Here is a 144,179-nt window from a genome sequence, read left to right on the forward strand (position 1 = left end):
TTTCCATAAGGGCTGTAGATCTTATTCCAAAACATTTCAACCCCAATGTGACTTTAAATTAGCTTTATTATCTCTGTTAGGAGTTTTTACTGTACAGTATTCCAGAATTCTGCTGTTAAGGTGGAAATGATGAGATTGAGAGCTGCGTTTAGGATCTTTATAAGGGGAGATTTGATTTGCACTGAAACGGTTGTTTATTCCTGATGTAATTTCTGATTTATTGTAACTGAGAGTCATTCCAATATCGGTTCTGATATAAAACCAGTTCTGATTTAAATTAAATTAAAGATTTATTTAGATATCAGTAGTATTTTCCTATAATTAGTCTAATTAGTCTAATTCTGTCAAATCAGTTCTGTTTATGACTGTATTTCAGGATCACTGTTAAAAATAAAACAATACAAATAATATAAATTGTGCTACAAAAGAACAAATTAGAAAATTAACAAAAGAATGAAGTTATTAATATTATGAGATAAAATTAAGATTAGAGAATTTACATTATAAACCTTTCAGATTTCAGATCTTCAGAGATTAAAGTTGAAATATTTGGTCAAATAAAGAGTTTGAGAATGTTTATTTATACAAACACTATTTTATTTGGGAAATAATTCTCCTTTAATCTTATAATATTCGGTACAACTATGACTTTATGTCTGAAATCTACTATTTCTATTACTTTATTTATTTTTAACAGTGATGCTAAAAAGCTTTGATAAGAGTCTGATTATAGAGGATCAGTCTGTGTGTTTATTCAGTGTTTATTTGGTTTGGGATTATTGTTAGAGTTTAATATTAAAGTTTAATAGTTTGGGATTATTGTTAGAGTTTAATATTAAAGTTTAATAGTTTGGGATTATTGTTAGAGTTTAATATTAAAGTTTAATAGTTTGGGATTATTGTTAGAGTTTAATATTAAAGTTTAATAGTTTGGGATTATTGTTAGAGTTTAATATTAAAGTTTAATAGTTTGGGATTATTGTTAGAGTTTAATATTAAAGTTTAATAGTTTGGGATTATTGTTAGAGTTTAATATTAAAGTTTAATAGTTTGGGATTATTGTTAGAGTTTAATACAGCGGGATCAGCAGCAGCACTTCAGCAGTTCAGAGGATGAAATATGTTCCAATGTCCTTTTTTTGTGAATTTTAAACTTATTTTGCTCAGTAATAAATGAAATGCTTTCTCTTATTCTGAGTCTGGTTTTTCTGTGTTACAGTTAATAAACAGAGTTTACCAAACGCTTTCCAATCTCACTGAGATTAATGTGATTTGCCTGCTGATTAAATTCAGCTGCTCTGTGAGTCTCAGATTGTGGGGAATAATGGGGAGTAAAAACAGCATCATGTAAAGAACAGAAGAACTCAGCAGACGGGTCGGGAGTAAGATGGTGGAGAAGTTTAAAGCAGGATTAGCTTTGATCATCTCTGTTCCTCAATCCAGTGTCCTGTAACAGGAAGAGTTCAGCACTGTAACTAAACCCACCGATACCAGACCGTCCCCCTGAACTCAGGCTGAACTAACAGAGCACTGATCAGCAGCAGGAGCCCCATGATCAGCTCAGGCTGACTCCGCCCCTCTGCTCTGTAATTACACACAGTCAGAGAGTACAGAGCCTCACTTACAGCTTCTTCATCCTCCTCCTCCTCCAACATACTCTCTCTCTCTCTCTCTCTCTCTCTCTCTCTCTCGCTATTCTCTCCTCCCCTCCAGCGAGGGGCCATCTGGTGCCGTGGCCCTGAAATAGAACTCCAGCTCCAACTCCATACCAACCAACCGCCAATACACACACACTATACACACTATACACACACACACACTACACACACTACACACACACTATACACACACACACACTATACACACACACACACTATACACACACACACACTATACACACACTATACACACTATACACACTATACACACACACACTACACACACTACACACACACACACCACACACACACACACTATACACACACACACTACACACACTCACACTACACACACTCACACTACACACACACTACACACACACACACTACACACACACAATACACACACACACTATACACACACACTATACACACACACTATACACACACACACACACTACACACACACACACTACACACACAATACACACACACACTATACACACACACACTACACACACAATACACACACACACTATACACACACACTATACACACACACACTACACACACAATACACACACACACTATACACACACACTATACACACACACACACTATACACACACACACACACTATACACACACACACTACACACACTATACACACTATACACACACACACACTACACACACTACACACACACTATACACACACACACTATACACACACACACACTATACACACACTATACACACACACACTACACACACTACACACACTATACACACTATACACACTATACACACACACACCACACACACACACACTATACACACACACACTACACACACTCACACTACACACACTCACACTACACACACACTACACACACACTCACTACACACTCACTACACACACACACTACACACACACTATACACACTATACACACACACACACTATACACACACACACACTATACACACACACACACACACACTACACACACACCACACACACTATACACACAATACACACTACACACACACACACTATACACACACACACACTATACACACACACTATACACACACACACACACACTACACACACACCACACACACTACACACACACACAGTATACAAACACACACACACTATACACACACACACTATACACACACTATACACACTACACACACACACACACACACTATACACACACCACACACACACTATACACACACTATACACACTACACACACAGTATACAAACACACACCAAACACACACTATACACACACACACACACACACTATACACACACACTATACACACTACACACACACACACACACACTATACACACACTATACACACACACTACACACACACACACACACACACACACTATACACACACACTACACACACACACACACACTATACACACACACTATACACACACACACTATACACACACACTACACACACACACTACACACACACACACTCACTACACACACACACTCACTATACACACACACACACTACACACACTATACACACACACACTACACACACTACACACACACACACACACTACACACACTCACTATACACACTCACTATACACACACTACACACACACTACACACACACACAGTATACAAACACACACACACCAAACACACACTATACACACACTATACACACACACTACACACACACACACACACACACACACTATACACACACACTACACACACACACACACACTATACACACACACTATACACACACACACTATACACACACACTACACACACACACTACACACACACACACTCACTACACACACACACTCACTATACACACACACACACACACACTATACACACACTATACACACACACTACACACACACACACACACACACACACTATACACACACACTACACACACACACACACACTATACACACACACTATACACACACACACTATACACACACACTACACACACACACTACACACACACACACTCACTACACACACACACTCACTATACACACACACACACTATACACACACTATACACACACACACTACACACACTACACACACACACACACACTACACACACTCACTATACACACTCACTATACACACACTACACACACACTACACACACACACAGTATACAAACACACACACACCAAACACACACTATACACACACACACACTATATACACACACACACACACTACACACACACACTACACACACACTACACACTACACACACACAGTATACAAACACACACACACCAAACACACACTATACACACACACACACACACACACACACACTACACACACACTACACACACACTACACACACACACACACACTATACACACACTATACACACACACACACACTATACACACACACACACACTATACACACACACTATAAACACTACACACACACACACACACTACACACACACTATACACACACCACACACACACACTACACACACACACTACACACACACACTATACACACACACTATACACACACACTATACACACACACACACACTACACACACTATACACACACACTATACACACACACACACACTACACACACTATACACACACACTATACACACACACACTATACACACACACACACACTATACACACACACTATAAACACTACACACACACACACACACTATACACACACCACACACACACACTACACACACACACTACACACACACACTATACACACACACTATACACACACACACTACACACACACACACACTACACACACTATACACACACACACACTATACACACACACTATACACACACACTATACACACACACACACACACACACACTATACACACACACACACTATACACACACTACACACACCATACACACACACACACTACACACACTATACACACACACACACACTATACACACACACTATACACACACACACACACTACACACACACACTATACACACACACACTATACACACACACTATACACACACACTATACACACACACTATACACACACACACACTATACACACACTACACACACACCACACACACTATACACACTACACACACACAGTATACAAACACACACACTATACACACACACACTATACACACACACACTATACACACACACTATACACACACACACACACACACTATACACACTACACACACACACACACACACTATACACACACACACACACACTATACACACACCACACACACACACACACACACTATACACACACTATACACACTACACACACAGTATACAAACACACACACCAAACACACACTATACACACACACACTATACACACACACTATACACACTATACACACACACTACACACACACACACTATACACACACACACACACACACACTATACATACACACACACACACACACACACTATACACACACACACTATACACACACACTATACACACTACACACACACTACACACACACACTACACACACACACTATACACACACACACTATACACACACACACTACACACACACACACTACACACACACACTCACTATACACACACACTACACACACACACACTATACACACACACTATACACACTACACACACACACACTCACTATACACACACACACACACTATACACACACACACACACACTATACACACACATACACACTATACACACACACTATACACACACACTATACACACACACTACACACACACACACTACACACACACACTACACACTATACACACACTACACACACACACACTATACACACACATACACACTATACACACACACACTACACACACACACTACACACACACACACTATACACACACACTATACACACTACACACACACACACTCACTATACACACACACACACTATACACACACATACACACTATACACACACACCACACACACACACTACACACACACACACTCACTATACACACACACACACACACACACTCACTATACACACACACACTACACACACACACACTACACACACACACTACACACACACACAGTATACAAACACACACACTACACACAGTATACAAACACACACAGCAAACACACACTACACACACACACACTCACTATACACACACTACACACACACTACACACACACTACACACACACACAGTATACAAACACACACACTACACACAGTATACAAACACACACAGCAAACACACACTACACACACACACACACTCACTATACACACACACACACACACTACACACACACACACTCACTATACACACACACACACTCACTACACACACACACACACTCACTATACACACACACACTCACTATACACACACACACACACTCACTATACACACACACACTACACACACACACTATACACACACACACTACACACACACACTACACACACACACAGTATACAAACACACACACTACACACAGTATACAAACACACACAGCAAACACACACTATACACACACACACACACACACACACACACACACTATACACACACACACTATACACACACACTATACACACTATACACACACACACACTATACACACTACACACACAGTATACAAACACACACACACACACACACTATACACACACACTATACACACTATACACACTACACACACACACACACACACTACACACACACACACACACACACTATACACACACACTATACACACTACACACACACACACTACACACACACACACACACACTATACACACACACACACACTATACACACACACACACACACACTATACACACACACTACACACACACTATACACACACACACTACACACACACACACTATACATACACACACACTCACACACACACTATACACACACTATACACACAGTATACGAACACACACACACACTGCACACACACACACTGCACACACACTGCACACACACACACACACACTGCACACACACACACACACACACTGCACACACACACACACTGCACACAGTATACAAACACACTACACACACACACACTATACACACACACTATACACACACACTATACACACACACACTATACACACACAGTATACACACTACACACACACTATACACACACACACACACACTATACACACAGTATACGAACACACACACACACACTGCACACACACACACACTGCACACAGTATACAAACACACACACACACTATACACACACACTATACACACACACACACACACACACACTACACACACACTATACACACAGTATACGAACACACACACACACACACTATACACACACACTATACACACACACACACACACACACACACACTACACACACACTACACACACACACACTATACACACACACACACACACACACACTACACACACACTATACACACAGTATACGAACACACACACACACACACACACTATACACACACACTATACACACACACACACACACACACACTACACACACACTACACACACACACTACACACACACACTATACACACACACTATACACACACACTATACACACACACTATACACACACACTATACACACACACACACTACACACACACTACACACACACTACACACACACTATACACACACTATACACACACTATACACACACACACACACACACTATACACACACACACACACACACACACTATACACACACACACACACTATACACACACACACACACACTATACACACACACACACACACTATACACACACACACACACACTATACACACACACACACACACAGTATACACACACACACCATCATCTTTACTATCTCCCCTCACCATAAACCTGCAGAAACCATGTATCCGGTCTATTAAAATATAAAAAGTGATTAAGCTGGAAAATATTATTTGTGTGTAGAATAAAATCTGATATGATAAACTGAAAAAAGAATAAAGTAATTATTTTATTTTGATTTTCATAAATGATCCTTTTCTACAGTTCACTATATAGTGTATAAGTGGATATTTGAGATATTTTAATATATATTAAATTATATTATATATTAAAAACATCTGATTGCTGGTTTCAGTTCTGAGCTGCAGATAAACCCAATCTCAGCAGATTTAATGCTCCTGCTGGTTCTGTATTTTCTCACTGAAGCTCTTCCTGACTGCTCTGGTATCTCTGGTTGCCAGATCCCGAATGTTCTGGCTCCGCCCCCTGCCGCCTGCACCGGTCTGCGTGCCGAGGTTCCGGCGGGAGATTCCGGAGGATGGGAATGGAAGTCGGAAGCGAGGAAGGCGGTGTGGAGGAGGGCAGCAGGGCGCCAGCGAGTGGGCAGAACTGCACTATATAAAGCTTCACCAGCCAACTGCAGCCACAAACACTCGAGACGGAGGAGAAGAAGAAGAAAAAGCAGCAGAGAGAGGAGAAGAACCCAGATCCAGAGATCTTCTGCTTCAATCTTTCAGGCTCAAGGCTTCTGAACCACTTCCTGTTTCCTTCAAACTTCAGAGAGCAAACTTCAGAGAGGCTCGAATTCGGACTTCAAGAATTCGCACGAGAGTCTCGACTTCACCAGAGAGAGTCTGGACTTCACCAAAGTCTTGTTTCGAATTGACCAGGCAGTCTGGGACAGACCAAACAAACAATCTCAGATTGACCGTCACTGATCACAACCATCAACCCTCAATCCTGCATCAATGGCCTCAGTGGAGCTGACCCGCCTCAGCGCCGTGCCATCTCACCTGGTGGCTCTGGTCCTGGAGGAGTTCCCGCAGCCCGCGGGCACCCTGAGGGCAGCAGAGAGCGAGAGCGTCCGGCCCGGGCGGCAGCAGGAGCGTCGCTTCACCTGCGGTAAAATCCCAGAGGAGGCGAGCGAAGGGGGAACTCTGGACGAGGACCAGGCGCGCCGGTGCTTCCAGCAGTCCCTGGAGAGCCTGAGGAGATGCACTCAGGCGAGACACTGGCTGGAGTTTCAGGACTCCACCAGCATCTCCACCCAGAGCAGCGTGGACTCTGACCACTTCCAGTAAAAAAACAAAACAGTAGGAAAGAACTGGGACTGTACAGAACAGGACAGAGCGACGAGACGGGGGCGGAGTCAGGGTAGATGTTTCACAGTGAAGCCAGACTGACCAACCCCCAGACGGATTTATACGTTTTTATATACGTTGCTTTTATGTTTCTTTAATAGTACGACTGTATTTGCACAGGTTGTTTCAGATGGGTATTGTGTATATCTATATCTGACCTGCTGGACTGTTCGTTTGAATGTGTAGCATGATGCTAACGGTGTGATTAGCTCTGATCGTGATGCTGCATGCTGTAAACCGCATCCCTCAGGGGAGGAAGTAGCTCAGTAGCTTCTGCTGATATTTAGCATTAGCAACAGTAATCATACTCTGAAGAATCGTCTCCATGATGATACTGATGATATGATTAATCTAACTGTCAGAATCTTTTGTACGTCTCTGACTTACTAAAAATAAATATATCATAAAAACATATATGTTCTGATATTTGTTTTTTTAACCATCTTACTGTTCACAATCCATCAGGGTCTGATTTCACATCAATAAAGTTAAATTACATCCCAGATGATTCCCTCCCACCACCCACACTCCCTTATCACAGGTATAAAGAGTATCTCTATTCATTACTCTGTAGGTAGAATAGAGTATAGATACTAGAGTTAAAAAATACTTCTGTAGTAGTTGAAGAATCAACTCAAGCTTTTTTACTCTTTAAGTAAAAGTGTTTAACAAAAAGCCATTAAGAACAAAAGCTTAGGCCACGCCCACAGATTCCTATAGTGCACTTGTGGTAATATTAGTACTCTATTGACTCTACTGGAGTTAAAAACATGATCTTATTTTAATGTTTTCGGGGTTAAACTGGAGCGCAGTAGCTGTGGGTAATCTCAGCAGGAGTAAACAGAGCTGAGATACAAATAAAAATATATATAAAATGAAAATAAAAACACTTACTGGACAAACTGAAGAACAATTCACTCTGGAGTCTGAACTTCTGATGCTTCAGGCTCCACTGTAAACTCAATGAAGGCGGTCTGAGACACTGACCTCAGTCTGGGAGGAGGGGGCGGGTCTCTGAACTCCAGTGCAGATAGGTTTAAGAATCGGGTTGAGACGAGGGTGGGGTTGAGGGTGGAGTCAAGGGTGGAGTCGAGGGTGGAGTCGAGGGTGGAGTCGAGGGTGGAGTCGAGGGTGGAGTCGAGGGTGGAGTCATGGTTTCGAGGAGTTCGAAACACAGTTTTAGAAAAGGTTTAGAGGCAGTTTGAGAAGTGGTTTCAGGCATAGTTTGACTTGGAGTTCGAGATGTGGTTTAAGACGAGGTTTGCAACACGTGAAGTCGGGGTTTGAGACGAGGTTCAAGATGCGGTTCGAGATGAAGTTTGAGACGGGGTTTGAGACGGGGTTCGAGATCTGGTTTGAGACGGGGTTTGAGACGGGGTTCGAGATCTGGTTTGAGACGAGGTTTGAGACGGGGTTCGAGATCTGGTTTGAGACGAGGTTTGAGACGGGGTTTGAGACGAGGTTTGAGACGGGGTTCGAGATCTGGTTTGAGACGGGGTTTGAGATGAGGTTTGAGACGGGGTTCGAGATCTGGTTTGAGACGGGGTTTGAGACGGGGTTTGAGACGGGGTTTGAGACGGGGTTTGAGACGAGGTTTGAGACGGGGTTCGAGATCTAGTTTGAGACGGGGTTTGAGACGGGGTTTGAGACGGGGTTTGAGACGGGGTTCGAGACGGGGTTCGAGATCTAGTTTGAGACGGGGTTCGAGACGGGGTTCGAGATCTGGTTTGAGACGAGGTTTGAGACTAGGTTTGAGACGGGGTTCGAGATCTAGTTTGAGACGTGGTTTGAGACGATGTTTGAGACGAGGTTTGAGACGATGTTTGAGACGAGGTTTGAGACGAGGTTTGAGACGGGGTTTGAGACGGGGTTTGAGACGAGGTTTGAGACGAGGTTTGAGACGGGGTTCGAGATCTAGTTTGAGACGAGGTTTGAGACGATGTTTGAGACGATGTTTGAGACGAGGTTTGAGACGGGGTTTGAGACGGGGTTCGAGACGGGGTTCGAGATCTAGTTTGAGACGGGGTTCGAGATCTAGTTTGAGACGAGGTTCGAGATCTAGTTTGAGACGAGGTTCGAGATCTAGTTTGAGACGGGGTTCGAGATCTAGTTTGAGACGAGGTTTGAGACGATGTTTGAGACGAGGTTTGAGACGGGGTTCGAGATCTGGTTTGAGACGAGGTTTGAGACGAGGTTTGAGACGGGGTTTGAGACGGGGTTCGAGATCTAGTTTGAGACGGGGTTCGAGATCTAGTTTGAGACGAGGTTCGAGATCTAGTTTGAGACGAGGTTCGAGATCTAGTTTGAGACGGGGTTCGAGATCTAGTTTGAGACGAGGTTTGAGACGATGTTTGAGACGAGGTTTGAGACGGGGTTCGAGATCTGGTTTGAGACGAGGTTTGAGACGAGGTTTGAGACGAGGTTTGAGACGGGGTTCGAGATCTGGTTTGAGACGAGGTTTGAGACGGGGTGTGATTGTATGAACACAGACGGATATATTTTCAGGCAGTAGAATAAGGTCATGTTTCAGAACACAGTTAATTAAGGAGTAATTAATTGGCGTGGGTATGATTAAACTCGGCTCCTGCAGACGGCTGATCTCAGGATCTCAGTAAATCAGGAAAACGCATTACTGACGTGTTTCACAGCTTCCTGTTAATGCAGACGGAGTGGAGGAGCGGAGTGGAGGAGCGGAGTGGAGGAGCAGAATGTTCTTATGGATTATATTTCTGAATAAACCGGTCTTTTACCTGTTCGTTCTGTATATAACGTATATATCTATAAGAATCTGTATAAAGACATTATCCTTTACACAGCGTCCACAGAGAAATTACACTTAATACTTTTATTTAAAATTAATACCACTACTACAAAATTAACCCTGAATAGATAAACGGATGAATAAGCAAACAAACGAATGTATGAGTAAAATAAAAAATTATATATTTTATTTATTTTTAGATTTTTCAATTGTTACATCCTGTAACAAAAAAAGAATTATACCGTCAGATTCAGTATTGCTACAAGCTTCAAAAATGGAAAAAAATCAGATCATTACTTTCTTTTTTTTCCTGAAATTCAGATTGTTAAAGGACTGCAGATGAAAACGAGTTTTTAAGTAAAATCTGGCACTTTTACATTAATGTAGAAATTGATTAAAATGTTGATCTATGTGCACTGTCCCTGTTTAATAAATAAATACATTAAGAAAAATAAAAGGGAGAGATGGAAAAAAAAAAAAAAAATGAAAACCCCATATTATACTGGTGTTTATCGCAGGTGATTTATCAGATGCTCCAGGTGTTTGGTCACACAGTCATTACTGCCCTACATTAAAAAAATATATATAATATTGAGGTTTTACACCCAATGTTTTAGTTTACATTTTATCCAGTGTTTTAACAGGTTCTTCAGTTTTCCCATAATTGCAGGCGCTCTTCTCCAGTGGGTGTCACTGTTGTTCCATATTTAGGTTCTGGCTCCCTGTTGCCAGTTCTTCTCCTGCATGTGTTGCTATGACAAAAGAGCTTTCCGGATCCATCCAGAACCAGATCAGCAGCGCTTCCTCCAGACGCCCGGCTCGGCTCGGCACGGCCGGGTCCGGACTCTTCTGATATGTAAAGGACAGTGCCGGTCGGTCGGGCTGAAGACGAGCGATTGATGTACTTTGATGATGAACATCAATAGAACTGATCCTGAAACACCGCCGGAACCTCGACTGCAGCTCAGCTTTCTGAGGATCATCTGCGTAATTCTGACGCCCGGCTCTGATCTCAGCCTGCAGAGTCCATTAGGAGGTTAATCTATTTATTACTGTGGGTCAGAACCCACCACCCCCACAGAACCGCCCCCACATCACCCCCGCCCTCTCCCCCAATATCTCTACGATTCTCAATCTCAGAACCCGTCAACCCAACACCCCCCCAGATCACCATCAGTACAAATATTCACTATTCAGAACATCCGTAATGATCAATAATCACCTGAATAAATCTCTCATCATAAATACACACATTCTCATCAGCAGTCCATCAGCAGCCGGAGTCTGAGAGAGAGACAGAGAGAGAGAGAGAGTACAGAGAGAGAGACCAAGAGAGAGACAGAGAGAGAGAGAGAGAGACAGAGAGAGAGACAGAGAGAGAGACAGAGAGAGAGAGAGACAGAGAGAGAGAGAGAGAGAGAGAGAGAGAGAGACAGAGAGAGACAGAGAGAGAGAGAGAGACAGAGAGAGACAGAGAGAGAGAGAGAGAGACAGAGAGAGACAGAGAGAGAGAGAGAGAGAGGTCCACCCTGACCAGGTACAGACTCAGTGCTCACAGCCTGGCCATAGAGACGGGCAGGCACAAGAAATCCTGGCTGCCCAAAGAGCATTATTTGTTCTAATCATTTTACCTAACTTATATTTTTTCTTTATTTTACATTTTATTATTTTAAATATTATTTTAGGAGTAAACAGGAGGTAACCTCATGCATGTCCTCCATCCACATGGTTGGACACATGCTTGTAAACGTGAGCACGTGTGGAAAGCTGTGCTCCTCAGTTCAGCACAGTTTATCAGTGCAGATATTTCCAGTTACAGCTGAATTCACGCTTTTAATCCCAGAAAAACAAACGCTCTAATTTACCTTTTAAAAAGACATTTAAATGCTGATTAAAGAGCCGATTACTGTTGTTTTGCTGTTTTCTCAGGTTTTGAGAGCTCGGCGCTGACTCAGCTCTTGATTGGTCCAGACGTGAGACAGCGCGTGGGTGGGGGCGGGGTTGATGACGTCATGGACCCTGCATTGTTTAAAAAAAACATTTGCAATGTAAAATTCCCCAGAATTCCCCAGAGTTTTAAACCCGTTACTCAGACGTGCTCGATATAAAGATGGTGGCGTCACGACGGATCCTCCTCCGTACAGAACCGGCGCGGCGCTCCGGCTGGATCTACATTAGTTCTACACGGGGTATAAAATGTGCCGGCGGTCAGGGAGGACCTGAGGGACGTTATTTGGATTGGAAATTGTCTTCTGGTTTTTATTGAACACAAGCGGCTGATTGCTGGGAGACGGACGAGTCCCCAGAGTCAGGAGCAATTATTGACTTTACTAAATCAACCTTTAATGTACAAAATCACCGAAACTAACCGTACAGACCCGGCGCCGTCACCAAGCCGCTCTCGCACCGCCGCAGAGACACTCTACTCACAGTCACACACACATTAACTCCTCTCCATCTTCGCACTCAATTTATCCACAAACGTCTCTGCTGATACACCCAGAGAATTACAACAGAGGGAAGTACAGGGGTTGGAGAATGAAACCGAAACACCTGGTTTTAGAGCACAATAATTGATTGTGGTGACGGACAGTTCTGGTGGAAACAGGAGAGTTGAGGTGCACATTGAATTCTGCGTGATTTGATCAGCCGTGGTTTTATGTTTTTTTGATACAATCCGGGTTAGCACCCGAACATCCCTTTCAGACAGCTTCCTCTTACAGCGTCCACAGTTAATCCTGTTGGATGTGGTTGGTGCTTCTTGGTGGTATGCTGACATTACCCTGGATACCGTGGCTCTTGATGCATCACAAAGACTTGCTGTCTTGGTCACAGATGCTCCAGCAAGACGTGCACCAACAATTTGTCCTCTTTTGAACTCTGGTATGTCTCCCATAATGTTGTGTGCATTGTAATATTTAGAGCAGAACTGTGCTCTTACCCTGCTAATTGAACCTTCACACTCTGATCTTACTGGTGCAATGTGCAATTAATGAAGATTGAACACCAGGCTGCTCCAATTTAGCCATGAAACCTAAAATCCCCACTAAAATGATGACAGGTGTTTCAGTTTTGTTGTCCAACCCCTGTATATAGAAAAACAGAGAAAAAACAACAAAATAAACCTTTACCTCTTAGCGTAGCGTAGCATAGCACTACTGCAGCACAGTGCAGCTTCTTCATTCCACCCCCGAGGATACGCTCGGTCAGCGGAGGAGAGTAAAGCTAATGGAATAAACAAATTTCCTGCAAAGAGCTGAATAATTAAAGTCTTTAGTTTCGCTTGAGCTTTTTTACCAAGAAAAAGAATAAGTGACATTTCTGCAGCCGGTCTCGTCCTTTAACCCGAGCAGAGCTCAATTCATTAATAAAATTTATTTTAAACAGTATTTAGAGGGGCACCAATAATATATGAGTGTTTATGTCTATTATATTCATATTAGAGTGTTTTCATACTACCTCAAATATATGATTTGTTTTTACACACAAGAACCCCATTAAACATTCAAACCGTGAATCGACTGAGTAATTCCATGCGTCATTTTTCTGCTTATAGTCACCTGCTGTAATCTCTCTCTCTCTCTCTCTCTCTCTCTCTCTCTCGGACTCCGGCTGCTGATGGAGAAGCAGCATGACACTTTATACTTTTTATAGCCACTGTTTTTATGCACTTTAATTTCTGTGTATTTTATTAAAAACTGCCTTTTTACATGTTTTTGTTTCCACTAGTGTCTTCCTGCTCATATAAATTATAAACACTCTAAACATTAATCCATCCATCTGTTTTCTGTGAATCAGATAAAAGAGTTTGACCTCAGGAATCATTTGCTTCTATGAACCATTTGACTCCTCCTCCCTTATTGTGACATCACAATAAAGAAACCCTACATAGAACCATCTTGGCTCCACCCATCACCAGTTAACCCCCACCAGAGCCCCGCCCACAAAATCAGTCGAGGAAACTTTCCATTTCGTTCTGCTGGTTGAGAAACTTGGACAGAGCACAGCAGGATTAGCCAGCAGACTTTGTCTGAGGGTGGGATCTGTACCTACTGTCTATAGCGAGTCAGCAGATGAGGGAGATATAAGTACCTTTAACTAAGTGCTTACGCTCAGCGCAAACATGAGGCGTGGTTAGCAACAGCTTGTTATTTGCATAAAAATGTGACAGAGCCCTTAAACGGCTCGTTCTGAAAGGGACTGAAGCTGGTGAGAATAGAGTTGCTGTGAGTGATTTTATATAAAGAACTTTTTTGAATATGTTTTGTACAGAATATAAACCTGTTCTCCTGCTCTAACTGCTGTAAAAACAGGTAGAATATCTTATTTTTAAAGTAAGGTCATATAAATAAACTCTGCTTACCTGCAGAGCTTCAGCAGCAGTGACTGAGACTCGGCGGCTCTCCGGCGGTAATTGTACCCAAATTTAGAGCAGTGAAGAGGAAACCCTGTCGGAGTGGTGCCGAAAATAAAAACACAAATAAACGGAACAGGTGAGATTAAAGAGCCCATATCCCTCATTTTACCATCACCTTTACCATCATGCTACCAGCCCTTTACCATCACATTGACCCTTAACCATCCATTTACCATCACCTTTACCATCACTCTACCATCACTCTACCATCACTCTACCATCACTCTACCATCACCTTTACCATCACCTTTACCATCACCTTTACCATCACCTTTACCATCACTCTACCATCACCTTTACCATCACCTTTACCATCACCTTTACCATCACCTTTACCATCACTCTACCATCACCTTTACCATCACCTTTACCATCACTCTACCATCACCTTTACCATCACCTTTACCATCACTCTACCATCACCTTTACCATCACCTTTAACAACTGGGCATGGTCATGGTTTAGAGAGTGATAGGTGATTGGTGTAATGTTATATCCGGAGGGTGTAAAGTGATGGTCTCCACCGCAGCGCCGCCGTACGTCTTTAATCACGCCGCTTATCCTGCAGAGATCACATCACATCTTTGTGTTTTAATATCCAAGAAAATGTGTTTGGCTCTGTTTTCTCTTTTCCTCTGCGGCCGCAGACGGAGGAGTGTATGATAATGTTTGGAGATGAGAGTCTTTGGGAAGAGTGATAAGAGACGCTACGATCAGACGCATCAGAACCGAGAGGAAATTAGCCGGCCGGGCTTTTCAGATCTTTATCTCTCTCCAAACGACGCGCCATTACCCAGCCGCTACTCCCTCCACTGTTTCACCAGAGTCTCAGAGAGGAAACGACGCTCAGTGTTATTCCTGCAGTAATGCAGTAATTTGCAGTAATGCTGTAATTTGCAGTAATGCTGTAATTTGCAGTAATGCGCAGTAATGCAGCAATGCTGTAATTTGCAGTAATGCAGTAATTTGCAGTAATGCTGTAATGCGCAGTAATGCAGTAATTTGCAGTAATGCACAGTACTGCAGTAATTTGCTGTAATGCACAGTACTGCAGTAATTTGCTGTAATGCATAGTAATGCAGTAATTTGCTGTAATGCACAGTAATGCTGTAATTTGCTGTAATGCGCAGTAATGCAGTAATTTGCAGTAATGCTGTAATTTGCTGTAATGCGCAGTACTGCAGTAATTTGCTGTAATGCACAGTAATGCTGTAATGCGCAGTAATGCAGTAATTTGCAGTAATTTGCAGTAATTTGCTGTAATGCTGTAATTTGCAGCAATGCAGTAATTTGCAGTAATGCTGTAATTTGCAGTAATGCTGTAATGCGCAGTAATTTGCAGTAATGCACAGTACTGCAGTAATTTGCTGTAATGCACAGTAATGCTGTAATTTGCTGTAATGCGCAGTAATGCAGTAATTTGCTGTAATGCACAGTAATGCAGTAATTTGCTGTAATGCACAGTAATGCTGTAATTTGCTGTAATGCACAGTAATGCAGTAATTTGCTGTAATGCACAGTAATGCTGTAATGCGCAGTAATGCAGTAATTTGCAGTAATTTGCAGTAATTTGCTGTAATGCTGTAATTTGCAGCAATGCAGTAATTTGCAGTAATGCTGTAATTTGCAGTAATGCTGTAATGCGCAGTAATTTGCAGTAATGCACAGTACTGCAGTAATTTGCTGTAATGCACAGTAATGCTGTAATTTGCTGTAATGCGCAGTAATGCAGTAATTTGCTGTAATGCACAGTAATGCAGTAATTTGCTGTAATGCACAGTAATGCTGTAATTTGCTGTAATGCACAGTAATGCAGTAATTTGCTGTAATGCACAGTAATGCTGTAATTTGCTGTAATGCGCAGTAATGCAGTAATTTGCTGTAATGCTGTAATTTGCAGTAATGCGGTGACCTTGGGTTGAATGCGATGCTGTGCTGCAGAAGTAGGAGTGATCATGGTGGTGAACAGAGCCGTTGGTGGGATTGTGTAAAGTTTGGTAAATCAGGATCTGATTATCAGAGTAAATGAGTGACGGAGAGAACGGGTTCTGATCTGGTGTTGCTCCTCAGAGTCTGATTTTAGTCTTTAATCAGTTTAATATTTCAGCGGACGCCGGTTCTCACCGGGAATAAACTGGTCTGAGTGAAACGTCTTGTCTGCGTCTCGTATGAAATGTAAATGTGACATTCTCCAGAGTGACGATTCGCTGAAGCTCACTGTTCGTCTCTTTTCTCGTCTCCTCTCCTCTCATTACTCTGCTCTTATTATCCGCCGGCTCTCGGTTCACGCCGAACTCCGGGAGTAATGAAATCACACGCCCCCCCAAATACATCCAATCACTGATCAAACCCTGATCAAGAACCTCTCAGATACCAGCAGAGCAGCTCTCAAACTGCAGTAATCTCTAATTACAGACCAATAAAATAATAAAATATCAAATTCACCCAACCAGCTCACCAAAATACACCAATACTCACCAAAACACACCAAAATACACAGTAAACACACTCAACACGCTCAAATAATACAGTGCTACAGTGGCTTACAACAGTATTCATACTCCCTGAACTTTTACACATTTTGTCTCCTTCCAACCACAAACTTAATTACATTTTAGTGAGATTTTAAATGACAGACCAACATTTACACCTGTCAAATAAAACTAAATTAAAGTTCTCCTTTCGCTAAAATCCTCTTGTTCTTGTTGTGTGTGAAATACAGTGGGTTTCTCTGAGTTGTTTATGATGCTGCACATGATGAAACTCTTCCTCTTCCTCATTGTTCTGCAGCAGCTAGTAAAAGAAAATATTCAGAAAAACGAGTCGATCAGGAAAAGCACCGTGTCTACATCAACCCGTCAATTAGTATTCATGGCCCCGCCCACCTCGGCTCGGGACCGCCCACAGGCAGAGCTGAAATCCTATGGTTGTGGTGGGATTGTGTGAAGTTTGGTAAAACAGGATGTGATTATTAGAGTAAATCTTTAGAGAGAGAAGATCTGAGCTGAGGGTCCATCTCTAAATTACTGCATTAAATTCACACTGCAGGAGATAACGCTCATCTCATCCCTAATCAGCTAATGGAGCCCAAATCCATTTTTACCCAAAGAGGAGTGTCTCTCTCTTTCTATCCCTCCCTCTATCCCTCTCTCTCTCTCTCTCCCTCCCTCTATCACTCTCTTTTCTATCCCTCCCTCTATCCCTCTCTCTCTCTCTCTCCCTCCCTCTCTCACATTAAGTTAATGGTGATGTAGACGAGGGACACTGATGAATGTAAATGTAATTTATATCCTCTTTCACTCCACACACCTAAAAACTAAAAACAGGAAATAATGGAGTGATGCTCAGCACAGACTGTACACAATATATGTATTTATATATTCATATGAATATACCTGCACTCTAAGATACAGCTCACTCTTATTATTCACTAAAAACAAGAATCTGCTGTAAAATCAACTGATTAAAATAATATCACTATATTTTAAGGTTTTTGTGATAAAACCCAGAAAGAAACTGGGGCGTGGTCGATTCACAAATTATAAACATGTATATACTAGACATGAGCTACATCTGAAAACATAATGATGACAGAACTCATAAGGTGGAAGTTTTGAAGTGCAGCATCCCAGACTCACAAATCACAAATAGATCCCACCCTCAGACGAAGTCTGCTGACTAATCCTGCTGTGTACTGTCTGAGGTTTTTCAACCTGCAGACCCAAATGGAAACGTTTCTTCAACTGATGTAGTGGGCGGGGGTGGGTGGGGGTTGACGGGTGAGGGGTGGAGCTGCGGTGGGTTTATGCAAATTTCCTTATTGTGACATCAGAGTAAGGGAGGAGCCAAACGGCTCATAGAAGCAAATGATTCCTGACCCCAAACTCTTTCAGCTGATTCACAGAAACTGGATAGATGAATTTTTGGGGTTTGGAGTGTTTACAATGATCTATAGGGTTTATAGTGGTTTAAAGGGGTTAATAATGGTTTATAGGGGGTTATAGGAGTTTATAGGAGTTAATAGGGTTTTATAAGAGTTTATAAGAGTTTATAGGGGCACAAAAGACCAAAGTATTAATGATTCTCAGGTATTAGTACTGAATCTCCACTCTGTGATGCTGCTGGTAGCAGGATGTGAGGTGAGCGTGAGATTCTGCTCTGTGGTCTGTTTTATAGCCGGGTTTCCTCAGGAAGCCCTGCAGCAGCTCACGCCACCCATCTAATTGTAGAGTGTAATTAATCCCATCAGTTTTAGCCCTGGTGAAAATCCTAGAATAGACCGGCGGTGACTAAACTGCTTAATAATAGCAGTGACTCAGCAAAGGGGGCGAAATAACAGCAGAAATAACAGCAGCTACAGATCAGATCAGGCCTTCATTTTCACACTGCAGAACACCAGAGTACACACATACTATATTTATAAATATAGTATAGTATTTATATATATATATAAAAACCTGGATATTGTAATTTGATACTGTATTAGGGTATGGTATTAGGATAATATCGCATCAAGATATCCTCGTATTGTGATATTGTCTCATGATATTGTATTGTAATATCATATCGTGAGTAGCTCTGTGGTAATAACCGGGATTGATGTCGTATTAAACCCTGATTAAACTCTGCACTAATTACCGGTGTTTGGAGAGTCCTGACCTTCAGTAGATAAGAGCAGGTCTGAGGTCAGTGTAGACCTGAACGTGTCTCTGCACACTGCTGACACACTGAATTAGCATACTAGCATTAGCGTTAAGCATAAACAAGCAGGGCTACATGCTTCGCATTTAATGCTCTGCATCAATAACCGTTCAACCAGTGAACACCAGATGAACCCCCCACCCCCCCAAAGATCTGCCGCTGGAGTGGAGCTGAATTACAGAGCTGCTCAGGCCGGCGCTGCCCTCATAGTGCACTCAGGGCAGAGCGGCGGGCAGAGATAATTTAAAATTCAAATCCGGCAAATCAGCAGCAACATTCAGGAAGAGTTATCTTCACCTAAAGGGCACGATTATTTTTGATTCTTGTTTTTCAGTGAAGCAGCTTAATCACCAACAATTGGACGCCAAAAATGACTTTTATTCTGTTCATTACCTCCATGTCGTTTTCCTGTTCCTGTGGAACATGCTAATGCAGAGTTCGGCTAACTCTATTAGTGCTACGGTCACAACATGTTAACTGATCAATTTCCTGCTGAAACCAACAGAAGAACCGTGAGGATAAATCATTTAAGCATCGTCATCGTGAACAAGAAAACAATCAGCACAAAAACACAGCAGACCTGAGAGAAGAACCCAAGCAAACAAAACACAACACACATCACCCAAAAGACTCCATGAGAAACACTGAAACAGAGGGGCTTAAATACACGAGGAGGGTGAGGAACACCTGGGGTAGGAAACGAGGGGGCGGGGTTACAAACCAGACACAAGGTGACAACACTAATGGCTCGGGCTGGGCTAGGGTGGAGACAGGACAATAACACAACAAGTCCATGTGCTTAAAGAGAACATGGACAGGAACACAGAGGACAGAAACACTTTCCAACAGAGAAAGATGTAAAAGTCTCACCAATTCCCTGAATTAAGAATTTAAAGGAGAGGACGGACGGATCAATCAACCTTTATTTTTAATGTAGTTGTTGAATAATGTGAATTGTGTGGTATTTTCTATGTCATTGTTGTGAGTTTTGTTTGTATTCTCTGTTTAATAATCTGTATTTTTATTTTAGTGCTGTACTGGAGGATTAATAAGGACTAATCGGCCGTTTTTTGCCGGGGGAGGGAGTTTTGGCACAGTCTGGGTTTTTCTGGCGGCTTTTCTTCTGTAAAGCAGGAAGTGTATTCAGCAGCAGGAGCGTTCTGTCCTGAGATGCAGATGCTGGAGTTCAGCCATGTTTTTCTCTTTTTTTATCCACAGGAATCTCATTTAGCAAAACAAGTGCAAAATGCTCTCAGCTAACGGCTAATGCTAACGACTAAACCCTGAAGATTAAACATTTTACCATCCTCTGATCTTCTGGTATCAGACCGTAAATTAGAACCAATCACAGCGCAGGATACTGTTTACCCTCACACTACCAATTCCAAAAGTCATGGGACAGCAGAATGCAAACTGAATATGTAGTGTTACCTCGGTGGAAGGTTTGGAAACACCCACATAGCAACATACAAGTGCAGCATCATTTAGCTTCTGTGGGACAGGGCAAAAGTCATGGGACAGGATATTGATACTACTCCCAAAGTAAAATTAAAGGCAGAAAAAATGTCTGTATAACTTTTATTATGAAGATTATATGACTATGAACTTTATGATCTATTATTTGCTGTATTTCAGGGCTCTGTAGAGGATTATACTGATCTCTCTCACAAACCTGAAGATAAAAGAGATTCTAATCAACTCTCTCTTTATTTGCTGTTGGAGAACTGGATTCCTCTCGCTCACTCTCGCGCTCACTCATCGCACTCACTCTCGCGCTCACTCTCCGCGCTCACGCATCGCGCTCACTCTCGCGCTCACTCTCGCGCTCACTCTCGCACTCACTCTCCGCGCTCACTCTCCGCGCTCACTCTCCGCGCTCACTCTCCGCGCTCACTCTCCGCGCTCACTCATCGCGCCTTCTACATCTCTCCTGCTCCTCACATGAAGTTCAGGCCTGTTCCTCTCTACAAAAAAGACAAGATAATCAAACCTAAACGACCTGAAAATTATAGAGGGAAAGAGAGAGAGAGAGAGAGAGAGAGAGAAAGAAAGAAAGAAAATGAAAGAATAAGAGGGAAAGCTCAATATCATTATTATGCATGAGTTCAGACTACACCACAGCTGCCCATCAGAGATCCAGATTGATCCCACCTCAATTAATCACTCCGAGGAGCATCAGCAGCCAGAGTCAGAGAGTGCAGTAGAGAGCACTCTTTTCCAGAGCTGGGGATACGGCGCTTTCCTCCCAGCACACTAGGAAGCTGCACCAACTGGTGGCAGATGGAGGCGGAGTCTAACACATGTATTCATATACATATTGGAATTATATATGTATCAACCAGAAATAAGATCTATATCACATGTATCTAAACTTTGGTTTAGAACACAAAAAACAGCAGATTAAATGGGATTATCTATTGTTAATTGTAATCTATAATCTAAAGTTAATTAGTGATGTTAAAATCAGTAATGCACAATTTACATAAAAACTCATTCTTAAACTTGTACCTTTTCCATGTATTTTTGGTTTTTGAGGATGCTGAGGATGCTGAGGGTGATGATAAGGATGCACCTGTGGGAAGGTAGGATGTACTCTGAGGAGTAGTGATTTGTTTAATCCTCCCACTGATTTAATAGAGAAAATAAACTGATAATGAACATCCTCTCATCATAAAATCACTTTCTATAAAACACAGAACACACGCCCCCCGTCACTCTTCAGTTACATACAGTATAAATATATAAATATATGGAATATAAATAATTACAGGGTAGAGAATGTAGAACGCAGGATCATTAACTCAATCAAAATCATGAAAATCATGAAGAACGGATCTGAATAACAGAGCAGCTCAACACAGGGATCAAATTACCCTCAGTCTCCACACTTTAATCAGGTTAAATCAAACTCCTTAAATGATCGAGATCCGTTTTATTATCTCTGTTTACTTCATCACTCCGCTCACTTAGTGTGAGTCGAGATTCAACTTTATCAAATATTTATATCATCCTGCATCTCCTGCGTCCTGATAGTCCTGCTGTTCTAAGTTTATCAACTTTAAAGCAGAACTCTGGTGTAAAATGTACTTTTGTTGTAGTAAAACATGATAAAAGTTCTTATCTTTGATGAATAGCACACCTCCGTTCTCCCACAGCGTTCAGAGATCCAGAAAGCTTAACAGTTTATCCAACAAACACCCTTCAGACTGGGAGATACGGGGCATAATTTACCCTGATAAATCACTTTTTACACCGTTATCCAGCTCAAAGTAGCTCCACACCTCCTTACATTTCCTTTAAATGAAATGTAAAATTTACTGATGATCAGTGATGGTTTGTTTGGAGAGTCATGTCTGTCATCTGCTGGTGTTGATCCACTGTGTTTTATTATCAAGTCTAAAGTCCCAAAAGTACCAATTGGTCTTATTATATAATATTATAATTTTCTGATACACTGATTTTTGGGTTTTCATTGGCTGTAATCCAATAATCATCAACAATAAAATAAATAAAGGCTTAAAATAGATCACTCTGTGTTCAATACATCTATATAATATATGAGTTTCACATTTTTAACTGACTTACTGAAATAAAGTAACTTTTCATAAGATATTCTAATTTCTTGAGATGACCCTGTACATATATATATATATATATATATATATATATATATATATATATATATATATATATATATATATATATGTTATTACCAGTACAGTGATGGTGGCGCTCGGAGCTGAAGCTAGTAGTGTTATAGGATGTAAACAGTGGTTTTTAATAAGCTTCTTCTGCACTTTTTAAGTTTTTAATGCCTCATGTTAAAGGTCAGGACTCTCAGGATTCTAGCAAGTAGGCAAAGTAGAGCTACTTTGAGCTGGATAACGGTGTAAAAAGTGATTTATCAGGGTAAATTATGCCCCGTATCTCCCAGTCTGAAGGGTGTTTGTTGGATAAACTGTTAAAATTTCTGGATCTCTGAACGCTGTGGGAGAGCGGAGGTGTGCTATTCATCAAAGATAAGAACTTTTTATCATGTTTTACAACAATAAAAGTACATTTTACACCAGAGTTCTCCTTTAAAGCGTCTGGCTGGCTCTAAACACTTAAAACTAAACGCTAACAAAGGGTAAAAGGTTTCAGGTATGAAACAGGACTAATAACAGGCGTATTTATTAAAGCTGGTTATTTATTTTGAGTTGGACTGAAGGCGTATGAACATTGCCGTATTGATTTCACTAAGATTGTAATTCTAAACTAATTTGCTTCAGTAAAAATCAGATCATTAAAGCTGTGGAACGATTCTCTCCTCAACATAAAGCCGCCAAATAAAGAGCTTTTTTTAAGAGTGATATCGTAAAAGAAGCACTTTCAGCTCCCTAAAGAGAGGTGATGTATTACATTCTTTTAACAGAGTTTAGATCCCCCGGGTCTAAATAACACCATCCAATCAGCACAGACCTGATCTGCATAAATCCAGCGACTGTAGAAAAGCACAGACAGCAGAGCCGTGCCTCTCAGACATAAAGACAAAGCAGCTCCAGTCCAGCGCCCCTGCTGGCCGGCTGCAGTACTGCACAGTGGCTTGCAAAAGTATTCATACCTCTTGAACACATTTAAGTGACTGACCGACACAGAGTAGCACAGAACTGTGAAGAGGAACAAAAATGATAATCAAATAAAAATCTAGTTTCTCTGTTCCTGCTGAAGAGAAGCACGATGCTGCCACCACCATGTTTCACAGTGGGGATCAGGGGGTGTTCAGGGGGGTGAGCAGGGTTACTCTTCACTACTGTTATTCTTATACAAAAAGAGTTACAGTTTATAAAAGAGACAAACAGAAACTAAGTTGTTTTTATTGAAAGTAACGGTTTTATATTTATACAAAATAAAATTCATATTAATTTAGTTGCAGTTTTATAAAACACATTTATTTAAAAAAATATCAATGTTTTCTTATCTCACCAAGAAAATAGCAAAAATTACCAGAGATATTATTTTAGGGCCACATCATACACAGACAATCACTATATACACGCACACTATATACTCACAATTAGAGGCCGACCGATCGATCGGCCAGCCGATTTAATCGGCCGATTTTTGTTATTTTTTTATCAATCGGCATCGGCCGATTTTCTTATTTGGCCGCGCCGATTTTAATCCGGCACATCTGCGGGCAGCTACTTGGAACGCAGCGCAAGGTTTCAAGAGTGAGCAAGACTTTCAACGGGTAAGGCATCCATTTTTACAATCCAGTGTCCCAAAGTCTATATTTTCTCTCATGATTAGTAATCTGTGATGTTGCTTCATTTACTGAAAAAAAATAGAATTTCAACTGCATCGGTGTTGTAGCATTTCTCTCCAAACGAAACTTGCTTATGCTTAGCGTTGATGGCAGGAGTGCATTTGGAATGCGCCCTGACTATGCAAGGCAAGCCCTATCTATAAGCTCTAGTATAAAATAACTGACGTCTCTTCTTCAGAAACGAAAATCTAAGTAAATAAAATCAAATTAACACTTGATATTTTCAGTATTTAAATTATTTTTAGACGAAATGAAAAAGGGCAGGACTAAAACTGTTTAAGGATATTCGCAGCATCAGCTGCGCTGAAATAATAATTACTGGTTAGTCAGGATTATTAGAGGACTGTACTTCTCCTTATATATAAATAAGCTTTATTGTAAACGAATTAATAAAACAAATAGTTTCTAAAATAATGGAGTTAAAATAAAACATCTCTTTTTCCTTCACTACAAACAGACATTAAATCATGCCGCCTCCTGCTGTTCTGCTGTAAAACTCACCCGTTTAAAGCGGTTTGCGCTGTTAGATATTAAATGAAACGATGAGCAGAATTTTCTGTTTTGTCGGGTTCTACTTTAGAACCCCCTCCAGACTTTTCTGATAAAAGCTCATTTTATCCTGAACCTATAAAGTCCGCGCTCTTCAGCTTTCTCAACTCATTTTCCGCTCACGCACCGAACCTCCAGTACAGCTGATGAGACGCGTTTCTCTGGCTAAGGAGCTCATTTGAAGAAGAAAATTATTTATAATTTTATTCTTAATTTAAACGTCACCCATTTTTGTAAAATAATAGCTGCAGCCCTAATGTGAACATTTTATAACATTGTCCTCCCATGTCCATTCGTTTTCAACTGCATGGAGTTGAAGAAGAAATGAGCTTTGCCGTTTTGGAGTAACTATCTAAAGTTGTCACATTATGGAAGTCTTCTTGCACTCTGTTAAACATATTAAAATGAATAATTAATAGACTAACAGACTGCAACAAGTCATACATTTGTTAATTAGTAGGCCCCTACAGTAAATTTTATATAATAGCCAACATAATATTTCTACTATAAACATGAATATATAGTGTATATAGAACATATGTTATATAATGAATAAAATAAAATGTTATGGATAATACAATCTAAATAAAATTAATATTTTTTTTATTAACATATAGTGATATAGTAACATTAAAGTCACTATAAAATGCTAACCTTATTTTCAATAAATTGTGTGAAGTTTACAACTGTTGTGCCTCCTCTTACTAGTATGATTTTAAGCATGCCAAATAAATATAATACGATAGCATATCGGCCCTAAAAATCGGCAGGTCACATCGGCCATCGGCTGATCGGCATCGGCCTTAGAAAAACCCATACCGGTCGGTCTCTACTCACAATACACTCACTACACACTCACTACACACTCACTACACACTCACAATACACGCACAATACACGCACAATACACGCACAATACACGCACAATACACGCACAATACACGCACACTATATACTCACACATGCACACACTACACACACCACTTACACTCATTATACACACACACAACACACACCATGTACTCACAATATACACACACACTATACACACACACGCTATACACACACTATACATACTACATAAACTACAAACACTATATACTCACAATACACTCACACAATTGTACACACACACACGCTATACATACTACACACTATACACACACTTCTCTTTTCTTCCTCTCTCTCTTTATTTCTCACAAATATCCCCTTTAACTACACTAATCCTTTACCCTCCTCCCTCAACCCACTTCCTCTGCCTTTTCTTCCAGTGTGTGAGAGTGTGGAGAGTGTGTGTGCGTGAGTGTGCGTGAGTGGAGAGTGTGTGTGTGTGTGTGTGTGTGTGTGTGGAGAGTGTGTGTGTGTGTGTGTGTGTGTGTGTGTGTGTGTGTGTGTGTGTGTGTGTGTGTGTGTGCGTGAGTGGAGAGTGTGTGTGCGTGAGTGTGCGTGAGTGGAGAGTGTGTGTGTGTGTGTGTGTGTGTGTGGAGAGTGTGTGTGTGTGTGTGTGTGTGTGTGTGTGTGTGTGTGTGTGTGTGTGTGTGTGGAGAGTGTGTGTGTGTGCGTGTGAGAGTGTGTGTGTGGAGAGTGTGTGTGTGTGCGTGTGAGAGTGTGTGTGTGGAGAGTGTGTGTGTGTGCGTGTGAGAGTGTGTGTGTGGAGAGAGTGTGTGTGTGTGTGTGTGTGAGAGAGTGTGTGTGTGTGTGTTCTTGCGCTGAAGTTACATTGTATCCTGTGAGTGAGATGAAAATTGTTTCTATGGCAACAAGTGCAGAACTGTTTAGAGGTCAGGAGAGTAGAGTATTAAAGAGAGAGACAGAATAATGAATAATTCATCATCCAATTCTTTATTAATATTCTATTATTAATTCACTAATCATACCATTTCTATACAGCCTCTATAAAGCTGAAAAAAATATATATATATTCCACACAATTCCTTTACTGTAATTCATATCACAGGGTTTTTACTAACCTCAGGATTCAGCCTGTTCACACTGTTCTCTCAGTTTAATAGAGAGATTTTAAAGATTTTACATTTGACTTCAGAGTTAATCGAGTGCTGGATGTTAATCTACACAGATTTCTCCCCTGAAAACTGTTTATTTGGGTGAGTAAAGCGCTTCTGTTTATTTACAATAAGCTTAGATTTCCAGATTTACACTAAGGCTGGGTGCAGCAGCATTAGCATTAGCCGTTATCTAATGCTGCTCCAGGAGTGCTAACCGGGGTTAGCAGCAGGCTACAGACCGATAATGCTCACCTGAATGGCTAAAGAGCTAGCAATTAGCACGGTTAGCGCACTGACACTTTAGCCAACCAACAGTAATCGTAATCTTAATCAGGTAATCTAATTACATTTTTCTAGGAATAAAAGCCTGATTTAAGCTGTAACTGGAAATATCTGCGCTGAAAAACTGTGCTGGACTGAGGAGCACAGCTTTACACAGGCTGTCACGCACGTGCCCAACCATGTGGAGGAAATGTGGTTACGATGATGATGCTGAAATGATGTATCATGCAGCCCTAATAAATTGTGTTGTCACAAAATCTAAATGATGAGTTTCTATCCGATAATTCATAAATATCTCAATACTGATACAATATTTGATCTCTTCTCCACTTCCTCTCAGTTTAGAAACTATATAATGTGGACTTTAACGTGTCGGGAATATATCTGCAGTATTATTTATATATGTATATATATATATAATTGGGTCGGTTCTGGGTTTGGGGACGGGTCTCTGTAGCGGCTCGGTGGCTCGGCTGAGGAGAGCGGTTGCTGCGGTACCCCAGGGTTTGCTTTGCTCATCTTCTCTCACAATTGCTGTCTCGTCTGACTCTCACCTCTCGCGCAATTCTATTAAACTGTCACATCCTTCCAAATGACTTTCCTTCATCCGGGAAACAACCGTCCTCCTCCCAGAACCAGCGAGCACACTGCTGCAGGACTGAGACGCTATCTCAGGAAAACATGTGAAGGCCTATATATATATAAATGTGTGTGAAAGTGTTTTTTCATGGTCAATCAAAATACATCAGATTAATCACAACAGTATTCTGTGATTAACTGTGATTAATTGTACCTGTTTCATTTTGATTTAATTGTATTTTATTGTTTATTGAAGAGAGAATAAATTCTATAAATGAACCAGAGTTTCTGTATTTTTCGCACTATACGGTGCACTGGATTATAAGGTGCACTTTATGCAACACTAGTAAGGAACAGGGGTGTCGCCATGTTTCCTTTTTAATGCAGCAATGTCATTTTCTTTCTCACGTCGTTCCCTGTATTTATATTTGTAAATGCTCAGCTACATTCAGAGTTAAAATAAAGGTTGATTGATTGATTGATTGATTGATCTAATGACAGACTACAACATTGCACTGATATCTAGTGGGAGGGGTTTAAACACAACACGAAATAAACCACTTCTGACACCAATCTTTACATTTAAACTAATAATGAAAAAAAAATATTATATTAATATAATAATAATAATAATTATAAGAACAATTAATATTATAATAAGGGCTGCACAATACAGAAAAACAATGCAAAACTCATGATGTCACCAGCCCCGCCCCCACCCGCACTGGCTTTAGAGTCAGTCAAGTACTCAAAACCCGAGGAAAACAGCAAAACAACAGTAATCGTCCCTTTAATCAGTATCAGTATTTTGTTTTTTTAAAGGTAAATAAGAGCGTTTGTTTTTCTGGGATTAAAAGCGTGAATTCAGCTGTAACTGGAAATATCTGCACTGCTAAACTGTGCTATAAAACAGCTGCTGTGTTCACGAGCAGGTGCCCAAACATGTGGAGGAAATGTGGTTACGATGACGATGCTTAAATGATATATCATACAGTCTTAATAATAGTTTACAATATCAAAATCAGGAGTTTCTATCTTTCTATATGTTACCTGCATAAATTTCTCAATACCAATACTGCAATGATGCCATGGCAAAAAAGATAGAAAGATAGATAGATAGATTATTATTTTAGACTTATTTTGATTAGTTTATTTTATTATTACTATATTATATTTATTATTTTTAATTTTTGTAAAAGTTAGTTTTAGATTAATTTAATTTTTCTTTTCTTTTGATTCTAATTTCTTAATTAAACCAAGTTTTAGGATTATTTTATATTCTATTTGTATCTATTTTTTATCTTTTATTTAATGTTATTTTAAAATAATTAAATTTACTTATCAAGTCAAGTCAAGTAGTTTTATTGTCAGTACTGCATATGTACAGGACATACAGAGAATTGAAATTACGTTACTCTCCTTCCCAATTTTACAGCAAGTACAGATAATAGATATAATAAAGGAGAATGGGAGACACTATGGGTACAATACAGCAGGGACACAAATAGACATACATGAGACAGAAACAAGGTGCAGTGGTGTGGGGGAGGAATAGATATATAAATATAAGTAAAATATATTATTTTCTTTGTCATGTTAATCCCTGTGTTTGTAAATGCTCGACAGTGTAAATGAGGGTTGCCCTCAATGTAATTCTGAGTAGAAAAAAAAGGTTGACTGATTAATTGATCAATTGATTGATTGATTACTTCTCTAATACTAATACTAAACTACAATTATAATCCATCACTGTAAACCAGTGCAGACAGAACAGGTTTAAATCCCCCAGTTTAGATCCTCACCTCATTCGTTGGGAGATGTTTCCCTCACTCTGATTGGTCCAAATCATCACTGCAGTTCCTCAGCTCTGCTCTGGTTAAATCACCAACACCCAGCATCACTCCTCCGGTTCCTCCCCGGCGTTTAAACACCACCTCCACACTGTTACACCTAAATAAACCACATAAACTCATCATTAAATCAGTTTAATAAAACACAGATACATCATTTTAATTACACCTGTTACTATAATCTGCTGTAGACCATAAATCATTCCACAAATTATCAACAAACAGTTTTATTGTTATTTTAAGATCAATAAAAGCCACTGATATAATCGATAACAGAAAAGCACAATAAATTATTCCAACATGCAATTCAATCAAAATGTATTTATATAGATTTTTTTTACAACAAATGAACAAATTGTACAACAAAAGCAGCTTAACAGGGAAAAATAACATCCAGCCAAAAGTTTAAACTCTAGATCAGGAGTTCTGATCCCACCAGATTTTATAAAATGTAATATTTTAATTGTATTAACGTTTTTAAATGTTTTATTATTAAAAATGTATTACATTTTATACATTTAAATGTATTTTATTTTATGCAAAGTGAATTTAAGAGCATTTTTAAGCATTTTTTAAAGAGACATGAAAACTACACGTATAAAATTTACTACAATCAAATTAAATATCAGAAATGCATAAAATAAATAAGATAATTATATATTTCACTTCTCTGCATTTAGAGAACATTAGTAACACACTCTCTCTGTCTCTTTTCAATATAAAAGACAGAGTACAAATTCAGATCAACATAAACTATTTAAAATTCTTACTTTTGGGTCCCGACCCACCAGCTGATAATCACTGGTATAAAGTATACCTTATCAACCACCTGCAGTATCTTACTAAATCTCACCAACAACTTACCAACCACCTAAGATAAGATAAACCACCCAACAACAAATTAATAATACCTTATTAACCACCTGCTCAACAACTAAACAAACACCCCAAAACTACTGAATAATCCCTTATTAACCACCTGCAGTACCTCACCACCTGCTCAACAACTAAACAAACACCCAACAACTACTGAGTAATACCTTATTAACCACCTGCAGTATCACCAAACACCCAAAACCTAACAACCACCTTAGATTAGATAAACCACCCAACAGTTATTGATTAATACCTCACTGTTAGCCGATAGCCTGTTAGCCGCTAGTGTGTAATTAGGGACAGGTGAGCGCGCGGGGGGAGCGTGCTGACAGGTAACCGCGTTTACCTGCGCTTATTAACAGCTTTAATCCAAACAGCGCGCGGGGAATCCTCCATATCCACCTCCTCTATCACTCAGATAATAACTTTATTAGATTATATTAAGAGTTATTAGAGGTTATTAGAGGTGAGTGTTTACCTGTGTTTTCCTGCTCGCTCTCTCTCGCAGTGAAATCCTCGCGCCCCCCGATTACAGCCCCGCCCCCAACATCACACCGGATATTAGTTCCTCGGGAAAACAATAAAAGTCCCCTAATAAATATTATAATAATGTAAATGATATTCTAATAATATATTATTTATTAATACTAATACAAACCTGTACCTGCTGCTACTGTTACTGTAATTTATCTGAGACCATTTTCCTCTAAAAAATATTATATTATTAATATTAAAATATTAATTGTTACCTGATAGTAAAGGAAACGGCAAAAAAAAGTTTGAGTTCCAAACATGTAACTCATGTCAATATAAATATTTTAAAATGAGAAATGTACTTAATAATGAAGCAATATGTGCTCTTTTTATTTGTTATTTTATGTGGTGTGAATGAGCTTCTGTAGATGTGGATTAGTTAAGCCTTTAATAAAAATATTAGATTTTTTTTTTTTACCATTTCCAATTTTTGCTTCATATTTTATCCACAACTATGTTGCAATATTAACATTTTATTAGACTTCTAAATTTTTCTGACTGTTTTATACATAATTTGGTGTTTCGTGTTTTTGGTGTTTCAGTGTTTTTTTTGGTGTGTTTTGGTGTTTTTGTGTGTTTCTATTCAACACAACTTTGCCATAACCATCGACTCTCTCTCTCTCTCACCGACAAAGGTTGCTAGGAACCTGGGTGTTCTGGTTGATGACCAGCTTCTCTTCACGCACCATGTGGCCTCAGTTGCTCGGTCCTGCCGCTTCGCGCTTTATAACATCAGGAAAATTAGACCGTTCTTGACGCAACAGGCCACCCAACTCCTGGTGCAAGCGGTCGTCATCTCACGCCTCGACTACTGCAATGCCGTACTAACTGGCCTCCCGGCCTGTGTAGTAAAACCACTCCAGATGATCCAGAACGCAGCAGCACGTCTGGTCTTCAACCAACCAAAACGGGCACATGTCACCCCGCTGCTCATTGAGCTCCATTGGCTACCAGTTGATGCTCGCATCAAATTCAAAGCTCTTACAATCGCCTACAAGGTGATGACAGAACAGCTCCTTCCTACCTGCACTCACTCCTGAAGGCTTACGCTACCTCCCGGCTGCTGCGCTCCTCCAAAGAACGTCGCCTCGCTTTACCAAACAAACATTCACACAAAGCAATCCAGACTGTTCTCATACAGAGTTCCCCAATGGTGGAACAAACTACCTTCCACTACCAGATCAGGAGAATCTCTCACTATCTTTAATAAACTCCTGAAGACAGAGCTCTTCAAAGAGCACTTACTCTCCTAACACCTCTAACTAACTACCTTCTACTACCAGATCAGGAGAATCTCTCGCTATCTTTAATAAACTCCTGAAGACAGAGCTCTTCAAAGAGCTCTTACTCTCCTAACACCTCTAACACACTAACTACTTCTAACCTCATTTCCTTCTTCCTCTTCTCTACTCCTCTATCCTATTATTTCCCTCTGACCTCCTTAAGGCCCTATCTATAGATGCTTTATTTTTAACTTCTATTATTTTTGTACTTAACCTCTTCTATTATTTGCACTTCAATATTGTAAGTCGCTTTGGACAAAAGCGTCTGCCAAATGTAATGTAATGTAATGTAATGTAATGTAATGTAATGTAATGGTGTTTTAGTGTGTTTGGTGTTTTGGTGTTTATGGTGCATTTTTGGTGTTTCTGTGTTTTTGGTGTTTTGGTGTTTTGGTTTGTTTTGGTGTTTCTGTGTTTTGGTGTTTCGTTGTTTTGGTGTTTTAGTGTGTTTATGGTATTTTTGGTGTTTGTGTGTTTTGGTGTTTGTGTGTTTTTGGTGTTTCGTTGTTTTGGTGTTTGTGAGTTTTTGGTGTTTTGGTGTTTCTGTGTTTTGGTGTTTCTGTGTTTTTGGTGTTTTGGTGTTTGTGTGTTTTTGGTGTTTCGTTGTTTCGGTGTTTGTGAGTTTTTGGTGTTTTGGTGTTTTGGTGTTTCTGTGTTTCGGTGTTTTGGTGTGTTTTGGTGTTTGTGTGTTTTTGGTGTTTCGTTGTTTCTGTGTTTGTGAGTTTTTGGTGTTTTGGTGTTTCTGTGTTTTTGGTGTTTTGGTGTTTTGGTGTTTCTGTGTTTTTGGTGTTTTGGTGTGTTTCTGTGTTTTTGGTGTTTTGGTGTGTTTCTGTGTTTTGGTGTTTCGTTGTTTTGGTGTTTGTGAGTTTTTGGTGTTTTGGTGTTTCAGTGTTTCTGTGTTTCGGTGTTTTGGTGTTTTGGTGTTTCTGTGTTTTTGGTGTTTTGGTGTGTTTTGGTGTGTTTTGGTGTTTCTGTGTTTTTGGTGTTTTGGTGTTTTGGTGTTTCTGTGTTTTTGGTGTTTTGGTGTGTTTTGGTGTGTTTTGGTGTTTGTGTGTTTTTGGTGTTTCGTTGTTTTGGTGTTTGTGAGTTTTTGGTGTTTCAGTGTTTCGGTGTTTTGGTGTTTCGGTGCAGTAGTAAAGGGGGCTGAACAGGAAGTTGAGCTGTAAGTGCAGCAGTGTGTGTGATGCTGAGGGGAAGTGAGGCGTGACCAACTGTATGATATATCTTGAATAACAGACATGCTAAGAGTCTCATGGTTTAATTCGTTTATAAATAACTCTAAAGTCTATTTTCTCATGGGGATTTCTCGTCCCCGCCGGGGTTCAGCGCTGTGGGAGTATCTCAGGGAAACGTCGGCCGGATTTGATTTGCCTGAGTTAGAGAGCGTTTTTCTCAGAGATACAGGAGGATCTGTTTCTCTCTGCAGCGTCTTTTACAGAGTTCTCTTCCTGATGTTTTTAAACTCCAATAAAATAAATCACACAGTTCTGCTGCAGATATAAAACCCGGCACTGACCCGGTTCTGCTGCTGTTTAATAAATACTGATTTACTGATTTTATAATGATTTTATAAGACAATTTAGAAAAAAAATAACCCCAAACCTAAAAAACAAAGGCTTGGCTTGGATTTGATTTGATTGCAGAAAATATGATCCCAATATAGTACAGATCTGTAAAAAATAAAGAGATTTTCAGATTCAGTTTCTGAATCAGTTTCTCTGATTTTGCTATTTATAGGTTTATGTTTGAGTAAAATGAACATTGTTGTTTTATTCTATAAACTACAGACAACATTTCTCCCAAATTACAAATAAAAATATTCTCATTTAGAGCATTTATTTACAGAAAATGAGAAATGGCTGAAATAACAAAAAAGATTTTAGCATCGTCTTTCCGTATGAAAAATGCAAAGATATGATTAAACTCCCACTTTAGTTTAGTTTCATTCCGTTTTGTTTCGTTTCATTTGGATTAAATTAGATTAGATTAGATTTGTTTCTTTTTGTTTCTTTTTAATTCAATTCATTTAGTTTAGTTTCAATTCTGTTTTTTTAGTTTTTGTTTAGATTTTTTTTTTGTTAATTTTGTTTCACTTCGCTTCATTTAGTTTAGTTTCGTTTAGTTTAATTTAGTTTTATTTCATTTTCCTTAGTTTAGTTTAGTTTAGTTTAGTTTAGTTTAGTTTAGTTTAGTACAGGAAGTTTGTCAGGTTGGTGGAATAAGTGAAAGGTTTTTTACTCTGTAATTTATAAAGCGATTATGAATCAGCTGTATCTGAACTGCGTCTCCTCCTTCATTTATTGTGCGCGAGAGCGATGAGAATGCAGAAATTCAGAATTGAGAAATCTATTTCAGATGACAGGGCGGCTCGCTCGGCTCGGCTCTTTCATTTCTGCTGCTGCAGGAAGAGCTGGAGGAAGCAGATGATTAAACGCTTCAGGAGGAGCCGCTGTTCTCCGGCCCTTGCCGAGCCTCGACTCCCCCCGACCCGCCTTAAAAACCAGAACCTCACCGCCTCACTGCCACGTACCGCACCGCCCTCAACACTTTATATTATATTATACAGGGTGAAGGTCAGAAACCTCCTGCAGTTCCCCTCATAAAACCCCAAGGAGACATAAATAGTATAAAATTAGGCATTCAGCATCTTTGCTATCACAATGACAGGAAAAGTACACCATGTGTGTCTCAAAACGCAAAGCAAAAGTCATGTACTAATTCTCTTAATTAATGATGGGTGTGGTTAATTTTGGGCGTAACATGAAATAAACCAATCAGAGTGTCTCTTGCTCATCATTCCCTTTAAGAGTAGATCAGGTGAGCTCTGACTTTGGTGGATTGCTATTGTAACGGTGCAGCTACCTGGACGTGTTCAACAAACTCTTCTCAGCAGAGGAAACTGAGCTGCTGGTTGACGCTGTGAAGGAGCTCCAGCAGCTCATTTACGGGAACAGCAATGTTATTTTATTTACTATTCTGTTTATTGTTGATGTAAAAGTTGGGTTTGTGCTGCTGTGTGTTCATGTGTGTGTAATAAGTGGGGGTGCACGCTCGGCTCGGCACGGCGCCTGTGTTACCGAGATAGCGATGAACGTCTGACTGTTGGCGTCTGTCTAGGTTGTATTCAGTCAGTGGAGCTCCTGTGTTTTCTGTTACCAAGATAAACAAGATAAAACTCCAGAAATGTACCTGAACACACCTCATTTCCAGAACACCACGCCCATCAGTGTAGATATATTCAGAAGCTCTGCTGCTGTTTAAACCAGACAGGAGGAAGATAGGAATGAATATAAGATAGCGATGAGCATCATAACATGCCTTGTGCAGGATATTTAGTACTGTTAAAGTGTTAGTAATGATTTATTTGGCTCATTTGTGCTTCTAGATTCCTCTGTTCTGTGTTTTGTTCTTGTAGCTCAGCTGATTCAGGGGTTGCCAGATTACTCCAGGCCCTCTCCAGTTATTTACTGAAGGATCTGAATAACTGATACTTCTTTTAGCACTGATTTAAGGAAGCGGTGTTTGGGCACTTGATCGTGTCTTGGCTAATCAATTAAATCAGATGTGAGATTGTAGGAAATTGTATAAAAATTGTACAAAAATTTAATGTTTTAAATAAGACGCAGAGGGAAGAATGCTCTGTTTTTTTTGTGTTTTTTTTGTGTTTTTATATTTGTTTGTGTTTTTGTGTTTTTTATATGGTGCAGTTGGTGCTGAGAGATGCTCTCGGTGGACGGGGATCAGAACATGAGCTACATCTATCTGATCCAGTATGAATTATGGATCTCCTGCGTTGAACAGGCACCTCTCACCCGCTTCTCCAGAAGCTCCGGCCGCTCAGAAACCGCTCAACAGCTGCCGAAAATGATGGATTTTCAGAAGATAATATTAAATACTGCAGCAGAAATGTCCATTTTAATAAAATCACATCAGATATCAGGTTATTAGACAGGTCTAACAATACTAAAACTAAGGCTTTGAGTCTCATAAAGGATGATAAAGCATTATATAGCTTTATATATCATTATATATTATTATGTAGCGTACCGCGAGCTAAAAGTGGGCAATGGACAATATTGTCTTTAATGCGACAGAAAAAAGCAGCTTCCCCTCAGTAAAATAAATCATTCATGCTTCAGCTCACAGCTACAGGATTCTTCACAGCAGCTCGGAGAACTGAGGTTTCTCTACAGACCTGCAAACGTTCACCAGAAAAACGTTCACCAGGAAAACAGGAAACAGGAGAGTTGAGGTGCACATTGAATTCTGCGTGATTTGATCAGCCGTGGTTTTATGTTTTTTGGATACAATCCGGGTTAGCACCCGAACATCCCTTTCAGACAGCTTCCTCTTACAGCGTCCACAGTTAATCCTGTTGGATGTGGTTGGTCCGTCTTGGTGGTATGCTGACATTACCCTGGATACCGTGGCTCTTGATGCATCACAAAGACTTGCTGTCTTGGTCACAGATGCTCCAGCAAGACCTGCACCAACAATTTGTCCTCTTTTGAACTCTGGTATGTCTCCCATAATGTTGTGTGCATTGTAATATTTAGAGCAGAACTGTGCTCTTACCCTGCTAATTGAACCTTCACACTCTGCTCTTACTGGTGCAATGTGCAATTAATGAAGATTGATCACCAGACTGCTCCAATTTAGACATGAAACCTAAAATCCCACTAAAATGATGACAGGTGTTTCAGTTTTGTTGTCCAAAACCTGTAGAAGCTTCATGGATGGCAGAAACTGGGCGATACCCGCTGATACTCGCTGAACCCCGGCATGGCGCGGTGTGACGGCGTATCTGGGACGTGTCAGGAGTGTCACTGCTGCTTTATTCCGGCTGAGGGGAATAAAAACATCAGGAAAGAGGAATATTAATGTGACGTGTTTCAGCAGAGCGCCGAGCGGCACAGTGTACAAATAAACTCCTGCTTATTCATTCACTTTCAATTTCTTATAAACTAAAGCTCTCTGAGAATCTGATTAAATTTCTAAAACTACCATTTGTCCTCCCTCTCTCTCTCCTCTCTCCCCCCGAATCCTTATAAAAGATTAGAGATGGGACTTTCCTCCCACAATCCCTCAGCTCAGAGCGGCTGATGAAACGACCGAGATTCAGCTCAGAGTTTAGAGCAGAGAGAAACACAGAACTCTGCACTTATTCCAACCAGTAACACCATTAAACACCATTAAACACCATTAAACACCAGTAACACCATTAAACACCATTAAACACCATTAAACACCATTAAACACCATTAAACACCATTAAACACCAGTAACACCATTAAACACCATTAAACACCATTAAACACCATTAAACACCAGTAACACCATTAAACACCATTAAACACCATTAAACACTAGTAACACCATTAAACACCAGTAACACCATTAAACACCATTAAACACTAGTAACACCATTAAACACCAGTAACACCATTAAACACCATTAAACACCATTAAACACTAGTAACACCATTAAACACTAGTAACACCATTAAACACCATTAAACACTAGTAACACCATTAAACACCATTAAACACCAGTAACACCATTAAACACCATTAAACACCAGTAACACCATTAAACACCATTAAACACCAGTAACACCATTAAACACCAGTAACACCACTAAACACCATTAAACACCAGTAACACCATTAAACACCATTAAACACCAGTAACACCATTAAACACCAGTAACACCATTAAACACCATTAAACTCCATTAAACACCAGTAACACCATTAAACTCCATTAAACACTATTTAAAGAGCCCATATCTCACTCTGTGTCTGTATTTATTTCCCTCAGGTTAAATCACTGTTTAATGTGTTTATGTGTTTATATACAGAAAACACTTAATTTAAACAAGTTTAATATGAACATTCTCCAGTCATCACACCTGGTGTCTTATTTATTGTTACATCACACAGGTACTGCTGTACAGGTGAGTAAAAAACATACAGAAGGTGCATCATCCCACCTAATTAATATACAGAATGAATACTGTGCACTGTGCGGTTTGATTTAGGGCATGTCAGTGTGTCTTTGCTATCAAAACAACAAGAAAAGTACACGACGAGAAAAGTCGAAACAAAGCGCAAAAGTCATGTACTAATTCTCTTAATTATTAATCATGGGTGTGTTTAACCATTCTCTTTAAGAGTCAGGTAAGCTCTGACTTTGGTGGATTGCTATTTTAACGGTGCAGCTACCTGGACGTGTCCAACAAACTCTTCTCGTTTAAACAGCAGCAGATCTTCTGAATATATCTACACTGATGGGCGTGGTGTTCTGGAAATGAGGTGTGTTCAGGTACATTTCTGGAGTTTTATCTTGTTTATCTTGGTAACAGAAAACACAGGAGCTCCACTGACTGAATACAACCTAGACAGACGCCAACAGTCAGACGTTCATCACTATCTCGGTAACACAGGCGCTGTGCCGAGCCGAGCGTACACCCCCACTTATTACACACACATGAACACACAGCAGCACAAACCCAACTTTTACATCAACAATAAACAGAATAGTAAATAAAATAACATTGCTGTTCCCGTAAATGAGCTGCTGGAGCTCCTTCACAGCGTCAACCAGCAGCTCAGTTTCCTCTGCTGAGAAGAGTTTGTTGAACACGTCCAGGTAGCTGCACCGTTACAATAGCAATCCACCAAAGACAGAGCTCACCTGGCTCTTAAAGAGAATGTGAGGTGTACGTCGTTATGATAGCAAAGACTAACCTGCAGGTTAAGAATCAAATGGAACAGCGCTGTGCTGATCAACATACCATATACTCTACCATATCTCACCACAACACACCAGCTACCACTGAATCCTGGTTCTGAGCTGGATTTGGCAGCTGAAGTTTGAGCGACTGAATGAAAGAGGAAAAACAGTGTGAACTTGTTTTTTTCACTGAAGCGTTTCTTTAGCCGCAGAGCTAAACTGTGATAATTGCTGCCAATTTTGCCAAACGGTTGCAGCGCTGCTGAGAGACGGTGGTTCAGACTGTGGCTGGAAAAACATCAGCGAAATAAAATAACTCACTGTAAAACTGATTCTGCCTCAAAGCAAATTATACTTATAAAGGTATTATAAAATAATTCTTCTTATTCGTTTATAAAAAACGTTTATGGATACGCAATAGGCCTACAGTTCTAATATTTAGTCTAGGAATTTGCAGTTTGGTAAGGATGGCGTATTGATAATACTGTGATAATTGGGAATGAATACAAATGATTGGGAATGATCAGGATTGATCTGGAATGATTAGGAATGTTTGGGAATGTTTGGAAATGATTAGGAATCATCGGGTATAGTTGGAAATGACTGGGAATGATTGGGAATGATATAGAATGATCTGAAACGATTGTGTATGATTGATAAGGATTAGGAATGATTGTGTATGCTTGGGAATGATCAGGAAGGATCAGGAAGGATCTGGAATGATAGAGAATGATTGGGAATGATAGAGAATGATTGGGAATGATTGGGTATGATCAATAATGACTGGGAATGGTTGGGATAGATTGGGAATGATTGGGACTGTTGGCTGCAGGTGTGTGGCCGATATTTCCATAAGCTCATTGTTTTCAGTGATTCATCACAATGCTTTATATAAATCTAAGTGCCGGGATCAGGTGCCGGGAGCAGGTGCCGGTGTCTCGCGGCGGCGGCAGTGGCGGGTGAATATGTGTGTATTGTTGTTTGATCAGAGATTAATGACGGGCAGGGAGTGATATCTCCCTCTCTCTGAGCGCCGCACGCCGCCGGGAAGCGCCGGGTGAGGAATGCCGCACGCCGCCGAGCTTCCATTACTCACGGCCCTATCGCATATCCATCTCCTCCGGCTCTCGCACCGCTCTCACCTGGAGAAATGTCAGCGCGACAGCGGCCTCAGCGTGTCTTTGTCCGACACTTTTCTTTGATCCGGGCGCGAGAGCTGAGCTGGACCTGTCCGTCTCGTCTCCGCCTTAAATTGCACCACCAAACCCCACCGGTTTAAATAAAGGCGCTGTCTCCGCGGGTCTTTCTCTCTGCGATATGGATTTATTGTGTGATTGGACGCTGGTTTAGCGCGATGGCTTGGCGACAGAGATGCTCGCCGGTCTTAGCGAGGCACTCAGAGCTTCAAAAGCCGGCTGACAGGCTGCAGGATTGTGGTGAATTTAATGTGCCGTAATGTTTCAGACCCTTATTTGCAAAGCTCTTACTACAAAACACAATTTTTCTTTTTCATTTTTAGAGGATGAATGCATAAATAAGTGAGTGGCAGCAAATGAAAACAAATTAACATACCAAACCATTACAGTGCTTACTGTGTTTTTCTCATTAAAATTCAGGTTAAGTGCCGTTATTACTATTAAACATTAGAGCAGTTCTGAGTTTTTTTGTGTAAACATGTTAAGATGGCATTTTGATAAAAGTTGACTTCATTATTGAAGCAAGATGTATTATTATAACCCAGAATCAGGAAAAAGAGGTGATGTTAACAGGTGTTTAAAATCATCACAGAATTACTTTTGATAAGTAGTTTAAACTACAGTCCCTCCAACACAGAATAACAATCACAAACGCTGCTTTAAACTGTGCAAAATGTAAACTAATATTCACCATGTCCAGAATCTCCGCCCACTTCTCTATTGAACTGGTCAATTAAATCAGTTTTCCAGATCTGTTTTAGAAAAAAATGTTTCGAAAAATAGAAATATACTTTATTTTACTAGTACTGTCCAAATATGATTGTTTTGTCTTGTTTTTTTTTAATCTTATTTTGTCATGTTTTGTCATATCACCTAGATTATTATTATCGCAAATATAACCTAAGAAGTACCCTGAAATATTGTAAAAATTTCTCACTTCTAGATCCCACTGTTCTGATCGGATAGAAAACCATTTCTTTTACTTACTTTTTTTAAAATAAAAATATTATACTATAGTTATATATTGTAATGTATGTGTTTGATTACAGTACTGCAGTATGTTGTGATGTTTTGAATACACAGAGCCCTAATGATCTATTTAATTACAGTATCCTGGTTTTGATGAGTGCAGACTCTCTGTACTGTATTTTTCTGATTTATATGAATAAATGCGTGTTTATAATATTGGTGCAGTAAAGAGAACACGCTGTACGCTGAGTCGATATTAACCGGGTTCTGCAGGCGGGGCTGAGATTTGTACAGCTCTGATAAGCCCCTCTGTAATTTCCCTAACAAAGAGGACGAGGCAGTGGAGCAGGTAAAGAGCAGCTAAATGAGAACTTAAATTGCGTCGTATTCAAACCTGACATTTACAATAGATATAATGTGAAAGTGGCGCTATAATGTGAAAAGCACAGCAGGTGTTTCTTCCTCCGCAGATAAAAACTCCCACCTTTCCCTCCTGCAGCCCAACAGAAAACTCACAGAATAACAATTCAGGTGCCAGAAAATCAGCAGCAGCAGAACCGGGTCTAAATGTGGATCATTAACTCTGAGGAGCTGCTGCTCCACCTCAATCCTCCTGCAGCTAATTCAGCTCTCCACCGACAACGCCACCAAATTACACACATCAATCCTGCTGTACAGCACCGCCACGACGCCACGCCGACCATCCATCCGTCCGTCCGTCCGATTCACACTCATAAACCCAGCCAACACTTTACACTGATGTTTCCCATCTGTGACGGAGAGAAAGTGATTAAAATGTGATTAAAGACCGAAACCATCACAAACTAAATCACAACCATCCAACAGGAACTCACAGCTGGAATAGAGAGAGAGAGAGAGAGAGAGAGAAGGTAGAGAAAGATGGGCATCACTCACATATAATCATATTTAGTGTATGAGTGAATACAGAAGCTGGGTTCTGATTGGGTGACAGGGTTTGAGCTCATAGAGTTTAGAAATCAATATTTGGTGGAATAATCCTGGTTTTTAATCACAGTTTTCATGCATCTTGGCATCATGTTCTCCTCCACCAGTCTTACACACTGCTTTTGGATAACTTTATGCTGCTTTACTCCTGGTGTAAAAATTCAAGCAGTTCAGTTTGGTGGTTTGATGGTTTGTGATCATCCATCTTCCTCTTGATTATATTCCAGAGATTTTTAATTTGGTCAATGATCAAAGAAACTCATCATTTTTTAAAGTGGTCTCTTATTTTTTTCCAGAGCTGTATGGTTTCAACACATATCGATATATGATATAATTTTTGGCCGCATCGTTCAGCCCTACATGGATGGATGGAAGCATAAGCTGTTTCTAGTAAAGTGGCCAGTAAGGAGTTATCTGTGACAGAAAGAGATTCCACACAGAGTTGCTGGGTTAGCTGAGTGATTTCCCACATGGTGTAATCTTCACCGTGTTTTCACTGCTGACTCTACCGCACGTTTCCCCGAGGACACCGACAAATTAGCCGGAGTGTGAGGAGCCGCTCTGGCAGGTTATTCAGGCTGGGATGTGGAGTAATGTTACATAAGTGGGTCTGGATCTATTAGTGGAAATACCGGAGCATTGCAGCAGCCTCGCGCTGACACGGCGAACTCCAAACAGCCCAGAGGCTAAATATACGCCGCTCTCGCGCCGAGGCTCGGTCTGGGGTGACTTTCCCAAAAGTCTAACAGCTTTAAGATCACGCGAAAGCTCAGAGACAGCGTTCCACACACTGCTGCGCCGCACTGCGCTCAGCCATCTTACTCCCATCCCTGTGATTCAACATCTTCAACATCGCTTTCGTTTTTTTCTGTGGGAAACTCGTGCATAATGCAGCTTGATATCACTCCTCGGCGCGGTGAATAGAGGCGGCACGGGTAAGTGCTCCAGTTTGTATCTGAAAAACTGGTCGACTTAAAAGCGGGGAAATCTCCACATAAACATTCGGTGGAGGACGGATTTTTATTGGGTATTCTTGAGGACTTTAAAGCATCAAAACCCAACGAATGCTTTCATCTTACGCTTTTTTTACAGACGGCTGTGTGAGGAATGCTAATTGCTTCCAACGCCCCCTTGGAGTAATGGGACTTGTAATTACAGTTTAGCAGCAGACACACTCCTCTCGCTAGCTGTTAATTACTCTTCGCCAAAGATGAAGAGACTTGAGATAAGCATTACAATCACGGCCTCCGTTTGAGAAAGAAAAAAGGAAAAGAAAGAAGATGCTGCGACTTCAGAGCGCGTTGGAACATCCGTTTCCCGAGACGACAACGGCGGCGGCGTGGCGTCCCCCCCGGGTCGAGGAGTTATCTCTCTGAGGATGTTTCAGGGTGACCCCTGCCTTCAAACCACAAACACCCCCCGACCGGCCCGGCTCAGCAAGGGACCTGCTCAAATTATCCGTATCAAATTGCTGCCGCAAATCACTTCGCCAGTCACTTACTGAAAGACGCGATAAGCAGCTCTTTGATTTCGCAGAGGAACAACACTGACTGGAAGCTGCTGCTTTTTATTTTTTTACTTTCAAGTTTTTACTTGTGAAATAGCAGAATATGTAGGTCGACCATAACAGTAAATCCTCTGCAACTGAAACTGAAGCGATTGAGGCTAAAAAAGATGGTGTAGTGTTTATGTAAACTACCAGTCAAAAAATCAGTTTAGAAAACCCCCATTTTGTGATGTAAGCTCTTCAGGTTCGGTCAAAAAACAGAAATGGTACAAAATCCAGTGCACATAATTTTGTAGTAAACTGCCAGGGCCTTTAAAAAACACAAATAAACTAAAAACTAATGTTAGTATTGTTAAAAAAGGAGTATACTGTAAAAGTATATTGTAAAAAAAAAAACAGAAAAAAACATATAATTAAAAAAGATGTTTAACAAACAAACAGTCCATTGGTTAACAGCTTAGAGCTGGTCTGTAAATTTACAAAGTCTTTGTCTGTAGTAAAGCAGTGCTGGAACAAACTGTTGTTAGTTACAAATAGTTATAACTAAAAGCAGTATCACTTTAGCAACCACTTAGCAGCACCTTAGCAACCAACTCCTACATCAAAGCAACACATTATAGAAACCAACTCCAATAATGCAGCAATGTATATAATGTAAATAATGTATATGATTTATATAATGCATAATATGTCTATAATTTATCAACTCCTGTAACGTACCAACACCCTAACAACATAAAACAGTTGTACATTAGTGAAACCTTAGCAACCACCTACCATCACCTTAGCAACTACGAGCTGCACCACATCAAAACCTTGCCAACCACCAATCAACTCTTCAGCAACCAACATCTTCCCTATAGTGACACCTTTTCAACCCACAACTGTACCATATTAACACCTTAGCAACCACCAGACAACTTAGAAACCAACATCTACACTTAGCAACAGTTTTACACTGTAGCAACACCTTAGTGTCATAGCAACACCTTAGCAACCATCTACTAACATGTTAGCAACCATCTCCTATACTGTTGCAACACCTCAGCAACCACCCTACAATACATTAGCAACCAACACCTATACTGTGGGAAAACCTTTTGCAACCACATAGCAATTTCTTAGTATACAAAACCTATACTGTGTCAACACCTTAGAAACCAACACCTGTACCATATCAACACCCTCACCTCAGTAACTCTGCAGAGCTGTAATCACTGGTAGTTTCTGCAGGAACTGAACTGTAGAGTTTTATAATCACAGCAGGCGAACGCTCTCACAGATGTATGCAAATTATGCGAGATGAAGCAGAGCGAATATATGAATATTAATTTTTTTCTGAGATGTCTGTTAATTTTACATTGATAACCCACAGCGCAGGAGCGGCTGCACTCGGCAGGCCCCTCCCCCTGATGTGGCTCCGCCTCTCTCTGTCTACAGAAGAGGATGAATTGATGTGAAACCCGAACATTTCAGCAGGAAGAGGAGTGTGGAGGTTCTGGCAGAGTAAACTCGCCGTATTTCATCTCCTGCCGCTGCCAGCAGCCACACAGCCTGGCACCCGGCAGCCCGGCACCCGGCGGTGAGAACTGCTCGCGGCTAAATCAGCGCTTTCCTGAAAAATAAAAAGCCAAAGCGTTTGATGCAGCGCCGCTATTTTATAAATCATACGCTGCAATAATTGATCCCTTTCATAATCCGGACGTTTCAGTGGCAGCAGACAGCGCTACCTGTAAACGCGGCAGCTCCAGTGACAGCTCCAGTGACAGCTCCAGTGACAGCTGTACCCGTCAGATTCATCTGAGCAGATTCATCATTAGCGGCGGGTGTGAGCGCTAGCATAGGCTGCCAATCTGACGCCTCTAGTCTTATGAGTCTCTCTCTCTCTCTCTTACTCTAACTCTCTTTTTTTCCTCCATCCCTTTCTTTCTCTCTTTCTCTCAGGTGTGGCTAATGGCACTGTCCAGGTAAAATTAACTAACTGATGTACTTCAGGATGTCAGGGGCTCCAGACAATTAATCAGCTTATTTTAGCAAGGCTTTCGCAATCGCCTAGCAACACCCTATAAACATCTTAGCAGCACCTAAACAACCACCTAGCAAGATTTTAGTAACCAGCACCTGACCGTCTTACAAACACCTTAGCAACATCTCAACAACAAATGAATGAATGAGTGCAATTGTAACATGGCATCAACCTACACCTATAATGAAGGAACACCTTAACACTTAGCTTCCATCACCTTAGCAACCAACAGCTGTACTGTAGTGACACCTTAGCAACCACCTGCCTTCCCCTTGGCAACCACCTCCTGTAAATGTGGCAGCTCCATCACTGAACAGATTCATTATTACTGGCGTGTGTGAGCGCTAGCATAAGCAGATAATCTGATAGCACTCGTCTGTGAAGCTCTCTCTCTCTCCCTCTCTCTTTCTGTCTCTCTCTCTCTCTCTCTCTCTCTGACTCTTTCTCTCTCTTAAAATTAACTAACTGATGTACTTCAGTATGTCAGGAGCTCCACACAATTAATCAGCTTATTTTAGCAAGGCCTTCGCAATAGCCTAGCAACACCCTATAAACACCTTAGCAACACCTCAGCAACTAACCTGTTGTCATCCTACCATCCTAGTGAAACCATAGTAACCACTTAGCACTTTAGTAACCAGCACCCACATACTAAAAACATCTTCTTAGCAACCCCTAAGCACCAAACAATTAAAACAGGTCATCAGGTTAGAAACCAATTAGCCTCACCTTAGCAACCAACTCCTAAATCGTAGGAACACATTAGCAACCAACACCTATAATGGGTGCTTAGCAACAGCCTGCAATCATCTTAGCAACCAACAGCTGTACCATAGTCACACCTTAGCAACCATCTTCTATCTCCTTGGCAATCAACAGCTGCACCATTTCAACACCTTCACACTTACCTTCCAACACCCTAACAACCGACAGTTGTACTGTAGTGACACCTTAGCAACCACCTGCCATCTCCTTGGCAACCACCAACCAACTCCTGTAAATGTGGGGGCTATGATTATAATGTGCGAGATCACTGTTCGGAGTGCTTCGGGTGGTAGGCCTTCTTCAGATCCAAGTTCAACTCCATTCTCGAACAGATTGACACAGTGTAACTCATCTCAAGCATATTGGGTATGGTCGTTCCCGAGCGTGTGCGTGCCGAAAACCAATATTATAACCTGGGTATACGTTCAACACCGAGTCCTCTAATCCCTTCACCTCTTTCTCTCTCTCTCTCTCTCTAACTCTACCTCTCACTCTCTTTTTCACTGTACCCTTCTCTTTCTCTCTGACTCTCTTTTACACTCTTTTTTTCATTCTACCCTTTTCTCTCTCTCCGTCTCTCTCTCCCTCTCTTTTATTCTCTCTCTCTCTCTGTCTAACTATACCCTTCTCTCTCTCTCTTCCTCTGTCTCTCTCTCTCTCTAATGGCGTTGTCTGGGTGAAATTAATTAACTGATGTATTTCCGTATGTCAGGATCTCAGGGTGATTAATCAGGGGGAATGAGATAATGCCGGGCGTCTATAAATCGCGTTCAGAAGTGGTGCTGCCGCCGAGGCTCCAGCTGAAGCTGTATATGGATTAGATGTCGAGCAGCTCGTAACTCAGCAGAAGGTGCTGTAAAATCAAGTCCATCTCAGAGTGAGATGTTCCTGCTGGAGTCTGGAGGTCACTCGTCTCTCGCCTCACACCGGAGTGAGGGGTCGTCCAACATGAAGGATGGGGCCGAGAGTGAGCCGTGCACTATTTCCCCCGTCCTGCTGAAATAAAACCGTGTGAGAGAAAGAGAGGAGGGAGGCGGAGCTGTGGAGTCGACAGGTATATGATCTTTATGAAGTGCACAGTGACGGGTCCCTCAGGAAGGACGTGATCTGGGCGTGTCCACTGTGACCTGGGAGCGAGAGAGGGAGCGAGTGAAAGAGAGAGAGAGAGAGAGCGAAAGAGAGACACAGTCATAGAGATCGAGTGAAACTTTACCAACCAAACCCTCAAAAGTCAGGGGTGAAAAATACCAGGTAAAAAATTACCCAGTGTGTTTTTCCCATAGACTGTGTATAGCTGGACTATAGACTGTGTATAGCTGGACTATAGACTGTGTATAGCTGGACTATAGACTGTGTATAGCTGGACAGAGCATTGTCTCTCTTAAAGTGAAGCCACCACAGGTCGGGCGCCCCCTGCTGTTCGGCTGCAGAAAGCTGTGTAACTCCACCCATCCCCATAGGTTTCAATGTTAAAACAGAACAACTTTCAATCACGTTTTTTTCTAATATACTGTAATTCTACCTCCATTATTTAAATGCAGCAGCTAGTGTAACCTCTGCTTATATTGTTCAATTTTTATATCCCCACAGAATTCGGTTTTTAAAACGTTATTCAGCTCTATTCAAAAAAGGTGTGGTTATTGTAAAAGGGCGGGGTTATACCTAGCCGGGGCGGGACCAATGACTGTATGGGTGGGACCATAGACTGTGTATAGATCTGTGGAGGCAGCCCTCAGGGGCGGGGTTATTTAAATGAGTAGGCGGTCTCTCCACAGTCTTTCTCCCTCCTCTGGTCTCTACTGCACAGAATCGGGTTTCAGGATCGCCAACATGGAGGAAGATTTTAGCTTCATTTTCATTGAATGAATGGGAACGGAGACACGGCGTCCATCTTTTTTACTTCTCCTGAGCACAAATGTGAAACACACGAGCAAAAAAAAAGTGAATTGTGTGGAGCTGAACAGAATCGCTCTCAAGCTTCATTTTTCTCCTCTCAGGTGTTTATTTTACTCTGGAATTCACAGTTCTCCTCGCACGCCAGACAAATTTACCTGGGCTTTTGTTTTAGCTCGAGTGAGTTTTTTGCGCTCACGTTTTAAAAGGGGTGGTTTTGACAGGTTGGGGGCGGAGTCCCTCAGTTAATGTTATTGGCTGATATCTCTAAGAGCCGAAGAAGGAGGGCGGAGAAAGAGGGGCGGCAGGAGAGTTAGCTAGCTGGCTATGCTATCATCCATTGTTGGGATGTTAGCATAACCAGTTACCCCAAGCTGAACTGGGGCTCCAGACAATGACTGGCTATGAACTGAATATAAAGACAAACTGTGTGAGCGCCTCTTTAAATTCTGTGACTCTAAAGGAATACAGGAAAGTACAAAAACACTGTTACTGACAGTAACCAACCAGCCAGACAGGTTCATCATTCCTGCAGCCGGCAAAATATGAACCTTTAGAAACTTCATCAGGAAAACAGAAAAGGAAGGAGAGAGAGGAAGAAGAATAAAATAAAATAAAAGGAAAACAAGACAGCAGTAAGTGATCCAGTGATATTTACACTGGATAAATTAAACCTACATGTCTAATTGTCACAATATAAATGGTGTAATTTAGCAGCAGGTAGGTTAGCAACACAGTATATAGATAATACTTATGTTATTTATGTTATCTGTCTGGCAGTCAATGCTATAGAAAAACTATTTAGTACAGCCTTTTTAGAAAGAACCTGAATGAGCTGATAATATGTACAGTACATTTTGCTTGGGATTCCCAAGTGCTTTAAAACAGCGCTGCTACTGCACTTGCACAGATCTCCATAAATTGAGCACATAGGCATAAGCAGCAAGCTGATTGGCTTTTGCCTTTTTTTGTTAAAGGGCAAGACTTTTTTAAAATTTTAAAAATTAAAAACTCAAAGTCTCCTCATTAATATCGTCTCTGGTGCAAATTAAAATAGCCGAATTGAAATTACTGAGGGTACCTGAGTGGCAGCCCCGGTTTACCCTACAGATTAACCAGCTGTGTTTAATAAAAGCTCCGTCAGGTTTATAAGGCATGGGTGCACAGTGATGGCCCTCCACAGCCGTTCCAGACTATAGTAAAGATCTTCTGGGGGCTTTAATTCACTCGAGCCGTCGTTTCTGAAGACGTGAGGCTAAAACCGGCGCAGCCGAACAATCAGCAGCAGATGCTGAACGACTGGAACCCCTGAGGTTAATTATGCTCCAGAATCACCTCTGCTTCTAATAAAGAATCATGAGTCATGTTACTATTCGCTTCATAAAGCAGATTATCTGTCTCTGCTTAAGCTTGTCTCACTCTCTGATCACTCCGGCTAATTGCTTCAATTGAATCACGGTGATGAATCACTAATTATGCGCCAGATCTCTCGTTTTATTTAGCATATTTAAAGGGGGGAGGGGCTAGAGTTTGTTTTAGGGGTGTTTTCACTCTAATATATTTTTCTCAACCTGGTAGCTCTTGTTTATAGCAGAACGGCTGCTGGTTTGGGGGAGGAGCTTCTGCACTGTGAAATACTGAGCATCCCTTAAGCTCTGTTTTCAATAATAATAATAATAATAATAATAATAATAATAATAATAATAATAATAATGAAGCAAATTGATGAAGCACATGCAAAAAAAATACATATGGAATTAAACAAATAATCCACGGTTTAGAGGGAGTTCTTGTGTGTGAAAACAAACCAACAACAATAAGCCCCTCCCCCAGACCAGCCCAGATTCAGCCCTGGGTGCGGAATCATTTATTCAGGACATGTTAGCATGAGTTAGCATTGTGTTGCATTAGTATTGGGTTGCATTAGCAGTGCATAGCATTGTCATTGGGTAGCATTAGCAGTGGGTAGCATGATCATTGGTTTGCATTAGCATTAATTAGCATAAGTATTGTGTTGCATTAGTATTGGGTTGTATTAATATTGGATAGCATTAGCATTGGTTAGCATTGAAAAAAAAAATAAGATCACACTTAAAAATGATGAGTTTCTTTGATTTTGCCAAATTAAAAACCTCTGGAAGTATATAGTGTGTGTGTATTGTATTTCCAGTATATTGTATTTAACACCACCTGCCACTGTCAAAATGTCATGATGAATGGACTAATAGCAATTCTCAATATAAAGAATTAAATCTAGTAACATAAAATTGAGTAATAGAACATAAAAAAGGTTGATCTTACCTAAATAAACTGTGTGTGTGTCGGTGGAGCATCCCTCTGTAGAACCCAATAGCACTGCTTGTTGTTGACCTCATCTGAGGGTAGAATCTTGAGCAGCAGTACTCCGTCTTAATGCTGCCCATATTTGCTTAATTATCTTAACTGATTCAATTAGTAATGCACTTAGACAAATACTAAACATTACATTACTCAAATACACTTTTTACAGTGTTCTACCTGTATCTCCACAACAGAGACTTTATAGGAGATGGAAAGCAGCGATCTGATTTACATAAGTTCTGGACTTTATCCTTCAATAGAAACCATAATAATAGTTACGAGAAATCCCATTAATCACCATTAAAAGCATATCTAGTACCACCTACTTCCAGTACTGACGGCACACCAATGTTTAATAACTTTCTCTAGAAATTAAAACATATTCAACACTTAATATTTCAATTCAATTCTACAAAAACCATTAAAAAACCCAATCCTTTAGAAAAAACAACATTTTATTTACATTTACAGCGTGTACTGTATGAACTACAATCTCTGGTATTAATAAATGTCTTTTTTAATGGTTAACCCTCAAATAAGCGAATCCCAATAAAACCATCGGCTGATCAGCATCAGTACCAGTGGGCTTGTTGGAGACGATGTTGTTTTTGTTGTTAATTCTTTTTCTTTTTAAAGAGTTTGTGTAGAAATTTTAAATCTTCCTGTGGAGATTCTTCTTTCTGATTTCAGAAAACAAAAATTCAAATAAAAATCCACTTCAGTTCATCATAAAAATCTAAAATGAGTTACCGATAACAAACAAACAAACGAACAAACAAACAAACAAACAAACCACGACAAGAAAAACTAAACAAACGAAACGAAACGAAACGAAAAGGTTATTATTATTTTTTGCCCGATGCGGTTCAGCAGATACAGGTCGAGGGTCGTGTATCTGTACTGGTGGTTGAGTCAGAGTAGTGGGATCTGCTGTAGGGGGCGCTCTGGAGCGTTTAGAGCTGATATGAGTGAACAGAACCGATGGTTAATCTTTAATTGGAGCAGCAGTTCTGACCCGTTCCACTAAAAACACTCAGTCAAAAATATAAAAAATAAAGAAATAAAATTAAAACGATGGTTTATATCAACATTCAACAAGAGATGCAACAACTATAAACCTTTCCTCAGTTTAGATTCAGTGTGACTGAAAATTAAAAAATAATAAAACTCAAAGAGAAAGAGAGAAAACAACTCAAAGAAAGATCGTACTCATAAAGCGTAACAGCACTGAACATACAGCTCTGAGAAATTCCAAAAATTCATCTTCACATTTTACATTCTGCGAGGCTTCAGGAGGCTTCAGGAGGCTTCAGGTCAGTGCCCTACACAGCAGTGGCAGTACCAGACCAAAAGATTCAAAAAGTTAAACTTTTAATCTTATGGACGTGGAAAACTGAAAATTAACCCCTAAAATTACTTGGATTCATTGTTTTGTTTATTTTTGAGGAATTTTTGGCCTAAAATCATACAGTATATAAAATTCACTGCAGCGTATTTTGACACCGATATCAATATCGATATAAGCCCTATAGGATCTGTACCTTTATGATGTAAACAACAAAAAGAAATATATAAATCCAGACGGATACAACGAGGGGCGTGTCCAGGTGCTGGTAATTAAATGATGGGTAATTGACAGTGTTTAAATAATAATTACTTATATTGCCGAGTTTCAACACACTGATAACTTCCCTGTGTCCTATTCACTCAGTAGAACATGATATAGTATAGTATAGTATAGTATATTATAGTACAGTACAGTAGTATAGCATGAGTTAAAGATCATTTCAGATCTGGCAACCCAACAGCGTATTTGTAAGGTAAGAGGTTTCCATGGTAACGTAAAGGAAGGAGATGTGAGATTAAAGTGGGAATTGTGTTTCTGCTGCAGAGGAAACCGCAGCACCGCGTTTCTCATTTATATATTTTATTTATTTTATTTATATACTCAGTATTAGTTTTATACTGTGCACTGATCAACCATAACATTATGACCAGCACCTAGTTTATTTATACACCCAGTATATCGTTATTGTTTCAGCTCCTTTGATCATATATTTGATCACTCTGTAAATGTATAATAATTACAGACTGCAGTTGTGTTTGTGTTTCTCTGTATATTTTATTATTTTATAATACAATTTGATTATTTTATTATTTGTATGCTGGGTGGTTATTCTCAGCACTGCATTGATTAGCACAGATTAGCATGGTGGTGATGTATGAGGTGTGTGTGTGTATATATATATATATATGTTAATTAATCAATCCACATACATGTTGATGTTTTTGGTGGAGTTTTGGATAAATATATGCACACTATGAATATGTTCTGAATTTATTCCAATAAATGTCATCTTAAAGGGATAGTTCGGTATTTTTGACATGAGTCTGTATGGCATCATCATAACCAGTGTCGTGCATCCACACTGACTTACCCCCCACAGCGTCCTGTGAGCCGAGTTCTTGTCCAGTTTAGGTCAAAGCGAAAGTAGTCCGGCATGTTTGCTGGGGTCAGGAAAATAACTCCTTTTTCTTCCCAAAGCAGTACGTGTTCAAAAGAGTGATTTATTTACATCACAAAAAACTAACCCTGCAAAAGTCACGCCTCGTAAATCACTTGGGTCCTACTTTCTCTCGTTCCATATCAATGCGCGCAGCGCTGCAACCTGACAGCTAGCCTACGTGTTTGGGTCGCTTTGTTTACTTCTCGCCTCGAGAACATGTCTGACTACGAGAGTGACGAGGAAAACATTGATCACCGCTCAGAGCCACGGGGATATCTTTATGAACCCGAGTATACAGATGTTGAACTTCGCCAAATGGAATTAGATCGGGCAGAAAGAGAGAGGGTGGACAGAGAAGTGGTGGAAGATGAAACTGGAGCCACTGCTGGAGCTGCGATACCCAGGGTGGCCGACAAATCCTGGTGCACTTGTTTCAAGTGCGAAATAATGCAGACCGAGGTGGAAAGCTTTTTTATTTTTTCCACTTTTGTGTCCACATGGATGCCCAGCGCTAGTACCCAAAGTTTCCTCAGAGCAACATCAGTCACAGGAAAACGATGAAAACTCTGCGGAGAATCAGCCACATCTTTGTTGCTACAGCCTGGATAGTCACAAGTCCGCACCATTTTAACACACACACACACACACCTAGCTATATATATATATATGTGTGTGTTTACAAAGCTTATAAAAGCCAATAGACTTCTCCCTAAAGTTAGCTCGTTTGCGTTGCTAGTCTGAACACAGCTGCTAAGCACTGCCAAAACACAGAACAAGTTGACGCGTGCGCAGCTCGCTGTCAGAATGACGCGCACTGATACGAAATGAGAGAAAGTAGGACCCAAGTGATTTACGAGGCGTGACTTTTGCAGGGTTAGTTTTTTGTGATGTAAATAAATCACTCTTTTGAACACGTACTGCTTTGGGAAGAAAAAGGAGTTATTTTCCTGACCCCAGCAAACATGCCGGACTACTTTCGCTTTGACCTAAACTGGACAAGAACTCGGCTCACAGGACGCTGTGGGGGGTAAGTCAGTGTGGATGCACGACACTGGTTATGATGATGCCATACAGACTCATGTCAAAAATACCGAACTATCCCTTTAAACGTATTATAAAGGTAAATATAAAAAAGAATTGGGGTAATTTTATATATTATTTTGCACCATTTCCCCACAAGAATGAATCTTTCTTCACAAAGAGATTCTTCTTTATTCTTTAATGTATTTTTGTACTAAGATGTTCACTTCTACGTTTTATCGTTTTATATTTTGTCTGATTTTCTGTTTCTGCTTTGCGATTCTTCAGCTGCTTTATAAATACATTTTAATTTGATTTGATTAAATGAAATCTCTACAGAGATGCTGTATTTATACACACACTTTAATCTGTTAATTTAATTGGATGTTTCCATTAATAGCTTTCACTGTTTAATCCTGATATATGGAGATTTTAGAGATTCTACAACAGGCTTTATATTGATTCTGCTGTAATATTTTATCATCTGAGAGATCTATATTTATTGATAATACATAAAACAGATAAAACCCCATATCCATATACTGTGATAAACTAGGTTTTTATTATTCCTACATAGTAAATGAATAGTAAAGTGATCTATCAGATTATGAAGGAACACATAATGAATCATGTAGTAACTTAAACAAACTAAATACTCTGTGAAGAAACATTAAAGCAGTGCTGATGAGGACCAGTTCCATCATTATAGCATTTTTGAAACGTTTCAGATTAACTAGCTATATTAACTAGAGTATTTCTCGCTTCTCATAATCTGGATTCGAACATTTCAAATATTCACTATTCACTGTATACCTGTAACTCTACCTCTTCACTACTTTACTTTAACTGATGCTCTCAAACTTTACATTAAGAGACAAGAAATTCAAGTAATTAACTCTTGATGAGTTCAGCACAGCTGTTAACTGAAAGCCTGAATTCCAGGAGACTCTACCTCATAAAACTGACTGAGAAAATCTAAATCCAGCAGATGTTCAAAACTGATCATCTAAACAAGAGGAGATACTTTGAAGAATCTAAAATATAAAACATATTCTGGTTTATTTAACACTTTTATTTAGTAAATAATCCCGTTTGTTTTTCTTCATAGTTTGGATGAGTTTAGTATTAATCTACAATTCAGAACATTTTAAAATAATAAAAAAACACTGAATTTAGTGTCCAAACTTTTGACTGGTACTGTATGTGGTCTTTCACTGTTATTTTTTATAAATATTAAATTTTATATTCTCTTTCTAGAAATTTAGTTTCTATTTGCTGCAGCACAATCTCATCTACACAACCCAGGCCTTTTCTTACAGCACAAAAAAGACTCAATTTTATCATTTTCACTGTAGAAATTTAACTGCAGATTAATTTTAAACTCTTTCCATTTTCCACGTCCATCAGATCAGCTGATCAAACATCTCAGTATCTCACGCTCCTCACAGCTCACTATTTACAGTCTGATCCTCAATCAACATCCAGTTTTCCTTATTCTTTACTTTATTCACTCATTAATGTGAAAATGAGCAGAGGAGTGAACTGTAGCAGAAAAACACTAAAACACAATAAGGTGAGAAATGCTGTATATCTGTATTAATGTCGGTGCTGATGACCTGTGGAACAATATGATGTAATATTATAGAATAATGGTGGTTGGCTGGTTTGTTTATATGAAGCTCTCATTCCTTCGTAACTTCCTAGTAAAACATTCGTTAGAAAGAAAATAAAAATGAGTACGGGCGAAAAAATGATATTAAATTTGTGTTTCATCTTTTTTTCCTTTAAATAAATAATAATCTTTGCTCGTAAAGACACTTGTTGAAATAATACATACATCCTGGTTCTCAGTGACACGGGTTTTTTTTTTTCGCCACTGTTTTCGTTGTAACCGTTGCCGTGACGACGTTGCCGTGACTCCGTCGCCGTGACTACGTCGCCATGACTTTGTCTGCAAACGTACGCCTAGAAGAATGTTAGTACAGATCAGAGATGGACTGGATTCAGATTTGTGTCTCCTGCACGTTGTCTTTTGAGCTTGCTTGGATTAGTAAAGGTTCGTGGGCGGAGCTGTGCAGCGAGCTGAGGGTGGAGGCGTGGTTGTAGGCGCTCTTGTAGGAGTTGTAGTGGTTGTAGTGCTCGTGCTCCAGCGGGGGAAGGGTCAGGTGGCTCTCCATCGCCGGCATCCCCGCCAGCTCGTCGTCCACGTTGATGATCTCGATGGCGCGAGAGGGTCCGTCGTGGTCCTGCTGGTGGTGCTGCTTTCGCATCTTGTAGAAGATGATGAGCATGACAGCGGCCATGAGCGTGATGGCCACGAAGCAGCCGATGATGATCTTGGTGGTCTTCATGACTTCCTCCAGGCCGTTGAGCGCTCCCTCCACGTCTATGTCCGTCACGGGGACGGTGTAGGCCTTCTCGGTGGAGATGGGTGTCCCCCGCGTCGTGGAGGACGACACCCAGCCGAAGGACGGCTGTACGGGGGTTCTGCCGTCCCCGTCGATCGGGGACTCTATTGTCTCAACAGTGACGGTGGTGAAGTAACTGAACCCGCTGTTGTCTACGGAGGTCACGTTGAGCAGGACGGAAGCCGAGACGTTTCCCAGCATGTTGCTGACCTTGCAGGTGTAGGTTCCCATGTCCTGCATGGTGACACTGGTGAAGTTCAAGGTCCCGTCGTTCTGGACGGTGACGCGCCCTTTGGATGCCCCGTGCGTCAAAACGGAGCCATTTGGTGTTAGCCAGCTGACGGAGGTCAGCGAATTTGTCCGACATTTAAGCTCCACTGCCGTTCCCTCGGTCGCATTGAGGTCCGCGGGAGACTCAACGATAACTGGTGCATAACACTGAAAGTAGCTCTGGTCCAGCTCGCCGATGTAGCGCCCCTTAAGGCTCGGAGGGGAGTAACAGCGGGCGCAGCAGCTGGTGTTGGTCGGCACGGTCTCCCTAAGCCACCAGCTTAACCACAGGATGTCACAGTTGCAGTTCCAGGGATTGTGGTGTAGATGCACCCTCTGCAGATGGCGCAAAGGGGTAAAAAGGTCATGGGGCACAAAGGTGAGGTTGTTGTGAGCCAGATTAAGCTCACCCAATGACTGCAGGTCATCGAAAGAGTTCCGCTCGATGATCTGAACCTGGGCGTGCATCATCCACAGCTTATGGAGGTGGACGAGACCCTTGAAGGAACCGGGCCGAATCACCGTCAGCTGGTTCCCTGACATCTCCAGCTCGTCCAAGCGAACCAAGGGCTGGATGTTGGGCACCTCCTTGAGGTTACACATTCCCAGGTTCAGGTACCGAAGGTTCCCCAAGCCCTCGAAAGCTCCGTCAGAGACGTAGGAGAGACGCTTCAGCTCGCCCAGGTCCAGCCTACGCAGCGAGGGCAGGCGGTTGAAGGCGTAGGACGGGATGCTCTCGATGGGGTTATTTCGAAGCCACAGCTCTTTGAGCTTGGAGAGATACTCGAAAGCTCCATTCGGGATGGTGGTGAGGCGATTGTCGAAGAGCTCGAGGGTGTTGAGGTTGGTCAGGCCGTTGAAGGCGCCGATCTCAATGTTGCGGATGTGGTTTTTGCTGAGCTGGAGGATCTCCAAGTGCCGTAGATGCTTGAAGCTGTCCACTTTGATGACCTGGATGAGATTGTCCTGAAGGTTCAGGTAGCGGGTGTTGGTGGAGATGCCGTCAGGGACCTCCCTCAGTCCTCTGCGGGTGCAGATTACCTTGCTGAACTGGTTGCTGCAGGAACAGACAGAGGGACAGGTCTGGGCCCGGACCAGTCCGGCCACCACCAGCAACTGCAGAGCCAAGAGCAGCAGGATGAAGGGGTCGAACCAAACCCCCTTCCATCTAGGACCTCTCATCATCTGGTGCGGATGGTAAGAGGTCATCTTGTTCAACATTCATAATTTATCGTCTGCTGGTTCTCTCTCGCCAGGATGTGGTTATAATGGAGCCTGGAAGAGAAAAGAGGAACACAGGGATCTGTTAGGGATGTGTACGAGCGAGAACTTGGACATGCATTATGTATCTTGATCCATAATACAGTAAAATAAAAAAAAAAAATAAAAAAAAAACTTTTTAGATCTATTTATTCAAATCTAAAAGGCACAAATTCATAGTTTGTTATGGATGCAGTAAAGTGTTATTCTGCACTGTTCATATTTCCATCAGTGTGCACAGATCTAAACACGAAAAAAGAGGATTATAAAAGCTGTTTTAGTGCAGTTTAAAGTAAAATAAAGCTTGAAAGAAAGTAGTGGATGGATCAATAGGTAGCTCGCTAGCATGCTAACTGGCCATGCTAATACACGTCCACTCGCAACAGTGCAAACAGTCTTAAACAGTCTCGAACAGTCTTAAACAGTCTTAAACAGTCTCAAACAGTCTCTGACAGTCTTAAACAGTCTCGAATAGTTTCGAACAGTCTCAAACAGTCTTAAACAGTCTCAAAAAGTCTTGAATAGTCTCGAACAGTCTCTGACAGTCTTAAACAGTCTCAAACAGTCTTAAACAGTCTCAAACAGTCTTAAACAGTCTCAAACAGTCTCAAACAGTCTTAAACAGTCTCAAACAGTCTTAAACAGTCTCAAACAGTCTTAAACAGTCTCAAACAGTCTCAAACAGTCTTAATCAGTCTCAAACAGTCTTGAATAGTCTCGAATAGTCTCGAATAGTCTCAAACAGTCTCTGACAGTCTTAAACAGTCTCAAATAGTCTTAAAAAGTCTCAAACCGTCTTAAAGAGTCTCAAACTGTCTCAAACAGTCTCGAATAGTCTTAAACAGTCTCAAACTGTCTCAAACAGTCTCGAATAGTCTTGAACAGTCTCAAACAGTCTTAAACAGTCTGGAACAGTCTCTCAGGGATCTGTAGCGTCTGTCTGAGGTGCTGAGGCTTTCTGCTCGTATATCAGATTTCAGAAGGAGCTAAACTGAGAAACCAGAGAAATGTGATTAAATGAGTCACAGGGAGAATTAGATGATTAATCTCTGCATTCAGAACTGGAGGAGAGTTAACAACAGTATAACTGACACTGTGCTGCGAGACACTGAGAGGTCTTCCAAGGGACACACACACATATATACACACATATATACACACACATATATACACACATATATACACACATATACACACACACACACATATATATACACACATATATACACACATATATACACACACATATATACACACATATATACACACATATACACACACACACACATATATATACACACATATATACACAAATATACACACATATACACACACACATATACACACACATATATACACATATACACACACACATATACACACATATACACACACACACATATACACACACATATATACACACATATACACACACACATATACACACACACATATACACATATACACACACACATATACACACATATACACACACACATATACACACACACATATACACACACACATATACACATATACACACACACATATACACACATATACACACACACACATATACACACACATATATACACACATATATACACACACACACACTCTCTTAATGGAGCGCAGGACGTAATCAGGCCACCTCCTCGCAGGATCCTGTTTATCTGAAGCAAAAATAATGAGTGAAATAAATAACTGAAATTAAGAATTCTTAAAGCCGCTGACGGGCTGCTGAACTAGCGGATAACATCCAAATTAAAAAGGTCACTTTATAAAAGTCTGGATTCCTGCTGGTGTGAATATTCTGTGTATATTTTGCACGTTTCACTAAAGGAGTAAACATCTGTTACTCTGCCTGGAACTCAGTCCTGCAACAGAAACGGTCAAATAAGCCGTAAGTGGATTGGAGCGTAGCAAAGCTTCCAACTACACCCACTCCAGCTTAATATAGCCTGTGAGACACCACGTCTCCCACTGCTCACACTCATACAGATCACCAGGAGTTACACCAGACCTGCAGCAACACCACCGCTGCTGCACCATATGCACCACATGCACTGCATATAAAATATTTACTGCACTATTAAATGCACTGCATTATAAGGCGACATTATTTAAGCGACACTAGTAAGGAACAGCGGTGTTGCCAGGTTTCCCTTCTAATTCAGCAGGTGCACCTAAGTAAACAAAACTGTAATACTTGCTGGTTCAAATCCCGGTCATGCAGCTTGCCATCAGCTGCCGGAGCCCTGAGAGAGCACAGTTGGTCTTGCTCTCTCTCTGCGTGGGTACAGTACAGTAGATGGCGCTCTCTCTTTCCCCTCATCACTCCTAGGGTGATGTGGATCAGCACAAGGCTGCGTCTGTGAGCTGATGTATCAGAACCGAGTCGCTGCACTTTCCTCCGAGCGTTAGTGTTGTGCTGTGATGCTACTCGGCAATGCTAAAGCATCAGCAGAAGTTCAAAAAGAGGCGGAGTCTGACTTCACATGTGTCGGAGGAGGCGTGTGCTAGTTTCTGAGTAAAGCATTTCCGTTCATTTACAGTAAGCTTAAATTTCCAATATTTTAGCACAGTTAGCAGCAGCGCTAGCCGTGGTTAGCAGTGCTTTGCGCTAGTAAATCCCAGCTGATAGCTATCAGCTAGCGGTTCGTCCCACTAAACTGAAACTCCTGTATAACTCTGTACTTCAGTGGAGTGTCTTTACTGCTCCTTAATACCTGACTGATAGAATTCATATATAAGGAGCACCGGATTATAAGGAGCTCTGATGATTTTTGGGAAAATTAAAAGATATTAAGTGCAGTTTTTGTGTGAAAATACGGCATTGAACACTATACACTAGAGTTCTGTATGACCCAGATTACACTTTATTATAACCTACCAACAACCCAACATTATGCTAATGAAGTCCTTATCTTATCTCAACCAGTGACTCTACCTTTACTGAACACTCCGGTCTCTATTCCAGCAGGACGATGCTCGTCCACACACTGCTGCCCTCTACAGAGCTTACGTTATTATTCTGTTGTATCCTGTATCAGGTTTTATCAATTTATTTTTCATTAATTGGTGTTGGTCAGTTTTATTACTAACAGCAGTAGTTAAGAAACATAAGGACACTGATTCTTCTGGGTGTGAATATTTCTGTAAACGTTTCTTTAACTTTGTGCTTAAAAGTGTAAATTTATGAAACAGTAAAATACTAAACCCTGCACTCTGCTGCTTACGCTACGCTCCGGTTGCGCCGGGCAGGCTAGCGTTCTCCTGCGGGGGTAAATGATGCTGCGGTGTTGCCGCTCCGTTTCCTGCAATAGGATTTGTAATTTTAAACAGTTTTTCCGGCCGGTGCCGAGCGCTACAACAATTATTTACATAAAATTCACAGGCAATACATCAACTATTCACATAAACTCCCGGCCGCTGCTTACTCATGCGCTCTCTCTCTCTCTCTCTCTCTCTCTCTCTCTCCGTCCTGAATTAAACAGTGATGCAACCCTGCCCGCGCCGCTCAGCCCCGGCAACGCTGGAAATATACCATATGTACCTCATTTGTATTCCTGGGTAGATTCAGAGTACAGGTGATAAATAACACCCCCATCTGCCTTATCAGCACTTAAAACCCGCGCAGCGCAAAAAGAAATTTAATTAAAGGGAGAGGAGAACGTCATTCTGAGCTGATAACAATTCTGAAAAGCTTCAGCCGAAGCTGAAGAAATATAAAGAAATATAATAAATATATATAATATAATAATAAAGCACAAAAGCTGGGGGTAATTTAATGTAGAATAAAGAAGGTGTAAAAATCGTCCATCACTATCAGAAGCTGCTGAAACGTGTTTTATATTCTTTTTTTTCTTAGCGATATCTTTTATTCAGGTTTGACCACAGAAAGGTTTTATATCAGGCGTGTCAGAACCGAACCAGAACCAGAACCAGAGCCAGAACCTGACCGGTTCATTCATCCAATTACAGCAGAATATCTGCCACTAAAAAGCGTATTGATCGGCTGCAGGAGAGCGGCGGAGGACAGGATCCCGAACAGAGCGGCTGTAACTCCGTATCAATCACCCGCCACATTTTACCCTGCGATCAATGAGCCGAGCGGGACTCAGCGCCGCGCCGCAGGACGTCAGGAGACCTGACACTATGACTGAGCGCAGTACAGTACTGAGAATCACCGAGCTCTGATAGCATGAACATTGTTGTTTTATTCTATAAACTACAGACAACATTTCTCCCAAATTACAAATAAAAATATTCTCATTTAGAGCATTTATTTACAGAAAATGAGAAATGACTGAAATAACAAAAAAGATGCAGAACTTTCAGACCTCAAATAATGCAAAGAAAACAAGTTCATATTCATAAAGTTTTAAGAGTTCAGAAATAATCAATATTTGGTGGAATAATCCTGGTTTTTAATCACAGTTTTTTTCATGCATCTTGGCATCATGTTCTCCTCCACCAGTCTTACACACTGCTTTTGGATAACTTTATGCTGCTTTACTCCTGGTGCGAAAATTCAAGCAGTTCAGTTTGGTGGTTTGATGGTTTGTGATCCAGAGCTGTAATTAGTAATGGGCCAAGTAATGAAGTACAAATACTTTGATACCTGACTTCAAACCACAGTGTAAGCATGGATGGATGGATGGATGGATTGGTGGGTGGGTGGATGGATGGATTGGTGGATGGATGGATTGGTGGGTGGGTGGATGGATGGATGGATTGGTGGATGGATGGATTGGTGGGTGGGTGGATGGATGGATGGATTGGTGGATGGATGGATTGGTGGGTGGATGGATGGATGGATGGATGGATAGACAAATAGTTTATTGATCCCAGAGGGAAATTCAGGAAATAAATTTAATTATATGTAGAATTTAGGGGACATATTACTATATACTCTCTGGACCTATAAACTCTAAACACTCCAAACCATTTTCTATGAATCAGCTGAAAGAGTTTGGTGTCAGGAATCATTTGCTTCTATGAGCCGTTTGGCTCCTCCCTTATTGTGATGTCACAATAAGGAAATCTGCATAAACCCACCCTGGCTCCACCCCTCACACATCCACCCCCACCAGAGCCCCGCCCACTAGATCTTCAGTTAAAGAAATGTTTCTATTTGTGTCTGCGGGTTGAGAACCTCAGTTTACAGCACAGCAGCAGGATTAGCCAGCAGACTTTTTCTGAGGGAGGGATCTGTACCTACTATCTGTGGCGAGTCAGCAGCTGAGGGAGATGTAATAAGTTTCAAATAATTGTAGAATTTTGTGCTTCTATTACAGTTAAGCTTTTAGCACAAGCTAATGTGTGGTAAACATACGCTCATAGTAAACATGTGGGTGTGGTCAGCAACAGCTTATTTGCGTAAAAGTGACGGAGCCTTTAAACGGCTCGTTCTGAAAGAGACTGAAGCTGGTAAGAATAGAGCTGCTGAGATCTTTATCAGAGTGATTGTACGTAAAGAATTTCATGAACATGTTTTATATAGAACATAGACCTATTCTCTTATTTTAACTTTAAACCCTAAAACTCTAAAAACAGGTATAATATATCAGTTTAAATCAACTTAAATTTGTAATATCAGCTTTGTGCAATAATTCTACTTTATTTGAATTGTATGATTTGGAGAATAAAATCGATTGTATTTAGTCTTCTTTTTAAAAAATAGCTTAAAAATACTGATTATAAAATCAAAAAACATCACTTACATTATTTTTGAACATTTTAGGCACAATAACGTAAAGTTACAATTTTTATTTAAGTTTTATTATTCAGTAAATATCACTTTAAAATGTTAAAGCAACTGATTTCCAAAAATAATTGAAGTAAACAGAACTTTATCCAGGTTTACAGTGTGGAATTCTTCTCCGGCTGAGAAATGAAGGTAAAATGATGAATGTTAATCTCACTGCTCCCTTATGTTCCTCTGTGAAACTGCTAATAGTTTAATTTTCCATATTATGAATTTAGTTCATAAAACTACTGAAGCTAAAATCCAGCTTAAAATGAAAATGAATCAGATGATTAATTGTAAGTCCTTCCCTCTGGGTAGCGGAATATTCCCAGATAAATCCTGCATTTAATTTCCACAATATCACATCGTTTATCTTCAGATAGTAATTTTATGCTCTATCGTGTGCCCCCCAGTTAAACAACCTGCAGGTGGATTTATCCAGATCTTTCTGTGGAGGAGAAGAAGGAACTTCAGAAGGAGAAAAGGCTGGATCTGGATACGGAGGGTCGATGGATTTAAGGTCAGAATTGATCTCAGGCTGGGTGAAGAATTAGGCGTGATAACCTGTTATCAGTACATTAAGAATTTAGCAGAATTTAGAATCAGTCTTATCAAGGATAAAACTACAAGGTCCTGGAAAACAGAGGAGTTTTCTATTTAGTTCATTTATAAAACAAACAGTTAAAATCACAAACAAATATACCACCGATTTTATATTTTTCACTTTTTTACCCCCATTTACTCCCTAATTAGCTTAGGATATTAACCCACCCACTCAGTACAACTCAAAATCACACTTGTGATGCTCCAGACTCATCTAATAAACAGGAAATCAGATAATCAATGTAGTATCACAGTGTGCTCTGAGAAAACCTCAAACAAGACATTTATATAACGTCAAAAACATTAAATCCATACAAAACATCTTCTCTCTTAATGTGTTTGAGAGCATCAGTAGCTCCTCTTGTTTAGATGATCAGTTTTGAACATCTCTGCTGGATTTTCTCAGTCAGTTTTATGAGGTAGAGTCTCCTGGAATTCAGGCTTTCAGTTAACAGCTGTGCTGAACTCATCAAGAGTTAATTACTTGAATTTCTTGTCTCTTAATGTTTAGTTTGAGAGCATCAGTTAAAGTAAAGTAGTGAAGAGGTAGATCATCAAAAACATTATAATGATGGAACTGGCACTCATCAGGATCACCCCAGGAAAGGAAAGGAAGAGCGAGAGTTTCCTCTATTGTACAGGATGAGTTAATGCAATGCAAATTTCAATTAATTCCACATTTATGTTAAATTCACTATATTTATAGTATAGTGAATTTAAGTATTGGGTCACATGCTTATTCACTGTTTCTTTCAAAATCAAGAGTATTGAAATGTTATCTTAGAGTTATATTGCAAAAGTATTCATACACCTCACACTTGTTTTTTCATTTTCTTACCGACTGAACACCTTAAACATTCAACACATCATCTGTAAAGAAACAAAGACTGAAATCATTTATTCTATAGATTCTGCTCAACAACTTTTTACAATGTGTCAACCAACCAACCAACCAACCAACCAACCAACCAACCAATCATCACTGGGTCTGCATATGACCATCATATACAGTATTTTTACCCTTAATTTTATTTTAAATGTAAAGATATGATCTGAGCTGGGACAAAAACCTTTCTACCGAGTGGAGTATGAAGAAGGTGAGATCTCTCTGAGCTGAAAGATGCTAAAATCAATCAATCAAACAATGAATCAATAACTTACGTGTCGTTCTGAAGAGCTCCTGGAGCCGGTTTGTTCTAGAAGTTCAGTAAAACTGGAGGAGTAATAGTGATTCTGATTCTCTCAGAGAGTATTGTTACTCCTGCAGGTACAGTACGATATAAACTGTATAAACTGGAGGAAGTGAAGCTGAGCGCCGGCGGGGGGGGGGGGGGGTCAGGTATAATCGGTGTAATCGGTATAATCATCAGATAGTGCTAAACTAACTTATGCTGCTCCATTATTATAATGACAGATAAATAATCAGTAAATGGAGTTTCACGTGGGGGAGGATTAGGCTGTAGGGAACGCCGGAACACGGTCCTAATGTACCGCTGAACTCCCCCTGATGACCACATTTATCAATACGCTTATCAATACACTTATCAATACACTCATCATTACGCTTATCAATACGCTTATCATTACGCTTATCAATACGCTTATCAATACACTTATCAATACTCTTATCAATACTCTTATCAATACACTTATCAATACGCTTATCATTACGCTTATCAATACGCTTATCAATACACTTATCAATACGCTTATCTATACTCTTATCATTACGCTTATCATTACGCTTATCATTACGCTTATCAATACACTTAACATTACACTTATCAATACTCTTATCAATACTCTTATCATTACGCTTATCAATACGCTTATCAATACACTTATCAATACGCTTATCTATACTCTTATCATTACGCTTATCATTACGCTTATCAATACACTTATCAATACGCTTATCAATACTCTTATCATTACGCTTATCATTACGCTTATCATTACGCTTATCAATACGCTCATCATTACGCTTATCATTACGCTTATCAATACACTTATCAATACGCTTATCTATACTCTTATCATTACACTTATCAATACTCTTATCATTACACTTATCATTACACTTATCAATACACTTATCAATACTCTTATCAATACTCTTATCAATACACTTATCAATACTCTTATCAATACTCTTATCATTACGCTTATCATTACGCTTATCAATACGCTCATCATTACGCTTATCATTACGCTTATCAATACACTTATCAATACGCTTATCTATACTCTTATCATTACGCTTATCATTACGCTTATCAATACACTTATCAATACGCTTATCAATACTCTTATCATTACGCTTATCATTACGCTTATCAATACGCTCATCATTACGCTTATCATTACGCTTATCATTACTCTTATCATTACGCTTATCAATACTCTTATCATTACGCTTATCAATACGCTTATCAATACGCTTATCAATACTCTTATCATTACGCTTATCATTACGCTTATCAATACACTTATCAATACGCTTATCTATACTCTTATTATTACGCTTATCATTACGCTTATCATTACGCTTATCAATACGCTTATCGATACGCTTATCATTACGCTTATCATTGCGCTTATCATTACTCTTATCAATACACTTATCATTACGCTTATCAATACTCTTATCATTACGCTTATCAATACACTTATCATTACGTTTATCAATACGCTTATCAATACACTTATCATTACGTTTATCAATACTCTTATCAATACGGTTATCATTACGCTTACCAATACTCTTATCAATACGGTTATCAATACACTTATTATTATGTTTATCATTACGCTTATCAATACGCGTATTAATACGCTTATTAATACGCCTATCAATTTGCTTATCATTACGCTTATCAATATGCTTATCAATACGCAGTATTGGAAACAGAGTTTCCACAGAGCGCAGGTAAACAGTCAACCCAACACGGCTATGATCGCTCGTTACGGCAGGAGCAGGGGCGTGGCCTGGCCTGGGCTTCTGGGGCTTTAGCCCCGAATGATTATCCAGTAGCCCTGAATCGTTTTGCTCAGCTCAGCTGTTTTATTAATGAGGAGACAGACCACTGACCGCTGTGTGAATAGAAAATCTCTTAATGCCAATCACAGAACCAGTTCAAGGATAAAGTTCCACCTCTCAGGAGAAACAGCCAATCAGCCTGCTGGTTTTGTGGAGCGCTGAGTGCTACTACTCTTTAGGAATACTAATTACGGCATGGAAAATCTGCATCAGGGCTCTTGCTCCATTTTAAAAGTCAAATTTAATGCTTTTTAAGACCTCAATAAATATAATTTAAGGCCCAAAAATGTATTTATAACTTTTTAAGTAGAAAATAATGTATTGAATTGAAAATGAAAACTATAGTGTTTCCCATTTATGAATTTTCCTTTTCAATTTTGTTCTGTTGTGATGCAGAACATGTTAGCATGTAAATTAGCTTACCGCCAATGTTACCCAGATCTCCAATAACTCTAGTTTTCTCCCCAGTAACGTAGCTAACTCTACGCTAACATTAGTAAGTTAGCTTGCTCTCTGCTAATCTTAGGTGTTTCTTCAACTTCATCTCTTCTTCAGATCAGGAGAATCTCTCGCTATCTTTAAGAAACTCCTGAAGACAGAGCTCTTCAAAGAGCTCTTACTCTCCTAACACCTCTAACTAACTACCTTCTACTACCAGATCAGGAGAATCTCTCACTATCTTTAATAAACTCCTGAAGACAGAGCTCTTCAAAGAGCTCTTACTCTCCTAACACCTCTAACTAACTACCTTCTACTACCAGATCAGGAGAATCTCTCACTATCTTTAATAAACTCCTGAAGACTGAGCTCTTCAAAGAGCACTTACTCTCCTAACACCTCTAACTAACTACCTTCTACTACCAGATCAGGAGAATCTCTCACTATCTTTAATAAACTCCTGAAGACAGAGCTCTTCAAAGAGCTCTTACTCTCCTAACACCTCTAACTAACTACCTTCTACTACCAGATCAGGAGAATCTCTCACTATCTTTAATAAACTCCTGAAGACAGAGCTCTTCAAAGAGCACTTACTCTCCTAACACCTCTAACAAACTACCTTCTACTAGCAGATCAGGAGAATCTCTCACTATCTTTAATAAACTCCTGAAGACAGAGCTCTTCAAAGAGCTCTTACTCTCCTAACACCTCTAACTAACTACCTTCTACTACCAGATCAGGAGAATCTCTCACTATCTTTAATAAACTCCTGAAGACTGAGCTCTTCAAAGAGCTCTTACTCTCCTAACACCTCTAACTAACTACCTTCTACTACCAGATCAGGAGAATCTCTCACTATCTTTAAGAAACTCCTGAAGACTGAGCTCTTCAAAGAGCTCTTACTCTCCTAACACCTCTAACTAACTACCTTCTACTACCAGATCAGGAGAATCTCTCACTATCTTTAATAAACTCCTGAAGACAGAGCTCTTCAAAGAGCTCTTACTCTCCTAACACCTCTAACACACTAACTACTTCTAACCTCATTTCCTTCTTCCCCTCCTTCACTCCTCTATCCCATTATTTCCCTTCGACCTCCTTTAAGCCCTGTCTAAACAATATTTTACCTTTAATTTCTATTACTTCTGTACTTGACTTTGGACAAAAGCGTCTGCCAAATGTAATGTAATGTAATGTAATCTAGTGGGCGGGGCTCTGATGGGGGGGATGAAAAACATATGAAATTATTTAGTAAACAAAAAAATGTTAAACAAACCAGAATTATGGAACAACCTACTCTTGCACATTAGGCCTCTTCACTGTTTTTAAAACTAGTCTTAAAACTCATTTTTATTCTTTGACCCAAACTGAGATTTGATCTTGTTTTGCTAGGTTTTTTTTTACTTTTTACCTGTTTTATTAATTATATTTTATTGTTTTCTTATTATTTTAGTGTTTGTTTTATGTTTTATAATAATCTATGTTCAGCACTTTCAGTTTTAGCTGTTTTCAGGTTTTAAAGTGCTTTACATTGTAAATAAAATTGAGTTGAGAGAAATACACTTAAGAATATGTTTTCAGGGAACAGGAGCACAGATACAGCAGCACTACAGGGTGATTTACGGGTGCAGGACGGGGTCCCGCAGGTTTGACGGGACAGAGCGAGACCCTTGTTAGTAAAAATATTGTTGTGTTTTTAAAGAGTCGGGACCGGAGGCAGAGCTGCAGCTCAGCACTGCAGCAGGTGAAGATAAAACCAGGATTAGAGCAGATTCACCCTCCATCCTGCAGCTCTGTCCTGTACAAACACAGCAGGACCATAACACCACCTGCAGCACAATTAAATACATCCTAATATATAAATATATAACCTCCTCTCTGCTGCTGCCAGCAGTGTTATACAGTATATTCCAGTACATACATTACAGACCTGAACTGAATCCAGTCACATGATACTGGCATTGTGGATATATTGTGTTATATCCTGTTGTTCTGAGGTTTAGATCATATTAAATACATATATTTGCAGCCTACATTATACCATATATTAACTCCTACACTGATGGGCATGGTGTTTTGGAAATGAGGTGTGTTCAGGTACATTTCTGGAGTTTTGCTTGTTTATCTTGGTAACAGAAAACACAGGAGCTCCACTGACTGAATACAACCTAGACAGACGCCAACAGTCAGACGTTCATCACTATCTCGGTAAGACAGGCGCCGAGCCGAGCGTACACCCCCACTTATTACACACACATGAACACACAGCAGCACAAACCCAACTTTTACATCAACAATAAACAGAATAGTAAATAAAATAACATTGCTGTTCCCGTAAATGAGCTGCTGGAGCTCCTTCACAGCGTCAACCAGCAGCTCAGTTTCCTCTGCTGAGAAGAGTTTGTTGAACGCGTCCAGGTAACTGCACCGTTACAATAGCAATCCACCAAAGACAGAGCTCACCTGGTTCAACTCTTAAAGGGAATGATGAACAACAGACACTCTGATTGGTTTATTATTTCACTTTACGCCCAAATTAACCACACCCATTATTAATTAAGAGAATTAGTATATGACTTTTGCTTTGCGTTTTGAGCTGCACAAGGTGTACTTTTCCCCTTGTTACGATAGCAAAGATACACTGACACGGCCTAAATAAATTGCACGGCTCGCCTGTAGATCACTAAAATAGGGCTCGTTGTGTTGTTTCTAGTGTTGCATGGTGTACCAATACTAGAAACGTATCTCAATAGTTCATCATTAAAAAATCTAACCAGCTCTATTCTTATCAGTTTCAGTCTCTTTCAGAACGAGCCATTTAAAGGCTCTGTCACTTTTATGCAAATTATAAGCTATTACTGGCCACACCCCATGTTTACACTAAGCGTTTACAACACGTTAATGTTAGCTTGTGTAGCTAAAGACAAAACACAAACAAGCTAGTTCATGCTTTACTGTGATAGAGGCACAACTTAGTGGGTTACAGATCCCTCCCTCAGAAGAAGTCTGCTTGCTAATCCTGATGTGTACTGTCTGAGGTTCTCAAACAGCAGAACAAAATGGAAACATTTCTTCAACAGATTTAGTGGGTGGAGCTCTGATGGGGGTTGAAGGGTGAGGGGTGGAGCCACAATGGTCCTATGCAGGTTTTCTTATTGTGATGTCATAATAAGGGAGGAGCCAAACAGATCATAGAATAAATAGCATATTATTCCTGATGCCAAACTCTTTTTTTTGGTGTTTGGAGTGTTTATATGGGTTATAAGGGTTTGTACAGCTTTATAAGTGTTTATAAGGTTTTATACAGCTTTATAAGTGTTTATAAGCTTTAAAGGGGTTTATAGAGGTATATATGAGTTTATACGGGTTTATAAGAGTTTATACGGCTTTATAAGAGTTTATACAGGTTTATAGTGGTTTATACGGGTTTATTTGGGTTTATAGGGGCAGTTAGACATAATATCTTCATTTTGTAAGGTTTTCTAAGGATCTGTAGAGATGCGCTGTACTCTGACTGATCAGCGAACAGTTAAAAACAGCAGATTAAAGCCTCTCTCTGTAGATTAATCTGTCTCTGGTGCTTCAGGTTTTTCTGAGCTCAGCTTGTAGGAAACGCTTCGGCTTCATCAGATTGGGATTATATAATGCTGTTAGTCTCTATAAGAAAGAACCTGATCAGCGGTGCTGAGGATAATCTGAGCTGCATCTCCTTCATCACGTCCAGAGGAGAAGATCTGTACTGTAACGGGAGAAGGGAAGAATAACATTACCAGACAAAAGCTCTTCATTCAGGACTCCTGTCTGAGATACACAGCTGCAGGGAGGGACTCTCGCGCCTTTCTCTCGCGTCTCTCTCATTGTATAACAGCATGATTTTTAGCCAGGCATTCGCTACCCCACACAAAAGAGCCCAGAAACACAGTTCCCCTGCTCCACCAATCAGCACCGGAGCGAGAGTACCAGAGGAAAACCAGGTGAGAGCAGGAGAGAGCAGGTAAAACACTTACTGTTTCCTCTCACTCTAGAAATGATCTCGACCCTATATATTTAAATATGATATAATAAATATAATAATAGTTTACTTTAACTATATGAGGAATAAGTAAGTATACAGTACTTTTCCTTATACTTACATTTAGAGACTCTCTGAGTACCTGAGTGTATGTGAGTAAAGAGTATGTAAGTACTGAGTATCTGAGTTTGTGAGTATCTGAGTACAGAGTATTTGAGTACAGAGTATTTCAGTACAGAGTATCTGAGTACAGACTATCTGAATACAGAGTACAGAGTCTGTGAGTACAGAGTATCTTGGTACAGAGTATAGAGTATCTTGGTACAGAGTATCTGAGTTCAGAGTACTCGTGTCAGTGTCAGGAGGCAGGGTTTAATACACCTTTAATAATCACATTTTTCACACAGTTTGGTTTGTTATAAACAGCAGAGATGTAGTAATGATACAGGACGCTGTTACACATTACAAATACCTGCTCTCACACTGAAATACTTTATACTATACTCTTTAAAAAAAGACAGATATATGGAATGGCATATTAATTAAGTGTAAAAAAGTTAAAATGTTAAGTGTTAAAATGTATTACTTTCATATTTATATGTACAAACATAATAATAAATAAATATAAATAAATAAAACATATAATAAACACACACAGACCACTTCAGTTTCTGAATCAGTTTCTCTTATTTTGCTATTTATAGGGTTATGTTTGAGTAAAATGGCAACCCAGTAGATGGCGGTGTGGACAGAGCAAACCAGTTCAACAACTTTTACAACAGGTTTGACTGTCCTGCTCCTGCTGCCCCCTCCTCCTACCCTCCTGCAGCATCACCAACATCTTCTCCATCTCTACCATCATCACCACCATCTCCATCACCTTCAACTCCAACTCCACCATCTTCATCACCACCACCATTACCCTCACCTCCATCTTCATCAACATCATCACCGTCATCATCATCACCACCACCACCACCACCCTCACCTCCTCCATCATCATCTTCATCACCATCAGCACAATCACCCTCACCTCCACCATCTTCATCAGCACCATCATCACCCTCACCTCCACCATCTTCATCATCACCACCATCAACACTATCAACTGGCAGACAAATCATCTCCTCCAGTCCACCAACCTTTACTGCTGACCAGGTCAGGAGACAGCTGAGGAGACTTCACCCCAGGAAGGCAGCTGGCCCGGACAGAGTGTGCCCCAGAATGCTCAAGGCTTGTGCTGTTCAACTGGGTGAGCCCCTCCAACATGTTTTTAACCTGAGTCTGCGTCTAGGGAGAGTTCCTGCCACGTGGAAGACAACCTGTCTCATTCCTGTTCCCAAGAAGGCACACCCGAAGGAGCTGAATGACTACAGGCCTGTTGCTTTGACATCTCATGTGATGAAGACCATGGAGCGACTGCTGCTGGACCAACTCAGACCTCAGGTCCACCATGCTGAGGACCCACTGCAGTTTGCGTACCGGGAAAAGGTGGGAGTGGAAGATGCCATCCTCTATCTCCTGCACAGAGCTCACTCTCATCTGGACAAGGGGGGAGGTGCTGTGAGGGTCATGTTCTTCGACTTCTCCAGTGCCTTCAACACCATCCAGCCCCTACTACTGAGAGACAAGCTGATGAAGATGGAGGTGGATATGCACCTGGTCACCTGGATCACTGACTACCTTACTGGGAGACCACAACATGTCAGGATCAGGGACTGCTCCTCTGACACAGTGATCAGCAGCACAGGAGCACCACAGGGGACTGTTCTCTCTCCAGTCCTGTTCACACTGTACACATCAGACTTCAAATACCACTCGGAGTCATGCCACATGCAGAAGTTCTCTGACGACACTGCAATTGTGGGGTGTGTGCGTAATGGTGATGAGAGGGAGTACAGAAGCCTGGTTGAGGAATTTGTGATGTGGTGCAAGATGAACCATCTGCAGCTGAACATCTCCAAAACCAAGGAGATGTGCATAGACTTCAGGAGGTCCAGGCCCTCTGCTCAGCGGCCAATCTCCATCGAGGGGGTCGACGTGGAGGTGGTCAAATCCTACAAATACCTTGGTGTGCACCTGGACGACAGGCTGGACTGGTCAGTGAACACTGACTCCCTCTACAGGAAGGCCCAGAGCAGACTGTACTTCCTCAGAAGGCTCAGGGCTTTCAACATCTGCCAGAAACTCCTCCTGATGTTCTACCAGTCTGTGGTAGCCAGCGTCCTCTTTTACACTGTTGTGTGTTGGGGAGGCAGCATCAGCAAGAGGGATGCTGGACGACTGGACAGGCTGGTGAGGAAAGCTGGTTCTGTGCTGGGATTAGAGCTGGAGTCCTTAACACCACTGGCAGAGAGGAGAGCCCTCAGTAAGCTGCTGAACATCATGGACAATGTTCACCACCCTCTGCACAGCACCATCACCAGGCAGAGGAGCTCATTCAGCGGCAGACTGCTGTCCCAGTCCTGCTCCACAGACAGACTCCGAAAGTCTTTTGTTCCTCAGGCCATAAGACTGTTCAACTCCTCTCAGCACAGCAAACTAAAGACTCTGTGAAACTTTTCATTCCGGCCACTCTGGCCACACCATGGACACACCCCCAGCTATGGACACACTCTCAGACTTGCTGATGCCTAGAACACTTTTTATAGTTCTACCATATTTTGCACTAGTAGTTCATTCACTAGTTAATTCATCTACTGTTTACGTATCTTTTGCACTGTTTACGTATCTTTTGCACTGCTTAATTTAATTTAAATTATTATATAACTGTGTATTTGCACTTTCTGTTTGGCTGACATCAGTTATCCTCACATTATGCACATCAACTGGTGTTCACTGTCTATTGTGTTCAACTGCACTACCTCCATTCTCCATCTCCATTACACACACACAAGAAGACTGTACATTTACACTGTATATTCTATTTCTTATTTGATTGTATTTATATGTATCTTTATATTTTATATTTTTTAACTTTGTATATTGTGTAACATGCTGCTGGATGCCAAGAATTTCCCCCCGGGGATCAATAAAGTATCTATCTATCTATCTATCTATCTATCTATCTATCTATCTATCTATCTATCTATCTATCTATCTATCTCTCTATCTCTCTATCTATCTATATGAACATTGTTCCCAAAGTCCAAATTATATATATAGAATGTGTATTTATATTTGTATATATGTGTATGTCTGTACATATAAATATAAAAAATAATAATTTATACCCTAATTAATATGCCATTACATATATGTCTTTGTTAAAGAGTATAGTATAGGCATTCGCTACCCCACACAAAAGAGCCCAGAAACACTGTTCCCCTGCTCCACCAATCAGCACCAGCGCGAGAGTACGAGGGGAAGAGCAGGTAAAACACTTACTCTAGAAATGATCTCAACCCTATATATTTAAATATGATATAATAAATATGATAATAGTTTACTTTAACTATATGAGGAATAATTCAAGTATACAGTACTTTTCCTTCTACTTACCTTGTACTTATACTTTTTGTGTGGGGTAGCGAATGCCTATACTATACTCTAAAGACATATATATGGAATGGCATATTAATTAGTGTATAAATAAAATGTTTTTATATTTATATGGACAGACATACACATATATACAAATATAAATACACATTCTATATATATATAATTTGGACTTACTAACAAAGACATATATATGTATAGTATAAAGTATTTCAGTATGAGAGCAGGTATTTGTAATGTGTAACAGCGTCCTGTATCATTACTACATCTCTGCTGTTAATAACAAACCAAACTGTGTGAAAATCATGTAAAGTGTATAAACTGGTAGAGCTGTGATTATTATAGGTGTATTAAACACCTTAATCAGTATAAATGAATGCACTGGGGGCGCAGGGTTAACTCCTCCAATATGGCGGCAGCGCTGACACGTCAGCTCCAATAGACGGCGTCAGTCGATGCGGCGTCTGTGTATATGATGTCTATGGGCGTGACAACCTCACTATTCATTTATTCAATCTTGAAATCCAGCATGTATTATCTCATCCCCACAGATCGGACTGTGTTAACGTGATATCTGGTCTGATCTGCTGAGTTTTGTTTGAGCTTCACGCTGTTTTTCGTTTAGTTACAGTATTCTGCAGGAAGCTGCACGGGTTCTCCACACGCTTCCTCCTCTTTACCACCATTTATTAAACCGGAACCTGCAGATCCACCAGAGTCCTGCACAGAATCCTCAATCAGACCCCCCCCAGTACTCTCCATCACACCCCGTCTCTTCAGAACCGGGGGGGGGGGGAGGGCTGGGGGTGTTGGAGACGGCCTGGTGAAATATGGTGAAGGTGGACTCTGAGAAACTGCTGAAGCATATGGGCAGCTCCGTCATTAGGTGCAGCATCTGCTCGGTGCCTGGCGCGGAGTGCGTGGGGGGGGGTTAGGCTGGCACAACGGCGAGAGGGGTGGGGGCGAGGGAAGCCTGGCTTTAAATATTATGTTTATCATCATAAAACCCAGCGTGAGGCGCTGCTGAGAAAATAAAAGCCTTCCTCTTTCAGGTTGCTGTTTCTAATTCACCAACCGAACTCACACTGAGTCCAGACTGCAGCACAGCAGTGCTGACTCACATGCACTAAGCCCCGCCCACATCCCAGCATCACCAATCAGCACCAAGCAGAACATTGTGACCAAATCATTTCTGGTTTCTACACCCATTACATGTTATTGCTATCTTACAGAAAACACAGGAGCTCCACTGACCGAATACAACCTAGACAGACGCCAACAGTCAGACGTTCATCGCTATCTCGGTAACACAGGCACTCCGAGGAGTGAGACTGTGACTGAAGGAGGAGTGAGAGGAGGAGTGAGAGGAGTGACTGGAGGAGGAGTGAGAGGAAGAGGAGTGAAAGAAGGAGGAGTGAGAAGAGGAGGAGTAAGAGGAGTAAGAGGAGTGACTGGAGATGGAGTGACACAGTGACTGAGGGAGGAGTGAGAGGAGCGAGAGGAGGAGGAGTGAGAGAGTGACTGAAGGAGGAGTGAGAGGAGTGACTGAGTGACAGGAGGAGGAGTGAGATGAGTAAGAGGAGTGACTGGAGGAGGAGTGAGAGAGTGACTGAATGAGGAGTGAGAGGAGGAGGAGTGAGAGGAGTGACTGGAGGAGGAGTGAGAGAAGGAGGAGTGAGAGGAGGAAGAGTGAGAGGAGTAAGAGGAGTGACTGGAGATGGAGTGAGACAGTGACTGAGGGAGGAGTGAGAGGAGCGAGAGGAGGAGGAGTGAGAGAGTGACTGAAGGAGGAGTGAGAGGAGTGACTGAGTGACAGGAGGAGTGAGAGGAGTAAGAGGAGTGACTGGAGATGGAGTGAGACAGTGACTGAAGGAGGAGTGAGAGGAGTGACTGGAGCAGGAGTGAGAGAGTGACAGGTGGAGGAGTGTGAGGAGTGAGAGAGTGACAGGATGAGGAGTGAGATGAGTAAGAGGAGTGACTGGAGGAGGAGTGAGAGGAGTGACTGGAGGAGGAGTGAGAGAGTGACTGAAGGAGGAGTGAGAGGAGTGACTGGGGGGAAAGAGTGACTGAAGGAGGAGTGAGAGGAGTGACTGGGGGGAAAGAGTGACTGAAGGAGGAGTGTGAGGCGTGAGAGAGTGACAGGAGGAGGAGTGAGAGAAGTAAGAGGAGTGACTTAATGAGGAGTGAGAGGAGGAGTGAGAGGAGGAGGAGTGAGAGGAGGAAGAGTGAGAGGAGGAGGAGTGAGAAGAGTGAGAGGAGGAGTGAGAGGAGGAGGAGTGAGAGGAGGGGGAGTGAGAGGAGGGGGAGTGAGAGGAGTAAGAGGAGGAGTGAGAGTGAGAGGAGGAGAAGTGAGAGGAGGAGGAGGGAGAGGAGTGAGAGGAGGAGGAGTGAGAGGAGGAGGAGTGAGAGGAGTGAGAGGAGGAGGAGTGAGAGGAGGAGGAGTGAGATGAGGAGTGAGAGGAGGAGAAGTGAGAGGAGTGATAGTAGGAGTGAGAGGAGGAGGAGTGAGAGGAGTGAGAGGAGGAGGAGTGAGAGTAGGAGGAGTGAGATGAGGAGTGAGAGGAGGAGAAGTGAGAGGAGGAGGAGTGAGAGGAGGAGTGAGAGGAGTGATAGTAGGAGGAGTGAGAGGAGGAGGAGTGAGAGGAGTGAGAGGAGGAGGAGTGAGAGGAGTGAGAGGAGGAGGAGTGAGAGTAGGAGGAGTGAGAGGAGGAGAAGTGAGAGGAGGAGTGAGAGGAGGAGGAGTGAGAGTAGGAGGAGTGAGAGGAGGAGAAGTGAGAGGAGGAGTGAGAGGAGGAGGAGTGAGAGGAGGAGGAGTGAGAGGAGTGAGAGGAGGAGGAGTGAGAGGAGGAGGAGTGAGAGGAGTGATAGTAGGAGGAGTGAGAGGAGGAGGAGTGAGAGGAGGAGGAGTGAGAGTAGGAGGAGTGAGAGGAGGAGGAGTGAGAGTAGGAGGAGTAAGAGGAGGAGAAGTGAGAGGAGGAGTGAGAGTAGGAGGAGTGAGAGTAGGAGGAGTGAGAGGAGGAGAAGTGAGAGGAGGAGAAGTGAGAGGAGGAGGAGTGAGAGTAGGAGGAGTGAGAGGAGGAGAAGTGAGAGTAGGAGGAGTGAGAGTAGGAGGAGTGAGAGGAGGAGAAGTGAGAGGAGGAGTAAGAGGAGGAGGAGTGAGAGTAGGAGGAGTGAGATGAGGAGTGAGAGGAGGAGAAGTGAGAGGAGGAGGAGTGAGAGGAGTGGTAGTAGGAGGAGTGATAGTAGGGGGAGTGAGAGGAGGAGGAGTGAGAGGAGGAGGAGTGAGAGGAGGAGGAGTGAGAGGAGTGAGAGGAGGAGGAGTGATAGTAGGGGGAGTGAGAGGAGGAGTGAGAGGAGGAGGAGTGAGAGGAGGAGTGAGAGGAGGAGGAGTGAGAGGAGGAAGAGTGATAGTAGGGGGAGTGAGAGGAGGAGTGAGAGGAGGAGGAGTGAGAGGAGGAGGAGTGAGAGGAGGAGGAGTGAGAGGAGTGAGAGGAGGAGGAGTGATAGTAGGGGGAGTGAGAGGAGGAGTGAGAGGAGGAGGAGTGTGCATTAACAGCAGTGTTGGGAGTAACGGCGATAAAACTAACTGCGTTACTAACGCCGTTACTTTTTTTCAGTAAGGAGTAATCTAACTAATTACTCTGACTGTAACTATAACGCTGTTACCATTTCCGACACCCCGTTACTGCAGTTACTTTAGCTCGGGCTCATAATGACAGTTCATGGTTCGGGCTCCGGCTGGGTCGGGTCGGATTTTTTGGGCCGATCTAAGCTCTATTTTCTTTTGGTGAAGCTGTTATATTAATACCATTTTAACGGTTATTAGATTGTTGTTTTTGTCCATTATTTTGTTTTGTTTATATACATATTTCCTTTGAGTGTGGCTTGGTTTGTTTAACTCCATCCCCAGACGCGTTTTTCCGTTTTTTCCGTTTTTTTCAGTATTATATGTTTTAGTAATTTTCTTTGGTTCTGTGAAGAATTTTGTTTTTATTTTTTGTAATTTGTTAGATTATATTTTTGTCAACATTTTGGGTTTATTATCGTTTGGTATTTTTCTAATAATAATAAATACATAATTCATTTCCTTTTTTTTTTGACGGGCGAATAATAAAAATAACGCCATAGTTACTTTTACTGGTAACTAATTACTTTTATAGTGGAGTAACTCCGTTAGTAACTCAGTTACTTTTTTGGTTACTTTTTCAAAGTAACGTGCCCAACACTGATTAACAGTCTGAGCACATTCAGAGTGGAGCCACATTCATTATTCATGAGTTAAATCAGTGTGCAGCTAATTAATCACAAAATCTGAATCAGAAACGATCCTCTCAGAACTCCCACTGTAAACTCTCTCATTACATTCAGAACAGAGCATTTACACAACACACAATACAGACCAAAAAACACAATATAGACCAAAAAACACAATATATACCAAAAAACACAATACAGACCAAAACACACAATATATACCAAAAACACAATATAGACCAAAACACACAATATATACCAAAACACACAATATATACCAAAAACACAATATAGACCAAAACACACAATATATACCAAAACACACAATATATACCAAAACACACAATATATACCAAAAAACACAATATAGACCAAAACACACAATATATACCAAAAACACAATATAGACCAAAACACACAATATATACCAAAACACACAATATATACCAAAACACACAATATATACCAAAACACACAATACAGACCAAAACACACAATATATACCAAAAACACAATATAGACCAAAACACACAATATATACCAAAACACACAATATATACCAAAAAACACAATATAGACCAAAACACACAATACAGAACAGAAGAGACGGAGAAAACCCAGACAAAAGCCCAGGTATGAATCCTGATACATTAATTATTAAAATAATAATCAGAGCTGAATATCTGAACTCTCAGTATCAGATTTGGGTTTAATCTGTTCAGACTGAGTTTTTATAGTTAGAGGAGGAACCAGCATTAAATCCAGAGAGCCGTTAGTCTGAGGGTGAAAAACAATCAGCTGTGAATCTGAGAGACGAGGAGAAATCATCCTCAGTGCAGAAATATTGTTCATAGTCAGAAAAACCGTGTGGAATATCCTGAAGAAGAACATCGTCACTGGTGTACTAAATAACAGTACTGAACATAGGAAGTACAGACCCAGGAATGTTGATGCATGCATGTTGCAGTCTTGTGTTACAGTGTTTCTCTGCATGTTACAGTGTTTCTCTGCATGTTGCAGTGTTTCTCTGCATGTTGCAGTGTTTCTCTGCATGTTACAGTGTTTCTCTGCATGTTACAGTGTTTCTCTGTATGTTTCTCTGCATGTTACAGTGTTTCTCTGCATGTTACAGTGTTTCTCTGCATGTTGCAGTGTTTCTCTGCATGTTGCAGTGTTTCTCTGCATGTTGCAGTGTTTCTCTGCATGTTACAGTGTTTCTTTGCATGTTTCTCTGCATGTTACAGTGTTTCTCTGCATGTTACAGTGTTTCTCTGCATGTTACAGTGTTTCTCTGTATGTTTCTCTGCATGTTGCAGTGTTTCTCTGCATGTTGCAGTGTTTCTCTGCATGTTACAGTGTTTCTCTGCATGTTACAGTGTTTCTCTGTATGTTTCTCTGCATGTTACAGTGTTTCTCTGCATGTTACAGTGTTTCTCTGCATGTTGCAGTGTTTCTCTGCATGTTGCAGTGTTTCTCTGCATGTTACAGTGTTTCTTTGCATGTTTCTCTGCATGTTACAGTGTTTCTCTGCATGTTACAGTGTTTCTCTGCATGTTGCAGTGTTTCTCTGCATGTTACAGTGTTTCTTTGCATGTTTCTCTGCATGTTACAGTGTTTCTTTGCATGTTTCTCTGCATGTTGCAGTCTTGTGTTGCAGTGTTTGTCTGCATGTTACAGTGTTTCCCTGCATGTTACAGTGTTTCTTTGCATGTTTCTCTGCATGTTACAGTGTTTCTCTGCATGTTACAGTGTTTCTCTGCATGTTACAGTGTTTCTCTGTATGTTTCTCTGCATGTTGCAGTGTTTCTCTGCATGTTGCAGTGTTTCTCTGCATGTTACAGTGTTTCTCTGCATGTTGCAGTGTTTCTCTGCATGTTGCAGTGTTTCTCTGCATGTTACAGTGTTTCTCTGCATGTTACAGTGTTTCTCTGCATGTTGCAGTGTTTCTCTGCATGTTACAGTGTTTCTCTGCATGTTACAGTGTTTCTCTGTATGTTTCTCTGCATGTTACAGTGTTTCTCTGCATGTTGCAGTGTTTCTCTGCATGTTACAGTGTTTCTTTGCATGTTTCTCTGCATGTTACAGTGTTTCTCTGCATGTTACAGTGTTTCTCTGCATGTTACAGTGTTTCTCTGTATGTTTCTCTGCATGTTGCAGTGTTTCTCTGCATGTTGCAGTGTTTCTCTGCATGTTACAGTGTTTCTCTGCATGTTACAGTGTTTCTCTGTATGTTTCTCTGCATGTTGCAGTGTTTCTCTGCATGTTGCAGTGTTTCTCTGCATGTTACAGTGTTTCTTTGCATGTTTCTCTGCATGTTACAGTGTTTCTCTGCATGTTGCAGTGTTTCTCTGCATGTTGCAGTGTTTATCTGCATGTTACAGTGTTTCTCTGCATGTTGCAGTGTTTCTCTGCATGTTGCAGTGTTTCTCTGCATGTTGCAGTGTTTCTCTGCATGTTGCAGTGTTTCTCTGCATGTTTCTCTGCATGTTGCAGTGTTTCTCTGCATGTTTCTCTCCATGTCACAGTGTTTCTCTGCATGTTACAGTGTTTCTCTGCATGTCACAGTGTTTCTCTGCATGTTACAGTGTTTCTTTGCATGTTTCTCTGCATGTTACAGTGTTTCTCTGCATGTTGCAGTGTTTCTCTGCATGTTGCAGTGTTTATCTGCATGTTACAGTGTTTCTCTGCATGTTGCAGTGTTTCTCTGCATGTTGCAGTGTTTCTCTGCATGTTGCAGTGTTTCTCTGCATGTTGCAGTGTTTCTCTGCATGTTTCTCTGCATGTTGCAGTGTTTCTCTGCATGTTTCTCTCCATGTCACAGTGTTTCTCTGCATGTTACAGTGTTTCTCTGCATGTCACAGTGTTTCTCTGCATGTTGCAGTGTTTCTCTGCATGTTGCAGTGTTTCTCTGCATGTTACAGTGTTTCTCTGCATGTTGCAGTGTTTCTCTGCATGTTGCAGTGTTTCTCTGCATGTTACAGTGTTTCTCTGCATGTTGCAGTGTTTCTCTGCATGTTACAGTGTTTCTCTGCATGTTGCAGTGTTTCTCTGCATGTTACAGTGTTTCTCTGCATGTTGCAGTGTTTCTCTGCATGTTACAGTGTTTCTCTGCATGTTGCAGTGTTTCTCTGCATGTTAGTGTTTCTCTGCATGTTGCAGTGTTTCTCTGCATGTTACAGTGTTTCTCTGCATGTTGCAGTGTTTCTCTGCATGTTGCAGTGTTTCTCTGCATGTTACAGTGTTTCTCTGCATGTTACAGTGTTTCTCTGCATGTTGCAGTGTTTCTCTGCATGTTACAGTGTTTCTCTGCATGTTGCAGTGTTTCTCTGCATGTTACAGTGTTTCTCTGCATGTTACAGTGTTTCTCCGCATGTTGCAGTGTTTCTCTGCATGTTACAGTGTTTCTCTGCATGTTACAGTGTTTCTCTGCATGTTGCAGTGTTTCTCTGCATGTTACAGTGTTTCTCTGCATGTTGCAGTGTTTCTCTGCATGTTACAGTGTTTCTCTGCATGTTACAGTGTTTCTCTGTATGTTTCTCTGCATGTTACAGTGTTTCTCTGCATGTTGCAGTGTTTCTCTGCGTGTTACAGTGTTTCTCTGCATGTTGCAGTGTTTCTCTGCATGTTGCAGTGTTTCTCTGCATGTTGCAGTGTTTCTCTGCATGTTGCAGTGTTTCTCTGCATGTTACAGTGTTTCTCTGCATGTTACAGTGTTTCTCTGCATGTTGCAGTGTTTCTCTGCATGTTGCAGTGTTTCTCTGCGTGCCACAGTGTTTCTCTGCATGTTGCAGTGTTTCTCTGCATGTTACAGTGTTTCTCTGCATGTTACAGTGTTTCTCTGCATGTTGCAGTGTTTCTCTGCATGTTGCAGTGTTTCTCTGCATGTTGCAGTGTTTCTCTGCATGTTGCAGTGTTTCTCTGCATGTTACAGTGTTTCTCTGCATGTTGCAGTGTTGTGTTTCAGTGTTGTGTTGCAGTGTTTTTCTGCACGTTGCAGTGTGTTACGGTGTGTAGTTTTGTCGGAGATGATGAAGAAGAGCGCGGCACTAGCATGCAGGAGGAGAAAAGGAGAAAAAGGGAAAAGGAGAAGGAAGAAAAGAGAGAAGAGAGGAAAGAGAGAGAAGAGAGGGAGAGAGGGATGGCGTGACCCTCCTGCATGGGCATAAATGAGGGAGCCACAGCCTGCTCGCTGCTCATCCCCTGAATACTGATTGCGTTACACAGCCAATCCTCTGAAAGGGCCTTTACTGTTCAAACACAGAGACGTGCCTCGCTTATAGAGGCAGCCGCCTCCCCCCGCCTCGCCGGCCAACTGCCCCTAAAGGGCAATTAATACAGGATAGACTGCTTTACTCATCAGCCCGAGTCCTGTACCGCGGCGGACGCTTCAGCGAGACGTGATTCGTCGTTATTATCACACCGCTAACGGCTCACGTACCGAGAGTTCCTGCAGCTCCAGCCTGATCTAAACCAACGTTCTGCTCCTCACAGTCTCTAAAGACCCGAACCCGAGCCGAGAGATCCAACAGGACCAACCTGATTAATGGAGGGATGTATGGAATGCCCTCGTTTACCAGCCGGCGGGGGATTATCCACCCCGACGCTCGTCCTCCATTTGTAGGAATCAGAAGAAGAGCTGGTCTATCTCTCACTGCAGAGTCCAGCAGAACAACAGCACTAAACCCCAGGCACTGCTGCTGTAAATTCACTATTACACTAACACAAGCACTTTAAAATACAGCACCATTTTCTCTTTTATGTTTTTTTATCCTCTGTGATTTTATTCTCGTCCAGAACGATCATGTAGGTGTTTTTCTCAGACGTCCTCTGAGAAAATTACAGGCTGAATTATCTACTGTTTTTCTCTGAACTCCGTGCTCCTCCGGTAATTTTAGTCCTGTCCGGACGCACATCTCTGAGTTTCGTCTCCTCGCCTTTAATAAAATAGATATTTGTCCACTGCCGCGCACCGTAATTACACTTTGGGCTCGCATGGTTTCCACGGAGATCCACGTTAAAAACACAAAAGCGAGTGGAAATGGAGGAGCTACTGAACGCTACTGATGACGTCATGTGACCGAGAAAGCTGAGTAAAAACTCACTGGTGCTCCTGTTTTTTCTATTGCACTCCGAATACAGGAATATTAAATATTTTACACAGAAACTAATCCCGCCCCCTGCATTTAACTCAGCCTGTCTCAGCCTGTCGCTCACCTCGTCCACAGCGTCTGCCTCTATATGAAAAGCTAATCATCTGTATAGCTAGCTATAGCTCATCATTCAACAATCTGCGTACAGTAGAATAAAAAAGAGTAACTCTGACAGAGTGTCTGTTTTAAGGTCACTTTGCCGGTCCCAAACCCGGATAAAAGAGGAGAGTTAAACGTAGAATAGCAGTTCTAACATATTTAGAGTGTTTTTACTCACTTTTTCTCTCCCACAACATTGTTCCTTAACAGCTTCAAAAACATGCATTATGCAAATTAGGCGATGGCGTCATGTAGCGACTTCTAGCGACTTTTATTACAGCCAATAGCTACTTTCCTTACTGAGGAGCTGGTAACACTACTACAGCTTCTGCACAGTGCTGCTGCTGCAACAAAATCCAAACTATTTTCCAAAAGCTTTTCATTAAAAACACAGATTATCAGCCAGAAACATCAGTGAGGTTCTGCTCCAGTATTCTTACCCACTAACACGTGACCCAAGCAGCTGAGAGACGAGCTTCTACTGTAACCTTTTAAATCCATTTACTGCGTCTTCCTCATCATTTACAGCTCAAATAACAAGAAAACACAACAAAAACAGCAGCTCAGAATCATCAGTGATCCACTAAAAATAATCTGTCTGCCTGCCTGCCTACCCACCCACCCACCCACCGTCACACATCAAAAGGCCAAAGGCGATAAAACAGTTTATACTAGTGCAACAAAATTAATGTTAAAGTTTTATACAGTATAAATATAACAGTTTCATTCATTCAGTAGAAACGAAAAAAAAATCTATAAATGATTTATAAAATAATAATAAAGTAATGTCACAGCAACAATATAACACAAGACTACAGTGCTGCATATTTAATTCTGCATATAAACTGCAAATAAACTATTAAAAGCAAAAACAGCAAACCGTTAAACAAATACAAACTAGACTGCTTTAAATAATATCATTATTATAAACATATGGAGTAATATTATATAATATAATATTACTAATATTATATTGTAATATTATATATTACAGTTCTCCTTATTTTTTGTTGGTGGAAAATATCAGCCGAGTATCAAACGCTTATTCTCTCCTCTGTATTTAAAGACCTGAATATATTATATGTTCTGAAATATACAAAACACACAATTGTATTCCAATGGAATCTATTGTTCTTTGTTAGTGAAGACCACTGCAGAACAATGAACCCATTGTCATGTTTATGAATCCGGCTGAAGGAGAATCCGGCTCGCCCGTGGCGTTTAACACTGATTGATTGATTGATTGATTGATTGATTAGCTGATTGATGTTAACAGACCCAAAGTGTTTCAAGTAAACATCCCCCACAGTTCCACACTTATAAAATACACTGTGGCTGCACATCATTGCTGTTTTACACACTGATACTACAAGATAGATAGATAGATAGATAGATAGATAGATAGATAGATAGAACGTGTTTTTCGCACTATAAGCTGCACTTAAAATCCTTTAATTTTCCCAGAAATCATCAGAGCTGCTTATAATCCGGTGCTCCTTATGTATGAATTCTATCAGTCAGGTATTAAGGAGCAGTAAAGTCACTCCACTGAAGTACAGATTTATACAGGAGTTTCAGTTTAGTTCTCCAGCAGCATTAGCATTAGCTGCTAACAGTTCTAAGCGCTAGCTCTTTGGCCATTCAGAGGTGAGTATTATCAGCCTGTAGCCTGCTGCTAACACTGGCTAGCACTGCTGGAGTATTAGCATTAGTGGCTAACCGCTAGTGGGTAATGCTAATACTGCTCCAGCAGTGCTAGCCAGTGTTAGCAGCAGGCTACAGGCTGATGATACTCACTTTTGAATGGCCAAAGAGCTAGCGTTTAGTACTGTTAGCGGCTAATAGCAGCCTTAGGTGAATTCTGGAAATCTAAGCTTACTGTAAATAAACAGAAGAGCTTTATTCACCCAAATAAACAGTTTTCAGGAGAGAAATCTGTGTAGATTAACATCCAGCACTCGTTTAACTCAACCCAAAGCCTCTGAACACCAGACAGCATTTTTGTTTTGTTTTACAGGTAAACCGAGTTTTAAAACATTTCTTTGTCATCAGTAGTTTGATTTTAGTAGGAGAAGAAAAAAATCTATTATAATTGAAAAGATTCAGATTTTTGGTGAAAAAAAAATCAAAGATTATTTTTTTTAGGCCAGAATCGCTCAGCACTAATCCCCTGATCTACACTAACCTAGAGATGGGACCGATCCGATTCGATATTGGTTTAGGGCTGATATTGATGTAATTTAACGTATCAGATATCAGGCGAGCGCAGCCGATTCATATTCCATATTCCAGTCCACAGCTTGAGCTGGATAATAAACCCGCCATAACATTAAACACGAAACACATCACTGATCCGGATTCCAGTTCCACAGTTTACCCTGAACCCCCAGCAGCTTCAGTCTGCGGCTGACTGAGTAACTTTAGCTGATTATCTACAGAAAAATATCAATTATCTGGAGATTTTTCACTTTATAAACACAGAACAGCAGAACGGCTTCATGTAATATTTATAAATTCAGCGTATGTGGTGTGAACAGATTAACACCAGCAGTCTGTTAGCCTAGCTAGCATTAGCATTAGCACAGACAGCAGCTGCATTCTGGTGTTGTAAAGATATTAAACTACAGACTGAAGTAAACTATAGTCATAATCCACATATCCTATAAACTCACAGCATCTACAAACACTAACCAGCACAAACTCACCCATCTGTTATTAAACACAGAGATTAATTTAGTTCAGAAATACAGTTAGCATCACCAGTTAGCCGTTAGCATCTCCATTAAGATCTGCAGTCTGTTAGCCTAGCTAGCATTGAGCCGTCAGATGCATTCTGGTGTTGTGAATGTAATAATAAACTATAATAAATCTGAAGTGAATTAAAGCCATAATCCCCATCTAATATCAAACCACAGATCCTCCCCACTCTAACCAGCACTAATAAATCTATCTGTTATTAAAAAACACAAAACACTGATTAAATCAGCTCAGAAATACAGTTAGCATCGCCGGTTAGCTGCAGCTAATCCACTATGCTACCAGTCAAAATAAAAGTCTCCTCCACGACCAGTGCAAAAAATTAGTCTAGAGCCCTGTATTTAATATTTAACATATTTAATATTGAAAATTTTATATATATTTTATAAAAATTTAAACATTCAAGGAAACTATTATGTATTTGCATATAAAGAGTGTTTAAAATAAATGACTTTGGAATGCATTTACATTAAACACACTTCTATAAGTTACTCTCTAAAGGCTGTGTCTCTGTTTCAGCCTCATTATGTAACTTTAATCATAGTACTAATAATAAACTAAAAGTATCGGTATTTGAATCGATATCAGCAGTTTTATATCAGTTTTATATTGGAATCGGATGGAGCTGATAAAAGTGTATCATCCATCACTACACTAACCCATGCAGAAACACTTCCACCAGATAAGATCTCCATCTTTGTTTACATCCTGCATTTTTCAGGGTGTGAAAATGGAGCCAGCTGGTTTCTTCTGTACTCCAGCACCCTCTGATTCCACCGCCTCTAAAACATGCTTCTCTCTGACACACTTCTGTTCTCCAATCGAGGCCAACTCATCCCACAAGCCTGAAAAAAACAGCCACCTGCCTTCAAGCTTCCCTCCAATCAGAGGAATACGCTGAGATAGGGGCGTCCGCGGGGAGGAGGGGGTTCTGAGATAATGAGCAACCTACATTTGTAGTCCTGTGATAACAAATAACCAGCGCTTTCACAGCAAAAACAATATCCACCATCTTTAATTCAGACAGGAAGCATTCCCTCTCTCTCTGCTCTGACTGATACTGAACAATATCTCTATTTACTCTGTTTGGGTCATTAGCGGGAGCGTGGCGAGGGTGACTGACGCTTCCTGAATCAACAAAATGAACAATCAGCATCTACAGACCATCACAGTCTGTCATTCCAGAGCTTCTCCTGATGATACAGGAAAGAGCTGAAAGATAAATCCTATTTTTATCGTTATCAGGACAGGAATTTTACAGTGAATAACAGCAAACTCAAACTGCATTACCCACATTCAGCTACAGAGGGAGCTCTTAATGCTGCAAACTGTTGAATGATCATGTGACATAACCAAGCTGGAGGTAGAGCGAGGTACAGCGAAACAATATAGAGTAAGATAGAGTGAGATAGAGTGAGGTACAGTGTGGTAGAGTGGTGAGATAGAGCCAGGCAGAGTGTGGTTGAATGAGATAGAGTAATGTAGAGTGTAAGGTAAAGCCTAAAGTACAGTGAGAGTAAAGTGAGAGTTAGGCAGAGCAAGATAGAATGAGAAAAATCCAGTTAGAACAGAGTACAGTAAGGTAGAGTGAGGAGCGAGCCAGTTATAATGGAGTAGAGTGAGGTAGAGTTAGGTAGAGCAAGATATAATGAGATAGAGCCAATTAGAATCAGGTAGAGTGAGGGTAGAGACAGTTATAATGGAGCAGAGTGAGGTAGAGCAAGATAGAGCCACTGAGAATGGAGTAAAGTGAGGTAGAGTGAGATACAGCCAGGTAGAGTGGAGTAGAGTGAGAGTAGAGAGAGATAGCGCCAGGTAGAGTGAGATAGAGCCAGTGAGAATGGAGTAAAGTGAGGTAGAGTGAGATACAGCCAGGTAGAGTGAGGTAGGGACAATTATAAAAGAGTACGGTGAGATAGAGTGAGATAATAGAGTGAGATAAAGCCAGTTATAATGGAGTAGAGTGAGGTAAAGTGAGATAGAGCCAGGTAAAGTGGAGTAGAGTGAGAGTAGAGAGAGATAGCGCCAGGTAGAGTGAGATAGAGCCAGTGAGAATGGATTAAAGTGAGGTAGAGTGAGATACAGCCAGGTAGAGTGAGGTAGGGAGAATTATAATAGAGTATGGTGAGATAGAGTGAGATAAAGCCAGTTATAATGGAGTAGAGTGAGGTAAAGTGAGATAGAGCCAGGTAGAATAGGGAGTGAGGTAGGGAGTGAGGTATAGAGTGAGGTAGGGAGTGAGGTAGAGGTCCACAGGAAACGCTTGTACTAAACTACTTCTTATTCTGGGATGAAAGATGAGAGCAGCCAAACCAAGAGCTGGAAACCTTCCAGAAGATTAAACTAATCACCCAGCGTATCACACATCACACTCTTCCTTTATATTGTTCACTCCTATCACTCCTGATTCAGGCCATGAATTTGATTAATTTAAAGATCAGGTTCTCCTTTTAGATCCTCAGGTGTTGTAGAGTAAGCAAGGTCTGCAGGAGGGGAGGAACCCGCAGCGTTTAGTCGTGGAAACGAGGCGCCGGTTTGATTGGCCGCTCTGAGGGCGAGAGTGTAAAGCGGACAGCGTTTAGTCGTGGAAACGAGGAGCTGGTTTGATTGGACGCTCTGAGGGCGCGAGTGTAAAGCGGGCAGATTGGCCGCTCTGAGGGCGCGAGTGTAAAGTGGGCAGCGTTTTAAACAGGTGAACTTTGACCTCGGCGAGGCCGTAAGCCCGGGCTCTGGACCTCCTCCAGCGCACCATATGCCCCTTAGACAGGGTTTTCCAGAGCATCCACGCATGCCATGCGACATCTGCTGCGGGACTTAAACTCCTGCAGCCTGCTCCTCTCGCGCTCATCTGCTCGCGCTTGGGCTGCGTCCCATTCCCACTACGCTCAAAGTCATCGCTCAATCTGTGCAGGTCAACGCTTGTTAATGCACTCTACACGAGGTGATCTGCTCTGAGAAATTACAACTGCAGAAAAACATGCGTCCTGAGCTTTACAGCATCGATACGCTAATTAATCCTGAGAGAAACACAGGAGAATGCAGGCCTGCGAGATAAAAATATACAAATAATAATAAAAACACTGAAAATAAACAGCATTCAGACAACAGAGAGTCATGGAAAGAAGCCACGCCATACTCATCATTTCCATGCTGTCTGCTGCATGGAGCCGGGTGATGATTGGTGGAGAAGCTCTTGACCTTGATATTATTAGTTAATTAACGACCGCACTGGTGAAACTCTGTTTTCATCACATTAACAAAATAAACAACAGAGAATCTGGTGAAAAATGCCTTTTTTGTGGAGAGAAAAAAAGCACAGCACACCATCATCAAAACCGCACCCCAACTGTGAAACATGGTGGAGGGGGCATCATGGTTTGGGGCTGCTTTGCTTTGCTGTCTCAGGGTCTGGCTAGATTTTGCAGTCATCAAACGGAGAAATGAATAAATTCCCAAGTTTACCAAGTTTACATTTTGCATGAAAACTTAAGACCATCTGTCCTCCAACTGAAGCTCAACAGAGGACCCAAAACATAGAAATAAATCAACAACTGAACGACTTCAACAGAAGAAAATAAATAAATCCTCCTTCTGGAGAGTCCTGACCTCCTGAACCCAACTGAGATGCTGCAGCATCATGACCTCAAGAGAGAGATTCACACCAGATATCCCATAATATTATAGCTGAACTGAAACAGTTTAGTGAAGAGGAATGATCCAGAATTCCTCCTGATCGTTCTGCAGCTCTGATCTGCAGCTACAGGAAACCATTGGTTGAGGTTTTTGCTGCTAAAGGAGGATCAACCAGTTATTAAATCCAAAGATTCACATATTTTTATTTACTCTCACTGTGAATATTAACATGCTGTGTTCAATAAAATCATGACAATATATTGTTTTTGTGTGGTTTTAGTTAATCAGACTGTGTTTGTCTATTGTTGTGATGTAGATGAAGATCAGAACACATTTAATGATCAATTTATGCAGAAATACAAGTATAATCCCAAAGAGTTCACATATTTCTTGCAACTGTACCTACTGGTGAATGAATGAAAGAAAGAAAACCATATAAACTCAAGATTTAGATTTAATGCAATCTAGCAAAGGCTTCTGGTAATTTAAAAATTAACATTAGACAATATAAAGAGAAAATATAATGTTAGTGTATCTCAGCATTGTATATTGTGAATATGATTCTCTTCATGCTGTTGGTCTCTGAGTGAAGGTGAGGTTATAGACTGAGACTCCATCCAGCAGGAAGTCCAGCATCAGCCAATCAACAGCCTCGCTCTGTTCATTTTACTTATTAAAAACTCATGCTCTTTTATTAATCCTGTAGTTTCCATATCCCTCCATCCCTTTATCCCTCCATCTCTCCATCCCTGCACCCCTCCATCTCTCCATTACTCCAGAATATAAAACCAGAACCAGATCAGAATTAGATCAGAACCAGATTAGAACCAGACCAGAACCAGTTCAGAACCAGAACTATATTAGAATTATATCAGACCAGAACCAGAACCAGACCAGGACCAGGACAGAACCTGCTGAACCTTGGTCCTGCTTGTGTCAGAAAAATGTATATTAATTATATAATTTTTTCATAAAATTAAAGTATAAGGACCCTATTGTAGCTTTATCTTTAGGCGAGCTGTAAACAGTGCACTGTGCAGTTTGATTTAGAGCATTTCAGTGTGTCTTTGCTATCATAATGATGGGAAAAGTACATTGTGTGCATCTCAAAACGTGCAAAAGTCATGCACTAATTCTATTAATTAATCATGAGTGTGGTCATAATAATTTTGGGCGTAACGTGAAAAAATAAACCAATCAGAGTGTCTCTTGCTCATCATTCTCTTTAAGAGTAGATCAGGTGAGCTCTGTCTTTGGTGGATTGCTATTGTAACGGTGCAGCTACCTGGACGTGTTCAACAAACTCTTCTCAGCAGAGGAAACTGAGCTGCTGGTTGACGCTGTGAAGGAGCTCCAGCAGCTCATTTACGGGAACAGCAATGTTATTTTATTTACTATTCTGTTTATTGTTGATGGAAAAGCATTCTGATTGGCTCGATTTGTTTAGGGGTGGGACTTAACCATAAACATAACACTGGTGTGAGTTTAATATTTCAGTCAGTGTCTCTGATATCCTCATTAATATCGTATGTATCGTTTTCTGCTCTTATTAAATGTTTTTAATGTTCTTCCTCAGTTTGAGCTGAACTCCTGCCTGACCCACATTACAGGTGCAGGTTCTGTTCAGGTCGGGTCGGGTCGCTCCACTTCTGTTTAAACAGCAGGGATTATTCAGGTTAATGGAGGCGCGGTATTGGCTAAACGCTGTGTTTCAGAGACACGCCCCCTCCGGCTGTGAGGGAACAGGACTGTATCCAGCATTATCAGAGTTTTATGTATTTTATTCTACAGGTTCAGAACATCAGCTCTGATCCTGACCACCCAACCCTGATTCTGTTCATCAATCAAACCCTGCTGTGTGTGTGTGTGTGTGTGTGTGATAAATTCAGGTCATCACCCTGCTGAAAACAGCAGCCGTGGCTCTCAGACCTGAATCAGACCTGCTGTAAATGAACCCCACACTATAAACACAGACGCTGTTTAAACTCAAATGATTTAAGTCTGTTTTATATAAAATTGGAAATGTCTAAACATTACTCAACTATTTTGAGTTAGTTGAACTGAATTTGTGAGCACATATACTGTACTATTCAAACTGAGATCTTTGAGTTGAACCAACTTATAATAATAACTGAGTTTAGTCTGTTACCATTAACAGCTTCTTTTCTATTGGCTTCTGTCACAATCTATTTGCATACTGGGCGTGTCCAACAGTTTCTGACTAACACTCACCATCAGTGTGTAGTGATTCCCCCCGGGCTACCTTACAAATAAATCAACTTCCCCTTTAGTTGTTATAACTTGATGTTCTAATTTATGATAACTCAAATTCATTCCCCATTACTTAAGAAAATTGAGTAAACCGACTGCCTTAAAAAAATTAAGTAAACTCAACTTATCCGGTCTTATAACAGTATAACAAAAATAAAAAAAGTTAAATCAGCTTCCTCTTTAGTTGTAATAACTTGATGTTTTAATTTATGCTAACTCAAGTTTTTATACCCATTACTAAACTTTTTTAAGGCAACTGGTTTCCTCATTTTTGTAAGTAAACACAGATTTATGCAGGGGCGGACTATGATACAACATAGGGCTCTATATTACACTCTGCATTGAGTCAGCATATACTATAGTATAGCAGAGTACAGTATTGTATAGTATAGTATAGCATAGTATAGTATAGTAGATAGATAGATAGATAGATACTTTATTGATCCCCGGGGGGAAATTCTTGGAAATTCTGTTGTATAGTATAGTATAGTATAGCAGAGTACAGTATTGTATAGTATAGTATAGTATAGCATAGTATAGTGTTGTATAGTGTATTATGATATTGTATAATACAGTACAGTATAGTAAGGTATAGTACAGAATAGTATAGTATGATAAAGTATAGTACAGTATAATATGATAGAGTATAGTACAGTATAGTAAAGTATGCTGTAGTATATTACAGTATTGTATGATATAGTATAGTGCAGTATAGTACAGTATAGTATGATATAGTATAGTATTATAATATGATATAGTATAGTGTAATATGATAGAGTATAGTGCAGTATAGTACAGTATAGTATTATAATACTGAGGAGTAAATAATGAATAACTATGATGGTAACTCTTTATTACTTAGCGCTTAGTTAAGAATTAAGTAAGAGTATAGTAAAGTATTAGTAGTGTACTCACTGTTGGTAGATACTTTAGTTGTTTTTGACTGAATCTTTGTAAGATGTATTTATTTAATGTTTGTATTGATATATCTGAAAGCTGTGGCAGCAGCTCATTGGCTGAGCCGGCTGTGTTGGACAGTCATAATTCTGTTTGGTAATGTTATGACAGATGATTTTATGCTAATTAAACTGTGACTAACGATGATTGTGATTACACACTGACCAGAACTGCAGCACAAGTTTGCTGATTCAAGAATCACTTATTAATATTCAATATACAATATACACAATACTGCACGCCTTTTACACAAACTCTGAGTAACAATAGATTTAAATCAATATTTACTCCTAATAAACACATATTATTACACATATAGAGGAATATAAACCTTTTAATACACTTTTTACAGTGTTCTTTTTTTGATGTGGGGGCGGAGTTATTACCAGGTCCACAGTGTCGCCTGGTTAAGCTGAATGATTCTTTATAGAGGGTTAATAACACATTTTATATGTTTAACAAAAAATATATTTTCTTAGCTTTGAAGTTGTGAAGATATATTTTCCATATTGTCTCCATACTGAGCTTAAAGAGGTAAAGCTTAAGAGTCCATCCTGTCGCAGTAAAATATCACAGTAATTAATAAAATTAATTTTAGGAACGATTCTTCACATGTATGTTAGAAATAGAACAAAAACAGCACGAAAAATACAGAGTTTTACTAAAACCGTCCACCCTGTCGCACAGCTTATTGTCACAGGTCGGACAAATTCACGCATCTGTGTTTTTCTACAGTCAGTATCGATGCCATGAAATAACATTTTTGAGTTACTTTCACTAAAACTGTCCACCCTGTGATGCAGCGTGCTGTAACAGGATGGACACATGCAAAAAAATTAAATTTAATTTAAAAAACTGTGATTAAGCTGGTAATTATGATTTCTGTGATTGTTATTAGAGCCAAAATGTATATTTATTCTGATAATGACCTTAATGTTATTTTCAGACGTGCAAGCCAATTAATTATACCAGCTCTAAGCCTTACAGCCGTGCATTCTGGGAAATCCTAACAAACACGACCGCAGGGCAAAACCTGCACTAAATCTTCACAGAGTGCATGATATATGATGATAATCGATGATATTTGATGATAATTTAGCTGTAATTTAAGTCTCAGAAGCCCATGGCGGTGCAGAGTGATCAGAGACGGTAACAGTATTGCAGAAATGTGATTATGCTTTTAATTTTTAGCAGATTTACTTTCCCTGATCAGAGCTGGGATACGAGCTCCATCATTTAATCTGGATTAGATGATTATGGAACAGAATGCAATGAACTAAATAGAGCAGCTGTCAAGCAATTTCTATGAAAAGCATTAGAACAGAAGTGCAGTTAAAAATACTACAGGATACAGGATACAGACGGATCAGTCATTTACTAAACTGGATCTAACAGATAATAACGGCTTAATTTACTTTAATATAAAACACAGATTTAAACACGACATGAACCATTTCTGCTGCTTATTAAAAGAATCTTTAGTAAAAGTTAGAGATGCAGCAAAATCAAAGTTTTTATCTGAAACCAAATAAAATGATCAAATGTATTTTATCTCGCCCTTCATAGAAAAAGCAATTACAAAAATACCAACAGAAAACATCTAAACATCTCAAAATCTCAACATTCAAACAACAAAATATGAAAAACCTTAACATCTAAACATCTGAACATCTTAACATTTCAACATCTGAACATCTGAACACCTAAATACTTAAGCATCTCACCATCTCAACATCTGAACATCTTAACATTTCAACATCTGAACATTTCAACATCTGAACATTTCAACATCTGAACATTTCAACTTCTGAATATCTGAACACCTAAATACTTAAGCATCTCAACATCTAAACATCTTAACAACTCAACAACTTTAAACAACTAAATATAAAAAACCTTAACATCTGAACATCTAAATGTTTAAACATCTAAATATCTGACAATTCAAACATCTAGACAACTAAACACCTGATCATCTAAGCATTCAAATATCTGAACATCTAAACAACAGAACATCTAAATATCTTAACATGTGAATATCTGAAAATCTAAAAACCTAGACAACTAAACATCTAAATAAATTAATATTTAAACATTTAAACATCTTAACAAATTAAAATCTAAGCATCTGAACGTCTGTATCTGTAATCCTGTTCCTCCTCCAGCACTCGGGGTGATGATATCTATATTTACTGTAACAGTTCAGGAGCTGCGACTGACGGAACAGAACCAATTAAACCAAATAAACCAATTAAACCAATTATCTCAGACAAATCTCTTTGTCTAGTGTCAAAACAATCAGCCAACCAACCAGACAGACCCGTCTCCATTATTACATCATCACCTGATCATATTTATTTAAGCTTATCATCATGATTTAAAAAAAATATTACTTTATTATTATTATTATTATAAACACAGAACTAATCCATATATTCTCTATAACTGTTTATAAACCCAGAAAGATACAGCGGGTCAGATAATGCGCACTCTCTCCGCTTTTAGACTCTTTGCTCCGTTTTTCTGCGCTAGAAATGCGCACTCTCTCCGACTCTTTGGCCCGTGTCTGCCACCTAGCGTTCAAACTTTGAATCTCACATTATAAAAACCTGCTTAACAGCGGGACAACTTTCATTCTATTTCTAAAATACCTCGCGGGCCGCTCCAAAAAAGGAAACGGGCTGCAAATGGCCCGCGGGCCGTAGTTTGGACACCCCTGCCATATAGTATATAGTATAGTATATTACAGTATAGTTTACTAACTATATGCTGCCAACAGGTTCCTGTACTTTAACTCCACAGGTTTATTTTTACAGATCTTCTTCAGCTACAGTATGATGATGAATATGGTGACAGCGCTGCTTCCAGACACATTTCCTGCAGCCCGGTTCCGGACTCCTGCAGACCCTCATTAACAGATAAAATCAGTCTGTTTTTGGCCTAAAATGTAGCAGAGAAGAGTCTCACCATGTTCTGAGACTTTTCACAACAAACCTGCCGGAGCTGAGCTGCTTCCTCCACCTTTCCAGGAAACTCACTTCCTGTCAGAGTCTTCAGCATTAGAGAAGCATCAGCCCACCGGCAGTGAATCATCTACAGCCATTACATAACACCTCCTCAACCACCAGCCGGAACCACAGAACCATCTCACCCAGAACCCAGAACCCCAAAACCAACCAGAACATCAGAACCATCTCACCCAGAACACAGAACCCAAAAACCAGCCGGAACCACAGAACCATCTCACCATAAACCCAGAAGAGAAATAATCACCCAGAACCAGAACCACGAGCGAGGAAGAGAGAGAGGAATAGGAAAGAGGGGAAGAGAAAGAGGAAGAGAGAGGAATAGGAAAGAAAGGGGGAGAGAGGGGTAGAGAGTGTGAGGAATAGGGAAGATAGGAAGAGAGAGAGAGAGTAAGAGAGGGAGAAATATGAAAGCAAGTAAGAGAGGAAGAGAGGAATAGGAAAGATAGGAGGAGAGAGAGGAAGAGAGGAATAGGAAAGATAGGAGGAGAGAGAGGAAGAGAGGAATAGTAAAGATAGGAAGAGAGAGAGGAAGAGAGGAATAGTAAAGATAGGAAGAGAGAGAGGAAGAGGAAAGAGAGACGAATAGGAAAGAGAAAGGAAACAGAGTAAGAGAGGAAGCAGGAGAGAGGAAAGAGAGAGAGGAATAGGAAAGAGAGGAAGAGAAGAAGTGAGGAAGAGAGAGAGGAATAGGAAAGAGATAAAGAGAAGAAGTGAGGACGAAAAAAGAGGAAGAGAAGTGAGGAAGAAAGAGAGGAAGAGAGAGATAGGAAAGAGAGGAAGAGAAGAAGTGAGGAAGAAAGAGAGGAAGAGAGAGTTAGGAAAGAGAGGAAGAGAAGAAGTGAGGAAGAAAGAGAGAAAGAGAGAGATAGGAAAGAGAGGAAGAGAAGAAGTGAGGAAGAAAGAGAGGAAGAGAGAGATAGGAAAGAGAGGAAGAGAAGAAGTGAGGAAGAAAGAGAGAAAGATAGGAAAGAGAGGAAGAGAGAGATAGGAAAGAGAGGAAGAGAAGAAGTGAGGAAGAAAGAGAGTAAGAGAGAGATAGGAAAGAGAGGAAGAGAAGAAGTGAGGAAGAAAGAGAGGAAGAGAGAGATAGGAAAGAGAGGAAGAGAAGAAGTGAGGAAGAAAGAGAGGAAGAGAGAGAGATCGGAAAAGGACCTCAGAAACAGATCTCAGAGTACTGAACTCAATATGAGCTGATCTCACATGATCTGCTTTATTATACAGTAAAGAGTGAAGAGCAGAGACAGACAGACAGACAGAGAGAGCGAGAGAGACAGAGAGAGAGAGAGAGAGAGAGAGAGAGAGAGAGAGACAGGCGCTGCTGCTTCTCTCCTGCGTCTGTGTGAAAGCCGAACACATGTGAGCAGAATATGAATGACCCAACGCCATATTCCTGCTAAACTAACGCTAAGTGGAGCAGCGGAGGGGGAGGAGCTGCAGCCCCGTCCAAATACTGTCTCACCACCCATACCACCAATACCCTGCACCCTGCAGCTACAGACAGACAGACAGACAGACACACAGACAGACACACACAGACAGACAGACACACAGACATAGAGACACACAGACATAGAGAAACGATTGTATATAGATCGACAGGTGCACTCGTAGACAAGATAGACAAGTTGACTAAAGAATAGACAAACTGATAGACAGACAGCAGTCATGTGGATGGATGGATGGAGAAACAGGAGTACTTCTAGATAGATAGATAGATAGATAGATAGATAGATAGATAGATAGATAGATAGATAGATAGATAGATAGATAGATAGATAGATAGATAGTTGGTTGGCTGGATGGATGGATGATAGATACATAGATAGACAGATAGCTAGATACACACAGTTGTACTCATAGACAAGATAGGCAAGCTGACTAAAAATAGACAAACTGATAGACAGCAGTCATGTGGATGGACGGATGGACAAACAGGAGTACTTCTAGATAGATATATAAAAGGCTAGACCATTAGATTGGCAGGTGGATGAATATATATATATATATATATATAGACAGATAGACAGGCAAGCGGATGGATGGATAGATAGATCGTTGGTTGGTTGGGTGGATGATGGATGGATGGATTATAGATACATATATAGACAGATAGCTAGATACAAACAGGTGTACCCATAGACAAGATAGACAAGTTGACTAAAAATAGACAAACTGATAGACAGACAGTCATGTGGATGGATGGATGGATGGATGGACAAACAGGAGTTCTCATAGATATATAGATGGATAGACCATTAGACAGGCAGGTGGATGAATAGACAGTTGGGTAGATGGATGCATAGATAGATGGACAGGCAAGTGGATAGATGGAGGATGGATGGATGATTGAATGGAAGAATGGATGATAGATACATAGATAGACAAATAGCTTGATACACAGTTGTAGTCATAGACAAGATGACTAAAAATAGACAAACTAAGACAGTCATGTGGATGAGTGAATGAATGAATGGATTACTTATATATATATAGATGGATAGACCATTAGACAGGCAGGTGGATGAATAGAAAGTTGGCTGGATGGATGCATACATAGATAGACAGGTAAGTGGATGGATGGATGGATGGATGGACAGATAGCTAAATAGACAAGTTGACTAACAAATAGATATACTAATACCTACACATACAGTTGCAAATAGATAAATAGAGTAAGAATGGATGGATGAATGATAAATATATAGATAGACAGATAGCTCATAGACAGGTGTACTCATATACAAGATAGACAAGCTGACTTACAAATAGACATACAGATACATAGACAGATAGATGGACAGACATACAGCCATGTTTAGATAGATAGATAGATAGATAGATAGATAGATAGATAGATAGATAGATAGATAGATAGATAGATAGATAGATAGATAGATAGATAGACAGACAGTTCGACCAACATACAGATATATAGGTCGGTATATAAAAACTGAGAGAGAGACAGGTGGAGTAATGAATTAATGAATGAATAAAGAGAGCTAGAGAGAGAGAGAGAGAGAGAGAGAGAGAGAGACAGGTGATGAACGGATGTAAGATCAGAGAGCTGATAACGGGTATGTGGATGATGAAGCTCGGTATAAACGGGTAAATACGGTCAGTAAGAGCGCGAGCGGCCGGTAATCTAAGTGATTAGCAGATACTCACACATGATTGGCTGCGGCAGCGCGCGAGGAGAGCGGTCCACTGCAGCGCCCGGTCCCGGTAATATACAATCCATATACACCGATCCTCAACCGGAGACCCGGAGACCCGGAGATATCCACCGAATAATAAAGGATTAATGTGCAGAAACCCCGTAACAGCCCGGAACGCCGCGTACCGCCATCCGCTACCATCCACCATCCACGCGCTGGAGAAAAGAGAGAGAGAGAGAGAGAGAGAGAGAGAGAGAGAGAGGGAGGGAGGATGGAGCGCGCGCTCTCTACCACTCTCTCTCCCTCACTCATTCCCCCTCCCTCCCTCTATCTATTCTTCTCTCTCTCCCCCCTTTTTCTACCGCTCTCTCTCTCTCTTGATTTCTCTTGCTCTTCCTTTCTCCCTCTCTCTGTATCTCTCTACATCTAGCTCTCTTTACAGCTCTCTCTCTCCTTTTTTCTGTATATCTCTACCTCTCTCTCTCCTTCTCTATATTTCCCTCTCTTTCTCTATCTACCGCACATTCTCTCTGCATCTCTTTTACCTTTCTCTCTATTACTCTCTTTATTCTTACCTCTCTTCCTCTTCCTTTCTTTCTTTCTCTCTCTCTCTACAGCTCTCTATCTTGCTTCCCCCTCTATATTTCTCTCTCTCCCTCTCTCTGTATCTCTCTACTGCTCTCTTTCTCTTCCCCTCTATTCCTCTCTCTATCTCTCTTTCCTCTTCTCTCTTTCCATCCCCCATCTCTCTGTATAAAACACAGATATCAGTAATAATATTAAATGTAAATATAATAATCTCAGTTTGAGGATCTGGTTCTGTATCGGCTGCAGCTACAACCCACAAGTACTGCAATTATATAAATTTCAGATAACTTTTAGTAATGCTGTGTGTGTGTGTGTGTGTGTGTGTGTGTGTGTGTGTGTGTGGTAAAAAGTGGGCACAATGATGTAGGATTGCCACCTACTGGCACGCTCTTAGTTACTCAATATCTAAAACCAGTGAATCACCAGCACACCATTCCATTGCAGAGACGCTGCTGATATTATTATTATTAATGCATGACAAAACGCTCTGATGTGTTATGCAAAATCATGGAACACAAACTAGTATTGTATCCAGCTAGCAACACAATAGCATCCACCTAGCAACACTTCAGCAACCACAGAGGAACCGTTCAGTTCATCCCCTGCCCACCACACAAACTAGTCTCATGTTCATTGTGAAAATCCACCTATAGCAACACCTTAGCAGCCACCTAACAACCAGTCAGCAATCAGCCCGATCCTCTATTGGCCCAAGTCACATTGTGTCAACACCCCGGCTGCTGAGTATAATACAGCAACTGGCCCAAGTCGCAAGATGCCAAGTCGCCAAAACCAGTTCATCCCCTGTCCAACACACAAACTAGTATCATGTCCATTATGGGGATCCACCTATAGCAACACCTTAGCAGCCACCTAGCAAGAACATCCTGCATCTCAGCAACCACCCAGGAACCGTCCAATTCATCCCCTGTCCACCATACAAACTAGTATCATGTCCATTATGGGGATCACTATAGCAACACCCTAGCAGCCACCTGACAACCATTCAGCAGATCCTCATTTGACAAAACCCTTCTTCTGAGTATAATACAGCTATTGGCGCAAATCACATTAGTAGTGTATCCATCTATGGATGGATGGCGGCGCGTGCACACGCTGCGGCTTACCCTGTCTTCCTATCCTGTCCTGTTTCCCCCTTGTATGTTATTGTATGGATGGGTTGATGGCTAATTTTGCTGGTTGACCATGTGACAATAAAGGCAATTCTGATTCTGATCTAGAAACACCATAGCAGCCACCTAGGAACATCTCAGCAACCGCCCAGTAACCATCCAGTTCATCCCCTGTCCACCACACAAACTAGTCTCATGTTAATTGTGGAAATCCACCTATAGCAACACCTTAGCAGCCACCTAGCAACCATTCAGCAGATCCTCGTTTGACAACACCCCAGCTTCTGAGTATAATACAGCTATTTGCCCAAATCACATTAGTAGTGTATCCAGCTAAAAACACCATAGCAGCCACCTAGGAACATCTCAGCAACCACCCAGGAACCATCCTGGGTCCCCTTTCCGCCACACAATCTAGTATCATGTCCATTATGAAAATTCACCCATAGCAACACCTTAGCAGCCACCTAGCAACTAGTCAGCAATCAGCCCGATACTCATTTGCTAACATTCTGGCTGCTGAGTATAATACAGCAATTGGCCTAAATCACATTAGTAGTGTATCCAGCTAGAAAAACCATAGCAGCCATCTAGGAACATTTCAGCAACCACCCAGTAACCATCCAGTTCATCCCCTGTCCACCACACAATCTAGTATCATGTCCATTATTGGGATCCACCTATAGCAACACCTTAGCAGCCACCTAGCAACCAGTCAGTAATCAGCCTGGTACTCATTTGATAACACCCCGGCTGCTGAGTATAATACAGCAATTGGTCCGAGTCACACTGTACCAAAAATAGAATGAATAGAAACCACATTCAGCACAGGCAGAGTGTCAGTCACACTGTAAGCCCAGATAAGTTGAATTTACTTAAAAATTTTGAGGAAACCGGTTGCCTTAAAAAAGTTAAGTAATGGGGAAAGAAAACTTGAGTTAGCATAAATTAAAACATCAAGTTATTACAACTAAAGGGGAAGTTTTCTCTAAGATAGCCCAGGGGGGAATCACTACACACTGATGGTGAGAGTTAGTCAGAAACTGTTGGACACACCCAGTATGCAAATAGATTGTGACAGAAGCCAATAGAAAAGAAGCTGTTAATGACAACAGACTAAACTCAGTTATCATAATTTGGTTCAGATCTCAGTTTGAATGTATATGTGCCCCTGAAATAGTTGAGTATTGTTTAGAAATATCCAGTTTTATGTAAAACAGACTTAAATCATTTGAGTTCAAACAACTTTTGGGTTTACAGTGCAGTGATGCTGTTCTGCAGTACTCAGCTGAGTTGTGTAGATTGCTGTGTTTTCTTTACAGGGAAATCTTAACCTGTTCTGCTGCTTTTTAAGCGAATAACTCCGGGTTTAAAGGCCGCTGTTAATCAGGAGAGAACCTCACTACGTTCAGAACTCTGGAGAATCAGGTTGATTGATAATAAAGGTTTATTTATGGAGCTGGGTGTCCCTGTGCTGATGCTCCTCCTGCCCGAGAGCATCATCCGTACCTGAAGTGTTTACAGAACAGCAGAGTAACCCTGTTCTGTCACTACAGATCATTTCTCTCCAACACTTTAAAAATAAAAACAGACTCACCTCACCTCACCTCCCACAATCCCCCTCTTCCCCCCGTCCCTCCCGTCCCCCCATCTCCGTCCGCCCGAGACGCCGGACGCTCAGATACGTGTGGACGTGAGGTGATGTCACTTCCTCTGACTCATGACGTGTTTCATTATACGGTTCTGTCTGAAGTCTGAGTGGCGGGAAGTTTCCTCATCCTCTGGTTCTGATCCAGATCCTCTAGTTTTAATGATATTTCTCTGTGAGCTGCTGGAGCGTTTGATGGCAGGCCCAGACTGAAGCAGCAATCATTCAGCCAAATTAGACCAATTTTCTCTCCTCTGTTGAACAGATAATAACAGGTGTGTGGAACATCCTGTTTCTACTGGAGAGAGGCTCAAAAAAACTAATAATAATAATAATAATAATCATAAAGAGGCTCGAAAAAGGCTAATTTTAGTGGATGTGCTTTATATGATGCAGAACAGCAGACCTGTAGGGGGCTATAGTAGAGATCACATTAATAATAGAATAATTATTTTATTATTAAACCTACTGAGAGTGATGTGTTTGATTTTTAGGCAGATATGTAAATGTATTTTATACTCGGCAGCCGGTGTTGGCACAATGTGGCTAGGGCAGATTGCTGTATTATACACAGTAGCCGGGGTGTTGGCACGTGAGGATCGGGCTGATTACAGGTTACAACAGTTAGCAATACAATTTGTAAGTGACCCAAAATTTGGTGGCAGATCCTCAGAAGTCTATAACCCTACAGCACATTTACAGCACAGTTATATACAGTATATATATATATATATCTACAGGAGGGCAGCAGTCAGATTTCACTGGGCTCTACAGAGAACTACTATATGCGGAAATGCAAACGCACAGCTGGAATAGAGAAATAACATCAATACGCTGATATAAAGCATAAGCAGAGCAGAGAATTAAAGAAAACACTCTCATGCAGAAGGAAATGATCAGTAGGGTAATGGTTATGTAACTCTGAAATGATAACACTTTCATCTTCAAACACTGGGGATATATTTTGGCGTGGGTTTTTTTGCGCTCAGCAGTTTGCTGTGCTTTCGACAAAATGAATGAATTAATATTAAAGTAATTTCAGTTTCCGAGCGGAACGCAGAGCGGCGGAGTGGAAAAAACAGGAAAATACAGGAAAAGCAGATGGTAAATAAGAAGTGGACGGTCTGAGCGGCTCACCCCCTGCTGGAGGTCTGGACTGATGGTTGAGTGTGTGAAAAAACAGATGGATAAATGGATGGATGGATGGTTGGATAGATGGATGGACAATTGGATGGATGGATGGACGATTGGATGGATGGATGGATGGATGATGGATGGATGGATTGGATAATGGATGGATGGACGATTGGATGGATGGATGGTTGGATAGATGGATGGACAATTGGATGGATGGATGGATGGATGGATGGATGGACGATTGAATGGATGGATGGGTGGACGGATGGATGGACAGTCTGGATGCCTGTTAAATGTGATGAATGTGATGCTACAGCGTGACAATGTTCTATATGCAGCAGTTTCCACCAATCACAACACACCTGCGCGAGAGGTGAGCTCCAGATGCCCAGGTTTCAAACACCTGCACTTTTTACAAAAAACAACTTTAAGAGCCAAAAGAAAAACTGGGCCTGAGACTTTCCTGAAGATACCGAGACGTTATCTTCTACATTATTAAAACATTCGTCCCACTGCTCCTGTTTTCTCCTGGATGCTTAAATATTAAATATTAAATATTAAATGGCAGCGAGCCCAAAGAAGAGAAAATCCATATGAAAAAACCCAAAAAGCCAGAGCAGCCTCGTCTAAACAGTCTAAACAGAGTTACATTTCTGATTTCTCCTTTAAAAAGTAACTTAGTAATTTATTAGTTTCCTGATTTTAAAAGTAACTAAGTTAGATTACAAGTTACAACATAAAAATAACAATTACCAGTTTCACCAAAACTCACTTTATTGGAAGCTTCTCAGCATCTGGTGGAACTCTCACTCTGTAAGCTAAGTACTGCCACTATGATCAGGAGATTGCGGGTTCGAATCCTGTTCATGCAGCTTGCCATCAGCTGCTGGAGCCCTGAGAGAGCACCACAGTTGTCCTTGCTCTCTCTGGGTGGGTACAGTACAGTAGATGGCGCTCTTCTTTCCCCTCATCACTCCCAGGGTGATGTGGATCAGCACATGGCTGCGTCTGTGAGCTGATGTATCAGAACCAAGTCGCTGTAGGCGCTGTCCTGCGAGCGTTAGCGCTGTGATGATACTCGGTAAAAAAAAGAGGCGGAGTCTGACTTCACGTGTATCGGAGGAGGCGTGTGCAAGTCTTCACCCCCCTGGTGTTGGAGCATCACTAGTGATATGGGAGTGCTAATAAGTGGGAAAAATGTGACTTAATGTTTGCGTAGGCCAGATGTTAACCCCTTGAAATGCAGGAAGAAAAATAAAATATATTTTTACTGAGGAAATTACAAACAGTGCACAGTGACTTTAATTATTCACTTTAATCTGAGAACTGCAACGTCTCCCAGTGTGCTTCCCTGTATTTTTCCATTCACGTGTTCTCTCCCCTTGTCTCATTTGTAACTCCGCCCCCTCGTTACCTACCCGGGTGTTTGTAGTTTCGTGTGTATGTTTCCCGTGTGTTTATAGTCCTGGTGTTTCACTGTTTCCTTGTCAGTCTTTGCACTTTGCACAAGCTCTGTTGTCTTGAACAATCTCGCGTTTGCTTTCCTGTTCCACAGTTTATTGCCTTTGTTACTCCTTGTTTAACAAAAAAGACAGTCCAACGATACAACAAATCTGATAAGGACAAAGACTAAAGACAAAACCCGCAATACAGAAAAATAGGTCATAACAAAATCCAGAAAAATGCAGGGAAAAACGCTCAGTACACAACAAAATCCCACAATACCTTGCAAAGTATCAATGCAAACTGAAACCTTTTATACAGGATGTAAAATACATTGAACTGGAACTTCCTAAAACACAGGTGACTCTGAACAGGGAAGCGTAACGCGATTGGGTGAAGGTGAGCGGCTGACCGTGACATCATCGCCAGTGGGTTTTTGGGAAATGGAGTTCGGGGGTGTGGAAGGAGAGCACTGCAGTGTGACAGTCTTGTTTTAGTTCCTAGCTTGTTCTCTATACCTCTCGTTTGTTTTGGGTTGTTTCTTGCTTCCTTTGTTTGTTTAATTGTTTATTTTTATTAATAAAACTTCCTTACCCGTCTCCACGTCTCCCTGCCTGATCATTCCTGACAGTCAGATTACTTGTTATTGAAATAAGTGATCAGATTAATTAACAGATTAGATTATCTGATATTAATGACTCTCTGAATCGCTTAAACCCCCCTTTTTTAAACTCCTCCCACTGAGAGCACAGCTCCTCTCCACACGGCTGAATCATGAATCAGAGCTTTAAGGTCTTTTACAGAAAGGGTCTAAATTTAGCAGCTGAGGAACCCTGAGTAGATGTTACTGAAGGATCAAAAAAAAGCTCTGTAGTTTTTTGATGAACTGGTTCACCTGCTCACCGCAGTCACATTCACTTAATCAGCGGGGAAAGCTCCGCCCCCCTCACTTACGCAACGTATTTGTGCTTTTGCGTTTTCTCTTGCTGCATATTTGAGCCGGTGAGGAAAATTCCTTCAGGAAATAAAGCAGAGAGCGCGGTCAGCTCTTCGTTTCTCAGGGAAGATTTCCGCTGCAGCTGTTCTTCACCGTGTCCTAGTTTTTACTGAATGAACCGGAGCGCGTTCGCTTTAATGTGGTGAACAGGAAGTGCTGCGACGGGTCGTAGGAGTTAGCGAGCTGACATGACTTGTTTTTAAGCCCACAATGCAACACTGACACTGCAACACATCCGTCAATTTATACAGCTCTTTTTTAACACACCCAAGAACTCTTTACCATTATATTCTACACAAACTGGCGAGAGACAGCAGCCAATCACACACAGCGTACTCTTAACCGGAAACCACCGTCCACCACAAACTTTATGAACTTAGGTTAGCAGATTACACCTAATTTGTAATGCAGCCATGCGTTGGATCAGTTGAAGAAATGCTATTTTTGGTCTTCTGGTTGAGAACATCAGACAGTGCACAGCAGGATTAGCCAACAGACTTCGTCTGAGGGAGGAATCTGTAACCTACTGTCTGTGGCAAGTCAGCAGATGAGGGAGATGAGAACATGCGTTTTTGTACAAAACATAGATCTACGCGGTAGTATAATGCAAATTGCAAAATGCAAAAATTGAAAAATGAGAAAATAAAGAAAATAATATATATTTTTTCATTTATCCTTAAATTCTGATTGCAAGGGGCAAAGATAAAAAAAACATTTTTTAAGTTGGAAAAAGGAATGTAAACAAGATGTAAGTTCTGCACATTTGTTTTCAGTTTTTATATATCTCTCTGTAATCAGAGTGAAGGCATCAGTGCAGTATGATTGTGTTTATTTTTACTGTATTAAAGAGAGAAAATGTGTTTTTATTACAGTTCATATGCAATAACCCGTCTCCTCTAAACTCTAACACTAGTATAAGTTTGTGTTTATATTATTATGTGTTTATATTAATATTTCTAGCAGTCTGAGATAAACATCCCCCTGTTTATGATCATCACCGCTGCACTGTTCTCTTTTAAAGCTCTTAAAGAAAAGCTGATTTATTCTTTATTCCGCTGTGTTTACTGTAGAGAGGCTGTGTGTAATCGGGTTCTGGTTCTGCGGGTCGGCGCTCGGTGCCGGACGGGTAATAGCAGGATCAGTGACTGGGCTTAATGTGAGGCCACATAATGAGAAAATGATGTGAAACAGGAAATGGAGAGAGCGTCTCGTTCTGAGAAGCAGGGTAATTAATTCTAAGCGTTTCCACTTCAGCAGAAAATAAAGTTCAGAACAGATGGTCTCTGCTTTAAGATTCAGCAAAGAGAATAAAACACTTTCTAAACATTATTTTAAACCTGATCATCCTGATCATTTTACTCCACTTTAAAAAAAACTATAAAATATTTTACAACAATAAATATTACTCTGCATTTACACTTATCCTTTTTCAGAGCGATGTACAAGGTAAGAGTTTGGTAAATGTAGTATTAGGAGTCTTGCCCAAGGAGCACAGCATTCTCTAGTCACCCAGAGCAGGAATTGAACCCCAGTCTCCCACATGATGTCAATCAATCAATCAATCAACCTTTATTTTAAACTCGGAAGTACATTGAGGGTGACCCTCATTTTCAATGTAGCCGAGCAAATAAAATAGTGATTGAAAAAGCAAAATTAAAAGCAAATATTTAATATTTATGAAACAGAAGAATAAAACTGAAACTAAAAAATAAAACTATTTAGTAATAAGAATAAAATAAAAAAAATAAAAAAATTAAAAATATATAATAACAGTATTACTGATAAAACATAATAAAAATAAATAAATAATAAAATATTAAAATAAAAGAATTATAAGAAAGTAAATACAAAAAACAAAAATAATAAAATAAAAATAAATAAATAAATATATAAATAAATATTTTTTTATATATATATAAAAAAAAAAGTGGTAGCTCACTGGCAGGGGGTGGTGTTATCCACTGCACCACACCAACCACAGTTAGTAGCAGTTTAAAAACACAACCTGCAAAATACTGTATGTTTAAGGTTTACACTATCATGCAAGTTTATACATTAGTTCCAGTGTTTACGGTAATTTTCTTTATAGCAAGCGTTTAAATATTGGTACTTGTTCCTGTAGCAAGTTATCTAAATATTGTCAGGTAGGGAGCGATGCAGACGGGAAGACAGACACCATTGCGAGAATTTATTTGAAAAACACAAGAAAACAAAACAAACAAACAAGTTACAGAGAACCTACAGACAGAAAGAAACAAAGACGCGTAATCTGACTGATTATAACGATAAGACGTACAAAAAACGACTCTAAAGCAGACACAAAAAGGTTTTATATACACGGAAAGAGACAGGAAACACAAAACACCTGGGAAAGGGTAACGAGGGGGCATAGACCATTAGCATGTTATCTAGCTCACCGCTAATGTTAACTAGCTTGCAGCTAACCTTCTTCCTCCCTGGTAATGTAGCTAACTCACCGCTATCGTTAGTATGTTAGCTAGCTTGCTGCTAACGTTACTATGATAGCTAGCTCTCCGCTAACCTTAGTTCTTAGTTAGCTAACATACCGCTAAAGCTAGCATGTGCTTTCCCACCAACAATAAACAACAGGGACCTGCGGGATCCCTGATTTCTCTCTTTTTAACGTTTGGTCTCCAGGTTTTTAATAAAAGGTTAATCAGAAACAGAAGATTAGCACAGCGTCCACACCCAACAGATTAGCACAGAGAGATGCAGTAAATCAAAAGAGGCTTTTGATTTACATTTCCAGATTTTTTGCATAATTTTAAAAGTCAAATTTATTGTTTTTTAAGACTTTTTTGGACCACAATAAATATAATTTAAGTCATAACTTTTTTGGTAGAAAATAATTGGTTGTATTGGAAATCAAAACCAAAAATTAGCTTGGAGCTAATGTTAGCTAGCTTGCTGCTAACCTTAGTTATTTTCACCGGTAACGTAGCTAACTTGCCGCTAACGTTACACTATGTTATCCAGCTCACCGCTAATGTTAGCTAGCTTGCAGCTAACCTTAGTTCTCTCCCCAGTAATGTAGCTAGCTAACTCAACGGTACTATGTTAGCTAGATCTCTGCTAACCTTAGTTTTCTCCCTGGTAACATAGCTAACTCACTCGCTGCTAACGTTAGTATGTTGTCTAGCTCAGTGTTTCTCAACCAGGGTGCCGCCCTGGGGTGCCGTCTGGCTTCATCGGGGGTGCCGTCAAAATATTGCGCCTCACGTGCATATTTCCTTTCCAGAGTCAGCTCGTGTCGGGGTGTGTCCCAATTCACAGGCAGCGTACTCTGAAGGATGCGACCCACAGAGGCGGTGTATTACTGCGCAGCTGTGACGCAATCTGTCTTCTAATACAGCCTCTGAAGGATGCAGCCCTTAAATTGGGACACACTGTAAAGTTTTTGTCCCCCCACGCGATGCACGCGCTATTTTATTTCATATTCCGCCAGCAACACCCCTCGTCCTCTCCTGAAGTTCTGCGCCAGCACCCCCCCCCCCCCCCGTTCTCACCTGAAGTACTGCGCCAGCACCCCCCCCCCCCCCCCCCCGTTCTCACCTGAATTACTGCGCCAGCACCGCCCCCCCCCCCCCCTTCTCACCTGAAGTACTGCGCCAGCACACCCCCCCCCGCCCCCCGGTAAACTGGGGTGCCGTGACATCTCGCATATATTTAAAGGGTGTCGTGATAGAAAAAAGGTTGAGAAACGCTGGTCTAGCTCACCGTTTCCAAAATTTAACACCTACAGCAAATTTACATTAAATTTAAAACAATTTAAGACCTTAATTACTGATTTAAGACTTTTTAGACTTTTTAAGGACCTGCAGGAACCCTGATTTCTCTCTACGTTTTTAATAAAAGGTTAATCCGAAACAGAAGATTAGCGCCGAGAGATGCAGTAAATCAAAAGAGGCAAACAACTCATCTATAATTCAGTTTAAGCAGAACGTCCTGATCATCATCCTGCAGAAGAAGTTGAGGATAAACTTCAGCGCTGGAGGGAGGAAGACCTGCCGTACCGCCGCTAATATTTAACAGCCTGATTAAAACCCGAACCAGATCCGAGCCGAGCGGAATATTAAACACAGAGCCCGTTCCTCTGAAACACTCTCCGCCGGGTTCCTGGATGAAACAGACTGCAGACCCTGGAGGAGTCTCTGTGGACGAGGTTCAATTTGCTGAACTCGTGTCTTTAAACTTCAGCGTTTCTCTACAGGCTCGCCCTGATCACAAATCACCTCACAGAGAGAGAGATCAACACGCCGCTATACACACCTTCATCAGCTCTAATCAACTCAGCAGAGATAGCATTAATCTACTGATTATTAGGTACAGTCTGTACTTTATAACTCTGCAAAAAAAATAAGAGAGCACCTAAAAATGATGAGTTTCTTTGATTTTACCAAATTAAAAACCTCTGGAATATAATCAAGAGGAAGATGGATGATCACAAACCATCAAACCACCAAACTGAACTGCTTGAATTTTTACACCAGGAGTAAAGCAGCATAAAGTTATCCAAAAGCAGTGTGTAAGACTGGTGGAGGAGGAGAACATGATGCCAAGATGCATGAAAACAAAAACTGTGATTAAAAACCAGGATTATTCCACCAAATATTGATTATTTCTGAACTCTTAAAACTTTATGAATATGAACTTGTTTTCTTTGCATTATTTGAGGTCTGAAAGCTCTGCATCTTTTTTGTTATTTCAGTCATTTCCCATTTTCTGTAAATAAATGCTCTAAATGAGAATATTTTTATTTGTAATTTGGGAGAAATGTTGTCTGTAGTTTATAGAATAAAACAACAATGTTCATTTTACTCAAACATAAACCTATAAATAGCAAAATCAGAGAAACTGATTCAGAAACTGAAGTGCTCTCTTCATTTTTTTACAGAGCTGTAATGTGCTCTGATTGGGAATATCCATCATAGACTCCGTTTAGACCTGGTAACTCCATGTGATTAGTATCTGGATTATGTCCTAATGATATTTAGGACATGTATTTACACTGGAGCCAAATGTGATTACATCTGATTAGATTGAATATATTATGTATATATATGAATATAATGTATATATATATACATTTCATGTATATATTATTTAAAGTGGTCTCTACCTCACTTTATCACTCTACTTTACTCTACCTCACCTTTATATACTCTACTTTACTCTACACTCACCCTACCACACTATATTTTACTCTACACTCACTCTACACTCACTCTACCTCACCTTACCTCACATTATCTCACTTTACTTTACTCTTCTTTACTCTACACTCACTCTACTCCTTTCTAACTCACTCTATCTGTCTGTCTGTCTGTTTATCTGTCTGTATGTATGATCTAATAGTGTATATATGGAGACTCTGGAGCAGGTGTATCTGCAGGTGAGCAGTATGCAGGTGAAGGTGAGCAGGTCCTGCAGGTCCTGCTGTTGGTTTTGTGTGGAGGCGACAGCGTCTCAATCACAGCTGACACTCTTCCCGAGGCTCAGACCCTCGAGATCTCTCCGCCTCGTCTTATCTGTCAGCTTTCATTACGGCCGGCCGGCCCTCTGACCTTTCCCATGTAGAGACGGGGACGAGGGGGACGAGGGGGACAGAGGCCAAATGAAATCAAGGATGTCTCAGCAGCAGAGCGAATTTACTCTCACAGCATTTCGTCCTGAACCCAGAACCCAGATCTACTGTGAGGAAGTGTTTCAGTTATAAAACCAAACCCAACTAAACCAGCTTAACCAGCTTAACCAGCTTAACCATCTTAACCAGCTTAACCAGCTTAACCAGTTTCACCATCTTAACCAGCTTAACCATCTTAACCAGTTTCACCAGCTTAACCAGCTTAACCATCTTAACCAGTTTCACCATCTTAACCAGTTTCACCATCTTAACCAGTTTAACCAGCTTAACCATCTTAACCAGCTTAACCATCTTAACCAGTTTCACCATCTTAACCAGTTTCACCATCTTAACCAGTTTAACCAGCTTAACCATCTTAACCAGCTTAACCATCTTAACCAGTTTCACCATCTTAACCAGTTTCAGCATCTTAACCACCTTAACCATCTTAATCATCTTAACCAGCTCAACCAGTTTCACCATCTTAACCAGCTTAACCATCTTAACCAGTTTCACCAGCTTAACCATCTTAACCGTTTTAATCATCTTAACCAGCTTAACCATCTTAACCAGCTTAACCATCGTAACCATCTTAACCATCTTAACCAGTTTCACCAGCTTAACCAGCTTAACCATCTTAACCAGTTTCACCATCTTAACCAGTTTCACCATCTTAACCAGTTTAACCAGCTTAACCATCTTAACCAGCTTAACCATCTTAACCAGTTTCAGCATCTTAACCACCTTAACCATCTTAATCATCTTAACCAGCTCAACCAGTTTCACCATCTTAACCAGCTTAACCATCTTAACCAGTTTCACCAGCTTAACCATCTTAACCGTTTTAATCATCTTAACCAGCTTAACCATCTTAACCAGCTTAACCATCGTAACCATCTTAACCATCTTAACCAGTTTCACCAGCTTAACCATCTTAACCAGTTTAACCATCTTAACCAGTTTCAGCATCTTAACCAGTTTCAGCATCTTAACCATCTTAATCATCTTAACCAGCTCAACCAGTTTCACCATCTTAACCAGCTTAACCATCTTAACCAGTTTCACCATCTTAACCAGTTTCAGCATCTTAACCACCTTAACCACCTTAACCATCTGAACCATCTTAACCATCTTAACCAGTTTCACCATCTTAACCAGCTTAACCATCTTAACCAGCTTAACCATCTTAACCAGCTTAACCATCTGTGATGTCCTGCGGTGCTGCAGTCAGTAGCTGCTCTCCTCAGAACGTCTTTGTTCTGTTTAGTCTAATCAAGCTGGAACATTTATTTCAGAATGTTTGTAGTTTCTCGAGGAACTTTTATGGGTTCTTCCATTTAAATCGGTTAAGGAACCTGTTCAATTGCTTGGCAGAAACGTCCAGAATAGTTTTATGGAAGAAAATGTTCTTTTGAAGCAACAGAGTCCTTCAGTTGATGAAACTTTCACAATACACGACTGAACAGCGACACGGGGTCACAAATGACACGATTTCTTGTCATGGGAAATGAGCGACTCACCTCACAGTTCTCCAGAAACATGTTTATCATGAAAACACAGCAAAGCTAAATACATGAGAAGTAGCAATGCCCTGCCAGAGAGTCTCTATAGAGGAGAATACGCACTTAAAGTGAGTTCATATAAAGCAACTGAGTAAAATCAGAGTTAAAAATATCTGATCAGTTTTTTACTAAAATATTTACTTATGTCCTCAAAATACATCTAAAATGTTTCAATACCGCAGACATTATTTTTATCATGTTGAACTATCAGTTTATAAATAATAGTTTTAAACATAGCCTTTTAGCTTTTAGCTCTATTTACTCCATTAATAGAGAACTCACTTGCAGCGGCTCCCTCTAGAGTTTAACAGTCATTTACTGATATAACAGGGGAACAGGAAGTGATCAGACTCTCCGTAAACAGCTCTTGTAAAGCAGGAGGTGTGTTTTGGACCAGTGGTTCTCTTTCTGTGATCTCATTGGCTGTATGTAGCTGCTGCTCCTGATTCCCAGTCGCCGACGGCGGGGGCTCGGCGAGTGTCTTTCAGTAGTTCATAAAACACCAGGTTTCACCAGGTTGAGATGGGCGACAGGTTTTCAGCACTTGTAACCAGTGTTCTCTATTCTTACAATCATATTCAGGATCACTGACTTCTGTTACAAATCTGATAAAATTCTTGTATTTGTTTTTTTTTAACATCTCAGTTAGAGGTGTGCCATATCATATCTTATACAACAGTTAGTTCCGACCTCACAAAATCGCTCGGCTAATGCTGTCTGACAGCCAGAACGCTAACCAGCCAGGCTAGGCTAAGCTAAGTTAATGCTGAGCTAAAGCAAGCTACGCTAACCTAACCACAGTCCAGCCGGCTAGCTAAAACCAACACCACCCAGCAAAACAAGCAGAAATGCTCTATAAATGCGCAGCGTTCACCTGAAGACGACTCCTCTGAGCAGGAGAGGAGAGTATCAGCGTTATCTCACCCTCCTAACGTTACCATCTTCACTTATTCACAATTTGATTTCAAGCTAACTTTCGTGGTGTTAGTCTGTATAAACCAAACACCGTTTTGTAGTTAAGTTTCAGTTCTGTTACAGTTTTGTGGAACTACTTTTTGGCGGAAGGCTCAGTCCATATTAAAGCTTATTTATTCTGAATTTCTTAAAGTTCTTTGATTTATTTTCTTTATTCGTGTTGTATAAAAGCAATAGAACACTCGAGGTCGTGTGTTATCACGAATAACATCTAACATCATAACATCATATCTACAGACCGGATCACAGTCGTGATGTTATTCCTGATAACACACTTCCTCTCGTGTTCTATTGCTTAAATATCATATTATATTATATTGTTTTATATCATATCGTATTATATCATATCGTATGCAGTAGTGTATTCTTAAATATAAATATATATATATATATTTTTTTAATTCAGTGTTTCAGTATCATATCGCCAAGAGTATCATTATCGTTTTTACAAAAATACCATGACAAATCGTGATATTATTTGAGTGCCATATCGCTTGAGATGGGCGACAGGTTTTCAGCAGTTGTAACCAGTGATCTCTATTCTTAACACCAGCTTCCCGAACCCCAATTGATCCCTCCTCCACTCGCTTTATTATTCCCATTAAACTCCACACCAGTAATCTCTCCGGCTCGCGGCTCTGGGGATTTTAATCTGGCGGATGTTGGGTGATGGAGTGGTGGTTCTGTTAGTGGCCGACTCTAATTACCGCCCGTCTCAGACGAGTTGATTAGTCTGATTGTGGTGTTTGTTCTCTGTTGAGTGGTTGTGATGAAGGTGAACGCTCCTGTAGATTGGGGGGGTTCAGGACTAGAAAGACCCTCATTATTCCAGCCTGAAGATCCGCTTCATTAGTTTCACAATTAGCCGTAATTTCAAGCATCTGAACGCCGATCCGCATCTCCAGATAACGTCTATATCCCTTCCTATCACTCAGACGGAGATTAAACGATAGTAAACAGAGACGAGAGGAGATACTACCAGCTTCCTCCAGTCTCGCGCGCTAATTAGCATTTATATGCAAATGAGCTCGGGGTGTCAAATTGCATAAACACAATTCTGCAGTTTTTTTTACTTATGAATTCACAATTCACAATTAACACACAATCAGTCTTCATAGTGAATAGGAGTGCACCATATCTCATATCTTATTATATCTTATACGCAGCAATAATATCACCAACATTTTTAAATATGGTGATCGATATTATTCCCTGAAATATGGTACCATAATCACCCACACCTAATTATTTATCACATCAGGGCACTACTTTTTACTTTTTTTACTGTTTTTATCAAAAGAAAAATTCACATTGTTCTCATTTCCCATTATATATCTACTAGAGACAGATTATATCTGTTTAGTATCATTTATTTTACTTTAATCCTGGATATATCATATCGTATCGTATGGAATAATACAATTTAAGTATTAATTTGGTGCAGTAGAGTATTCTTGAAACTTTTTTGTTATTTAATGTTTTGTCATATCAACCAAGAGTATCGTTATCAAGAAAATACCATGAAATTTTGTGATATTATTTTAGTGACATATCGTCCAACCCTAGCAGTGAGTGTATTCAGTTTATTAAGTAGTTATAGCAATGTAGCAATAAGATTTACAGCCCTATCTTGCACACTGTGTAAGGAGCGTTTCAATGTTCATCGCTATCTTACACCCCCCCAACAGTCTATTTTCAGTCTTATTTTCCTCCTGTCTGGTTTAAACAGCAGCAGATCTTCTGAATATATCTACACTGATGGGCGTGGTGTTCTGGAAATGAGGTGTGTTCAGGTACATTTCTGGAGTTTTATCTTGTTTATCTTGGTAACAGAAAACACAGGAGCTCCACTGACTGAATACAACCTAGACAGATGCCAACAGTCAGACGTTCATCGCTATCTCGGTATGAAGGCTGTGCAGTTTGCTGCGAAGCCAATCTATCTCTGATTATAGTAAATGTGTGGGATGAGTTTCTATTGGATGCTCTATCAACACTCCTATACCCCTACCACACAATCTGCAGCTACTGTGTATAGAAAATACTGGAGTTATTATGGGATGGATTATCACAGGAGGAGCATTAAGAACAACTCTCTACATGCTGAGACGTCTGGTATGTTGCAGCGTTACACATGCAATTTTGTCCTTTGTTAACAAGGTGATCGGGGTTTCTAATAGGGCTGAAACGATTCATCGATATAATCGACAATGCCGATTATTTAAATTTGTCAACTACAAATTTTATTGTCGACTAATCATTAATTTGTAACAGCTCTGCATTACACAAAGTGCTGGGGACAGAAACGCAGTGGTAGATAAATGGGGTAAAAGTCTCTCTTAAACAGTTTTAATTTAACTCAGTTTGTGTCTCCAAAAGTGCCCAAACACAACAGAATATATATATATATTAACTAAATTTAGTACTTTTCATGTTTAAACAAAATCCAGACATTTAAATGCCTTTTAAATCTCATATCCTGTTGTTTCTATTGTTTTTAGAGATTGAGAACATGGCAGAAATAATTGTTGACTAATCGAAAAAATAATCATCAGATTAGTCGACTACCAAAATAATCAATATTTGCAGCCCTAGTTTCCAATCACACTACTGTTACACTACTGTTACATTACTGTTACACTATTGTTACACTACTGTTACACTATCGTTACACTACTGTTACACTATTATTACACTATTGTTTCAACAAGACAATGTTCATCACAGGAAAAAAAAACAACAAGACAAAAACACTAAGAGAATCTGGTGAAATTCAGCAGGCCGCCTCCTCCTTCTGATCCAGCTAAAACAGAGAGCAATAAATCATTCACATCCTTACTTCAGGGCATGGATCGCTCTTCAGACTCTTCTCTCCTTCATTCCTTCTCTCTCTCCCTCCCTCTCCCTCTCTCTCTCTCTCTCTCGCGCTCCCTCGCTCCTGCTCTCGCGTTCTCTCCCACAACAATCCAGGTACAGTAGCCCATGAAAGTTTGTTTGCCGATGCTGTGCCGGTATCGGCGTTTCCCCAGGTGAGAGGAGGAGGAGAGGAGGAGAGGAGGAGAGGAGGAGAAGAGGAGAGGAGGAGGAGAGGAGGAGAGGAGGAGGAGAGGAGGAGGGGGAGGAGAGGAGAAGAGGAGGAGAGGAGGAGAAGAGGAGGAGAGGAGAGGAGGAGGAGGAGAGGAGGAGAGGGGAGGGGGAGGAGGAGAGGTGGAGGAGAGGAGGAGGAGAGGAGGGGGAGGAGAGGAGGGGAGGAGGAGAAGAGGAGGAGAGGAGGAGGAGAGGAGGAGGAGAGGAGGAGAAGAGCAGGAGGAGAGGAGGAGGAGAGGAGGAGAGGAGGAGGAGAGGAGGAGGAGAGGAGGAGAAGAGCAGGAGGAGAGGAGGAGGAGAGGAGGAGAAGAGGAGGAGGAGAGGAGGAGGAGGAGAGGAGGAGGAGAAGAGGAGGAGGAGGAGGAGAGGAGGAGGAGAAGAGGAGGAGGAGGAGGAGAGGAGGAGGAGAGGAGGAGAGGAGGAGGAGAGGCAGATGGCGGCGAGAGTCAGACACGCTCTCCCTCCGACCCGGCCGCGCTCTCGCGCCTTGCCTTCACAACCGCCACACACAGAGAAGGAGCTCCTGTCACCAGGAGACGCACTGGTCCTCAGATATTCCCAGTTTGGGGATGAAGAAGAGAAGAGGAGAGAAGAGGAGAAGAAAGAGAGAGTGATGTATTCCCTCGTTCTGATTCGCTGAGAGACGCTGGGAGACACACTCCTGTCTTCTGCTGCGCTCACCGAGCAACACACCACTAAGGAGCATCCATCATGTGTGTGTGTGTGTGTGTGTCTGTGTGTGTGTGTGTGTGTGTGTGTGTGTGGCAGTATGTGTGTGTGTGTGTGTGTGTGTGTGGCAGTATGTGTGTGTGTATGTGTGTATGTGTGTATGTGTGTGTGTGTGTGTGTGTGTGTGGCAGTATGTGTGTGTGTATGTGTGTATGTGTGTATGTGTGTGTGTGTGTGTGTGTGTGTGTGTGTGTGTGTGTGTGTGTGTGAGAAGCATCTCACTCTCCTCACCAATAAATGACATTGTGCAGCATCACATCCCCCCACCCACCCCTCCCCCCCTCTCTCTTTCAATCTCTCTATTCCTCCCTCTCTCTTCGCTCTGTTTTTCTCTCTCTATTATTTTCTCTTGCTCTCTTTACAGCTCTCTCTCACTATTCCCCCTCTCTTTCTTTCCCTCTTTCTAATACTGTCTTTTTGTGTATCGCTCTCTCAATCTCTCTCCCTCCCTATTCCACCTCTCCTTCTCTCTCTTTATATTTCTGTCTAAGTATCTCTCTCTCTCTCTCTCTCTCACATGGTTTCTACCTCTTTTTTCATATTTGTGTGTCTCTCTCTCTCCATCAGTCTTTTCCCCATCTCTCTTTCTCACACATATGTATCTCTTTATGTCTCTCACCCTCTCTAATCTCTCTTTATCTCTCTCACTTTATATCTCCTTTAATATCTCTTTATGTATCTCTTTCTCCTGTTCTTTCCCTCTCTCTCTTTTTAGGTGTCTCTCTCTCACTCTCTGTATCTCTGTCTTTATTCATCCCTCTATCTACCTCTCACTCTTCTTTTTTCACTGTCTGTTATTCTTATCTCTCTCTCACTCTCTGTATCTCTTTATGTTTGTTCTCTCTATCATGCTTTCACTCTCTTACACATCTTTATGTATCTCACTCTCTTTTCTCCCTCGTCCTCATTCTCTCTCTCTCTCTCTCTCTCTCTTTATGTATCTCCCTTTTTCTCCCTCGTTCACTTATCTCGCCATCTTTGTGTAACTCGCTTGCACCATCACTCTCTCATTCTTTTTCTTGCTATCATTCTCTGTCCCTCCCTCTCTCTTTTTCCCTCTCTTTCTAATACTCTCTTTTTATGTATTTCTCTCCTATCATTCTCTCTTGCTCTTTTTATCTCTTCTTTGAGACACCTTTTTTCTTCCTCCCCCTTCTCTCTCTCTCCCTCTCTTTATGCACCCCCCCCCTCTCTCTCTCTCCGTTAGGAACGCGTGAGGAGGCAGAGGGAGAGTACAGACTACAGATCAGCTCGTATCTCAGAGACGCTGCTGTTTCAGATCTGCAGCAGCTGAAGAGGAGAATTCTGAGCTCCGTCTATGAAGGAGTTTGGGTTTTTAATACGGAGCTCGACTGCAGAAAATCTCTACTGCTGAACAATTTTATTATTTTACAAAATAATAAACAACAGGGGAGCAGCAGAAAACCAGAACAGAAACAGGAGGACAGTGAGGATTCTCTCTTTGGTTCCAACAAAAACAGAAGGAGTGAAATCTGCCGTCAAACTAAATTTGATCAGAAACAAACCAATGATCCGGTTGGTTTACAGCATAGACTGTGTATAGCTGGACAGAGCATCGTCTCTCTAAAGTGAAGCCACCACAGGTCGGACGCCCCCTGCTGTTCGGTTGCAGAAAGCTGTGTAACCCCACCCATCCCCATAGGTTTCAATGGTAAAACAGAACAACTTTCAATCACGCTTTTTTCTAATATACTCTAATTCTACCTCCTTTATTTAAATGCAGCAGCTAGTGTAACCTCTGCTTATATTGTTAAATTTTTATATCCCCACAGAATTCATTTTTTAAAACGTTATTCAGCTCTATTCAAAAAGGTGTGGTTATTGTAAAAGGGCTGGTTATGGGCGGGACCAATAACAGACCGTCAGCTCCGCTCTGCAGCCTGTGACCTCGAGGCAGCCCTCAGGGGCGGGGTTATTTAAATGAGTAGGCTGTCTCTCCACAGCCTTTCTCCCTCCTCTGGTCTCTACTGCGCTCTACAGACTCGGGTGTCAGGATCACCAACATGGCGGAAGATTTTGGCTTCATTTTCATTGAATGAATGGGAACGGAGACACAGCGTCCATCTTTTTTTACAGTCTCTGGTTTACAGTCACCCATTAGAAAAAGAACAACAGGATGCAGTAAAGGACAAAAAAAACGTGAAAAATGTACAAAATACAATTTAACAATCACACCAACCCTGATTCAGGCAAAAACATCTTCATTAAACTCTTTAAAGGCATTAAACTCTTCAATATCAATAGATGCAAATTCAGACTCCGCCTATTTTCCAGCTTCCACCAATCAGTGCAGCTTCACAGAACACTTAGAGGAAAGCGCTGGAGCCCCAGCTCTGATACATCAGCTAAAAGACACCTGTACCAACCAGCATCACAATGACCTACTGTACTCTCTCTCTCTCTCTCTCAGACTCCGGCTGCTGATGGAGAAACAGCATGACCTACTGTACTCTCTCTCTCTCTCTCTCTCTCTCTCTCAGACTCCGGCTGCTGATGGAGAAACAGCATGATCTACTGTACTCTCTCTCTCTCTCTCTCTCTCTCTCTCTCTCTCTCAGACTCCGGCCGCTGATGGAGAAGAATGCTGCTACATGGTAATGGTATAAGTGCAGGAATAAGCAGGTGTTCAGGTGTTTGTAATAAACTGCTCAGTAAACAGTGTCGGTTTCCTGTGGGACGGTTTCTCAGTACGACGCCCTGCAGGCTGTTTCCTGTAATCGCTTCTCTAAAGGAGCTTTTAGAGGCATTAAACTCTTCAGGAGTCTCAGTGTTTCCCTGAGAACATTTCTGACCTGATACAGAACAGCGTTTCAAACAGAACCACTCAGATTTACTGACTCTAAAATGTTACTGACTGAATTCTGAATTATCAGGTGAATTTAGGTGAAGTTTAAGAACTTTTTGCCCAATTAATTTGATAAAAATAGTACAATAATTCACCTTTTAACTACGCCAGGTACATAACAAACACCCAAAATTAAACAAATTAAAACACAGTCTTCAATTGGGTTCATTTGTAAGAATAAACTACATAAAAACTAAAAACTAACAATAAAAGTAAATGGCAAACAACATTAAAACTAAACAGTTAGGAAGAGGGAAATAAAAAACAAACCAAAACCAATTAAAATAATTCAACATAAAAGTAAAAAGGAGGAAGAGAAGGAGAAGGAGGAAGAGAAGGAAGAAAAGAAGGAGGAAGAGAAGGAGGAAGAGGAGGAAGAAGAGGAGGAGGAATAGAAGGAAGAAGAGAAGGAGGAAAAGAAGGAAGAGAAGGAAGAAGAGGAAGAGAAGGAGAAGGAGGAATAGAAGGAGGAGGAAGAAGGCGAGGACATCCATCAAACGTCTCAAAGCCCAGGCATAGAATTTGCTCCCCCAGCCTCTCTTCCCATGATGGTAGTGGACGGTGGTAGGCAATGGTGGTAGGGGGACTTGATGAAGGCTGAGAGCTGTAAGGATGAAGAAGAGGAGGAAGAAGAGAAGGAGGAAGAGAAGGAGAAGGAGGAAGAAGAGAAGTAGGAAGAGGAGGAAGAAGAGAAGAAGGAAGAGGAGAAAGAAGAGGAGGAGGAGGAGAAAGAAGAGAAGGAGGAAGAGAAGGAAGAAAAGAAGGAGGAAGAGAAGAAAGAAAAGAAGTAGTAAGAGAAGGAGCAAGAGGAGGAAGAGAAGGAGGAGAAGGAAGAGGAGAAGGAGGAAGAGGAGGTGGAAGAAGAGAAGGAAGAAGAGGAGGAGAAAGAAGAGAAGGAGAAAGAGGAGGAAGGAGAGAAGGATAAAGAGGAGGACGAGAAGGAGGAAGAAGAGAATGATGAAGAGGAGGAAGAAGAGGAGGAGGAGGAAGAAGAGGAGAAGGAGGAAGAAGAGGAGAAGGAGGAAGAAGAGGAGAAGGAGGAAGAAGAGGAGGAGGAGGAGGACTCAGACTCAGAGTGGAGTCGGGGAGTCTCTGTTCTGGTGATGGATGAGAGAATCTCTCAGATTTCCTATTATATCAGAAGAGTCTGGAGTTTAAACTCTCAGAACCCGATCCGGTACTGCAGAGCGGCGCTCCACTGCAGAGACGATACTGATAGACGAGACCAACCTCACACTAACACCACTTACTGACTTACTGAGATCATAACTTCATAACATTCTACACCTCCGAACATCACAGACTCATCACTAAACAGCAGCAGAGCTTCTGAATATATCTACACTGATGGGCGTGGTGTTCTGGAAATGAGGTGTGTTCAGGTACATTTCTGGAGTTTTATCTTGTTTATCAATTCAATTCAATTCAAATTGGCTTTATTAGCATGACTGTTTTAAAAAAAAAACAATGTTGCCAAAGCACACAAATATCAAAACCGAACCTATAGTGAAACAACGATGAAACATAAACATCAATTAATTAAAGAAATAATAATAATAATAATAATAATAATAAAAAAATCACAATAATAATAATAACAACAATGATGATAATAGTAAAAACAACAATAATAATAACAATAGTAATAAAAAAAAATTATAGTGATTATAATGATCAAGTATAATAATATTAACAGTTGTTTATTAGGGGAGTTACTCACTGTCCTTCAGGCGGTGACAAGTTGCCACATATTTAGCCGCAAGAGGTTCTGTTTTTCCTTCACCAAGAAATATTTTTGCCAATTCACATTCGCTCAGGGTTTTTAGGTTTGGGTGGGTATTTCTAAGTTTTTGGGTGAAATTATTTCTAATAAGGTTATATTTTGTACAGTGCAGGAGGAAGTGCAGTTCTGTCTCGACCTCTTTATCTTGGTAACAGAAAACACAGGAGCTCCACTGACTGAATACAACCTAGACAGACGCCAACAGTCAGATGTTCATCGCTATCTCGGTAACACAGGCGCTGTGCCGAGCCGAGCGTACACCCCCAAGGGAATGATGAGTAAACAGATGACAATCTGATTGGTTTATTTCACGTGATGCCCAAAATTAGCAACACCCATCATTAATTAGGAAAATTAGTACATGACTTGTGTATTTTCCTGTCATTATGATAGCAAAGACACACTGACATGCACTAAATCAAGCTGCACGGTGTATGACTCACATGAAGATGTCTGTATAATAGTGGAGAAAACCAGAAAGCATCACTGTATGAGAAATATCTAACAAATATCCAACATTATCAGCTAAGAACAGAAAGCTGAGGCTGCAGTGCAGTTATAATAAAGCTTTTATTTATTAGCTGGGATATTTGGGTGTTACAGGTGGTGCAACACTTACCATGCAGAGTTTTAAAACTTTGTAAATGTTAGAAATATTGAAGATAAAATTGTTTTTAATGTTATGGCTGACTGCTGTGTAACCATTTATGAACCTTCTTCGTCCTCTAAGTGTTCAAAATATAAAATAATTCTGGAAAACTCTTAATAGAGGTGAGTAATATTGAGTAATACTGAGTCACATAACCGGAAACCATAAAGTCTCCTCAGAGCTGATGTTCCTCTTATACACTACGCTACACTATTAGCTGTGTTGTGCTGCTTTATTTATATTGTGTATTATATTATTATTATATTATTATTCACACATGACTCTTCAGCAGCAGCTCTGACCCCAGAACAGAAAGTCTGGGTTTATCATGAGTTAATCACCTGCGTCTCGGGAGCAGAATGCTTTCAGGACCTGAGAAAATGAGGCAGTAATTCAGAAACACACAAACAACCTGTTATTTTACTGCATTAAGCTCTTCTTCAGGACCCGAGCTACAGAACAAAGACTGGAAACTGATCTCCACCCGTCTGAGCCAATCTACACCTTCATTCAGCCGAGCAGCAGCATCCCTATCATTATACACCACCCACAAACACCACCATCTACTCAATCATCTACCGTCTAAAATAACCTCTACTCCACCAGCCAGAGCAAATCTACACCTTTATTTAGCCAAGCAGCAGATTCCTTATCATTATACACCACCCAAAAACACCACCATCTACTCCACCATCTACAATAACCTCTACTCCACCCGTCTGAGGAAATCTACACCTTCATTCAGCCAAGCAGCAGCATCCTTATCATTATACACCACCCAAAAACACCACCATCTACTCAATCATCTACAATAACCTCTACTCCACCCGTCTGAGGAAATCTACACCTTCATTCAGCCGAGCAGCAGCATCCCTATCATTATACACCACCCACAAACACCACCGTCTACTCAATCATCTACCGTCTAAAATAACCTCTACTCCACCAGCCAGAGCAAATCTACACCTTTATTTAGCCAAGCAGCAGCATCCTTATCATTATACACCACCCACAAACACCACCATCTACTCAATCATCTACCGTCTACAACAACCACTACTCCACCAGCCAGAGCATTTGCTCCTTTATTTAGCAGAGCACTCCCAGCCTCCTCATCATTATACACCACCCAAAAACACCACCATCTACTCCACCACCTACTTCACCAACTACTCCACCATCTACCATGCACAACCATCGTCTACAGCCTACACCACTGTCTACTCCATCGTCTACTCCATCGTCTACTCCACCATCTACCACCTGCAAACACCACTGCCTTCTTCACCATCTACTCCACCAGCAAGAGCAAATCTACACCTTTATTTAGCAGAGCGATCCCAGCCTCATCATGACACACCACCCAAAAACACCATCTACTCCATCGTCTACACCACCTTCTACACCACAAGCAAGAGCAAATCTACTCCTTTATTTAGTCGTGTAATCCCAGCCTCCTTATCATTATACACCACCCGCAAACTCCACTGTGTACTCCACCGTCTACCACCCACAAACACCACTGTCTAACCCTAAAATTCACCAAAACCCTAAATCTACCTTAATCTAACCCTCAACCTCACCCTAACCTGAAACTTTATTTAAACCCTAAATCAGGGGTCGGCAATAGGCGGCCCTGAAACATCTGGTCTGTAAGGATTAGTGTTTGAACTATAATGAACAATAATAAAAAATAAATCAATAAAACGCTTCTCTGGTGAGCTTTTGTTTACATTCCTCCCGTTTCTCGTTTTTCCGCCTGTTCTCGGGCTCCCTATCTCCTAACAAGATTTACCTGCTCTGAGATCAGCTGTTCTGCAATTGGGTTCTAGTCTGTAGCTCCATCCCAATACACTTAATTTTACAAAACAGATTTTTTTGGAAAAAAAAAAAATCGGAATGGCTGGGAAAATATCTGGCCTGCTGCCAAACTTAATTGCCGACCCCTGATTTAAATCCGCTCCGGTGATTAATCACAGTGTTTATAACCTCCAGCAGCACTGCTGCATCTGATCCACTGCTTCCAGCTCAACACTCTCTGCTGCTGTTTTTATCTGGTGGACTGTGATAGAAAATACGGCTTTCTAGAAATATGATTGGGTGAAATTGTGGGTCAGTAATTTGTGTACAACAGACCATGTGGTAATCTTTTTGCTGTGACACACACACACACACACACACACTATACACACACATTCCTGCTTTCGTTTAGTGTTATCTTATAGAATACCCAGCGGCGATTCATTTGGCTTGTTGTGGCTGTGAGTGTGTGTGTGTGTGTGTATAGTGTGTGTGAGAATATATGGTGTGTGTGTGTGTGTGAGTGTGTGTGTGTGTGTGTGTGTGTGTTGCTCAGAGGCTCTGCAGGCAGGAACACCTCGCTCTGCTAATTGAGGAACACAGTGGAGATCTGTTTTAGACTCGGCAGGAGGGAGAACCCCGGGGCCTGAACACCGGCTGCAGCACGACAGCCGTCTCTCCACCGCCCGGCAAAACCTCGTACAGCAAGACGCCCGTCTCTCCTCCCGCACCTACGTCTGAGATTTCACATAGAGACACAGAAACGCCGCCTGGAAACAAGCTTAACTCTTTCTACAGGCTTTTATTCAGGAGAACAGAGAGCCTGCCCAAAGCTAATGCTAATGCTACAGTACCAATCAAAATAGTGTTTATTATTATTTTAAAATGTTCTGCATTAAACAAACCAGAATATGTTTTATATTTTAGATTCTTTAAAGTATCTCCTCTTGTTTAGATGATCAGTTTTGAACATCTCTGCTGGATTTTCTCAGTCAGTTTTATGAGGTAGAGTCTCCTGGAATTCAGGCTTTCAGTTAACAGCTGTGCTGAACTCATCAAGAGTTAATTACTTGAATTTCTTGTCTCTTAATAAAGTGTTTTAGAGCATCAGTTGTAAAGTACTCAACTTAATAAAGAAAAACAAATGAAGGTCAGTCAATCCAATAGAAAGAAGTATACTAAGAACTTTGAAAGTATCCTGAGGTGCAGTCACTGCAAAGACCATGAAAAACATTATAATGATGAAACTGGCACTCATCAGGAAAGGATAGAAGAGCGAGAGTTTCCTCTGTTGTACAGGATGAGTTTATCAGAGTTTTCAGCCTCAGAAACCACAAGTTAACAAACAGCTCCCCAGATAAGAGTATCTAAATACTTCACAGAGTATTTTGGTTTGTTTAACACTGTTTTTAAGTTACTACATGATTCATTATGTGTTCCTTCATAATCTGATAGATCACTTCACTATTCATTTACTATGTGTTGCGCAGTTAAAGGATCAGACGAGGTCTAATGATTCCTGAACACAGAGGAAATAAAGGAGAAATTAGCTTCTATTAAACCTGATTTCAGGACAGTTTAATGGAAGAAACAACAGCAGCAGAACTGAGGCATTAAATCACTGTCAGCAATTATATCCCCACCACAAACGCCACCATCACAACACTCAGCCATCTCGCCCAATCTGACGTCTGTGCGCTTCTATAAATCCATTTAGTGTCTCGTCGGCCGTGAGCCGTAACTATCTGTCACCGCATCTCCTCCATCCGTCTGCCCGGGGAGCGAGGAGCGCCCGGAGCACCCGGAGCTTATTCATTTTTCACAATGGAGATGCTCTGGAAGACTGCAATAAATCTGACAGCGTCCCGCGTTCAACAAAGAGCAAATACAGACGGGCAAATAACGGACCTTCAGCCTCTCCGCCCGGCGCATCCCTCCGTCATCATGCAGGAGAATAATCTCCCCCTTCACACCGGAGACCAGCGGGATTAATATTCATCATTATTCACTAAAAAAAAAAATCCACTGGTGAAAACTAGACTAAATATATATGTACATTTAGACATACATGCTCATAATAAGCGAAAAACTCTGTTAATGGGGTAAGCTCATTTTTTCTTGGTAAGATTTCTTTTAAAAATTAAACACAGAGTAGAGTTTATACTGGGCCCAAAAAATCCGACCCGACCCATAAACTGTCATTATGAGCCCGACCCGACCCGGACCGAACCATAAACTGGCTGTGTTCGGGCTGTTTAAATGAGTGAAATATGATCAGAATTATGTTAATTAACACTGTAACATAGAAGCATAGAACTATTATTTTATTAAAATGTGTCATGTCTGGTGCTAAAAGCATTTCCAAGACTCCCACATCCAGCTCTATCTGCGATTCTCACACTACCAACTACAATACCCAGAACGCACCACACCATGACACGACACTCACTCCCGATCACATGATGCGATCACATGACACCACCAGGAAGTCCAGAGTACTGATTTCCCTCAGTATATAAGGACCATGCTCACGCTCACACCTCGCCGAGTATCTGTTTGTTTTATCCTACAATACACAGCGTTTATCCTGCCCTTGTCTATCTCCGTTTATGATCCTGTTTTGTTTTTCTACTGATTTCTGCCTGTTCCCTTGGATTAGATACCTGTGTATGATCTGGACTGTTTATCTAATTTTGGATTTTTGCCTGCTCTGTGATACTGCCTGCCTGTGTATGAACTCTGGACTGTCTCCTGTTTATGGTATGGTTTCTCTCTGCTGCATCTCCGTGGTACTGACCCTGTTTACGTTAACTACCCCTGTCTGCTCTATAACTTTTAATAAAGTTATTTTACTGTATTTGCACCAGTCTGGTTCCTGTCTGGCCCTGACGAAATGATTTTTTCGAACAGCTAGTTTTAGTTTTAAACACACAATACAGTTCCAGTTAGTTACATTTTTTCTTTTAACTATCGTTTTTATTAGATTCAGTTTTTTTACTTTCAGTTTTTGTTATTTCATTTGTTTTTGTTAACAATAATAATTGGTTATCTAGCAACATTGTGATTATCACACCAGAGCTTTATATAAAATAAAAATAGAATTAAAAAAAAGATGCCTACATCTCAGACTATTTTCTGGAGCCCGACCCGACCCGGCCCGAGGAATGTGGTGGGAAATCTCGGCCTGATTTCGGGTCAGACCGGGTTCGGGCAGAGAATCTAAGCTCTAAACACAGAGTCTCAAAATAAGTACTACCAATACATGACAGTATAATACTGGAGCAGAATAAAAGTAAATTCAGTAAAGAGTGAACTCTGTAGCTCCAAACCACAACATACTGTGCGCACTAGAAACACAGAATAAAGGCAACTTGCTCTTACAGTCTACAACACTTTGTGAGTGTGGTCGCACTGTTGTAGATCATAAGAACAAGTTACCACATATAAAAAGCCTATACTAAAGAGTTAAAGAGTAAAGAGTTACGTTATGTGTAATGTAATGAGAAATATATTTTAGTTTGTCATCTTTTAGATGTTGAATTCTACCCAAATAAATTGAGTACAAATTGTTGCCTCTGATATTTTTATTTTTAAAGTAATAGTGACTCAAAATCCTTAACATTTCTCAGAATATAAACGGGATGAAGGCTCCCAGAGTCTCCTTCATCCTCTTCAGCACTAGAAGAGAGAAGTAGGGCAGCGGAGGGTGATACTCGGGAACGTGACGGATCCTCTGGGGTTGTTGGAACGGCGGCTGAGAGGAAGCAGCATATGGTCATCATGTGGTGGAGCAGCGAGACGACAGAGCTGTTCAGAACCAACACAAGTAAAGCAGGTCAGATCACAGGCGTCTGATCCACAACCAGATCCTGAACTCAGTCACTCCGTCTCTCTCTCTCGCTGCTGTCGCTCTTTATACGCCGCCTGAGATACCACGGGTACACACTCGCCGTACAGAACCGGATTACTGCAGGGATCAGGAGCGCGTTTCCCAAAAACTAATGATCTGAGTGATTTACAAACAACTTTAAGAACAATGAAACTTTAAGAACGCCAATTTTACCCTAAAATGATTTCCCTAAGATTTTCTTCTGCCTCTATTTTTTTAGCACAGTGCAGTTTAGCTTACTGCATCAGTGTGTCTTTAGCCCTCTCTGGACAGGTTTAGTTTCTGTAAAAATATTTCACACTTCTACTCTTTAGTGATAAAACTCCTGCATCCGGACTGCAATTGTAAAAAAACAGGAGGACCAGTGAGTTTCTAGGCTTTTTTCTCGGTCACATGACATCACGGGGTTCAGTAGCTCAGTAGTGAAGTGTAGTAAAGTGTAGTGAACTGAAGTGTAGTGAAGTGTAGTGAAGTAAAGTGTAGTAAAGTGTGAAGTGTAGTGAAATATAGTAAAGTGTAGTGAAGTAAAGTGTAGTAAAGTGTGAAGTGTAGTGAAGTGTAGTGAAATATAGTAAAGTGTAGTGAAGTGTAGTGTGAAGTGTAGTGAAGTGTAGTGAACTGAAGTGTAGTGAAGTGTAGTGAAATATAGTAAAGTGTAGTGAAGTAAAGTGTGAAGTGTAGTGAAGTGTAGTGAACTGAAGTGTAGTGAAGTGTAGTGAAGTGTAGTGAACTGAAGTGTAGTGAAGTGTAGTGAAGTGTAGTGAAATATAGTAAAGTGTAGTGAAGTGTAGTGAACTGAAGTGTAGTGAACTGAAGTGTAGTGAAGTGTAGAGAAATATAGTAAAGTGTAGTGAAGTAAAGTGTGAAGTGTAGTGAAGTGTAGTGAAATATAGTAAAGTGTAGTGAAGTGTAGTGAACTGAAGTGTAGTGAACTGAAGTGTAGTGAAGTGTAGAGAAATATAGTAAAGTGTAGTGAAGTAAAGTGTAGTGAACTGAAGTGTAGTGAAGTGTAGTGAAATATAGTAAAGTGTAGTGAAGTAAAGTGTAGTAAAGTGTGAAGTGTAGTGAAGTGTAGTGAAATATAGTAAAGTGTAGTTAAGTAAAGTGTAGTGAACTGAAGTGTAGTGAAGTGTAGAGAAATATAGTAAAGTGTAGTGAAGTGTAGTGAACTGAAGTGTGGTGAAGTGTAGTGAAATATAGTAAAGTGTAGTGAAGTGTAGTGAACTGAAGTGTAGTGAAGTGTAGTGAAATATAGTAAAGTGTAGTGAAGTAAAGTGTAGTGAAGAGAAATATAGTAAAGTGTGAAGTGTAGTGAAGTGTAGTGAACTGAAGTGTAGTGAAGTGTAGTGAAGTGTAGTGAACTGAAGTGTAGTGAAGTGTAGTGAAGTGTAGTGAAATATAGTAAAGTGTAGTGAAGTGTAGTGAACTGAAGTGTAGTGAACTGAAGTGTAGTGAAGTGTAGAGAAATATAGTAAAGTGTAGTGAAGTAAAGTGTGAAGTGTAGTGAAGTGTAGTGAAATATAGTAAAGTGTAGTGAAGTGTAGTGAACTGAAGTGTAGTGAACTGAAGTGTAGTGAAGTGTAGAGAAATATAGTAAAGTGTAGTGAAGTAAAGTGTAGTGAAGTGTAGTGAACTGAAGTGTAGTGAAGTGTAGTGAAATATAGTAAAGTGTAGTGAAGTAAAGTGTAGTAAAGTGTGAAGTGTAGTGAAGTGTAGTGAAATATAGTAAAGTGTAGTTAAGTAAAGTGTAGTGAACTGAAGTGTAGTGAAGTGTAGAGAAATATAGTAAAGTGTAGTGAAGTGTAGTGAACTGAAGTGTGGTGAAGTGTAGTGAAATATAGTAAAGTGTAGTGAAGTGTAGTGAACTGAAGTGTAGTGAAGTGTAGTGAAATATAGTAAAGTGTAGTGAAGTAAAGTGTAGTGAAGAGAAATATAGTAAAGTGTAGTGAAGTAAAGTGTAGTGAAGTGTAGTGAACTGAAGTGTAGTGAAGTGTAGTGAAATATAGTAAAGTGTAGTGAAGTAAAGTGTAGTAAAGTGTGAAGTGTAGTGAAGTGTAGTGAAATATAGTAAAGTGTAGTGAAGTGTAGTGTGAAGTGTAGTGAAGTGTAGTGAACTGAAGTGTAGTGAAATATAGTAAAGTGTAGTGAAGTAAAGTGTAGTGAAGTGTAGTGAACTGAAGTGTAGTGAAGTGTAGTGAAGTGAAGTGTAGTGAAGTGTAGAGAAATATAGTAAAGTGTAGTGAAGTGTAGTGAACTGAAGTGTAGTGAAGTGTAGAGAAATATAGTAAAGTGTAGTGAAGTGTAGTGAACTGAAGTGTAGTGAAGTGTAGTGAAGTGTAGTGAAATATAGTAAAGTGTAGTGAAGTAAAGTGTAGTGAAGTGTAGTGAACTGAAGTGTAGTGAAGTGTAGTGAAATATAGTAAAGTGTAGTGAAGTAAAGTGTAGTAAAGTGTGAAGTGTAGTGAAATATAGTAAAGTGTAGTGAAGTAAAGTGTAGTGAACTGAAGTGTAGTGAACTGAAGTGTAGTGAAGTGTAGAGAAATATAGTAAAGTGTAGTGAAGTGTAGTGAACTGAAGTGTAGTGAAGTGTAGTGAAATATAGTAAAGTGTAGTGAAGTGTAGTGAACTGAAGTGTAGTGAAGTGTAGAGAAATATAGTAAAGTGTAGTGAAGTGTAGTGAACTGAAGTGTAGTGAAGTGTAGTGAAATATAGTAAAGTGTAGTGAAGTAAAGTGTAGTGAAGAGAAATATAGTAAAGTGTAGTGAAGTAAAGTGTAGTGAAGTAAAGTGAAGTGAAGAGAAATATAGTAAAGTGTAGTGAAGTAAAGTGTAGTGAAGTAAAGTGAAGTGAAGAGAAATATAGTAAAGTGTAGTGAAGTAAAGTGTAGTGAAGTGTAGTGAAATATAGTAAAGTGTAGTGAAGTGTAGTGAAGTAAAGTGTAGTGAAGAGAAATATAGTAAAGTGTAGTGAAGTAAAGTGTAATGAATTGTAGTGAATTGTAGTGAAATATAGTAAAGTGTAGTGAAGTAAAGTGTAGTGAAGAGAAATATAGTAAAGTGTAGTGAAGTAAAGTGTAGTGAAGTAAAGTGTAGTGAAGAGAAATATAGTAAAGTGTAGTGAAGTAAAGTGTAATGCATTGTAGTGAATTGTAGTGAAATATAGTAAAGTGTAGTGAAGTAAAGTGTAGTGAAGTGTAGTGAAATATAGTAAAGTGTAGTGAAGTGTAGTGAAGTGTAGTAAAGTGTAGTGAAGTGTAGTAAAGTGTAGTGAACTGAAGTGTAGTGAAGTGTAGTGAAGTAAAGTGTAGTAAAGTGTGAAGTGTAGTGAAATATAGTAAAGTGTAGTGAAGTAAAGTGTAGTGAAGTGTAGTGAACTGAAGTGTAGTGAAGTGTAGAGAAATATAGTAAAGTGTAGTGAAGTAAAGTGTAGTGAAGTGTAGTGAACTGAAGTGTAGAGAAATATAGTAAAGTGTAGTGAAGTAAAGTGTAATGAATTGTAGTGAAGTGTAGTGAAGTGTAGAGAAATATAGTAAAGTGTAGTGAAGTAAAGTGTAATGAATTGTAGTGAAGTGTAGTGAAGTGTAGAGAAATATAGTAAAGTGTAGTGAAGTAAAGTGTAGTGAATTGTAGTGAAGTGTAGTGTAGAGAAATATAGTAAAGTGTAGTGAAGTAAAGTGTAGTGAATTGTAGTAAAGTGTAGTGAATTGTAGTGAAGTGTAGTGAAATATAGTAAAGTGTAGTGAAGTGTAGTGAAATATAGTGAAGTGTAGTGAAGTAAAGTGTAGTAGTGTGAAGTGTAGTGAAATATAGTAAAGTGTAGTGAAGTAAAGTGTAGTGAAGTGTAGTGAACTGAAGTGTAGTGAAGTGTAGAGAAATATAGTAAAGTGTAGTGAAGTAAAGTGTAATGAATTGTAGTGAAGTGTAGTGAAGTGTAGAGAAATATAGTAAAGTGTAGTGAAGTAAAGTGTAATGAATTGTAGTGAAGTGTAGTGAAATATAGTAAAGTGTAGTGAAGTGAAGTGTAGTGAACTGAAGTGTAGTGAAGTGTAGAGAAATATAGTAAAGTGTAGTGAAGTAAAGTGTAGTGAATTGTAGTAAAGTGTAGTGAATTGTAGTGAAGTGTAGTGAAATATAGTAAAGTGTAGTGAAGTGTAGTGAAATATAGTGAAGTGTAGTGAAGTAAAGTGTAGTAGTGTGAAGTGTAGTGAAGTGTAGTGAAATATAGTAAAGTGTAGTGAAGTAAAGTGTAGTGAAGTGTAGTGAACTGAAGTGTAGTGAAGTGTAGAGAAATATAGTAAAGTGTAGTGAAGTAAAGTGTAGTGAATTGTAGTAAAGTGTAGTGAATTGTAGTGAAGTGTAGTGAAATATAGTAAAGTGTAGTGAAGTGTAGTGAAATATAGTGAAGTGTAGTGAAGTAAAGTGTAGTGAAGTGTAGTGAACTGAAGTGTAGTGAAGTGTAGAGAAATATAGTAAAGTGTAGTGAAGTGTAGTTAAGTGTAGAGAAATATGGTAAAGTGTAGTGAAGTAAAGTGTAGTGAATTGTAGTGAAGTGTAGTGAAATATAGTAAAGTGTAGTGAAATATAGTAAAGTGTAGTGAAGTAAAGTGTAGTGAACTGTAGTGAAATATAGTAAAGTGTAATGAAGTAAAGTGTAGTGAAGAGAAATATAGTAAAGTGTAGTGAAGTAAAGTGTAGTAAAGTGTAGTGTAGTGAAGTGTAGTGTATTGAAGTGTAGTGTAGTGTAGTAAGGTGTAGTAAAGTTTAGTGTAGTGCAGTGTAGTGTAGTAAAGTGTAGTGAAGTGTAGTAAAGTGTAGTGAACTGAAGTGTAGTGTAGTGAACTGAAGTGTAGTAAGGTGTAGTAAAGTGTAGTGTAGTGAAGTGTAGTGAAGTATAGTAAAGTGTAGTGAACTGAAGTGAAGTGTAGTAAAGTGTAGTGAAGTGTAGAGAACTGAAGTGTAGTGAGGTGTAGTAAAGTTTAGTGTAGTGCAAAGTAGTGTAGTGTAGTGAAGTGAAGTGTAGTAAAGTGTAGTGAACTGAAGTGAAGTGTAGTGAAGTGTAGTAAAGTGTAATGAACTGAAGTGAAGTGTAGTGAGGTGTAGTAAGGTGTAGTAAAGTTTAGTGTAGTAAAGTGTAGTGAACTGAAGTGAAGTGTAGTAAAGTGTAGTGAACTGAAGTGAAGTGTAGTAAAGTGTAGTGAAGTGTAGAGAACTGAAGTGTAGTGAGGTGTAGTAAAGTTTAGTGTAGTGCAGTGTAGTGTAGTGTAGTGAAGTGTAGTAAAGTGTAATGAACTGAAGTGAAGTGTAGTGAGGTGTAGTAAGGTGTAGTAAAGTTTAGTGTAGTAAAGTGTAGTGAACTGAAGTGAAGTGTAGTAAAGTGTAGTGAACTGAAGTGAAGTGTAGTAAAGTGTAGTGAAGTGTAGAGAACTGAAGTGTAGTGAGGTGTAGTAAAGTTTAGTGTAGTGCAGTGTAGTGTAGTGTAGTGAAGTGTAGTAAAGTGTAATGAACTGAAGTGAAGTGTAGTGAGGTGTAGTAAGGTGTAGTAAAGTTTAGTGTAGTGCAGTGTAGTAAAGTGTAGTGAAGTGTAGTAAAGTGTAATGAAGTGTAGTAAAGTGTAGTGAACTGAAGTGAAGTGTAGTGAAGTGTAGTAAGGTGTAGTAAAGTTTAGTGTAGTGCAGTGTAGTAAAGTGTAGTGAAGTGTAGTAAAGTGTAGTGAACTGTAGTGAAGTGTAGTGCTCTGAATCTCTAAATGAATCTTTATCGAGTCCAGATTTACAGAACTTTTCCATTACCACTGGAAGCACTGGAACATTTTCAACAAAGCTTTTACTGGTGCGTCCGGCGCTCTCCCCCGTAAATATGCTGAAACCGAGCCAAAACCGATCCGTCATGATGGAACCTCTCCGGCTCTGAATACGGTGAATTATAGCGCGAGAGTGTGTTAAAGAAAGTCAAAGTCAGGCTGGAGTCAATGAAACGCCGGGGAACGCCAGCGCTGTTGGCCAGATCTGAACATTTTCCCTCAATTACCATTCGTCACCTGGGCTGAGTAACAGCGATTTAGCCGTATTAGCGAGCGTTGCTACTTACGGTTTGATCTATTCCCATATCGAGCTGCTTTACCTTTATTTATTTATTTATTAGGCAGGATTACAACACAGAAACAGAGGAGAAACAGCTGAAGCACTGAGTCTGAACTGAATTATGAATTATGAATTATGCATCAGTTAAGAGTGTTGAAGATTCAGCTCCAGCTTCCCGTTATACCGAGCTTCTGTTTACAGCGGATGTGAACGGAATACCATTACCGTCCCAGTGCCCGGTCCCAGACTAGAGCTGTACGATACTGGAAAAAATTTACATTGCAATTGTTCTTTGTTCAACGATATATGCCACAATATTAAACAATGCAGGGTCCATGACGTCACCAGCCCCGCCCCCACCCGCGCGCTGTCTCGCGTCCGGACCAATCAAGAGCTCAAGAGTGAGCGCCGAGCTCTCAAAACCAAACCAGAGAAAAACAGCAAAACTACAGTAATCGGCTCTTTAACCAGCATTTAAATGTCTTTTTAAAAGGTAAATTAGAGCGTTTGTTTTTCTGGGATTAAAAGCGTGAATTCAGCTGTAACTGGAAATATCTGCACTGATAAACTGTGCTGCACTGAGGTGCACAGCTTTCCACACGTGCTCACGTTTACAAGCACATGTCCAACCATGTGGATGTTTACTCCCCCCCCCCCTCACTCTTCTCAGGCAGCAGCAGCCTGTCACTCACACAGACACAGAGACAGCGCTGTGTATCTACTTCTTGTGTCAAGAATCAAAACATTGCATTGCCTTGTATAGTATAGTAAAGGTGATTATATGGTAATATATAATATATGGGGAGTATGGGGAGGGGAGTAGTGCTGGGCGATATGGGAAAAATCATATATCACGATATGGGATTTTTTATATCACGATAACGATATATATCATGATATACCACATTTAAGTATGTTTTCAGTTATTCTTTGAAAAATATGACAAAAATAATATCATTGCTTACTTTTTTTTCCAACTTTATTTTATAAATGAGAATTACTACCTTTTAGTGCAGCAATATGTAATATATGTATCAAATGAGAACAGATGAGGTAGATGCAGTAGCTCATTTTCTCAAAATTATACAGGTATTTAAATCGAGTTATCAAAATAAACTCAATTACCATTTTTTAAAGTGTCCGTCAAATAACGTAAAGCAGCGTCATGTCGCAAAAAAACCACATTATGAAGCTTTTTTTTGTGAAGATTTCTTTATTATCACTTATATAAAAAGAGTTTATGCAAAGTGACCACGCCAATACATTTCATCATAGCCTACTTTATATATTTGCATGAATAATTGATAAAATTACTGTAGAAACGATATTTATCATCATATCGCACAGCACTAGGGGGGAGTATTAAAGTACTGTACACTGAGTCTGATGTTCTGAAATATTTGTAAAGAGAACAGTAAATTATAAATCTCATCTTTCCAGCAGACGCTGAGCTGAACCCGTATTTATGCAGAGCGCTCGGCTCATAAGCAAAACGCAATATATTTATATATATTTGTTCCATCTCAGCTCATTTCCATTACCAGTTCTGCACACAGAGCGGCAAATGGGTTCAGCTGGAAACCCGGAGCCGGAGCTCCATTACAGGGCAGCTACTCTATTTCCTCTTCCAGAACTCACTTTAGCTCACGTTTAATCAGCGTGTGCTGCTGAGAGCACACGCGCACCAGCGTTTCCCACATATACAAGATACCAATCTGACAATCCTTCATCCGTAATGTACGTCCTTCACACCAGAGCCCTCACTTATATCAGCATAATAATAATAATAATAATAATAATAATAATAGATCAGGGATTTAGGAATATCAGACGTTATTTAAAGAGTACAGATAGAAGTGGAATTTTATTTGCTTTTATCAGAAAATAAATCAGCTCCAATCACAGCAGAGGAGCAGAGTAATCACAGTCTACCAGCCAGTCCAGGGTTCCAGGGTTAATTATCAGCTGTTGACCTCTGACCCCCTGTAAATAACATATTTAAGAAGAGCATCCCATAATAAACACCACATATTCTGATGCTGCATTCCATTGTTATGGGCATCTATTTATCTATTCTGCTCTATTCTGGTCTATTCAGGTCCTTTCTTGTATATTCTGGTCTATTCTGGTCAATTCTGGTCTTGTCTGGTTTATTCTGGTCTTTTCTGGCTTATTCTGGTCTTTTCTGGTTTATTCTGGTCTATTCTGGTCTATTCTGGTCTTTTCTGGTTTATTCTGGTTTATTCTGTTTTATTCTGGTCTTTTCTGGTTTATTCTGGTCTTTTCTGGTTTATTCTGGTCTTTCCTGGCTTATTCTGGTCTTTTCTGGTTTATTCTGGTCTTTCCTGGCTTATTCTGGTCTTTTCTGGTCTATTCTGGTATATTCTGGTCTTTTCTGGTTTATTCTGGTCTTTCCTGGCTTATTCTGGTCTTTTCTGGTTTATTCTGGTCTTTCCTGGCTTATTCTGGTCTTTTCTGGTTTATTCTGGTCTTTTCTGGTTTATTCTGGTCTTTTCTGGTTTATTCTCAGCACTGCAGGGACACTGGCCGGGTCGTGGTAGTGGAAACGTAATCCATTTCCAGTAGCTCTACCTTGCTGATGGGTTATTATAGTCTGTGGTCATCAGTTCCCATTAGATATCCAGTAGATCTTCTAGTGCAAAGTTTGAACTCCTTCACTTTTCAGTGTCCTGCAGTGTCCTGTAGAATCCGGTAGAGTCCGTCCCAGTGAGCGAGGCTCTGAAACTTCCTCCCTCACCTCCTTCAGGATGGAGAATCTGTTTCCTGTAAGGAGACTCAGGAGGAGGGAGGACGTCATGCTGAGCTTCTACCACCCACTCACAGTGTCTCCTCCAACTCACTGAGAGTAAAACTACTCATCCCTCACTCTCACTCCTCCAGCTGAGCCCACAGATACTCCAGCTGTGATGAAGCACCTCTGATAAGGTCAGCTTACAAGATAAGAGTGCAAAACATCAGGAAGTGTGAAGTCCAGCAGATTCTCCTCTATTCTCTGAGTTCACCGTAAGGAATAAGTGAGTTTAACCATGTTTCCAGTTCGATATTTCAATTCTGGACCAACCTGGTGTTTTAATGACTGACTGATTAATCCATAATGTTGATCCAAACTTCTGCAAGAATTTTATTCAATTGTGTAGCAAAGTCTAGAGCATTAGAACAATATCTCAACATTTCTACCATAGTAACAGCACATTTATTACTGATCTCATTCAACATCACTACTACAGTGTTAGCACACCGACTACTGGCCTCATCCATGTTTAGAATCATTGATTCCAATCTGCACTCGATTCCTGAACCGATTCACTCAGTGAGTCAACGACTCTACGCTCAACCCATCGTGTAAAAGTTCCTCAAAGATTCAGACTTACTCCGCCAAAGTGCAATACAGAGCGCAACAGGAAGTCTTTCCTACCAATGCCTATCAAACTTTATAACTATTCCCTCAAGTTGTGACTGTAACCTTTTTGTGGGCAATGTTTCAACGGCTGACTATGGTGATCAGAGGTGTAACTGTAATAGGTTGCATTTATAGAGGTACAATCATAATTGGTAACGGTTCTCGTATGATGCATATATTTATGTTTATTGTTACTTCCAACCTCATTTCCTTCTTCCCTTGCTTTACTCCTCTATCCCATAATTTCATTTTGCCCTCCTCTAGACTCTGTCTTAAAATGTTATTAAAACATTAAAACAAACATTCACCATGTCTTATTAAAATCAATTTATTTTCAACCATTTTAATCTTAATTATTAATGTTTAGGGCTGTTGAAGCAATAATAAAATGTGAGTCTTTTTTGACACTCCCACAGTGTAAGAGCGGCAGTGTAAGAGCGGCAGTGTAAGAGCGCCAGTGTAAGAGCGCCAGTGTAAGAGCGCCAGTGTAAGAGAGGCAGTGTAAGAGTGGCAGTGTAAGAGTGGCAGTGTAAGAGCGCCAGTGTAAGAGCGCCAGTGTAAGAGCGGCAGTGTAAGAGCGCCAGTGTAAGAGCGGCAGTGTAAGAGAGGCAGTGTAAGAGAGGCAGTGTAAGAGTGGCAGTGTAAGAGTGGCAGTGTAAGAGCGCCAGTGTAAAAGAGGCAGTGTAAGAGCGCCAGTGTAAGAGAGGCAGTGTAAGAGCGCCAGTGTAAGAGAGGCAGTGTAAGAGAGGCAGTGTAAGAGCGCCAGTGTAAGAGAGGCAGTGTAAGAGCGCCAGTGTAAGAGAGGCAGTGTAAGAGCGCCAGTGTAAGAGAGGCAGTGTAAGAGCGGCAGTGTAAGAGAGGCAGTGTAAGAGCGGCAGTGTAAGAGAGGCAGTGTAAGAGTGGCAATGTAAGAGTGGCAGTGTAAGAGCGCCAGTGTAATAGAGGCAGTGTAAGAGAGGCAGTGTAAGAGTGGCAGTGTAAGAGTGGCAGTGTAAGAGCGCCAGTGTAATAGAGGCAGTGTAAGAGAGGCAGTGTAAGAGAGGCAGTGTAAGAGTGGCAGTGTAAGAGTGGCAGTGTAAGAGCGCCAGTGTAAGAGAGGCAGTGTAAGAGAGGCAGTGTAAGAGAGGCAGTGTAAGAGTGGCAGTGTAAGAGTGGCAGTGTAAGAGCGCCAGTGTAAGAGCGCCAGTGTAATAGAGGCAGTGTAAGAGAGGCAGTGTAAAAGAGGCAGTGTAAGAGAGGCAGTGTAAGAGCGCCAGTGTAAGAGAGGCAGTGTAAGAGAGGCAGTGTAAGAGCGCCAGTGTAAGAGAGGCAGTGTAAGAGCGCCAGTGTAAGAGAGGCAGTGTAAGAGCGGCAGTGTAAGAGAGGCAGTGTAAGAGCGCCAGTGTAAGAGAGGCAGTGTAAGAGCGGCAGTGTAAGAGCGCCAGTGTAAGAGCGGCAGTGTAAGAGCGCCAGTGTAAGAGAGGCAGTGTAAGAGCGGCAGTGTAAGAGCGCCAGTGTAAGAGCGGCAGTGTAAGAGCGGCAGTGTAAGAGAGGCAGTGTAAGAGTGGCAGTGTAAGAGTGGCAGTGTAAGAGCGCCAGTGTAATAGAGGCAGTGTAAGAGAGGCAGTGTAAGAGAGGCAGTGTAAGAGTGGCAGTGTAAGAGTGGCAGTGTAAGAGCGCCAGTGTAAGAGAGGCAGTGTAAGAGAGGCAGTGTAAGAGTGGCAGTGTAAGAGTGGCAGTGTAAGAGCGCCAGTGTAATAGAGGCAGTGTAAGAGAGGCAGTGTAAAAGAGGCAGTGTAAGAGCGCCAGTGTAAGAGAGGCAGTGTAAGAGCGCCAGTGTAAGAGAGGCAGTGTAAGAGCGCCAGTGTAAGAGAGGCAGTGTAAGAGAGGCAGTGTAAGAGCGCCAGTGTAAGAGAGGCAGTGTAAGAGCGCCAGTGTAAGAGAGGCAGTGTAAGAGCGGCAGTGTAAGAGAGGCAGTGTAAGAGCGCCAGTGTAAGAGAGGCAGTGTAAGAGCGGCAGTGTAAGAGCGCCAGTGTAAGAGCGGCAGTGTAAGAGCGGCAGTGTAAGAGCGCCAGTGTAAGAGAGGCAGTGTAAGAGCGCCAGTGTAAGAGCGGCAGTGTAAGAGTGCCAGTGTAAGAGAGGCAGTGTAAGAGAGGCAGTGTAAGAGAGGCAGTGTAAGAGCGGCAGTGTAAGAGCGCCAGTCTAAGAGCGGCAGTGTAAGAGAGGCAGTG

General features: G+C 40.6%; 2 protein-coding genes and 1 long non-coding RNA gene across 4 annotated transcripts in view; 1 reads left to right on the plus strand and 2 right to left on the minus strand.

Moving 5' to 3' along the window:
* Positions 1-1,190, plus strand: part of hsd17b12b (hydroxysteroid (17-beta) dehydrogenase 12b) — a 21,852-nt gene extending 20,662 nt beyond the window's left edge. The window contains exon 11 of the mRNA XM_022665230.2: positions 1-1,190. This exon is cut by the window's left edge and continues 2,090 nt beyond it. The gene's annotated coding sequence lies outside the window, so the exon portion shown is untranslated.
* Positions 1,191-12,305: 11,115 nt separating this feature from the next.
* LOC125787332 (uncharacterized) lies at positions 12,306-32,743 on the minus strand. The gene is made up of 3 exons (XR_007429253.1): positions 32,687-32,743; positions 31,285-31,432; positions 12,306-12,657 (listed from the first exon to the last, which is right to left on the minus strand). It is a non-coding gene; the product is annotated as an uncharacterized LOC125787332 (long non-coding RNA).
* Positions 32,744-57,732: 24,989 nt separating this feature from the next.
* On the minus strand, positions 57,733-120,712 carry lrrc4cb (leucine rich repeat containing 4C, genome duplicate b). 2 transcript variants are annotated; one of them, XM_022665251.2, is made up of 2 exons: positions 120,506-120,712; positions 57,733-59,903 (listed from the first exon to the last, which is right to left on the minus strand). In XM_022665251.2, exon 2 carries the CDS (start codon positions 59,847-59,849, stop codon positions 57,954-57,956), a length of 1,896 nt encoding a protein of 631 aa, XP_022520972.2. In that variant the 5' UTR covers positions 59,850-59,903; positions 120,506-120,712; the 3' UTR covers positions 57,733-57,953. The 2 variants fall into 2 exon arrangements, with proteins under 2 accessions (XP_022520972.2, XP_007239179.3); XM_007239117.4 differs by lacking the exon at positions 120,506-120,712 and adding an exon at positions 102,550-102,878.
* Positions 120,713-144,179: the final 23,467 nt, after the last annotated feature.

The sequence above is a fragment of the Astyanax mexicanus genome, chromosome 23 (genome assembly GCF_023375975.1).
Source record: "Astyanax mexicanus isolate ESR-SI-001 chromosome 23, AstMex3_surface, whole genome shotgun sequence".
Classification (NCBI taxonomy): domain Eukaryota; kingdom Metazoa; phylum Chordata; class Actinopteri; order Characiformes; family Acestrorhamphidae; genus Astyanax; species Astyanax mexicanus.

Coding starts and splice junctions, on each gene's coding strand:
- lrrc4cb (XM_022665251.2), bottom strand. CDS start 59,849: ATGTTGAACAAGATGACCTCTTACCATCCGCACCAGATGATGAGAGGT.